At 40.7% G+C, this 125,968-nt stretch overlaps 1 protein-coding gene across 2 annotated transcripts; it reads right to left on the reverse strand.

The window, feature by feature from the left end:
• Window positions 1–4,413: 4,413 nt before the first annotated feature.
• On the reverse strand, window positions 4,414–110,122 carry pde3b (phosphodiesterase 3B). Of its 2 annotated transcripts, XM_062967680.1 has the most exons (16): window positions 108,861–110,121; window positions 58,362–58,412; window positions 54,816–55,064; window positions 45,031–45,170; window positions 39,860–39,966; window positions 33,886–34,090; window positions 33,147–33,223; window positions 27,496–27,620; window positions 24,585–24,716; window positions 19,247–19,358; window positions 18,262–18,375; window positions 15,362–15,561; window positions 14,843–15,046; window positions 10,515–10,676; window positions 7,378–7,618; window positions 4,414–5,485 (listed from the first exon to the last, which is right to left on the reverse strand). In XM_062967680.1, the coding sequence occupies exons 1-16, from the start codon at window positions 109,728–109,730 to the stop codon at window positions 5,262–5,264; spliced, it is 3,213 nt and encodes a 1,070-aa protein (XP_062823750.1). In that variant the 5' UTR covers window positions 109,731–110,121; the 3' UTR covers window positions 4,414–5,261. The 2 variants fall into 2 exon arrangements, with proteins under 2 accessions (XP_062823750.1, XP_062823751.1); XM_062967681.1 differs by lacking the exon at window positions 24,585–24,716 and having other exon boundaries at window positions 108,861–110,122.
• Window positions 110,123–125,968: the final 15,846 nt, after the last annotated feature.

Raw genomic sequence — 125,968 nt, forward strand, 5'->3', positions numbered from 1 at the left:
ATCAATAGGAGTACAGTGTCTAGATCCAGGGAAGTCATGCTACCCCTCTATTCTGCTTTGGTCAGACCACACCTGGAATACTGTGTACAATTCTGGGCACCACTGTTGAAGGGATATGTTGACAAGCTGGAATGTATCCAGAGGAGGGCAACTAAAATGATCAAAGGTCTGGAGAACAAGCCCTATGAGGAGCGGCTTAAAGAACTGGGCATGTTTAGCCTACAGAAGAGAAAGCTGAGAGGAGACATGATAGCCATGTACAAATATGTGAGGGGAAGTCATAGGGAGGAGGGAGCAAGCTTGTTTTCTGCTGCACTGCAGACTAGGATGCGGAACAATGGCTTCAAACTACAGGAAAGGAGATTCCACCTGAACATCAGGAAGAACTTCCTCACTGTGAGAGCTGTTCAGCAGTGGAACTCTCTCCCCCGGGCTGTGGTGGAGGCTCCTTCTTTGGAGGCTTTTAAGCAGAGGCTGGATGGCCATCTGTTGGGGGTGCTTTGAATGCGATTTCCTGCTTCTTGGCAGGGGGTTGGACTGGATGGCCCATGAGGTCTCTTCCAACTCTACTATTCTATGATTCTATAACCTGCATAAGGCAAGGCAATGTAAGTATGTAGGAACAAGTGTGTGAACCCTCTGAAAGACTGGACCATTTATCTGTGTTTTGGTCTCTTTTACCAGCAAATAAAATATTTTAGCCATCCAGCCTATCTAATCAACAAATGATTACTGTGAGTGTATGAAGTAGGGTCAATTTCACCAAAAAGGATGGACAAAAATCTCTGCTAGCATGGCAAAGGAGATCAAATAAGCTCAAGCTGAAGTGGAAGAGACTGGGATCTTAGCAGCATGTGATGGCGAACAGATTGAGGGTTTATGACCTACCGTCACTGGTCTCAGAGATGGAGTTCATGGGTGCGTGACCTTGACAATTATCTCAGGCAAGGCCAAATATCTTGTCTAAGAGGACTTTGCCTGATCTATCCTGTTATTATCAGGAAGAGCAGATGAACTCTTATATGGTATCTACTATATGGGCGTTTGTATTGAGAAGAATTGAGTAGGTACCGATGTGGCTCTTTCTTGAAGGTATGATACCAATGGGAATGTCCATAATTTTTACAGCATGGATATCTGGAGAAGGGGAGTAATCATAATATGGAGAATCATAATATGCAGAGTCTGAATATCACAAATATGAATGATGGTATTAAGGATGATCATCTCCATGATGGTGTTGAAATTGTATATGTCTGTGAGATCAAGCAGGGACAAACAAGAATCATCCAGGGGCCATTTAAAAACATCACAAACTGATGAACTCGATGTCAATACCAAAACAACACTAGGTCTAGAAGTTCTGGAGGAGGTCGTAACAGCTGACACTTTGGTACGGGACCCAGTCCCAGAAGCCCAAGTAGTTGTCTTCAAAGCATTCTCATCTAAGATTGCTTTCAATCTCAAAGTCCTATTACGATGGGCATGTGGTGTAAAGGCTCTACAATGAAAGCAAGCCTCCACTATGTCCTTTCCTTAAACAGAGGAAATACTTTTCAGGGATTTTTGGTTTAAAAGACACAAACTTCTGAAATGAAGCCTGTGAAACCTAGATTACTGATACCATATCTAAATCACAATCCAAACAGACTACTAATCTAGCCCAAATCAAGGGGAAAGATAGTCAAAGCAAAAATGACAAAACCAAGAATAGAAGACAAACCAGAAGTCAAAGTCAATCAAAAATAAGAAAACTCCAGAGCACATTCCTCTTGATGCTGCTATTGCAGTAGATGAAAAGAAACTGAGCATTTAGGCAGGAAGCATACTTATATGACACAAAAAGAGAGGGCAGGTCTACCACCAAAATGCTTATGTAATAATTCTAGAAGGTTCTGAAAGAGACACTGCACATGTGCAGGTAATTCATTGTTGTAAATCACAGAGAACATGAAGGAACTGTGCATGTGTATCTGTGCATTAGTGGAATGCCCTTTCCAAAGATATCAGACAGGCCCCCTCTCTAGCCACCTGCAGGAATAAACTGAAAACAGATGCAGAATGTTCAGAATGATTAATTATAATTTATTATGATGGTGGCTTTTACAGTAGTACAAATACCAAGTGGCTTGAATTGGTTTTGCCTTGGTGTACAATATGTTTTTAAATACTGCAAAATTTAATCTGTGTATTTTATTTTTATATTGTTATTTTACTTTGCTGTTTTTTTTATTTTGTCATTATGTATTATGTTTTATTCTTGCTTGGTTTTATATTTATTTGTTGTAAGCCACCCCTAGTCCTTTTGGAGAGTTGGCGGGATATAAATAAAGTTGTTTATTATTATTATTTTATTATGACACAGCAAACAAGATAGACATCCTGGATTTTGTATCACAAAATCACAAGTCGAACACTTCCCAAGTGTCTAGGATTGTGTGATGTATTTTCAGATGATGTGTGTGAACTTGCTACTGTCTAGTTAACTTATGGTCCACAGGCATCATTAGCAATTGGGTGAATGATTTAAAAAAGCAGTTAGGATCTGACCTAAGTCCCAGTACAAGTAATAAAAGGGACTTTAATGCTTTGCTATACAAAATCATGCCTCTTATTTGCATTGGGGAAAAAGCTTCCACTCATGTCTGCTGCTGCTCAGTCGTTTAGTCATTTCTGACTCTTCATGACCTCATGGACCAGTCCACGCCAGAGCTCCCTGTCGGCTGAGGCCGCCACCAGTTCCTTCAAGGTCAAGCCAGTCACTTCAAGGATACCGTCCATCCATCTCGCCCTTGGTCGGCCTCTCTTCCTTTTTCCTTCCACTTTCCCCAGCATCATGATCTTTTCCAAGCTTTCCTGTCTTCTCATGATGTGGCCAAAATACTTCAACTTTGCCTCTAATATCCTTCCCTCCAGTGAGCAGCTGGGCATTATTTCCTGGAGGATGGACTGGTTGGATCTTCTTGCGGTCCAAGGCACTCTCAGGATTTTCCTCCAGCACCAGAGTTCAAAAGCATCTATCTTCCTTCGCTCAGCCTTCCTTATGGTCCAGCTCTCGCAGCCATAGGTTACTACAGGGAATACCATTGCTTTGACTATGCGGACCTTCGTGGCCAGTGTGATGTCTTTGCTCTTCACTATTTTGTCAAGGTTGGCCATTGCTCTCCTCCCAAGAAGTAAACGTCTTCTGATTTCCTGGCTGCAGTCTGCATCTGCAGTGATCTTCGCACCTAGAAATATAAAGTCTGTCACTACCTCCACGTTTTCTCCTTCTATTTGCCAGTGGTCAATAGGTGTGGTTGCCATAGTCTTGGTTTTCTTGATGTTTAACTGCAACCCAGCTTTTGCACTTTCTTCTTCCACCTTGGTGATAAGGCTCCTCAGCTCTTCCTCACTTTCGGCCATCAGAGTGGTATCATCTGCATACCTAAGGTTGTTAATGTTTCTTCCAGCAATTTTAACTCCGGCCTTGGATTCGTCCAGCCCCGCACATCGCATGATGTGTTCTGCGTACAAGTTGAATAGGGAGGGTGAAAGTATGGAGCCCTGCCGTACTCCTTTCCCAATCTTGAACCAGTCTGTTGTTCCGTGGTCTGTTCTTACTGTGGCTACTTGGTCTTTATACAAATTCCTCAGGAGACAGACAAGGTGACTTGGTATCCCCATACCACCAAGAACATGGCACAGTTTATTATGATCCATGCAGTCAAAGGCTTTGGAATAGTCAATATAGCAGAAGTAGATGTTTTTCTGGAACTCCCTGGCTTCCTCCATTATCCAGCGGATATTGGCAATTTGGTCTCTGGTTCCTCTGCCTTTTCTAAATCCAGCTTGGACATCTGGCAACTCTCGCTCCATGTATTGCTGGAGTCTGCCTTGTAGAATCATGTCTATAGACACAAAATCCAAAGTCCACAGGAGACAAAGCTTTAATAGGACTAACTATAATTTCACTACAGCGTGTGCACGTTTTCTAGTTTCCCTGAAAGGTATGTCTATAAAAGCTTGCTAATAGCAGTTTGGATGAGCCAAGAACATGAGACAATTGATTAAAGACTAACCATGGTTGGCAGATTATGAAACCAGGGAGAAATTCTTTATTATCTATTTAGTTTTTTAAAATCATGCAATGGTTAATTTAATATATGGTGTTTATGTCATCTGAGAGCCAAAATAAACATGAACTAAGTGAACTGCAATCCATTACACAATGAAGGAACAAAGAAAACTGCTCACAACACTTCTGTGTATCATGTGAACTTGAAATGATCATAACACTCTTTGGAAAGCAAGTTAATTTAATGATCACTCCTGTATTTTTTAGGCAAAAGAATGTGTGAAATTACTATCAAGACATATATAATGTGTCAGGTGTTTTGTTAACGAAGGATAAAACATAGTTTGGAAGAACAGTTTATAGAAAACAATCCTTTAATTCTTCTGAAGTTTACATATAAAGAGAAAGGCAGTATATTTAAAAATGAACATCTAGCACTAGCACAAGGTTGTAAATATAAAATCTGATGTCATGTTTCTGAACATGAATCCTGAGTGAAACACATTTATAAGTAGCTAAAAGAATAAAGTCCCTTAATTATTGAAACATTGAGATGGCTTTTTATGTTCTATTACAGAACAGCAAGAAAAAAGGCAACTGGTGTACATTTAACAAACTTGTCTGGATACCCACTGCAAACCTGAACATTTTTGGAAAAATAAAATGGCAGGTTATGCATCACAGTAAAAAGCATCAAACTGATGCATACAGGATTCAGTATTAACCACAAAACCTAGAAATAAGCTATTCTGGTTGCAGTCATCAAATAGTTAAATCAATCCAAAATAATTTTAAGAAAACTGTTGTGAATAAACTTGTGAATTCTAACATTCATACTGATAGGCAAGGCAATTTTAGATTCACATTAAAAATAAAATACATATTTCAAAACATTTTAGAGACTCAATAAAATGTTAGAAACAAAATGTTTTGGTGACTTTGGTAACTGAAGCTGCTGAACTTGACCCCCAAAATACCACTTTGATAATAAGCAGCTACTTTCAACAAGGCAGCAAAACAAGGCATTTAAAGACCAAATTGGGCACAAAATCCTTACATAAGGTGAAAGTGCATAGGAGCGGGTTGCTGTTAGAGAAATAGTTGTCTTTTCACAGTATTCAGAACTGTCATAGCTCTGGCAACTATCTCAATCTAAAGACTATATACTGTCTGGACTGGTGATATATATCATACTGTGTTCTTCTTAAAATGTTTTCTCTTCCCCTTGATGGTGTTCCTCTTCTTCATCAGCTTCCTCAATAACCTGGATTTCATCTGATTGACCTAAGGATGTATTCTCTGCCTGTTTACTCTCTTCAGATTTATTTAGTTCTTCTTCTTCAGTTATCTTCTTCCATATTTTGTGATTTTCATTCAAATGGTGTATTAGTTGACAAAATATCTGCTGTCTTTTTCTTCTTTGTAGCTCTGGAAAAAAATGGAAGAAAACCCCAGTTTCCAAAATCTAGGCCTAAACAAATATGAAACATTTTTCTACTTAGAAAAGCAATACAATAATAAATGTATGAAACAGTAAACTCATACCATATGGAACTAGTTTTAACATTACTTTTAAAGAGGCTTTAGAATTAACATAAATAACATTGCTCATATTACATTTTGAATGAGAATTATGTTGGATCTTTTTTCGAATTCCAACATTAACCATAACTGATTCAAACACCATTACTTTTGGAGTAGCTGCAGGTATCATTTCCACAACTAAAGGCCAAGCTTCTTCATTTCTAGTGTGTACAACTGCCCTAAGTCTGTGTGTGCTAATCTTCCACAAGCGCTTGGAAGTCTACCTTTAGGTTTGAGAAGAGGCAGGCAGGGAGGTAAACAATGCAGGGGTTCTTTGCAGCCTAAATAAGAAGGGAATTGTTACTCCTGAAGGCTTCCAGCTTCCAGCAGTAGTAATTTACCTTTTGTGCCAGAGTGGAAAATCTTGAGGGGCCAAGGGCAACAAAACAGCATGTGCGAGGTCCTTATGTGTGCTCAGAGTCATGTTTTGCCAACTCTGTTTTGATCAAACATTTTCTTTATGAAATACATGGCTTCTCTGCAAGGCTAATAGTACTCCAGAAAGTATAAAAATAGGTGGAATTTGAGTGAGTGCTACAGAGAAATAGCACGACAGTAGGGCATTACTGCTGGAACTTGAAAAAACAGTAACCCTCACTTTATAATTCATTTTACAGACATTCCCCAAGATATGAACAAGGTAGGTTCTGTAGGTTTGTTCTTAAGTTGAATTTATTTGTAAGTCGGAACAGGTGCATTTTAAAAAGTGTATTTCTAGCCATATATATGCATGCATTGGATAGTTTGTACACTAAATACTTCTGAATATTTTTTTCTCCCAACTCTCCAAGATACTACAGGATCTACGTGGCTCAGAGATCCTTCTTGTTAAACATAAGTCTTTTCAGATGAACTGGCCTTATCCAGCATAACCCCTTCCGCCAGATGATCTCAGTGATCAGCCAGCAGAAAGATCTGTTGGATGAGCTCCTCTATTGGCTGATCTGAACTTGCAGAAGAACTAAGGGAGTGGAATACAATTACAGAGGGAACCATATTTCATCAGAACCAAACTCCACCGCCCAGAAACAATTCAATTGTGCTGGTGCAGTTATGTCATACTACTAGGTTGAGTGTGTTTTGGATTCAACATAGCTTCAGGTGGCCCTCAGCCATCTGGGTGATTTAGGACTATGCTTTTGATCAGTCAGAATAATTAATGCAAGTGTACTTGGAGCCTCATTCAGATGGGTCTAATAATAAAAAATATGGTTTAAAGTAATATTTCAGAATAATAATTGCACTGTTCGCTGATTAGCTACAAAACCAGGTTTGCAGCTAATTCAAAATTGGTTTTGAGATCCAAAATATTCCAGAATAAATTTATCAATGAGATCACCTTCTTTCTATAGACTGCTCCACTTCCAAAGCAGTGAGGGGAAAACTGTACTTACAACAGCCTATAGAATTTGCATTTAATCATGGTACATTGTGGTGTCCATCAAGTGAAATGAACTGACCACTGAACTTAGGAAGGCTCTCAGTGTAGGATATAAGTGAAGATTTGTATATTTTCCTAACATTTTCATGATTCCTAATTGATTTGAAATAAATAAACACTGCTTTATGTCTTTTGTTTCTAACACAAGCACAATAAACTACTTTGGAACCTTTGCAATATAAAAAAGTATAAAAGTGTCACAAAAAGGGGAAAATAAACAATCATTCCTATGAGTATATAAATCAAAATGGATTTAAAGTTCTGCATGTTATTTCAAATAAGCATTTAATCTTACTTGTGCCAAAGTCATCAATTTCGTCCTCTTCACTATCCAACTCTCCTGCATCATACTCATCAGAACTTTCATTGTCTTTTTCATCAACCCACTGGCCAGGAAGCAACCTGGCTGCATCATAGGAATTACAGAGGGGACCAACAATATGAGTAATAAAAGATTCTTGTAATTTTGCAAGCTGAGGAGAATGTCGATCCATAAAAGGACTTATGGGTAATCCTAAACTTGCCTCTTCGTCTCCCTGAAAGGTAATCAAGATAAGACATTTAGATGTGACTGGATACCAATGTAATGTTTTGTAAAGCTAGCATACAAAGCAAAAACCGATAACCAACATTTTAAGAAAGTAGTACAGAACAAAAAAACCCCATATTATTATTTCTAGTTTTACATAATTTCACAAAGAACACACAGCAGGCATCTCCTTTAAGACTCCACTGCAGCCCTACACTATCCTAATAGTTATGATGGAGTACCAGAAGCTAACTGATTACTGATGGGCTTAGTATTTTGCATGTGAGTTCAGATGCTAAGGTGTAAATTAGGGCCGGGCTGTGGCGCAGCTAGCCAGTAATCAGCTGCAATAAATCACTACTGACTGAGAGGTCATGAGTTCAAAGCCTGGGACGGATTAAGCCCCCAACCATTAAATAGCCCGGCTTGCTGTTGACCTATGCAGCCCCGAAAGACAGTTGCATCTGTCAAGTGGGGAAATTTAGGTACGCTTTATGCGGGAGGCTAATTTAACTAATTTACAACACCATAAAACTGCCAGCAAAACACGAGGAAAGGAATGAGGAAGTACAGCAACCAGTGGACAGTGAAGCAACAGCTCCCCCTGTGGCCGGAATCGTGAAGCTGGAAAAATGTTAAATGCCTCTGTGTCTGTCTATACTGTATGTTGTTTGTTGGCATTGAATGTTTGCCATATATGTGTCCATTGTAATCCGCCCTGAGTCCCCTTCAGGGTGAGAAGGGCGGAATATAAATACTGTAAATAAATAAATAAATAAATATACAGTGATAGGTACAACACACTGAAAAAGTATTGAATGGAAAAATTTAAAACTGTGAAGAATATCGTAGAACCAATATTAGACCGAGCCCCGGTGGCCAAGTGTGTTAAAGTACTGAGCTGGAGACCGAAAGGTCCCAGGTTCAAACCCCGGGAGCGGGGCGTGAGCGGCCGCTGTTAGCTCCAGCTCCTGCAAACCTAGCAGTTCGAAAACATGCCAATGTGAGTAGATCAATAGGTACCGCTCTGGCGGAAAGGTAACGGTGCTCCATGCAGTCATGCCGGCCACATGACCTTGGAGGTGTCTACGGACAACGCCGGCTCTTCGGCATAGAAATGGAGATGAGCACTAACCTCCAGAGTCGGTCACGACTGGACTTAACGTCAGGGAAAAACCTTTACCTAATATTAGACCAATAAGAAAACTGACTGAGAACCAGCATCCACAACCTCTATATTCAAAACCTGCAACATCTTCCATTGAGAAGCCTCTCTGGGATATGAGTGGCACATTTACTGAACTATTTTAGCTGATGGGAATATACTGTCTATATGCTGTAAATAAAATCTTTCGTAACAGTAGAAATGCTGAGCAAACTATTTAAGGACATTCCTGGCAGTCTTTTAAAAGTTCACACAGCATTTCTACTCTCCACAGAGCCTTTATTACAGCATACAGAAATCATTATTCAATCAGCTAAAATAATTTAGCACATGTGTCACTCATATTCCAATCAGGTCTCTCAGTGGAAGATATTGTAGGTGTTGTAGAATATCAAGGTTGAGGCTGTTTATTTTCAGTTACTTTCCATATTGTTCTATTGGTGGTTTTATAATATTTGATGTACAGTATTGAATTTTTCAATTCAATATTTTGACAACATGCAACTTTCAGTGTATTAATAGCTATCACCACACAACTGGTGAATTAAGAATAAAATTAGGAGATATACAGGGTGGGGCATAAAGATCTCCCAAATTTTGAAGGGGTATAAAAATGAACAAAGCTTTCCAGAAAAAATATCTATTTCTGAAATGTATATGGTTTCCTCCTTTCTGTTGAAGTTGCCCACATGCTTGTGGATTTCAATTAGACACTCATTTTAAAAGGTGTTCCTTCACACATTCTTCCTCTTACTGATGTTCGCTACACTTCTAATGCTGAGGTATACTGAGCTTCAATCATCCATCTTCCGTAAGAGGAAGACAGGATGATTCCCAATAATTTTTGTCTTCACCTGAATCACTATTAAAAACCCTGTGTTTTCTAGCATGTAAGTATATAATTTCTAATTACCGCAAATATAAGCTAACTAGACGCTGAGTTTTACCATATTTCATTGAATCTAGGATGCCACTGATTCCAAGATGCACCCCCTTTGTTAAGCTTCAATTTTTTTAAAAAAGGAATTTTCGACTTCCTTTTTTGAAGCTTGTTTCAGACAGAAGGAGACCTGAACCATCTTTAAATCCCTTCTTTTAAAGATATCACCACACTTTTAAATCACTTTTTTCAAAACCAATGGGGAGAACAGTTTTTCCACCCAAATTGAAAAGGTCATGCCATTCATTCCAAGATACACCTTTTTTTTGCTTTTGAGTGTAAAAAATTGCATCCTAGATTTGGTGTAATATGGTATTTAACTCTGTATTGTGCTTTTTTCTTTCTCACATATGTCTTTTTACCTTAATATTTTAAAGAAATAGTTTAATCGTAGAGCATGAGTTTTGTTATTTTTTATATTTAAACCACTCTATTGTTTATTTTAAATGGGATAAGTTGCTCCAGCAAGTTGAGCCAAATCAGAATTGGATTGGCTGATTCTTTCAGCAACTCTTTCCATTTGCTTGGCAGATCCCCTGCAGGCGTATAGCAGGCATGGGCATATTTAGGTCCTCCGGGTGTTTTGGACTTCAACTCCCAGAAATTCCAGCCAGTTTACCGGCTGTTCGGAATGGTGGGAGTTGAAGTCCAAAACATCTGGAGGCTAAAGTTTTCCCATGCCTCATGTATAGGATTGTCTGCATGTTTTCTTGAACAAATCAAACAATCAACCTGTTGATAAACAGATCATTACAAAAGTTTTGTACAATACAAAGTGTTCTGATTACACAAGCTTACCTGTTCATAAAACTCATTCACAATACCCTCTGTCCATTTCAAATGTAAATCTCTAACTTTCGCTGGACCATTGATATCTGCCAGCTTGATGCATATCTGACATACCAACAGCCGATCACTCTCACTGCTCCACTCAATACTATGACCATTTATATCATTAACCTATTGGGGAAAGGGTAAAAAAGTACAACATGTTGTTAAGAATGAAACAGAAAAATAAGTCAAATAATGTATTATAAAAAGAGCACAAAATGCTGGTACTCATATACATATTGATGAAAGGGGAAAGGGTCTAGACTAAATCCTTAAAATTTACTCTGAGTTATGATTTGAGAAAATATATACAGTGAAGCCTTGACTCAAGAAAATCCCAACTTAAGTTTTTGAATTACGAGCAGTCACTGGGCTTGGGTTTTATTTTGACATAAGAGAATTATTTTGCGTTCAGAGCTAGAGCCTGAGGGAGCACTAGCGCAAGAGTACAAGACTTTAGGGCTTCAAGGGAGCAGCCTCCATGCCACCTCATCCTCTTGTTCACTTTGAGAGATTGCTGTCTACTTTGCTCTTGTCTGCTTTGTGGAACTTTGGGTTAGTTGTTTTTGTGTGGTTTTTACTCCTGGTATGTTTGGCTTCCATGAAAAGAGAGCAAGAGAGAAAGGGAGGCTGGAATGAGTATAGTATGAATAAAATGATTCTTTTGACTCTTCACTTTGTGCTTCCTTGCCACAGCTTTGTGCTTCTAATATTTAAAAGTTGATTTTTTTTTTTTGCTGTTGTTCCATTTGAATGTGCAGGTTTGCCTTGCCGTTACACTGGCCAACACACATTCTGTTGCCTTAAAAGTACTTCCCTGCCACAACTTTATGTTTTTACCATTTTAAAGTTTATCTTTTTTATTGTTCCATGTGAATGTGGATTTATACATTATTTGTTATTTATAAAGTAAATTTTCTTATTTAAAAACACGTAACAAAAATATGGGAGTGAGGGGCTGGAACAGATTAATAGCATTTCAATGGGAAAATCTGCTTTGAGATAAGAGCAATAAAGAGCTCAGTCACTGAACGAATTAAACTCTTAACTCAAGGTATCACTGTGCATAAAAGGATGTCTATATGATATTAAGCACTAGAAAAATGCTTTTAAAATGTTGCAATTAAATATTATCAATGTGAGCAAAAGGAAGGAACATTTTATCATAAATGGTGATAATTTGATAAAGTTCAGAAATTTTGGACAGATTCATGTGATGTTGGAAGACGTTTTAAAAATGAAAATTTCAACGAGACTTCTATTTTATCTATTGAGAATGATGGAAGAGAAGAAACACAGAATAATTTTACAATACAGGCAGTCCCCGAGTAACAAACATCTGATTTACAAATGACTTATAGTTAAGAAAGGTGGTGAGACAACAGAAAGTGAAAGAAATCTACCCCTCAAAAGGGAAATTCACTCCTGGAAGAGCTATCATGGGGAAAAGGTGTCTCCACTGAAGCTTCAACACCAGTCCATGTTTCCACAACCAGCCGGATTTATCAAAATCCAATTATCACAGGGACAGAAAGTAAGGTGAAATATTCTGAACAGGGGCACAGACAGCAAAACAAATGTTACAGGGGTGATCACCTTATGATAGCCAAAGCACGTACATTCTCTCTCTCTCTCTCTATATATATATACACACACACACACACACACACACACACGAGGGTTGAATGAAAAGTAATGCCTCCACCTTCGTAATTCCTCAACAGATGGCAGTACTGGTATGCGGCAGGTACTGGCTTGTTCAGTAGACTCTCCTCTACAGTTCCATTTGGCGGGAAGCCTTAGCATTGAACAGTTGTGTTGTTAAAGTGCGAAGTATGGAACCCTGCACAGACAGTCAGTCAATGCGACTTAAGCAATGTGCAGTCATTGAATTCTTAACAGCAGAAGGTGTCACCCCAAAGGAGAAAGGCATTACCTTCATTTTCGTAATGCGAGTGGAGTTCCTGGCAAATTTCAAGTCTGTGCACTTTCATTTCAGGTGTCAGCATCCTGGGTACCCATTGTGCACAGATCTTCCGATAGCCAAGCAAAGCAATAATGTGACCCACGCATTCTTGTGAAATGCCGATTATGCTTGAAATTTCTCTCTGAGTGATGCAATAATCATCCTGAATCGACCTTTTGCTTGTGAAACTCAGTGGTTACTGTCACAGGACGTCCAACTCTTTGTTTGTCACGCAAGTCAAATGTTCCCACCTCAATATCTTTAAACTTACTCACCCAATGACGCACAGTACCCACATCAACACAATCACCATAAACAGCTTTCTCTGATGAATCTCCTTTGGGGTGACACCTTCTGCTGTTAAGAATTCAATGACTGCACGTTGCTTAAGTCGCATTGACCGACCGTCTGCTCAGGGTTCCATACTTCACACTTTAACAACACAACCGTTCAATGCTAAGGCTTCCCGCCAAATGGAACTGTAGAGAAGAGTCTACTGAACAAGCCAGTACCTGCCGCATACCAGTACTGCCATCTGTTGAGGAGTTACGAAGGTGGAGGCATTACTTTTCATTCAACCCTCATGTATGTGTGTACGTGTGTGTGTGTGTGTATAGCTGGAGTTACACTGAAAAAATGTACCTGTTCTGACTTACATACAAATTCAACTTAAAAACAAACCTACAGAACCAATCTTGTTCGTAACTTGGGGACTGCATGCACATGATTCCAGCTGCCAAATTTTTATACGCTCAAATATGGAAAGACTTCTATCCTAACACAAGGTACAATAACTTCCTAAAATAGATAAAATCACAATGTTGGTCAAGGAGAAATAGTTCATTTTTAAGGAAAATTGGAGTATGTTTGTTGCTTTTTGGAGAAATTTTGGGGCAATATTTTATTTTGAGGTTTTATTACATACATATATAGTAGAAGGGTTATTAGGCTATCATTGATAAGAAGTAAGTTTTGACAAAATTTCAGTCATAACCTTAATAAGAAGGCAAAGTCAAATAGTTTGTAGAACTGTTATGTAGTGTTGAATAGTTTGCCATTTTGTTAGTTTTATCTTATTGTAGTGTTCATTTAAAGGAACACTACAATAAGATAAAACAAAATCAATTTTAAATGAATATTATAGTAGGATTATTATTATTAGTATTACAAAATACTCAACATTACACAAGTCTACAAACTATTTGACTTTGCCTCTTTAAGGTTATGACTGTGTGCAGTTCTTGACCCTCTTCACATGGCATGCCGTTTCGCCGGCAACTGCACACACATTTAGCACACACAAATCAATTTTCCTGCAGAATATGGCAGTTCTCAATACAGCAGCATTTCAAATAAGAATATACAACTGTATGCAATTCTAACTGGAGTGGTATGGGAGGAAGGTGATGGATCACTCACCACTTCCAAAGCCTGGCCTGCTCACACCAGCCAGACTATGAGGCATCTGTGCTGAGATTTTTAGTCTAGCAGGTATCTTCAAAGGAGGAAGGAAAGTCTCCTGCTGAAAAGATTTGGCAGACACACAATCCAAGACTCTCTTAGAGGAATGAAGAGACTTTGACGCATCAGATCCAAGGCTGGCTCCCCCTTGCCCTTATTTTATGTTGGGAACACCACTGGGTGTAGATTGCAGCAAACCTTTCTGTGCATCTCCAAGCTAGATGAGCTTCTTTCTGTCAACTCACTCTTAGAGGGTCATCAAGGTCATCAAGGGGAGTTAGGATTGCTCTTTCCCATATTAATAAATTCAGTCTAATTTTCTTTCTAACCTGCTGTTTTCTATGTTCTGCACAGGGAGAATACTGTCAACTCACTCCTAGAGGGTCATCAAGGTCATCAAAGAGAGTTAGGATTGCTCTTTCCCATATTAATAAATTCAGTCTTATTTTCTTTCTAACCTGCTATTTTCTATTTTCAGGTGTTCCTAATATAATCTGAAGATTTACAGAAAATCAAATACATGTATGATGATCCAGTTTGGAAATGTGTTTTTTTTATGCTTTCAGTTGGCTGTTGACTTATGGTGAGCCCATTAATTTTTAGTTTTCTTACATGAGGGATACTCAGAGGTGGTTTTGCCAGTTTTTTTTCTCTGAAATACAGCTTAGAGTACTTGGTATTCAGTGAAAATCTCTTATTTAAGAACTAATCAGAGCTGACACTGCTCAGTTTCTAAGATCAGACAGGATCTTTTGAGTATTAAGAATGATAATTCTAAATCTGCCAAATGTTATTACAATATACAGTATTGAGATAAATATATGTTATGTAGCTAACATTACAGTACAGTGTAACTTGTGTAACAAACCTTGGCATTAAATTCTGCAAGGAAATCAAAATGTTTCTTGAGGTCTGTTGCAAGGATTGCTTCAATAACTAAGAATCGAAATCGTTTGAATTGTACATGATCAAGATTAGGCAGGAAGTTGTATTCTGGTTGAGATAAAAAGAGGCTCCATGCAGAAGCTGCATGATGATTTTCCAGAACTGATCTGTCATTATATAGCACAGCCTATTAAAAAATTGCATAACATATTATGATTGAAAATTCTCCAATACATAAGACAAATTCATAAAACATATTTAATTTTCAAATAAAAGTACTTTAGTGTTAACTGAAAATTAAAATGTTACACTGCTTTGCTTTTATATATGAATTCATGCTGAAAAGTCTAAAATACAATATTTAAACACAAGTAATTACTGAATCCACTAAAATTGATTGACAAACATCAGTATTCTTGACTGTATATGTTTAGAACTGAACATTCATGCATCAGTTTTGGTATTATTTGCCTCATTGTAAATTCATTTAAAATCCTCCTACCTGAGGAGCATTTGTAGCTACCAAAAAAGCATTTGTACGACCAGGATGGTCATAATCATGCATAGCTGCTGCTACATACAAAGCCATTAATTCTAAGGCTGGAATGTTTGAAGCTAAGCATCCATAGTTTTCATCAAGAATAGTGCAGCTCTTGGAGGAAACATAGGAAACATGGCCAGCTAAAATACCATTTTCTGTATCTAGGGAAAAATAAACATGAAAGTAACATTTTGAGAATATTCAACATTAGTGATTTTTAAAGGTTTATTTTTCAAGGCTTATCTACCAGCCAACATATTTCACTAGGTTGGAAGGGCATTCTCCATTCATCGGCAGAAGGGTTTTTGAACATTTGTATTTGTTAGATGGAAAAAAGTTATTTTCCCTTATCCCTATTCCCTCTTTCGTTCTCTCTGCCATTAAGGAATTTGGTTTGGAAAGCTGGGTATCTTGAAGCTCTTGAAGTTTTAAGGAAAAATATAGATGCTTTTAGAATCCTATAGTGATGTTAACATCAGTGTAGCAGTCCATTACGTTAAGGGTTGTGTGAAGGAAGGTGTAATAGAAGTAGTAACAGGAAGAGAAGATTGGCTTATTTTGCAAATGCTTGATGTTGGAGTAAAGTTCCAAGAAGCCAAGAAATGAAGTGAGGCATGGCTTTGATAATCACCTGTACCATGGGACAGGTAACTGCATGCCAGCCCTTTCTTTCATAATCTCTTGGCTTTGTGGATTCTCCTCACAGAAGACAGGCATTTGCACGGAGTCAACAGGCTTCTCCTTATCACGACTGTCTCCTTCTTTTCCTTTTCCTCGCTGCCTCTGTTGTCAGTTTAACTACTTCAACAAACCCAATAGGCTTGTGGTCTTATGTTCCGGGGAAAATGGTTGAAGAGCTATTGTGGACCTTCTTCCCTGCAGGCAGAAGGGGTCAGCCAACAGTAGTCTCATCCTTGTGCCACTTCACCACCATTGTTCTTCCAATGTTAAGAGGAGTCTCCTAACAGTGAGTCTAAGAATCCTAAAAGAGTCCTAAAGTCTAAGTCTCGTTGCATGCTTTGTTTAACAGAAAAGCAGCACATAGATAATTAATACTGGAACACAAATACAATTTTCTGCTCAGGGTTGATGATTTTCAAAACATCATTTTCTTTTTTCTTCTTTTTCTTCAGCGTTTGCCCTGCTTGATAGTGGGGTTTGCTTTACTGATTTGTTGGCACCATTTCACCAGTTGTGCACCTGATCATGGTGTGTGCCAGCAGTCTTCCAGCCAGTGTTGCTTCGGTCGTCCCTTTGGTCTCTTGGCAGGCACTTCTAAATCAAGAGCAGTCTTGCAAATGGACTCGTCTTCACCTCAGAGAGTATGGCCATACCATCTGAGACATGATTCTCGTAGTCTGTCAGCAATTGGAGCCAAAGCGTTGCTGGATATCATTGTTGCGGATGTGGTCAAGGCATGTAATGTCAGTTGTAAGTTGTAGCATCCTCATCTCCATAACACCAAAGTGGCATTCTATTTCCTTTGTTGCCGGCATTTGGTTCTTAGTCATAGGCCTTACAACTGTTTGATAGATTTTTGATTTCAAGTGATCGGGCAGCTTCTTGTTGCAAAGTACATTTGCTACTGAGTGCCATTTCATCCAAGTCGCGTTAATCTGTGTGGTGACTTGGTCAAAAAGGTTGCTATCTGAAGTTATTGTCAATCTGTTTGTTTCAAAGCATTATTATGAGGAATCAAATGGTGTTTCTGATCAATGTATATCTTTATACATATTTTCAATAAAAACACATAGAAGCACAGCATTTCTACTGGGACACTGATGTTACTCATACACACACATCCCCCAAGGATTAATTGTGATTTTTCATTATTAAAAAAAGAACAGTTTTGGCTTAAGGTTTCAGACTTGAAACTTAATGCTGTTCTCAACTAGATCAGATCCACTGAACCATTTAAATCAGGGCTTCATATTTTTTTTTCCACTCATGGCCTCTTTTTTCAAGAGAAAGCTTTGTGTGCCTCCAGATATGTAAGTATATAAAACAGATCTAAAAAGCAAACTTTTATTGATAATAAAAGCATTTGCAAGACTTGCTAAATAGGCTTATTTTCCTTTTTTTGGAGTACAGCTGAAGAATTTTCTGTAGAGCCCACTATAAACACTATACATTGATGCTGACAGATTTGTGTAAATGGTTGCAGTTTAAAAACCTTTTACTGTTGCCACATTTTTCGTGACCCTGAACATTTGGGGTCAGGACTGACAGTTTAAGAAACAGTGTCTTAGATCTACATAAGTGATGATTCACCATTCAACAGATCTATTCTAATTGGAGCCACTCTAACTAGGATGACCAATAGGATTCAAACCACTTTTTCTTTTCTGTAATACAAAGCAATATCATCAAATTCACAATGGGTTTAACCAAATTTTAAGATGGGTATATATTAATTAGAGAGAATATTGAATGTCCAAGACTATTTCACTTCCACACTGGAATTAAAAGAAGTTCTAATTAAGTTAAAGAGTTTAATCTTAGATATTTTTAGTCTAAGATGTTTCATTTCCTAATTAAATAAAGAAATATTAGCCTAATGTATTTTAGTTGCTAGAAACATGCTGACTCCTGCAAGAAGATATAGGTCTCATTCAGGATAAGAGATCTAAGTGAAACCAATTCCCTGGCAGGAAAGCAAAGCATGTCAGCAATTATTCAATCAATTATCTTAAAAACAGACACACACTGCTTGTAAATGACACTAGCTGTTTTATCTTTCAAACATGAAACCTTCATGTAAGAAAAGAAACACATTTTAAAAATTATATGACATATATTCATTTTATTTTCTTGGCATGAACATCTTTGTGTAAAAACGGAGAACCATATCAACCACATACCACTGTCAGCTCCTGTCACAGAAACACTGTGTATTTGCTGAAATCCAGGAATTGGTCTTGTTGTAAGATACCACACAGCATGAAGAACATCTGTTGCATGTATTCGATTGTGGTCTAAAATCAATTTATAAAATTAAATGTAAGCATTATTTTAACAAACAAAAATCTACTGTCACCTACTGTAGATTTGCTTCATCTACAAGTATTTGGAATAGAGGTAGATATTACAGTGACAGGACTGCAAGGAATGGAGAGCCATTTTTTTGCATACAGATTACCTGTTTCTGTATCTACAGCTAAATAATCTCCTTTCTCAGGCAGGGACAAGTGGAACATAATATTCCAAATGGAAGAGACAGAACTTCAAATGTACATTCCAAAGCCATTATGTCATTAATTGCTTTGTTTACAAATAGTCTAACATTTTTGTTCTCCACTCTATTTATGCTCCCCTAATACCTTCTGCAATTTTGAAGCAAGGTTTGGCACTGATATTAGTAAGTTTGTTTTAGGGGAGTAAGTTTGTTTGTGGGGAAAATGTGCACCCTTTCAGATATTGTTGAACTATAACTCCCAGCAGCTCCATCAGGCAAAGTCAATGATAGGAATGCTGGAAATTGCAATTCAGCAACATTTGAATAAAATGTATCCCTCCTATATACCTGCCTCAAAATAAATGCACTAATGGCTCAATCTAATACTTCTAACAAAGGGAGGAACAAATTAACTTTTTAATTATGTGTCCACACATTTTGAAATGGAGCACAATCTAAAGTCACATCCGCAAGGTATGCTGTGTTAGAAAAATGCTCAGAATCAGGAGTTCTAACTTTCACAAAATTGATTTCATACAACATGCATCACACAATTATTCCAAGAATGCATATAAATCACTGTTTCAGAATATATAAAGAGAACATTGGTGAAACAATGCAAAGAAAGAAAAAGATGCAAAAAAAGCCTAATATTACGAGGTATTACTTACAGGGAATGTCTCGGTAACCATTTTCTAATGCTTGAAAGTAGTTCATGAATTGCCGAGTTGGAATTTTGAAACTTTCAAATAAACCAGTGTCTTGAAACAATGTGAATGCAACCTAAATATATAACATAATTAATTGTACCCCAGAGAATTGATTTTCAGTTTTACATTTTGGATTTGGGTATAGATTCACTTAAGTAAAAACAATACACTAAAACAAATTCTCTCAGCCTATTCTCCCCGACAGCAGTTCTATCAGAACTTCAAAAGCTGCTCATGATTATAGATCAAAAGACCATTCAGAACTGCATGTCAGATATTACTCTCCCTGATAAAAAAATCATTACACTAGATTATTTTTTGAAGGGAACAATAATTTGTTGCCTATAAAAAACTTAATTGGCCAGGGGACCATACCTCCTTATTTCTAAAACTGGGATACAACACTCCATTTTTTTTAAAGTGGAGATTTAACCCTTTGCTTTCTCTTAAAGAAGACAGACAAGAATTGAAAGAGGAAATTAATCAATAATTTAGACTAAACAGAACACCTGAAATAAGGGAAGATACAATACGGGATGCCTTCAAGGCAGTTATCAGGGGCAAATGTGTATCAGTGGAAAAGGGTATCAAGAAAAGAGAGAAAGGTAAGGAAGATAAATTAAAACAGTAATGTGAAAAGGTATTTCAAGCTTTTCAAAAAAATCCTACACAGAAGAAAATACAGATGGAGGGGGATAAAAACACAATTGAGATGATTTAGAAAAAAAATCTAAGTTATAAAAAATACTTATTTGTTAAAAACAACTTTCAGATTTATTCCCTTAACAACACAAAGAGACTGGCAAGCTACCTAAAAAAAGAGGGGAGCAGTAAGTTAACTAAATTAAGAAATGAAAAGGGACAACTTAAAACAAAGGAGGAGGCTTTAAATGAAATTACGGCAGGATATTATTAAAAACTTTATAGGAATAAGGACACCGAAAATTCAGAGGCCCTAATAAAAAATTAGATCCTCAGATAGAATCATCATTGGAAAAAATAATAATGAAATAGAAGATGTGATCTAAATTTGAAATCAAATTAATCTCCTGGTCCTGATGGGTTTACCACAAATTTTTATAAAATATTCCAAGCAGAAATTATCCTAAATCTACTAACACTGTTTAATGAGATAATGCTAAAAAAAATAATCCAAGGTTCATGGATAAGATCAGAAATAATAACAACATTAATAATAATAATAATAATAATAATAATAATAATCAAACTTTATTTATACCCCGCCACCATCTCCCCGTGGGGACTTGGGGCAACTCACATTATTACAAAAGTAACAACACAAATAAATTAGCACAATATACACAGGTTAAAACACAATAAGGTAATAAAACAAAAGTTAATACAACAGTAATAATATCAAACAACCACCAATACAATTCAGTCAAACTTCATAGGTGGGGGGACTGCAGCAGCAATATAAAGATAGAATCATTAGATTAAAATACCCAGATAAGAGGGACCTAGTAAAATTCAGAATAGAATTATAATGAGGCTGGTCATCCAATGGCTGTCTCTCCAAATGCCAACCTAAACATCCAAGTTTTCAATTGTTTCTTAAAGGAGGACAGAGAGGGTGCCAACCTGATCTCCCTAGGGAGGGAGTTCCAGAGCCAGGGGGCCACGGCCGAGAAGGCCCTCTCTCTCATCCCCACCAGACGTATCTGTGAAGAAGGCAGAAGCAAGAGAAGGGCCTCCCCGGAAGATCTCAGAGACTGCGTAGGTTCATAGGTGACGACGCGGTCACGAAGATAGGCAGGTCCCGAACCGTTTAGAGTTTTATAGGTAATAACCTGTACCTTGAATTGGGGATCGGAATATTATCAGCAGCCAGTGAAGCCACTTAAACAGTGGGGTTGACCGCTCCCTGTAAGCAGCTCCAGTTAGTAACCTGGCTGCCGACAGTTGTACCAACTGCAATTTCTGGACCGTCTTCAAGGGCATCCCTACATTGAGTGCGTTACAGTAGTCCATCCTTGAGGTAACTAGAGCGTGGACCACCATGGTCAAGCCAGACTTCTTGAGGTATGGTCGCAGTTGGTGCACAAGTTTTAATTGTGCAAAGGCCCTTCCGGCCACTGCCGACACCTGGGCATCAAGTGACAGCGATGAATCCAGGAGGACCCCCAAACTGCGGGCCTGCGCCTTCAGGAGGAGTGTGACCTTATCAAGCACAGGTAGCCACCCTATGCCCCGATCGGTCGAACGACTGACCTGGAGGACGTCTGTCTTATCAGGATTAAGCTTCAACTTGTTGGCCCTCATCCAACCCATTACAGTGGCCAGACACTGGTCTAGGATCCAAGGGGCTTCCTTGGAAGTAGGTGGAAAGGAGTAGTGGAGTTGAGTGTCATCTGTGTAGAGATGACCTCGCCCAGCGGTTTCATGTAGATATTGAAAAGCATGGGGGAAAGTATAGAACCTTGCGGGACCCCACAGGTCAAAGGCCAGGGGTCCGAGCAGGTATCCCCCAGCTTCACCATCTGGGTGCGGCCCTCAAGGAAGGAGTGGAGCCAATGTAGTACAGTGCCCCCAAGGCCAATTCCCGAGAGCCGACCCAGAAGGATACCATGGTTGATGGTATCGAAAGCCGCTGAGATGTCTAAGAGAACCAACAGAGACACACTCCCCCTGTCAAGTTCTCTACGGAGGTCATTCACGAAGGTGACCAAAGCTGTCTCAGTGCCATCACCAGGCCTAAAGCCAGACTGGAATGGGTCAAGATAATCGGTGTCATCCAAGAATCCCTGGAGTTGAGAGGCCACCACTCGCTCCAGAACCTTGCCTAAGAATGGGAGGTTTGAAATAGGTCAACAGTTTGATAGAATAGAGGAATTAAAACCGAATAAGGCAGAATCATTGAATCATAGAGTTAGAAGAGACCTCATGGGCCATCCAGTTCAACCCCCTACCAAGAAGCAGGAAAATTGCATTTAAAGCAGGAGGTGGACGCAAACTCATATAGACCAATAACATTATGAAAAGTGGATTATAAATGTTTTACAAAAATTATAGCGAATAGACTGAAAGATATCATGCCAAATTTAATAGAGGAAGACCAATACGGAGTTATTAAAAACACAATGCTTGCAGATGCAATCAGAAACATACTAAACGTAATTAACCATGCAACAAGAAATAAAACAAAACTTTTGATACTAAAATTGGATGTCTATAAAGCCTTCGACACAGTAAACCACCAGTTTCTGTTTTGACTTTGTGATGAATTTAAATTGGAGGAAAAATCTGTGAGGTAATCTGAGAATTATATAGGGATAATCAGGCAGAAATAATAGTTAACGGTTCCAAAACAAGAATCATTAAGATTAAAAGGTGAACAAAGCAAGGACATCCCCTCTCACCGATCCTTTTGTGATGGTGATGGACCCCCTAGCTAACTTAATCAGAAACAAAAACAAAATAAAAGGGTATAAGATTGGGAAGGAAGAATTTAAACCAAATTTATATGCAGATGATGCAATGTTATTACTAGGCTCACCAGAAGAATCTGTAAAAGACGTAACAAAAATAATTTTAAAATTTGAGAACATTTCAGAATTAGCCATAAACATTGAAAAATAAGATTTCTTACATAAAAACACAACTTGGAAAGAACTAAAAGAGGTGCAAACCACCCTGGGGTATAGTTAAAATATTTGGGAGTATATTTAAATAATATAGTTCAACTAAACTACAACCAATTATGGAAAAAATAAGTAAGCAAATACTTAACTGGAAAAAATGGAATTGGGACATCACAAACAGAATAAAGCTTTGAAAATTAAGACTTTACCCAAGATATTGCTCCTTTTTCAAACACTACCATTTAATATTCCATCCAAGATAATAAAGAAATGGGACAAATCAATTAAATGTTGGACAGCAGGGGTTAACAAGAGTAGATTCTCTAATTCGATATTATACCTTCCAGAAGAGAATGAAAGTTGGAGAGTCCCAAACCTACAAAATTATTTTGAGACATTTATATTAGTGAAATTGAATTTGGATGAGTCAAAAAGATGGGTAAGATTGGAGAAAGCAATCAATGGGTGGGAACACTGCTCATGTATTAAGGAAATAATGAAAATAAAAGGTGGACCACTGATTTCAACAATGCAATGCTGGAAAAAATGGCAAAGTATATTTCTGATAAATAAAATAGTTCTGCTTCCAATAGGACTAATAAATAATAAAAAAATCAGATATTTGGGAAATTGATACATAATATGACACAGGATGGAATAACAAAAATTGGCAAGTTATTAAAATGTGATGGATCAATTAAAAATGGGAGGAGTTAAAAGAGTAAGCGTGGAGAAAGAAACTGACTATTATGGTATGGAATGAGTCAGAGGATAACAGAACGGAAAAGAAAGTAAAGCCCAGAAGCAGGCATAGACCAAATTTTAAAATGGAAATTTAGAAGAAAAAAGGGTTTGGGGGATTTATATATAAAAAATAAATGAAAAAATACAACTTGAAACACACTTCGATTGAGGTATGGAAAGATGAATTAAATGGTAAAGAGAATCAGACTGAGAATTGGATAAAAGCAAATAAGGAAATCAAACACTTAAGAATTAAGCAAACACAACATAAAATATTGACAAAATGGTATCAAACCCCACACCAATTGGCCCACATTACAAAAAAATACATCAAACCTTTGTTGGAATAAATGCGGGGGAATTCATATGTAGTAAGATTGTGAAAAGCTACAAAATTTCTACAAAGCTATTAAGGATAAAATGGAAGATTTATTAGAAAGAAAAATTGAATTAAACAAAAAAAACCCAACAACAATCCTTTACCCAACAAATTGAAGGTAATGGGAAGAATAAAGACCAGATTGAAATTGCAAAATATATGATAGCAGCCACCCAAGCAACAGTTGCCTTAGGATGGAAAGATGAAGGGAAATGGGAATTTATCAGAGTTTATGCTCCAAGACTACATATCTGAAAGGAGAACAAAATATATGAATGGTCATCCAAAGGAGAACTGAAAGTTGAAGTGGAAAAAGAGTGAAAAGGAAAGGAAAATAAAAGGAACTGAACCAAAAAAATCTTCATGATCGAACAAATATAAACCAATGACTAGAGTTACATCTGTTCCCGGAGGAAGGGGGTGAGAGGATGAGGGAGGGGGAAAATGGATAGGTATAACTAATAGATGTACTGAACTGTAAAAGATAAAATGTAATCAACATAATGTATTATATGAGATAAAAATATATATGAGATAAAGCAATATATGAAACATATTCACAAAAGCAACAAACCTGACTAAGAATTCTTCGAGATTTGTCTCCCATTCTTTTCACAAGATCAAATATTTGGAAATTCCAAGTGTTCATTTTCTCTATCAATGAATCATGGTCTTCTAGTGCCATCAATTCTAATGAATGATCATCCTCCATTTAAGTACAAATGTGATTATAAACAAAGAAGAATACAAATGAATATTCAGCATGTGCATTTATACAATCTATTTTGTTATTAGTTATCATAATTACATTTTTCCAAATACTATTAAACAAGATCAAGGGGAATTTTATGTCAGCTGATTGTTAATGTATATAGAAAAGCATAAAACGAAGTCTCAGGGCTTGTTTCTTTTTTAAAGAAAATAAAGGCTTTATCAGACCAAACTCATTAAATCAATGGAACGTGCAAGTGTTGACATACCAAGTTCCCATTGATTTGATAGGTCTGCTTTAGTTAGTGCTAACAGGTGAAACTAAAACAAAACAGAAAAGCTCACACAGAAGTCTTTTAAATTTCACTTCGGGATAATGAACTTAAACCAACACTGTGGTATTGATACTTTCCTATCACTCAGATGCTCAACACATTTTTATTATTTCAGGAATTCAAGAAGCTATTCTACCTGAAAAATGGGGCTCAGGAATCTTTGCACAGCACAAAAGTGTAGTAACACTTGATTACTTTGACAACAAAGATCTATTCTGTTCAAAACCCCTGGATCTGATATTTAATTCCTGCCTTTTTCTTGCTGCCTCTTTCAAGGAACTCTCAACACAAACATAGAAAACACATCAGTGTTGTATGCATGTTTGTGGTTTTATTTGCTTTATGTAATCCTAGTATAAAATATAACATTACCAAAAGTATCACTTATTTACAGAGAGCACACAGCAACACTAACTGATCACTGTAAAGATCTGAAATATCGGCATTACCTTGCCAGTCCTTTGAAAATTTGAGGCAACTGACATGATTTTCATCTGAATTCTAATGCAATTTATACCATTCCAACAGCAATGTAAATATGATTTGTTCCCGAGCCTTTAATTTCACTTTGTACTGAAAGGAGTTTATATGCTTGAAAGTTCATGCTAAAATAAAAACCAGTGCTATGTTCCATTTCTACCCCTTTCTTTCCTTCCTATGCTTTATGATGCAAGAGGCTAACACTGCTACTTCTTTGAAAATTTAAAATGAAAGGTTTTAATAAAAAGTCATGTTCTAACTTGGCATTTGTGTTTTAACTTGGTACGTGATACTTTAGGTGGACTGCTGTTATGGATATCATTCTTTCCTGAGTCCATAACACTGCTGCTCTAGCAAAAATAAAAGCGGCAATCATCAGTGTTGAGGCCTCTTGTATCCTTTTTAGGGCTGCTTCCATTCTTGGTTCAGCCATGTCCCTAAGAGTTGTATCTCCCTTCTTAGGAGCTACAGTAAGGGAAATTAATGATGAAATTAGAACATTCCCCAATCAGATTTTAAAGTATTCCTTGTCACTCCTTTTATAGATGAATAGCTTCTGATCATAGGCTGACAGTATCTTGGTGTTCAATGGTGACTCCCACTCTAAAGAAATTAGCTCCTCGAACATATTTGCACAACGCCTTTTGGTGTTTTTTTTTTCTCCATTACTTGTTGCAGCCTTACTGTCATTTTCTCCTTTAAGTCTGGCATGCTGCAACCCTTTTTGATAGTTCTGTAAATCTAATATTTGAAAAACTCTTTTGAATAGATGTCTAACTCTAAACTTTTCTACCTCAAGTCTTGGGGAAATTATTTCCCTCCCAATTTCACTCTCCACAGAACCTTTGACTTCACTAAAATTCTCTTCGTTTATTTCTCCCTCAGATATCTGTACCTCTGAATTTGAATCGATCAGTGTATCACTTGTCCAGATGCCTGGATTTAAAGATTCACTTTCTCCCTGCAATTTTCTTCTCTCTCTCTAATTCTTCTCCTATCTCTCTGCTTTCACTGTATATTGTTCCTCTTATTATCCGCAATTAAGTGTAACATTAGGATGACTAAAAACATTACGAATTGAATTATTTACATTTCAACCTTTTTTGTTTATTACAATTATTTTGATTAAACAAATCATTAAACGACAGTTATTTACATCCATAAACCCATCTTCAAATCCTGAATGAGGCATTGTGTGTGTGTTTATTATCGTATTAATTTCCCTAACTGACTGTCTTATTAATTCTTGCAGATTTTCATTAGTCATTTGATGAACTGGAAGATTGTTGCTCAATATATGGAACTGAAGCAAATGACTCTGAGTGTTCTGATATTAATTGTTGTAAACAGGTTAAAAAAGTATGCTGACTCTCTCCAGATTGTCAGAGTGACTCCATTTATTTTCCATTTATCATTGTTAATCTTAAGGTGTGCTGGTAGCTGTCATCGAAGTCATGTCTCCCATCAAATGGCAGTTTGCCATTTGATTTGTAAAGCTGATTAGGTTGGAAACCATTAGGGAACATCTAGAAATGGGGTCCAGGGGTGGACTTCTAGTTGAGGCATAATGGAATCCAAGACCTTAGGTGGGGCAAAAGAAGAGGAGAAGAAGCATGGTGATACTGGATTCAGGCAAATGAGGATTATTTCAAAGAAGAAAAGAAAAAAATGCCTGGCCTAACAAAAGGATGTTCAGTCTGGTCAGACCTATTGGCTGTGGCAGAATGTTTCTGTTGCCATCATAGCAAAAAATTAAAAGGAAAATGAAATATAGATTTTATGAAATTCTGCATTTTGAAAGCTTGTTTCTAAAAATGTTAAGAATACCAAGAATTATCAAAACAAAAAGCAAGTCAAATACAGGATATATAAACTAGGAATTCTTTATAATGTAATATTAAATGGTTTATTAAGTCAAAAATCACTTAACTACTGGTATTAGTGAAATAATATGCTTACCTCCAGAAAATTACTCTTAGTCTGATCCATCCAATTATTGTGATTTTTTATTTCTCCCGTTTCACTCTGCTGTTTCTCTATAAAGTGAGCTGAATCTTTTGAAACATCTGTATTTCCATCTTCACCTTAAATAATAGCCAATAATAGTAGCAGTTTAATCAAAATAAATTAATAAACTTGGGCTGATCTGTTCTCCTAAACTGTTTCTGTGACAGGTTTCTACAAAGGGATACATAAAGAAGGGAAGTCTGCTTAACCGCAATTCTAGTATTTTGAATGGTCATTTATTAACTCATTCAAATGAGTTTTGTACCTGTATAGAGCCATGATTAGAATATTCCAGAAATGTGCAGCCTTTGACAGGAACTGCAAAACACTGTTTTTCCCCCAGTTCTGTGACTATCACAAATAGAAAAAAAGAAAAATATGGAAAGAAAAGGGAGAAATGTGTGTTGTGTAACTTCAGATTATTACTTAGAGCTGCAGTGATAGGTAAACTGTCCTTCTTTGTTGTGCTGTTGTGAAAATTTTCATAGTACTTTATCCAGGTTCCATGTTTTATCCAAAAAAGAAAAAAGACAGGAGTTGGTACAACGGAAGCATCTATCCCCTTGCCCTCACATTAAGCTAATAAAATGGTTAACTATCATTGATCAGGTGACTGCCCTATATTCATTTGGAACAGAGATAACTCCAAGGATGTAGCAGGTATAACTACTACTTTCATGGAGTGCCCTTTAACATCTTTTCAGAATGAAAGATAAGCCAGTTATTGTTTACATAAGTGGTTCTTAACTTGTAGTGTGCAGATCCAGGTGGAACATAATGTCCTACCTGGGGGGGAAGCACAAGGTTTTGAAGGCTCCTTGTCCAACTTCCTTGCCACAGCAGCCAACAGATGAAACATGTAACATAAATCTGTCATCAGTTCCTGATGTGACATGACTACCAAAAGCCAATTGCCAATATATGGGAATATCATGATCCAAACAGTGCAAACGAAACTGACACTTTGTGAAACATTTTATGGACATCTTGTGGACAGTTGATAACTCAGATGACAAACTGCAGAACTAATATATGGCTCACCCCATAGTGAAACAGATAGTTCTGATGATGGTTTTAAATAGAAATGTGGAAATACGTGTACTTGAAGTCTATAACTGCCAGTTAGACACTCTTGTACAAGAGGGAGAAGAATGAAGGCTAAAGTGCTCATGCAAAACTTACTGGTATAGAAGTAATGGTTGAGTCCTCTTAGATTGAAAATGGGACAACTGCCATTTCTCTTTAGTACTATGAAGTACTAGAAGAAGAAACTACTGTGACTGTAACAAAGGGATGTCAGCTCTATTGCTTCCTTTTACAAAGGCATTGCACCAACAATAGCTTCAAACTACAGGAAAGGAGATTCCACCTGAACATCAGGAAGAACTTCCTCACTGTGAGAGCTGTTCGGCAGTGGAACTCTCTCCCCCGGACTGTGGTGGAGGCTCCTTCTTTGGAGGCTTTTAAGTAGAGGCTGGATGGCCATCTGTCAGGGGAGCTTTGAATGCAATTTCCTGCTACTTGGCAGGGGGTTGGACTGGATGGCCCATGAGGTCTCTTCCAACTCTACTATTCTATGATTCTATTATTCTAAATGTTGGTGTTGGTTGAAATTTCCAAACAGGTGGCAGAATTTTGAATTCAATGGTGTATTCCTTTTCCAGCTTGAATAGCACTTCTGAATTGTTGGTAATGATGTATCAGGTGTTGATATGGACCTGAAGGGAGCCTGAAGATGATTAGTGAAGCTGTGGAATATCTTTCTCATCTGGACAGTCAAAAAAGGTGCCTAGAGGAAATGGAAGACTTCTTAGATGAACTTAAAAGGCTTCATTTGCTATGAATCCTGAGCAGTCTGTTAGCAGATCAAGAGGGCAAGTGTGCCCTTGCAATAAGAGGACTATCCCAGAGAACTTGCTGGTGGTTACTACCAAGGTCTTGCAGACTGTGATGAAGGTGGCTGAGATCGAATGACCATTTTTGTTTGCAACCACCTTAGCTTTGCAAATATTATCTCCACTGTCTTCATAGTCTTCCAAAGTGAGCACCCTTGATACAGGATTCAGTGTTATCCATAATACTGGAGGATTTCAGTAAAGCATGGTGTCTTAAGGTAACCACTGCAGGCAACATCTTGGAATCATGATCTCCAAAGTGCCAAATAGTGTTGATCTGCCAACTAGAAAGCTGAAATACAGCAGCTACATTTCAGTGTTCACTAAGAACATTTGGGAAAGAAGACACATTTCCCCTCATAAAACTGTTGATAAGCAGCCATGCAAGCCTTGTCATTGTTAACTTTCATTTCTAGATCTGCTGCTGAATAAAGAAGAATTTCTTACCCCATCTTATCTGAATGGGCTAAACTACAATAGAGTTAGACAGAAGGTGTTGGGAAATAAAAACAGCTTTTTCCCTTGGATCCTGTTTTAATTTTCAATCTATCAAGATATAGAAGGCATGAGAGATGGTTTAGTCCATGATTTCTGAATAAGGTTCAAAAGAACTACTAAAAATTGCAGGACAGTGTCAGTGTCAACAATTAGAAAGGCCTGATGACATAAAAGTGAAAAATGCAATGTAGCCTCTAGTCCTAAAGACTGAACCAGCCTTAGTATTTGTTCACTCTAAGAATAAATGTCTTCAGATATCATTTAAATTGGGAAATGAGCTAAAAAGAAATAGAAGACAAAAAAAAAGAATCTAACCCATAATCCTCAGACAATGAGTCCCGTGAAAACTCATCCCTTCCGGAAGCCTCAGGAACCTGGTACAGAGTAAGAATGGAAGAGGCTGCTGAGGTGGCAGCCAAAAAAACAAAGGTCCATGGAAAACTGGCAAAGCCACATGGATCCAGAATGAGGTGACATCTGGAGACATTTCCTTGTTGATGTAGTGTATTGAGTTTGAGGAACACTGCTCTAGAAAATTGTAGCAAGGCCACATGCAAGCAGGCATAAGTTCACGGGAGCAATCTAAAATCTTTGTGTGACCTCAGATTTTTGTGTGGGTCATCAGAGCTGAGAAAGAAAATGTATTCTGCTGACTACTTATATCAGTGGTTCACAACCTGTGGATCTCCAGATGTTTTGGCCTTCAACTCCCAGAAATTCTAACAGCTGGTAAATGTGCTGGGATTTCTGGGAGTTGTAGGCCAAAACACCGGTGGACCCACAGGTTGAGAACCACTGACTTATATGAAGGCATGTACAAGGTATAACCATTACTAAGGATGATATTTAGACCTAGTAGCTGTGTATATCAAGCAGTGTGATGGTTAAGCACAGCTTCTTGGTAGTGGCAATTAATATTCCATCTCAAAGAAGGCAACTTTTCCATCATATGGGAGCCACACAGACTCCAATGACATGCATATCATAGGATGGTGCATAGGATGGCGATACTTGGATTTTTAACTCAGTGATGATAAAAAGAAAGAGTGAGTCTTTTCTGGAAATACAATTTCAAATTGATGGTTACTGATCAGCTGTATGTGTACAAGAAGAGTAGGATCTTTTAATGAATAGTGGCTGAAATAATAGACTAGGATATAAAAATAGCAGTGTCAAAGCTAGAGATGCCTACATAGAAGTGGCAGATACTTGTACTTATAGACACAGTCCTCCAATGAGATGTGAAGCAGTCACAACTTCATAAGACCATATCAGTAGTTAAGATACCATGCAGCTTAGAAATGTATGGGGTTGCCTGTGTTGACACAAACAGGATCAACTATAGTAGTAATGCTAAAATTTAGCCCAAAGTTTGGTTCCGGAGGTCACTGAGCATACTATAATGTTGGTTATCTCTATTCCTTATTCTCTGAAGACCTTCTAGATCAGTGGTTCTCAACCAAGCATCCCCAGATGTTTTTGGCCTTCGACTCCCAGAAATCCTAACAGCTGGTAAACTGGCTGGGATTTCTGGGAGTTGTAGGCCAAAAACATCTGGGGATCCCAGGTTGAGAACCACTGTCGTAGATTATTTGTGATCTTCCATAATGTCACATACATATTTCTATTATCAAGATACCAAGCAGAATGTCTGGCTGGAGAAATGTATGAGTAGAACTAATGACGTTGATCTTGGGACAGAGAACATGCACAACAATAAAAATCAGAATAATAATCTCATCTAGAAGAGTAATAGGTGAATGATGAGCCTTGGGAGGTTTCCACAACCATAGTTTCTGAATGTGAGATAATATATTCTCCTCTTTTCACCTGAAAGCTACTAATCTCACAGAGAAGCTATGGGATAAATGGATGTGTTCAGAGTGCTGACATTTCACATTTCATACAAGGATTTATAAAAGGTTAGATATCATTTCAAACATCTAGTCCCAAATCTTGTGCAGAGTCAGTATTATGCTGTTTCTGTTGCTTTATCACTGAGGAAACCACATCCTTTGGTACCTAAGGAAAGACTATTATTATTCGTACCTTGCTAGTAGTGGCATGAGATGTAATCTCTGCTGGATTTGAAATAAGAGACAGATGATGGGGGATCAGACATGAGCAACACTGCTGAAGTTGGCGGACAATAGCAAACAGTAACTGAAACTAAGGTCCCTTTTACACTGCCAGATAATCCAGATTATCAAATCAGATAATCTACATTACCTGCTTTGAACTGGATTATAACTATTACTGCCATATAATCCAGTTCAAAGATTATAATCTGGATTTATATGGAAGTATAGAAGTGGCCTAAGAGATGAGATTTAGAAAAAGCTGCCAATGGGCAAACAGCGTTAATGGAGAAGAGCATAGAGACATGTTCCTTTTCTTATGATTTCGAGAGTTAAAGGCATGGTCCTATGTTGTTCTTAATGGTCTTCCAACTCTACAGAGCAGATCAAAGACATTAAGGGTTTTGGGGAGGGCAGAGAAAAAAGGCAAAAACAATATCCTCATAGTCATATGATCCTTCAATTTTTATTATTTTATTGTTGATAATTGTTTTTAAATCTATGTATTTCAGTAATACATAGATTTAATGTATTTCAGTAATACCAGGGCTCCCTGATGGCGCAGCGGGTTAAACCGCTGAGCTGCTGAACTTGCTGACCGAAAGGTAAGCCGTTCGAATCCAGGGAGCGGGGTGAGCTCCTGCTGTCAGGCCCAGCTTCTGCCAACCTAGCAGTTCGAAAACATGCAAATGTGAGTGGATCAAAAAGTATTACTCCGGTGGGAAGGTAACGGCATTCCATGCAGTCATGCCAGCCACATGACCTTGGAGGTGTCTTTGGACTACGCCAGCTCTTCAGTTTAGAAATGGAGATGAGCACCAACCCCCCAGAGTCGGACACAACTAGATTTAATGTCAGGGAGAACCTTTACCTTTAATTTCATTAATATAAGTTATACAATTTATAAAGACAGTAAATTCCCCTTATATGACTTACATTACTATATACACTACAGTAATATAGTGTAGAGTTCTTTCGAATATAATTTTAAATTCTAGCCCACTGAAATGAATCAAAATCACAGTTTTCAACAGATATGAAAGATTTCTATGAAGCTAAAAGAATACATCTTCTACAAAAGTAGACAGTAATTGAAACAAAGAATAGAAAAACATGTTATTTATAAACCCACCTGTTTTGTGGTTTTGATATTCTGCTACAGATTCAGATAATGAGGCAGCAACTGACTTGAATAACTGCCGTCCACAACTTATGGAAAACAAAACAAGATTTTTTAAGACATTTCTAATTTTAATTTCTAATTTCTAACTTCTAATTTCAAGTTACAGTTTTTAAATCGCATATCATGTTTCTTTAAGTAGCATATAAAAACAAATATTACAGTGCAGCTCTTATTCAGTGTCCCCAATCAAATAATTTTACTGAGTTAATGTGATTTATGTAAGTAAGTGCAAACTTAAATAAGTTCAATGAGTCTAAAAATGGATTTAAACCTTAGTTATCCAAATCTCGCTAATATAACTATAAAACCTACTATAATTAAATTAGTTTTCACTGATTTATACAGAACTAGGGTAGACAGGATTAACATTGGATTCAGTACAATTGTTTAAAGCAATGTCTATAAAGTAGGAAATACAAAAACAGTCATGTAGTTTTTAAAGTAACTACAGTCTGCTACCAAACACAAAATCACTTCAGTTGCTAAGTTTAATAAAATACAAAGAACAGTAATCAAAATATGAAAAATGTTGCATGAACGGTCCATGAAATAAGAGTAGTCTGGGATCAAGCGGAAATGGATCTTCCCTCTTAACCTTGTATTTTCACTTTACCCATGGAAGTCTATAATACAAAATTTGTTTACATATTGTTATTTAAATGCCGATTAAATATAAGGAGATCATTACCTGCTACATGTATAATGTGAAGACGTTCTAATTTGTTGCTGAAACTCTGAAGAACTAAATGTGCATCCCAAAGATTTATTCATATTAATGCTTGGCTTAGTAAGAAAATCAGCAGTGTCAGGAAATTCTACAGGTGACCTGTGGTATCCACCAAAGATAAATCCACTACTTGGAGAAGTCATAGGAATTGGATTCTGGGACGTTCCTACAGTATGAGTACAGTGTGTGTGGAGGAAGCAAAAGAAAAATAATTAGAAGCACAACACACAAAAAGCATCCAGTCTGACAGGGCACTTTACAAACTTTCCCAACATATAAAATACACACAAGGGTAATTCCAAAACAATGGACAATCACAGAAGTGACTATATTTTATTGCTATGTCTAAATTTTATATTAATGAGCACCTGTTTTGTATCTTATACATGCTAGTAGGAGTAATCTCGCTCTCTCCAATTCAAGCACACATGCACAGAGACAACATGGATGTGATTTAAAATAGCTTAGTGCATATCTACATGGGCAACAAACCCTGAATCAAGGCTGGAAGTTGCTTCTGGACATCTACATGACATTCAGGAACTTCTGGCCTCTAACTAAGGATAAAACCAGCAAATCCAATTTTATCCCATGTTAGCCAATGTTTTGAAATGCTCCAGAGTATTTGGGATTGGTGTGAACAGCCGAGCCAGTTCTAATTTTCTAATTTGAACCAATACAGCTATTCACATGGGCTAGTGCTACTATCCCATTTTCCCTGCTCAGTATTTATAGAATGCTAATTGCTGAGCTATGGAAAACAGGAAATTATGTACATCAGGAAATAGAAAGAAGTGTTTTAGAAAAAGAAACTAGACATTAAACATGATAAAGGGACCTATTTCATAACCTGGACAGTATTCTTGCCCCATACTTACCTTACTTACTTACTTACTTAGGCGATCCCTCGTCGTTCGAGGACGATAGTCTTCCAACCTTGGTATCTTGGGCGTGTGTTCTTAGGTGACTGAAGAGACAGATTCTTGACCCGCATATTCTCCTGCAGTGAGGACATCGGTTTCCAGGTGGAAGGCGGTCCCGGTCGGGGTTAGCTTGACGCTCCTTCCTCTTGGCACGTTTCTCCCTTAAGCCCTCCGTTCGTGCCTCTTCGAACTCCGCAGCACTGCTGGTCACAGCTGACCTCCAATTAGAGCGCTCAAGGGCCAGGGCTTCCCAGTTCTCAGTGTCTATGCCACAGTTTTTAAGGTTGGCTTTGAGCCCATCTTTAAATCTCTTTTCCTGCCCACCAACATTCCGTTTCCCATTCTTGAGTTCGGAGTAGAGGAGCTGCTTTGGGAGACGGTGATCGGGCATTCGGACAACGTGGCCAGTCCAGCGGAGTTGATGGCGTAAGAGCATCGCTTCAATGCTGGTGGTCTTTGCTTCCTCAAGCACGCTGACATTTGTCCGCCTGTCTTCCCAAGAGATTTGCAGGATTTTCCTGAGGCAACGCTGATGGAAACGCTCCAGGAGTTTGGTGTGACGTCTGTACACAGTCCACGTTTCGCAGACGTAGAGCAGGGTTGGGAGGACAATGGCTTTGTAAACAAGCACCTTGGTCTCTCTATGGATGTCCCGGTCATCAAACACTCTCTGCTTCATACGGAAAAATGCTGCACTCGCAGAGCTCAGGCGGTGTTGTATTTCAGTGTCGATGTTGACTTTTGTGGAGAGGTGGCTACCAAGGTAGCGGAAATGGTCAACATTTTCTAATGTTACACCGTTAAGCTGTATTCCTGGCTTTGCAGAGGGATTAGCTGGTGCCTGTTGGAAGAGCACTTTGGTTTTCTCGATGTTCAGTGAGAGGCCGAGCTTCTCGTATGCTTCTGCGAAGGTGTTTAGAGTGGCTTGTAGGTCTTCTTCTGAATGCGCACAGACTACGTTGTCATCAGCATATTGGAGTTCTATAACAGATTTTGTGGTGACCTTGGTTTTGGCTCTCAGTCTGCTGAGGTTAAATAGCTTGCCATCTGTCCGATAGATGATTTCCACTCCGGTGGGAAGCTTCCCATCAACAAGGTGAAGTATCATAGCGATGAAGATGGAAAATAAGGTGGGGGCAATAACACATCCCTGCTTGACACCTGATTCCACCTTAAATGGGTCACTTTGGGAGCCGTTGCTGTCCAAGACTGTTGCCATCATGTCATCATGGAGGAGCCGCAGGATGTTCACAAATTTGTCAGGGCACCCGATTTTTTGGAGGATGGTCCAGAGAGCGCTGCGATTCACTGTGTCGAATGTCTTTGCAAGGTCAATGAATGCCATGTACAGAGGTTGGTTTTGTTCCCTGCATTTTTCTTGGAGCTGTCGTGCAGTGAAGATCATGTCCACTGTTCCTCTGGAGGGACGGAAGCCATTCTGGGATTCTGGGAGGGTGTCTTCTGAGACAGGGAGAAGGCGGTTTGCAAGGATTCTTGCAAGGATTTTCCCGGCCGAGGTTAGAAGGGAGATACCACGATAGTTCCCGCAGTCTGTTCTGTCCCCTTTCTTGAAAAGGGTGATGATGGTGGCATCCTTGAAGTCAGCTGGGATTTTCTCGGTCATCCACACCTTTTTAATGAGCTGGTGGAGTTGTTGTATCAGCTCAGGTCCACTCTCTTTGAAGATTTCAGCAGGAATCCCATCAGGTCCGCTGGCTTTGTTGTTTTTTTGTTGGCTGATGGCATTGCTGACTTCTTCCAAACTAGGCAGTGCTGCAAGCTCATCCCTGGTTTGTTGTTGCGGGATTTGTGAGAGGGTCTCTTCGGCCACATTGGAGCTGCGATTCAGCAGGTTCTGGTAGTGCTCTTTCCAACGTAGTGCAATTGATGTTTTGTCCTTCAGAATTTTGGTTCCATCTGATGAGCGTAGGGGCTGTATGCCATGGTTTCTTGGTCCGTAAATGATCTTTGTGGCTTTGAAAAATCCCTGAGCGTCATGGGTATCTGCAAGGTGTTGGATTTCTTCAGCCTTCTTTGTCCACCAGATGTTCTTGAGTTCTCTGGTCCTTCTTTGGACCTCAGCTTTTGCACTGGCATAGATCTTTTTCTTGGCAGCACAGTTGGTGTCTCTCTGCCATGTTTGGAAGGCTTTCCTTTTGTTATCAATCAGCTGTTGGATCTCTTTGTCGTTATCATCAAACCAGTCTTGATGTTTCTTAGTTAGGTATCCAATGCTTTCTTCGCAGGCTGTGATGATGGAGGTCTTCAGTTTGTTCCAATGTTCCTCAACATTTTCGGGGTGTTCTGTGGGTAGATGATCTTTGAGTGTTGTTTGGAGAAGGGCTCGTTTGGAGGGCTCCTGAAGGGCTTGGGTGTTCATTTTGCGCCTTGTTTTTCTTCCTTGGAGTCTGCGTTTGGGGACGATCTTGATAGCCATCGTGGATCGGATTAGCCTGTGGTCTGTCCAGCAGTCATCAGTACCTGTCATGGCTCTTGTGAGAAGCACATCGCGGCGGTCTCTGGCACGTGTGATAACATAGTCCAGGAGGTGCCAATGCTTTGACCGAGGGTGCTTCCATGATGTCTTGAGCTTGTTTTTCTGGCGGAAGAGCGTATTGGTGATGACAAGGTTGTGCTCTCCGCATTTGGTGAGAAGCAAGATGCCATTCGAGTTGCTGTTTCCGACCCCGTCTTTTCCTATGATCCCTGGCCACAGGTCAGAGTCCCTTCCAACTCTTGCATTAAAGTCCTCCAGGAGGATGATTTTGTCCTCCTTAGGTATCTCCGATAGGATGGTATCCAGCTGACAGTAAAAAAATTTTCCTTGATGTCTTCGGCAGCATCTAGAGTTGGTGCATAGGCGCATATGATGGTTGCCTGTTGGTTTTTGGCAAGGTTAATTCGGAGGGTTGAAAGTCGTTCGTTGATGCCAGTGGGTGCTTCAGTCAGGTGCTTCACCAGGTCGTTTCTGATCGCAAAGCCAACTCCGTGTATTCTTCGCTCTTCTTCAGGCAGTCCCTTCCAGAAGAAGGTGTAGCCTCCCTTTTCTTCCTTCAGCTGTCCCTCTCCTGCTCTCCGGGTCTCCTGAAGGGCTGCTATGTCGATCTTAAAGCGTCCCAGCTCCCTTGCAATGAGAGCAGTCCTGCATTCGGGGCGTTCGCTGTCAGTGTTATCTAACAATGTCCGTACGTTCCATGTTCCAAAGTTCATTTTTCTTTTTTGGCCGCAGAGTGGTGACCCCTCTGGACGCGGCAGTCTAGTCAGGGTAGGAGAGGCAGACTATGTTTAGGGCACCTTTTCTAGCCCCTTCCCCGTGTGGGGTGAGCAGAGGGGATCCTAAAAAGGGCTGCTCAGTCATGGATACAGCTGCCGGACTACTCAACTGCCTCGGTCCTTGAGGTAGAACGACTGAGTCCATATCCACCGCCCATGTGCCAGTCTGTGACTAGGGGCTTCCAGATTTCACAGTCCTGCCCCCGTCGCCACTCGCTGATCGCCATGGGACTTTTGTAGGTTTGTTTTTATTTTTGTTGGAAGACGCCTGTGCGTGATTTTTTTTTAATGTGTGGAGGTCGGTGCACGGCCGGTCAACACACAGTCTTCACAGAGTGAGGTTCCAGCAGTGATGTGGTTAACACAACAACAGTGGCTTCTCAGTCTGTTGCAGCCTTCTTCCGCCTTCACAGCCGTTGTAACATGTACCATGTTATCCTCCGCCTGCTCCGCCGTTGAGGTCTTTGGGTCTTCGGATTGTGCTTGGTCTGGAACCTCCCCTGCGGCCACTCCTGGGAGTGCATCACTCCAGTGGTTGTGCCCACAGGTTCATTGGAACACGCAAGCCCCCTCACCACGGCAAGGTGACAATCCATTGAGGGGGCATACTTACCAATCTTTCATCAAGAACAGGGCAAAAGATCCAGCATATGATTTCACTACTAGAGACACATTTGATGAGAATTTGAGAAAACATGGAATTTCCCGTGGAAGGAAGTTAGGTTGCCTCCCAGTGGCCACATCTACACTGAAATACAATGTAGTGTGAAATTGCATTATATGTATGGTCAGTGTACACTCATATAATGCAGCTGAATTACATTGAATTCAATTATATGAATCTACACTGACCATATAATGCATTTAAGCTCATTTGTTGGGGGAGGGGGGGTGTGGTAACTAGAAAAACTGGCAGAATGATGGCATTCTCTTTTAATGATGTATGTTAAAGTATGTTTTGGTTTTAGTTTATTCACTTTTATCAAGATTTTGTGCTAATTATTATCTGCACTGATAATCTCTCTTTACCAGAAAAGAAAGTAGAAATACAACAAATAGAAAACATAAAAGCATATTATTAGTTTATATTTCTGTTGTAGGTAAGTCCTTAATTACTAATTCTTTGTGAAAAAAAAGCAAACAATGGAAATTGAGATCTTGCATATTTCACAACCACAGTCTAAAGATGTTATTGAGTCTTTTTAGTGCCTTCCTATGGTGCTCAGAACTACTTTAAGCTTCTTTTAAATTTCAAAATCATTTGGACATGATATGAGATCGCCTCACTTCATAGTTGTGATATGATTTTTGGAGTGACTACTCTTAACAGCAAGGCTATTTGATAACAGGGAAACATGGAGGTGCCTCATTCATAGGGTCATCATGAAATCAAAGCAGACTTCAGAGCAATTAAAAACAACAAAATTCTTATCTGCATAGAGCTGAGTAATTTTTTTAGGGATTTAACTTAAAACACATAAATATTGACCCTTATTGAGGATAAAACTAAGTGTATGTGTTTTGATAGAAAAATGTTTATTTTAAGACAGAAAAACAATATGCAATATATTAAGTTGTATACAATAGCCTCATGTAACAAACTGTTACTATAAGCAACTTTTTTGTATGTTTTTCTTCCAGCAAACAGATAGCATGCAGTATGCTGTTATTTTGCACAACCCTAGATATTTTTACAGCTAAAAGACAAGTTAAAGAGAAGCAATACATTTTTATCCTACCGGCTCGTTTTGATCCTATACTGTGAGCCAATGTCACTGAAGATGATCTTTGTTTTGGTATTGTCAACAGGTTTGTGTTAAGAGGTCCATTGGGGTAAGATCCTTGGCTAATTGAGACAAAATCAACAAGATTTATTCATGTTATTTTACTTAATTAAAATGAAAATAAAACATATTGTAATCTTGTGATTAAAATGTAAAACCTACAGACCAAAATTACAGTAATGGAAATGATTAAGAACGTGTCTTACAAACAAATATTGCTGCACATAAATTCAAAGCAGACACATTAAAACTGGTAAAATAAGAAAGATACAAATCACCTGTAATGTAAACCCAATCATTCAACCATTACTTACCATCCTCTCTGAATAATACACACTTTATTCATATTCCGCTTTATCTCCCCAGAGACTGAGAGCAGATTACAGTACACATATAAGGCAAACATTCGATGCCTTTTTATACAGTGAACAATGACATACAATACACAGACAAAGATAAAATCTTCCCTTTATCATCTCTAGCATCTGGAGGCGATGCTCAACTCTGGCCATGGGGAGGTGCTCTTGTTCGATTTTTCCATGATGAGGTGTTTGTTATCAGTACACTTTCTCCAATTGTGTTGCTATAGCATGTCTGCATGGGCCGCCTTTCTACCTTCCCGCTGAGGCAGTACCTATTGATCTACTTGCACTGCATGCTTTCAAACTAATAGGTTGTCAAAAGCTAGGGCTGACAGTGGGAGCTCACCCCGACTATTTGCAAAAGGGAATTCCTGGATTAAATCTAAAGAAAGGCAAAAGACAACTCTGTTGTCCCTCTGTTTTTCATATTCCTCCAGATGTTGCAATACAGTTTGCAATAATTTTCATCACAAAAATGGTACAAAGGTTGAAACATAATGGAAGAAAAGGGCAAAAATTACTGTACTGATATTGCATCATTAGCATGCAGTTGGCCATATCCACAGTTCTGCACCCACGGATTCAACCAATTGGGCTTGATAATATTAAGGGGAAAAAATCCAAAAACAAATCTTGAGTTTGCTGTGTGCTGAACAGTATGCTGATGTGTAGGTATACCTTGCTGTAGCTTCCATCATTTCATGGATCCTCAGGCTCTCTCCAACATTTATCTGAGCCGTTTGCCATTGCATATCAGGGACAGCATTTACATAATGGGACTTGAACTACAGATTTGGATCTCTACAGGGCATCCTGAAAACAAACCCCAGTGGATCTCCTCTTCCCCTTCCCTGTTGCTCCCGATGACATCATTGCAGATAGGACCTGTGTTATGGTCAGGGACTGTTGCAACATGAGAGAATGAGAGGGGATGGTAAGGCTGGCCGTCTAGAAGCACCGAACCATGTTTGGCCCCACTGGGCAGTCAGGACTCACTCCCATCTCCACAGCAGCTATGTGACCCATCCCAGGGCTGATCCTGCATACCCCACATTAAATTGATCCTGTTTTAGTGGGTCGGTGTAGATCTGCCCAAATTTTGAGAACCACTGTGATAGGTACGGGCCATATCTGCCTGAATGTTTTATCATTGCACTTTTTCCCATTTATAAACTCTTTTGAGGGTGTCAAAGGATTCCATTTATTATTTCCTACAGTGCTGTACTTTTCTACCTACCAAATTACAAATGGCATATGCAAGTAGAATTTCAATAGAAACAATCCCTTTGAAAATTAAGAAACATTACGAAACATCTGGTTCATTCTTTTCAATAGTTTCCATGTATCTTTCCCTTTCCATTCCTTTTTTTCAGCTCTTCTTTCTCTAATGAACATACATGGATTTTGCCCTTTATCTATCCTCCTTCCTTCACCTCAGTGACATACACAGCTCTGCCCCTTGAGGTATAATCGAGCCACAACAACTTTTGCACTGTAACAGATTTTGTTCCTCGAGCAATTGGAACTCACTTAACAGCACAAAAGTGAATTATTTGCTATATGATTTGAAATGACATATGTATTAGCTTCATTAGACATATTGTGCCAACTTCCTCAATAGACAATTTTCCTATCACCAATTTTGAAAAATACTCACTTTTTATTGAGAACAGCCATTTAAATATTTGTTCATTCATACAGCTTTATCAAAATAAAACCATACTCTTGGGGAGACAATACTTCTAATTATTGTCCCAATGCATATTTAGCATTAATAATATTGATCAAGGCTGTTTTGTGTATTATTTAATTTTAACACTAATAATTGTTAAAGAAACCATTTGGTTACTATTTAAAAGCTTGCAGATATGTTGCTAAATGATGCCATCTGCTGTTTGAAAGCTTGACAATACATACAAACCACACAATTTAATACATATTTTAAAGATGTAAGGTCTTTAGAGCCTTGCATCTTATTTTCTGGGTGAAAAAATAAAGATGAATTTTAATATAATTTATATGAAAGTTAATCAAATTTCTACTCCCTGTATAACAACTGTTTGACCTTACTAATGCCCATTAGTTAAGAACCATTTTAGAGCTCTGTAGTACAAGCAGCCCACAAGCTATGAACAAGATAGGCTCCGTAGGCTTGTTCTCAAGTTGAATTTGTATGTAAGTCAGAACAGGTACATTTGTTAAGTGTAACTCCAGATATTTATTTATATATGTATATGTATGTATATATGTGTGTGTGTGTGTGTGTGTATGTGTGTGTGTGTGTGTGTGTGTGTGTGTGTGTGTATATATATATATATATATATATATATACACACACACACACACACACACACATACATACATACATACATACATACACACACACATATCCTTTGGATAGTATACGGAAGGGTTTACACCCCTGTAGTGTTTGTTTTGCTGTCTGTACCTCTGTTCAGAAGATTTCTTCTCACTTTCTGTCCCTGTGATCACTGGATTTTGAGAAATCTGGCTTGTTGTGAGAACAAGAATTGGTGATAAAGCTTCAGTCGAGACACCTTTTCTCCATCATAACTCTTTTGGAAGCGATTTTTTTTTCTAGGGGTAGATTTATCTCACCTCTTTTGTCTCATCCCCGTTCGTAAATATGAGTTGTTTGTAAATCAAAATGTTTGTAGCTCAGGGACTGCCTATACTTATAAAATACCTATACTTATAAAATAATAAATTTATAGAAATTGTAATGCTAATTAACCATTTGTGAAAAATCACATTAATATAATATTATTTTACTTACAGTAAAAGATTGTTGCTTTATGTTTGCTCCTTTTTTAAAAAAAAGGTTTTACATGTAGTCACAGATCAAAAACTGATTAAGGTATGGTTGTTATTATTAAGATATGTAGAACATGATAGGTGATATTAGTAACACTGCAGACAAATACTCCCCACAGCTGCTTTAGGATCAAGATAGCCCTTCTCCCAACCCCAAAAACAGGCAACTTAAATAAGTATCCCCTCTGGATACAGAAATAAAAGTTAACATGAATGACTACCTAAATTGTCAGTCTAGTCTATTTATATTTCCTTTATATACTGGATCAGTTTTATTACCGTTGTCATTGTTCTTAGCACTTTATAGATACATTACTTATTTACTGATCTGGTGACATAGTTATAAATTGTCATGTCTTTCAGTCAGATTTCTTTTTAATAAATGTTCATTTCATTCAGTTAAATTCTTTTTTTTTTTTGCTGCAGCAGCAGCATTGACTTGTGAGTAGTTTTTGAGGCATCCTTTCTTACCCGATTTCATGATAATTTTTCTGGACATATTTGATGTAAAAAGACTTCTTTGAGAAGCCTGTTTCACTGTGGAAGTTTTACTGAGACATCTTCTTATTCTGTTGTCATATTTATAAGTAAACGTTAAATTCTATACAAGTAAACAATTAAATTTTGATGTATTACTGAGGTTCCATTAATATTGTCTGCTTTATTTTTAAACCACTATTGTATTTATATCATTTTAAAATATTTTATTTTGCAATTTTGTAAATTGTTTATAAAATTGCCTGACACGTGACACCCCCCCCACCTTTTAATGGTTTTGGGGGTCTCAAGGGTTGCGTCAAGGGTCACATAAAGCCCACAGGCAACCCTTTGACCACTACTGATTTGACAGAGGAATTTATCTCAGTTCATTATTTCTTTTAACATCTGAGGTTTAGAATTAATCATGCCATCAAATATTTATTATGTATTAGAGTGTTGTCCTTTTGATATTCTGGATCAGTGATTCCCAAAGTGGGCGCTACCACTAGCCGGTGGGCGCTGGAGCGATCCAGGGGGGCAGTGATGGTACCTATTAGGACACGGGGGCAGGGCCAGAGGAGGGGTGTGGCCTCTTCCCAAGTGCCAGAGACAGGGCTGAGCACCTGAGGCGCCTGTTAGGACACACAGGGGGCGGAGCTAGAGGAGTGGGCATGGCTTCTTCCCAAGAGCCCGAGACAGGGCTGAGAATCTATACCTCTCCTGAGGCGCTTGTTGGGACACAGAGGGCGGAGCTAGGGAAGGGGGCGGGGCCTCCTTCCAAGAGCCCGAGACAGGGCTGAGCCTCTCTCCTGAGAGGCCTTTTAGGACTAAAAGGCGGGGCTGGGGTGGGGGTGGGGCTTCTTCCCAAGAGCGCGAGACAGGGCTGAGCCTCTGAGGCGCTTGTTAGAACACGGGGGTGGGGTATAGAGGTTAAGCCCCGTCAGGCATTTGGGAAGAGGCCCCACCCCCTGTGTCCTGGCAGGCGCCACAGGACAGGGATAGAAGCTCAACCCTGCCTCAGAGCTCATAACTCCGCCCATCCCAGTCCTGGCCATCCATTTGTGACCCCACCCATCTTCCCTCGCAGCCCTGCATCTTGGACTAGGGAGAGGCTCAGCCCTGTCCTCTTGAGCAGGAGCCATGCCCACCCCTCTAAGCCACACCCCTCTTTCCAGGGGGCGCTGAGTCATATTTTTTCTGGAAAGGGGGTGGCAGGCCAAATAAGTTTGGGAACCACTGTTCTGGATGAACGAAGGAATTAAAGCATACACTGTTGATTTGTAAACATGTTTATAATAGTAAAAAATAGTCCAATTAAAATTTTTCCTTGGAAACATTTTCTCTATCTTCAACTCAATTTTCTATTTTATTTGAATGTTTTTATTTCAAAAGTTAATAATTACTAAACAAGATGGAAACTAAGAAATTTTATATTAATACAGCCCTTACCTTGAAGAATTATACTCAAGATGTACTCGCTTGCCAGTACTGCGATCCCACCTAGAAGATGGTTCAATAGGCAGTAAACCTGTTGCTCCTGAACTCCGCCTTAACTGTGGAGTTGGTAAACTATTTCGGCTGTTCATTGTCTGTTGAATGAGTAAAGAATGGCTGTGTTTTTCTACAGCAATACATAGCTTTATTCAATACATTTATTTTCCAGGTTAAATCAGGGATGGGTATTTTCCAAGGATCTTGTTTTTTTCTCTTCACCTGACCTTGGCAGGCTGTACCGCTTCCTCTGACTTTACCTAAAGCCCCTCTTGAATGATTCCACCCTATTCAAATGATTCTCCCTCCATTTGGCACTGAAATTTAATTTTGCTGACCCCGGGTTCTTTTACACTGCTAAAGTTGTGTTCAGAAATAGGATGTAACTGTTATAAGATGACATTTTTCAGAGTGTTTCATCAGGCAATTGATATGAAACAACATAGGGCCACACTTTGCTCATTCATGGTTTAAATGCATCAAGATAATTCCAAGTACATCAAGGTATATTCCAAATGGCAATTTCATTTAATTTAAACTTAAATGCATACATTAAAATGTTGGGCATTTCTATTTTTCTTGCTGCCTCAAAATTCCCAGCATAGTGTAGTGGTTTAAGTGCTGGGCTGCAATTCTAGAAACCAAGATTGAAATCCCTACGCAGCCATGGAAACCCACTGATGACTTTGGACAAGACTTAGGTTGATCTACACTGTCATATAATCCACTTTCAGAATACAGAGTAACTGCATTGAACTGGATCATATGGCAATGTACCCATATAATTCAATTCAACGTAGTTCAATCTGTATTATATGGCAGTGTAGATGGGGCCATACTCTCTTGGCCTCAAATAAAGTAAAAGGCAAACTCCCTATGCCAAGAAACCTCTGTGATAAATTCATTTTAGGGTCACAGTAAGTCACAATTTGAAGGCACACAACAACTTATACTCAAACTTCCTAGAGCAAAAGACGGATTCAAATATTAAATGAAGAGCTCGATAGTACATTTGTGGCAGTGAGGTATGCGATAGTGGTAAGCTGAGCTGGTGTGGCAAAATGAAATGTTTGCTTTCTTACAAAATTAAAAACAATTTGTTATCTAGATTCTTTAAGGATTGAAAAATCATAAGTCTTGCTGGAATCAAAACTTCACACTGGAATGAAAATATTGGAAAGAGATTTCAGGAACCAGGAAAACGAGGACACTGAAGGATTCACAGAGGCTGAAATAAAGCTACAAAATAGATAATAAACTCACAAGGGAACCCGAAGGAAATGAGAGAAAATTCTGGAATAACGAGTCACACAAAGCAAAACAGTGGCTAAACAGAAAAGGGGAAAGTAACTATGGGAGGACTAGCAGAGCAATAGAACAAGATAGAAGCTAACTAAAGGAAGTTGATCAAAAGAAGCACTGGATCAGAAATACAGAATCTAGGGGTATTCATAAATAGCAGATACATGCACAGTTGAAGCCAAGGAAAAATTAGGACAGGACAAAACCTCTAAATAGTACTTAGGCAGTACAAAATAACTGTTGTAGATTACAACGGGCAGAAAGGGAAAGGAATTATGAAGGTTGAAATTTGTGGGAAGAGAACTGAGGCAATACAAGAGTTGAATATCCAGAGCCCAACAAGATTTTCTGTACTGAATAATCAGCAAATTATTTGACTTAACATTTGTGTTTATGGTAGGGACATGTCATTAAAAGGGAGTGAATGCAAAAATTGCCTTTCAAGTTTAACCCTACTACTACTCACACATCAGTCTATCAGCATAACTAGTAATGCAATATATACAGTAGAGTCTCACTTATCCAACACCCACTTATCCAATGTTCTGGATTATCCAATGCATTTTTATAGTCCATGTTTTCAATACATCGTGATATTTTGGTGCTAAATTCGTAAATACAGTAATTACTACATAGCATTACTGCGTATTAAACTACTTTTTCTGTCAAATTTGTTGTATAACATGATGTTTGGATGCTTAATTTGTAAAATCATAACCTAATTTGATGTTTAATAGGCTTTTCCTTAATCCCTCCTTATTATCCAACATATTTACTTATCCAACATGCTGCCGGCCCGTTTATGTTGGATAAGTGAGACTCTACTGTAGTAGGTTTGTGCATTTTGGCTGAACCTCAATTCATTTTTGCTGGCCAGATACCAGTAGACCCCCATATTGCATGCCTCCCAAAAACAGGTGGGTAGTCCGATAGCCTTTTTCATACCTCAGCTGAAAAATACGGCTAGATCTGGCCATTGATGGCAATTGGGGGGGGGGGACTCCCCTTCCTGTCATTTTAGGCAATGGCCTCATTTGTCCTTATATCCTTCATTAAGACCTGGATTAAAAGCATCAGAGTTAAGATACCACTCTTTCTGCGATCTTTTCCCTTTGGTCTATAGAGGAGACCTGGATTTAATGCTTCGTTAAAGCTGTTTCTACTCTAGAGGAGACAGGTGCTGCAGGCGTGCGTGCTCTCTCCCTGAACACAGCTTTTCAAGGAATATTAAGGAGGCTTCCAACTTCCCAGGGAAGGGAGAGCGATGACCTGGAGCTATCCAACTCTGGACTTCCTTTTAAAAGTCCTCTTTTCTCTTGATTTGCACTGCAGGCCTTGCCTGAAGTGGTGCCTTTCCCCCCCTCATGCCTTTCTGCTTCAGGTTTTGTCACGACCCAGGCTGCAGAGCACCAATAACCATACACAGAGGCCAGAATCTATCTAATATCTTTATTAAGGAAATATGTAAAGTCAATAAAAATAAGTGTAGAATATAGTTCAGAAGAAGACCTTTCAGGAAAGGTCAATTATAGTCCAGGAAAACAATGTCCAATATAAAATATTAAGGTCCAAAGTTGTAATCCAATAACCGAAACACTCACTTGCCAAGCAAAGTGAGGGGAGATGACAAGGTTCTTAGTCCAAGGAACTTGATGCAAGGCTAGGAAGTAAACTTGATTCTTGAAACACAAGGCTTGATACGAGGCAACAAGGAACGAGGATCAGGGACAAAATCCGTGGTAAATACTTGGCAAGGTCCTGGAAAGCAAGGCTGAGACCTAGGAAGCAAGGCAAGGTCCGTGGAGCAAAACAAGGCTGGAAACGGGAACGAAGGCTTGGAAGCGGGAACGAAGGCTTGGAAGCGGGAGTAGCGCTGTCCACACACAACCTACTCCAGTTGCTGACGAATTGACTCCGCAAGATTCCTACAGGGCAAAGAACCTAAATAGGGTCTCGTTTTCCCACCAAAGAACACTTCTCTGGGGAAACAGAACCGAAAGTCAATCTCTGTGTCCAGATGCATAACTCCCTAAAGTTTCTCATGAAAGCAGGCTTAATCAGCTGAATGCCTGGCTGCGATTCTCAGGCTTCTGCGATTAGCCTGTTGAACTCCTTTTTGTTGTTGATAATAATTACGGCGAGAAAATGGGAGAGATTTTGACTCAGGGCTTGTTTGGCAGATTTCTGGTAGACAAACCTCCTGCAGGTGCAAGGGCTCCAATTCAGGCTGGGAAAGTTCCAATTCTGGCTGAAACGGTGGAAAACCCAAGTTTTCCTCTTCATCTGTCACAACAGCGCTAGGAACGGGACTACATGGCCCATGAGTCATCACACTATCCCCCTCCTCAAGCCCCCTCTCAAAATAGGGCCCTCTCCCCGAGGCGCGAGGCCGCGGCTTGGTGGGGTAGGTCTGATGGAAGCGGCGGGTTAAATCGGGGGCATGGACTGTGGAGGCGTCTTCCCAAGAGCGTTCTTCGGGGCCAAACCCCACCCAGTCAATGAGATATTGAATGCGGGGGCGGTGAAAGCGAGAATCCAAAATGTCCTGAACCTCGAATTCCTCCTCCCCATCCACCAAAACAGGAGTGGGGGCCGGCCGGTCTACATCAGGGCGCACACCATCCGCCGGAAGGAGCAGGGAGCGATGAAACACTGGATGAATGCGCATAGAGCGCGGAAGTTGGAGTTTGAAGGTCACGGGGTTTAGTTGTGCCACCACTGGATAGGGACCAATGAAACGGGCATCTAGCTTCCGGCAGGGACGGTGGGAGGGCAAGAAACGAGTGGACAGGAAAACCCGGTCTCCTACCTTGATTTCGGGGCCCGTCTGGCGATGACTGTCAGCGTGGCGTTTATAGTCCTCCTTGGCTTGATCTAGTTGCTGGAGCAAAAGTTGTTGCACCGCTGTGAGTTCTTGCAGCCAGTCCTCTGCTGCAGGGACTTCTGAGGTTTCAATGACTGAAGGAAAGAAACGTGGATGGAAGCCGTAGTTTGCAAAGAACGGGGTTTCTTTAGTTGAAGCCTGGACACCATTGTTGTAGGCAAACTCCGACAGCGGCAACAGGGAAGCCCAATTGTCCTGCTGATAGTTTACATAACAGCGAAGGTATTGTTCCAAAGTGGCATTGGTGCGCTCAGTTTGCCCATCCGTTTGGGGACGGTGAGCCGAAGATAAACGAGAGTCTATGCCCAATAGTTTTTGTAGTGCTTTCCAGAAACGAGAGGTGAATTGAGACCCACGGTCTGTGACCAAACTCTTGGGCAATCCATGTAATCTGAAAACATGCTGAAGGAATAAATCTGCAGTCTCTTTGGCCGTGGGGAGGCCATTGCAGGGAATGAAATGGGCTAATTTGGTAAAAAGGTCCACCACCACTAGGATCGTGGTGAATCCAAAGGAAGGTGGTAGGTCGGTGATAAAATCCGCAGAAATTATTTCCCATGGACGGGATGGTGTAGGAAGGGGATGCAGTAGCCCTGAGGGCTTCTCCCTTCTTGTCTTGGAACGCTGGCATACCGGGCAGGTATTGACATATTTTTCCACATCCTTGCGGATCTTGGGCCACCAGAAATCTCTTAGGATCAAATGCATGGTTTTAAATAGTCCGAAATGTCCTGCTGGCTTGCAGTCATGACTCAGACGAAGTGTCCTTTCCCTGCCCGGTCCTGGAGGGATGTAGACACGATTTCTATAGCAAAGTAACCCATCCTTAAGTGAGAAGGGAAAATGTAGTCCTTGGCGAAGTTGGTCCTCAGCCCAGGCATCTGCTTGTTGACTGGCCCTGATTTCCTGAGCACAAAGGGGCCCAGGAGTATAGGGAGTTGATTCAATTAGGGTGGATTTGGTGTTTCCCACTGTGAGCATGGCAAAGTTCTCGGGCTGCAGCAGTTGGGACTCAAAGGTCTCTTTGCGCCCTGCTGCATATTCCGGTTTTCGTGACAGAGCATCTGCTTGCTTGGTCTGGGCTGGGGTTACATAATGGATTTGGAAGTTAAAACGCTCAAAGAATAAAGCCCAACGTTGTTGCCTCTGATTTAGCTTGCGGGCAGTTCTTAGATGCTCTAGATTCCGATGATCAGTATGGACCTCAATGGGAAATTTGGCCCCTTCTAACCAATGTCTCCAAGTTTCAAAGGCTGCCTTTATGGCCAAAAGTTCCTTTTCCCAAATGGTGTAATTTCTCTCTGGTGCGGTCAGTTGACGGGAGTAAAAGGCACAAGGGTGAAGATGATCTCCCACTGGTTGTAAGAGTACAGCCCCAATTGCCACATCGGAGGCATCCGCCTGCACGACAAAAGGGGTTTCAGGATCTGGGTGCTGGAGGATTGGCTGGGACGTGAATAATTTCTTTAGTTGCTGGAAACCTTTCTCTGCTTGCTCTGTCCAGCGGAAAGGCTGTTTCCCACGGATGCAGCTGGTGATTGGATCAGACCAGCGGGCAAAGTCTGGCATGAACTTGCGGTAGTAGTTCGCGAACCCCAAGAAACGTTGCACCTCTTTCTTGTTGGTTGGCGCCCGCCATTCCAATACTGCTGAAACCTTTGCCGGGTCCATGGTGAGCCCTAGTGGCGAGACACAGTATCCCAGGAAATCTACCTCTTGTAGATCAAAAGCGCATTTTTCCAGCTTGGCATAAAGTCCATGATCCCGCAATCGTTGTAACACCATTCTGACGTGGTTCTCATGCTCTGATTGTGATCTAGAAAACACCAAAAAATCGTCCAAGTAGATAATCAAGAACCGGTCTAGATAATCCTGAAAGATATCATTGACAAAATGCTGGAACGTTGCGGGAGCTCCACTTAAACCGAAATTCATGACCAGGGACTCGAATAAACCGAATTTAGTCTGGAAAGCGGTCTTCCACTCGTCCCCATCCCTGATGCGAACTAGATTATAAGCTCCTCGAAGATCCAGTTTGGTGTAAACCTTGGCCCCTCGAAGCCGGTCTAAGAGGTCCGAGATCAAAGGCAGTGGATATCGGTTTCGCTTAGTGATATTGTTCAATGCCCTATAGTCCACCACCAAGCGTAGGTCCCCTGACTTCTTTTTCACAAACATCACTGGGGAAGCAGCTGGGGATTGAGAGGGTCTGATAAACCCCTTGCGGAGGTTTGTCTCTAAAAACTCCCTGAGAGCTTCTTGCTCCGGTTCAGTCAGGGAGTAGAGGTGCCCTCGCGGGATCGGGGCCCCCTCCACCAAGTCAATGGCACAGTCATAAGGTCTATGCGGGGGTAGTTTCACGGCTTCTTTTTCATTGAATACATCCCAAAAGTCTGAGTATTTCTTGGGCAAGGTGATGATGGGTTCAGCGTCTGTGGCATGGCAGACCTTGGCTACCAGACAATGGTTTTGGCAGTATTTTGAAGCAAACTGCAGTTCTCTGTTGGACCAGGAGATGTTTGGGTCGTGGAGTGTCAGCCATGGAATTCCCAAAATCACAGGGAAGTGGGGAACCTCTGTAACAAAGAAGGAAATCTCTTCCATGTGTTCCCTTATCCACATTCTGGTGGGTTCTGACCATTGGCTTACTGGACCTGTCTTGAGGGGGCGGCCATCTATGGCCTGCACCACACGGGCGTTCTTGAAATCGTGGTATTGTAATCCCAGAGAGTCGGCATACTCTCTATCAATGAAATTGTTTGTGGCTCCTGAGTCTATCATGGCATGGATCATGACGGGTCCTTTTTTCGCTGACCACAAGGTGATCACTAGGAGAAATAGGACCCCGGTTGGCGGCTCTTGAGCGGGGTTTTTGACCGGGTTGGCGAGCCTCTCTACGCCCGGTCGCTGGCTTCCCCCGCCGGCTTCACGCCAGCCGCCTCAGACGCCTTCGTCTCCGTGGAGGACGCCGCCGCCAGACGGGCGGCGGGCTTTCCTTTGGCTGGACACTCTCTGGCAAAGTGGCCCCCGTTTCCGCAGTACCAACAGAGATTTAGGCGTTGGCGGTGGGCCTTCTCGGCAGTATCTAACCTGGGACGCACAATGCCCAGCTGCATCGGCACCTCCTCGCTTCCTCTGGGGTATGGGACTGGTGGCGGGGGTCTCCACACTGGACGCGGCTGGATGCCGGTGGGAGCGGGAGGTTTCGCTCCAGCCCTACCGCTCTGGCCTCGAATCCATTGCTTTCTGTTGGCAAGCATGACTTCAGCTCGTAAACATTGATCAATGAGTCCTTCAAGAGAGTGTGGAGGATCCACCTTGGAGATTTCCTCCAGCATCTCGATGTTGAGACCCTCCCGAAATTGTCCTCTGAGGGCTATGTCGTTCCAGCCGGTGTTATGGGCCAGCACTCGGAACTCGGCTATGTACTGGGACAAGGGTCTATCCCCTTGGGAGAGGCGCCGGAGTCTGTGGCCGGCCGCCTCCAAATTGTCCTCGATCCCCCAAGTCGCCTTAATGTGATCCAAGAAATGTTGCGCTGATCTCAGATGTGGGGAGACTTGATCGAACAGTGCCGTCGCCCAGTTGGCCGCTGGCCCGTCTAGGAGACTGTAAATCCACGCCACCTTGATGTCTTCTTGGGGAAACTCGGCATTTCGGGCCTCTATATAAGCCTGGCATTGGCGACGGAAAATATGAACCTTAGAAGCTTCTCCAGAAAACTTGGTTGGCAACGCCAGGGCCGGGAGACGGATTCCGCGTTCCTTCAATCCCCTTATTTCTCCCTCCTGCGCATTGAGCTTATCACGGATGCGGTCCACTTCATCCTTGTCGATGGTGTAGCTGAGTGGCTGGGCCCCCGGTCCGGCTCCGGTAGACATTCTGGCCTAGGTTAATTAGTGCTTAGGGTGGCGGAGTCAAACTGTCACGACCCAGGCTGCAGAGCACCAATAACCATACACAGAGGCCAGAATCTATCTAATATCTTTATTAAGGAAATATGTAAAGTCAATAAAAATAAGTGTAGAATATAGTTCAGAAGAAGACCTTTCAGGAAAGGTCAATTATAGTCCAGGAAAACAATGTCCAATATAAAATATTAAGGTCCAAAGTTGTAATCCAATAACCGAAACACTCACTTGCCAAGCAAAGTGAGGGGAGATGACAAGGTTCTTAGTCCAAGGAACTTGATGCAAGGCTAGGAAGTAAACTTGATTCTTGAAACACAAGGCTTGATACGAGGCAACAAGGAACGAGGATCAGGGACAAAATCCGTGGTAAATACTTGGCAAGGTCCTGGAAAGCAAGGCTGAGACCTAGGAAGCAAGGCAAGGTCCGTGGAGCAAAACAAGGCTGGAAACGGGAACGAAGGCTTGGAAGAGGGAACGAAGGCTTGGAAGCGGGAGTAGCGCTGTCCACACACAACCTACTCCAGTTGCTGACGAATTGACTCCGCAAGATTCCTACAGGGCAAAGAACCTAAATAGGGTCTCGTTTTCCCACCAAAGAACACTTCTCTGGGGAAACAGAACCGAAAGTCAATCTCTGTGTCCAGATGCATAACTCCCTAAAGTTTCTCATGAAAGCAGGCTTAATCAGCTGAATGCCTGGCTGCGATTCTCAGGCTTCTGCGATTAGCCTGTTGAACTCCTTTTTGTTGTTGATAATAATTACGGCGAGAAAATGGGGGAGATTTTGACTCAGGGCTTGTTTGGCAGATTTCTGGTAGACAAACCTCCTGCAGGTGCAAGGGCTCCAATTCAGGCTGGGAAAGTTCCAATTCTGGCTGAAACGGTGGAAAACCCAAGTTTTCCTCTTCATCTGTCACAACAGCGCTAGGAACGGGACTACATGGCCCATGAGTCATCACAGGTTTAATGCTTCCTTTAAGCTGTTTCTACTTTCTACTCTAGAGGAGAAGTAACTAAGTGGTAGTAGCTTTCTGAGAATAAGGCTTTTGTTTTTGTTTTCTGGGATTAATATTTTGAATAATTATTATCTTTTAGAAGTATTTTCTGGAAGAGAGGAGGAGAGAGAAAAAAAAGCTAAAAGGGTAACTCTCCAAGCTCCCAAACGCACCCCACCCACCTGTCCCGCATGTTCCCAACTCCGTCAGTCCCACTAAATAAAAAGAATCAAGAAAATAAAGGAAAATTAAAAAGATTCGAGAGAGGGCAAACCGGAAGCCAAGCCAAAAAAATACACTGAAGCCAGGAGGCAACTGCGATGCCAAATAGGGAAGGAGGGGCCGTGATTGGCTGCCACATTGTCCCATTACGGACCAGAAAATGTGACGGCTGGGCCCTTGCCGTTACGGCCATCCGGCCAAGCCAAACAAGCCGAATTGGCTGAAGGAAACTGACCACTCCGAAAGTGTGCACAAGCCTAATATATAGGTAAACACTGCTTCATTGGTTTTGAAAGCTGTTGATTACAAACTAATATGAAAAGTTACCATGTGAGTAAAAAATCTGGAATACAGGGTTTCAAATTTTATAAAATATATTAGATAATATATTAGAATATCATGCAATGACTGAAATTGTAGTATTTTAACCTTGTATGGTTTACGGTCTCCTCTTTCAGGTGAGTCTTCCATTTCTGGATATGGATAAAACCCCGGAAAGGGAGTAAACAGGTTAAGCTTTGGTTTACATGAGCCTGAGAAAGTACTTATTAAACTATTGATACTTCGAAGTGAAGAGATCACATGTGGGGGAAGGACGGGATCATTCAGAAGATCAGACACCATGTTGCGAGTCTCGTTTAGTATAGAAAGATCAATCCCATTTCCACTGCAAGCATTCTGAAACAAAAACAATGAGCTATTAGTAACAGCAGCCTTTTTATTATGAAGTTGAATATAAAAATATTCATAAATAGAGATACAGATCTTCAATATCTTGATATGATATATAGGCAATACCATAACATATTTTATCAAACAAGATCTTATGAGTATATATATCATTTATTCTCTTCTTTAAGCATAGGATAAAGAAAATGGTGGATTACTTGAAATCTGTTTAAAGTGTATTGTTGTAATAGTTGATGTTATTAAAATCTTAATATCTGCTTTATATCATAGGATCTGAGGCCAGTTCTACACAGCCATTTAAACGGAGTCAATATATGGATTAAAGAGAACTGATTTGCTACAGAGCACATGTACTGGCAACCCAGGAGCAGTGACCATAGAAATCCACTAAATGCGGATTAATCTGACGCTGTGCATATTTTTTCGTACCTCATCCGGTGGAATGCGCTGATTAGCATTGGCAGGATGAGTCCTGATGGGCAGCAGCTCATGAACAGTGTCGCTTTCTCTGTTGGGGAGGTGTTTGTTTCCAGATTTTAAAAATACATCAGCACTAGCCCTGTCTTGATGAGTGCTCCACATTTTTGTCTCGATTCCAGTTCTGCATGGGATATACAGTGATTGGCTTCAGTGGATTTTATGACCTACTCTGGAATTTACCGTGAGTTTTTTTTAGTATATTGTTTCTGGCAGGATGTGCTATGGTGCACATTGGAGGGGGGTACGTTTTTTGGGCACCCTGACCTTGAGACTGATTGGAACTGCATTTTAATGCCTGTGTAGAACCACCCTCAGACTGGTTTATGGTAAAATATTTTAAACAATTTAAAATTGAAAACAATAAAAAATATATACTAGAGCTTTCCAAAAATTTCATGTTTGGAACACATTTTTAGACATACATCATTTCGCAGCATAGTAATTCAGTTTTAGTAGCAATTGGAAGTGAAACCAACCCCTTCTAAGCGATATGGACATATATAACTTGTACAAATGTATGGAGACACAACATATCCCATAACAACCTTTTATTTATATATTTAAAAATATTATTTGTAAGATAGTAACATACATTTCCAATATTTTTGCCATTTCTTGTTACGTTTGTGAGACATACCTACATACTGCAGCTGACATACTAACATGTTGTGAAACAGTTTGAAAAACTTTTATATAAACATTCAAAAAGTATCCAAAACAGTTTAATTATTTTAAAAGTTGAATAATTAAAAAATTAAAGCAGAGTTGATTGAAAAAAATTACACCCTAAAAGCTTTAATAAAAATCTCAGTTTTAACTCAGCACTGCAATTAAACCACAATTGGGCTTCCAATAAAAAGTCATTCCACATGAGAAATGTTAATGCTGGAAAAGCTTTTTACCATATGTCCTCAAACAATTTTGTGTTCCAGCTGGTGGACCATAAACTACACCTGCAGTCCTCAGACTGGCATATAGGAAGAAAGGTTTCTTTAAATATTGATATCCCGAGCTATTAAAAGATTTAAATGTTATTACCAGGACCCTGAGTTTTGGAAGCGTGACAACCAAGGCAATTCTCTTAAGTTAAGTATTACATCCTGTCTGCATAATATTCTGGTCAGTAGACTAACTGCTACATTTCCAAGTTGTGTTCAGTGCAAGCCCATGCAGAATGCACTGCATTACCAATTCTCAAACTAGTGTTGCCAGGTTACTCCTATCCAAAAAAGCTAGATCACTCAAACATGGCCCCACAAGTTCCAGTGACTACTCAGGCTCCAAGTAACAGAGTTGTATTTTAGTGCACTCCAAAAATGGAAAGACATTATATTAGAGTGATGAACAACAATTTTATAAAAATCTACAGACGTAAGTCCTATTGAGTCCAATTAGGCTTACGCCCAGGTAAGTATAGGACTGCAGCTTGGAAGTTATTTAAATTACAATGATTAGGTCATTCATCACTAAAACCCCAGTAGAACTCATCAGGAAGCAATAAAGTTCTCATCAGGAAGCAATAAAAATGTTGCTAGGAAAATGTGTTGGAAAGGGACTTAGTTATGCCAAACATTACAGGAATATCTCTACCAAGGAGAAATACAGTCCCTGATAATATAGTGTAAAAAAGAGAGAGAAAGGGAGAGGGAAGGGAAAAAAAGGAATGTGGTACCATCTTTAAGACTTTTTATTGTACCTTGTGGAAAATTCCAATGTTACGGAATCCTGGGAATTGTACTGTTACAAGGCTTAATCTTTAAAAACATATTTTTAAAAGGTATGTTCCAGAAAGTAAAGTACTTCTTGATTAAGAATTTTCTTTCCCCCTAAAACAGTCAACATTAAATGGATTGTTTTAAAACATTAGCTTTGGTATTAAAATGCAAGAATCTTACTGACTTCGGATTGTTTGGCCATGTAATGTTAGCAGTGTGCCTTATGAACCTGGAGTGTTGGCTATAGTTTTCCAGGGAAAGTGAGATGAATGGAAGCCAAGATTTAACAATGTCTAGAAAATCTAAGGGAGCAGTAAATTTAATTTATAACTCCAATGGGGTAAAATATTTATATCACCTCTCAATTTGCATTAACTATGCTGTCCACACATGTTTCACTTCTTTGAGCATATCACGTGTGTTTTACAACAGATAACTATAATCAGACCATGCACATCAGAAGTGTATGCATAAAACACTTTAAATTTGATGCCAGAAAGAATGGCTAAATTTTACAATAGTGTTTCTAACATATGTTGAACATGTTAGCAACAGGTGGAAACATTTTGCCATATATAGTGGACTGGTGTGCAAATCAAAAAACCCTAGAATCAAATAGACAGTATAAAAAAAAACAAACTGAAAGTTAATCAAATGGAGAAGACTTTGATCTTGTCTTTCCCTGAGGCAGAGATTCTGAACAAATCTTGCCAAGAAAACCCTATAGGTCATCATAAGTCACACAAACAAACGTAAACTATATAATATTATACAATGCATCTTTACTTGTGTGTTTGAAACTGAGATAACTAAAATTGAGAGGAAGAGGTTGGTAGTATCGCCTTTTGTAGACTTCAGTCTACATCCTGAGGTGCAATAGTATTATTAAAAATTTTCAGTGGTCAAAATTTATTTACAAATTAAAAAAAGCCCTGAGTTTCAGTTTTCAATGAAATCCAGTTTCAAGAGTGCTCTGTTTCCCAACCTAGTTAGATAAGCAGATATTTCCTGTATATAGGAATATTTGTTAATCATTTATCTACTTATTAGCAACATTGGAATTTTGAAAACATATTAAAGACACACTGACCTGATAGTAAGGTTTATACCAGTGCGTTAAATCCCAGTCCCAAAGAATCATCTGTAAAAAACAAAAATAAATTGTAAAAACATATCATAATTGACTGTGACTACAGATCAGATTTTACCATCTCAAATTTTCTCAACATAAGAATGAGCTGTAAAAAATATTTGACTGAATTAACTGTACTCACTGTATCCAGATGCTACAAGTGAACTGTAATAAGATCAACAAAAGAGTGTCTGAAATCAGGTAGTCCTCTTAACTTGAACAGAAATTAACTGTCTTAAATCTCCAAATTTCCTCTTTGTTAGCTTGCATTACATTGAATTGCTCAGTAGTTAATTTAACTTGTGCCTTTTCTTTCAGAACCACACTATACACAATGGGACAGCCCCATAAAAAATTAAGTATCCACCTTTTTCACATAGGTTAGAGTGAATGATTTTTCCATCACCAACCTGGCTTTTGCTATTTTGCTTTGTTGCTTCTAGCAATTTTGTTCTCACTCTACCCATAATAATGAAATTGGACTGGAGAAAAATAAGAACGGGTAACTGGATGAGGTCCTAAATACAAAGGTATAGAAAAGTGAAGAAAAACAATTGATTGCTCAATCACATCTAATTAGTTAATCAAGCAAAAACATATAGGTTCATGTTGAAGGTCTTTATTTTTAAAATAAGCAGAACGTTATCACCGCAAAATTGCTAAACTATTACAAAATATATTCCATTAATATTTTGTATTATTATTCATTTAGTTAATTTCGCTACACTAAACTAGATTTTTCTGAGAAATGCCAAACTACATTTTAGGTACTAGAAGACATGGATTTACATGGAAATCTAAGAAAACGGTAAATGCCATTGTGGTAGCAATTATTATTTTTACTGACTAGGTAATCAAAACTTATAGGCTCCAAATCAGCAACAATCAATTGCCATGCCAGACACAACTGCATATGGAAGGAAAACACACTGCATCCAGCAGCTCCTCAGTATGTGAAGGACACAATCTGGCAATGAAAACTTCTTTCTTTCACTTTCCCTGGTTGGAGGACACGATTTATAATCCCTTTTTGCTAGATGTAGAAGCTAGTGGAGCTTTAAAGGCTTGCATTATGTATTTTGTGCATTTTGTTTAGTAAATAAATGTATTGCTATTTTCTGGAGTCTCGATTTTCATAAATCTGCTTTTTCAGTTAATGAGTGGTTACTGGATTTTTGAAATGCTTATTTAAATCCTGGAAATGAGGGCACTTCTACACTTACCTAAAATCCAGGAGGAAGCGGGTTAAAATAACCTGCTTCCTCCTGGGTTTCAGTCCCCACACCTCCCACAACCCCAGACTTTCCCTTAGTGGGTGACCAGATGCCATCCCAGGTCAAATAAAGGTCCACCCAGGATAGCATCAGCCATCCCCCAGCCCACCCGCTCCCCTCAAAACTTACCCTCTGGAAAGTCCTCCTGGCGCTTGGAAATCCCTCCCCCCCCCTCACTTCTTGACACATAATTTTCAAGCATCAGGAGGAATCTGCAGAGGGGCCTGCAGTGCTTGCAGGCCCCTCTGGAAAGTTTTGAGGGAGGAATGGGGGCCTGGGGGGGAGGGGGTGGGTGCCCTTCTGCTCCTTCAGGCTCCAGGAGCCAGAAAAACTAGGATGGCTGTGGGGATTGACCCCCAGGATTGCAGAAAGCGGTTCCGAAAGTCAATCCTCACAGGCCCAGCACTTTCAGTAAGGTCCGGATCTGTTGCGTTGTTTAATTAATCCAAAGTAAACTGGGGAAACCCAGTTTACTTTGGATTAATCCGAGTTTACCTGAGGCATTGTTTCGATGCTTCAAGTAAATCCATTACCTATCACGGGGTTTGGGCCTATAGTGAAGGGAACTGGTTTCTGTCCAATGAGTTTGAACAGGTGTATCATAAGGCTTGAATATAGACTTAGATTTTATGATGTGCTCTGGGTAGAAGCATGTAAAAATGCAAAGTACAAAGATTGAATATTTGATTGATAATCTTGTAGATGATGCAGAAAAAATATTGTCTTTTTCCTCAGATTGCACTATTTTAACCAAGAGATTTAAATTCTATGGGATATATTTATAATTAATATTAAGAAAACCTTCCTCACAATATAAGTTGTTCAATAATGCAAAAGACCACTACAAAATTGCTACCTTCTACTTTAGAAGTTTTATAAAAAGGCAAAATGTCTGCTCTTTGGGGACATTGTATTTCCTGCACGGTTAATGCTTTGGACCAGATATCTTATGACCTTGTATCTCTATGATTCTATGCTTTTGACCAGAGCTTCCTAAACTTTTCCACGTGCAACCCCTTTCAAGCCAATACATTTTTACATGATCCCAGGTATACAGGTATATAAAACAGGTATAAAAATAAAACATTTATTGATAACAAGTCAATATTTGCAAGACTTGCTAAATAGTCTGATTTTCCTTTTTATGAAGTATAGTTGAAGCATCTTCTGCAGAATCCACTTTAAACACTGCACAACAGCTTTGTGTAACTGTTTAAAACAGCCATTTGGTGATGTTTAGAAACATTATACTATCGTATTGCCAACATTGAGCTAAGGGGACCCCATTTGGGATCGGGGCCCACAGTTCAAGGATATTCTTCTGTTGAAGAAGTGGGACAACTCTATCAAAAAAATGGGTAGTGGGAGGAAACAAAAACAGAATTGCTAACTTCCTATATTATAGTAAACAAGAAATGGGTGGATGGGGGGCTCCCTTGTTGGGAATATACTTTGAGGCAAGTCAGTTAGCTAGGTTACTAGAATTCAAATTGGAAGGGTCAAAAAATGGGTGCAAATAGTTGGCAAAAAGGAACGTCAATGGGAGAGAGAATAGATAGAAAAGACCTAAAGAACTTAAAAGCAGGGCCTTGTTTAACAATGTTGTTAATCTGGAAAAAATGGCAAACTAAATTACGAATAAATAAAATTGACCCTTTCCCATTAGAAACATTGGAAAATAAGGATAGGACATTTAAGGAATCTAATTAGGGCATTGAAGGAAAATGGTATCAAAAGGATTGGGGACCTCATGGATCCCAATGGAGAAATATTGAAGTGGGATAAAATAAAAGATAAATGTGGTCAAGGGAATTGGATAGCATGGTTAGGCCTGTCCAATAAAGCTCGGGCCATGAAAAGAAGAGAAGTAGCTTAAACTTCACTGTATTGAATAATTAAAAGGAAAATAGAAATAGATAAAGGAATGACTGGACTACATTTCCAAGGATAGTTTAAAATGTCATTTAAGGAATAGTCACTTTTGGAATAATGTACACTGAAATAAGTCATGTATGGCAAAAAATAGTTAATTGTTGGGATGTATCAAATAAATTTAAAATAAAAAAGCCATTTTTTTTTTTAAAAAACCTAGAGTTCTCACTGATCTACAGGCTAGTCTTTTGCTGTGCATTCAGGTGAAAGCAGAAAAATGGTCTCAGCCACTAGCTATGTAACCAAAGTAAACAGAAAGGTTTCAATATGATCATAATGAAGCCAAGTCAGGGCTGTAAGGGCTGCTTGCAGGCACTTGTACTAGTTGCTGGTCAGAACTGAACAACTCTTCTGGAGGTCTAACCTGAATAGTGACATCAAACACACAGGGTATATGCACTTTCTAACTGAGGTGATAAAGCTTGACTTTTCAGAACATCAGCTTTGTAGAATGCTAATAATACCTGATTTAAAAAAATGTAAAAGTTTTACAGATTTTTAAACTTAGAATTTTGAGTATTGCATTGATTTGGAATTATTTGTTCTTGCTGTTTAATAAAGCTATGTCTGAGCACAGTAAGTAAATATTTCTATGGCAACCCAGCACAGAAATAGCTAAACAAAGATACTAACACCATAGCAACTTGATTCAAAAATCAAATCTGTAAGACATCTTTAAACAAACACAAAAGCACTATTTCTAAAACAAGAAACTCATTTCATTACGCATATTTTAAAGAATTCCTACCATCATTTCAAAATGAAAACTTGTCTGTATTGAAATGATTGCTTCTCTTTTATAACTCCAAATGACAATAAGGTTATGCTGAATCTGATCTCTGCTATCGTAACTTCTATGAGTCCCAGATTTTACCACATGAGTCCCAGATTTCACCATTTATCTAGAAATCCTGGCTGGCACAAAAGTGGGTAGAGAAGGAGATTCTATGATTACGCTAGAAGAACAATTAAGCACTTTCTTCCTGGAGCAAACTTTTATTCTCAAGGGTACACACTTCACCATTGCTTTTCTGCTGTTTAGCATCAATAAGTTCATTTTCCCTCTTATGCACTAACACAACCATCTTGATCACAGGTAGAATTTTAGCCCACATAAAATATCTCTGACACAACAGTGAACACTTCTGCTAAAGAATTTGCAGTAACACCATGCAATTATAGTCTCACGGTGTACCTACATGTAGCCTAAAATCCAAGGCCAGGTCAGAGTAATAATACTATGGGCTGGCTCCAGGGCAGCAACACTGCCCATCTCTGTCCTGCAACAGCAACAAGATAGAGTCCTTACACGGCCAACAAACATGTCTACATTCTAACTCTAGGTTCGAGCTTCAGAAACGTTCTGCACATATTTCCCATGTGTGTTACAGAACATTCATTCTCTCTCTCTCTCTCTCTTTATATATATATATATACCATGTTCCCTCACTTATTGCAGGGGTTACGTTCCAGGACCACCCGCAATAAGTGAAACTCTGCAAAGTAGAGACGCTATATTTATTTTAATATTTATACATTATTTTAGTAGTTATACACTATTTTAAGTCTTTATCAACCAATCGTGTGTTGATAAATCGCCTCCTCCTCCTCCTGTTTCCGCTTGGGCTCCTTTTCTCTCCCTTTGGCTTCTCCTTCATCCCTTCCTTAGGATGTAAATTGTAATTTTTTATGATTTATAATATTCTTTTAGAGTTTATTGAAAAACTGCGAAACAGAAATCTGCGAAAAGCAAAGCGCGAAGTAGTGAGAGAACACTGTATATACAGTTGGGGGGGGGGGGTATTTAGTCAGATACCCGTTGTACAAGTTCTCCCACTTAAAAAAGATGAGGCCTGTAATTGACATCATAAGTAGACCTCAACTATGAGAGACAACCTTAGAAAACACATCCAGAAAATCACATTGATTTTGTCATGTTGTCTCTCATAGTTGAGGTCTACCTATGATGTCAATTACAAGCCTCTCTCATCTTTTTAAGTGGGAGAACTTGTACAATTGGTATCTGACTAAATACTTTTTCCCCACTGTGTGTGTATATGTGTGTGCGTGTGTGTGCGCGCACACACACACACATGTGGTGGATAGAGCAGCAAGATGTTTTAGGACACAGACATCTTCAATAACTTTGGATTATGCTTGAAAATGAGTTTTCTTCCAGGATCTCCCTAATAATCTAAACCAGGTAGAATCACGCATTATTTCTAGGAATTTGTGATGGATATAGAAAAGAAACTGTTTCAGTGCAAGACTGAAACATTCCTAACACAGAAAGCCTATCTGTCGCACCCCAGACCGGAAGCTACCTATGACCAAAGCATCACACAGAAGTCCAGAGTAAAGGCAAACAGTTTATTGTAAAAACCGCACAAAAGATATATAGTAAAAAGCAGGAATATGAAAAGGTGTAAAATCCAGAAAGTCAGCAATCAAATATCAAATAGCAAGGCAGCACAAGAATAGTCCCAAAATCCAAAAGCAAATGGAGTCCATAAGCAAAACTTGAACCAGGATATACAACATGAACATGGTAAAACTCCCAGAATACTTGAATCCCAAAATCAAGATAAGAATTAGGGTACATTAAAAGCCACATTATTGAACTGAAGAACAAAGAGCCCGTAGCTCCTAATAAACAGACATGAAAGCATTATGTCTCCCCTGGAACTTCTGCTTTCCACGGAGGCGTGTTGACCTACAAAGCTGGCTATCTGCTTGAATTTGCAAGCGAGCCTTTTGGCTTAGGTCAATGTCACCAGGTGCCTTCCAATGAGAATTTCTCATCAATTCGTCTTTGCTAGACTCCTTATCTGTAGATGATAATTCCAACTCCTGTGGCTGGCCTTGAAGGCCTGGAGGATCAGAGGCCATTATATTCTCAGGCCCATCTGTGTCTGTGTCTAAAGCAGTTTCACTTTCTGGCTATGTATGAAAATTCCAGGGCCTGCATCAGAATGAATCCCAGGAAAGCCCACAAACCCATTTGAGTTTAAAGCACCAGTGAACCCATCAGTCCCCGCCTGCTGTAACTGCTGCTGAGCTATAATACTATCTTCTAGTGGCCAGAAAAGGAAAGAACAAAATCAAAGGACCCTTCTATACATGGCTTAAAATCTGGAAGTAAACAGATCAAAAAAGGGATGGGTTGGCCAAACAACGTTTAGCCAAAGTGTGTGTGGAATTGGGTTAACATCCGAAAAGCCTGTGTTAAAAATGTGTGTGAAAATCCTTAAAACCTTTACAAAGGTCCACCTGAAAAATGTGCATGTTCACATGACTGCAGTCATGCAAAATGCATGCTCTCCTTCGTTCCCTGTGTGGACTGCTCCAGCGCATGTGCATTTTTTAAAAGCCTGAAACAGCTGATCAGCTGATCAAGCTGTCAGGAGAGTACAAGTGGAAAGTAAATAGAACTTTCAAAAATTCTTTTAAACTTTATAATATTAAACAGAGCTTGAATTAACAATTGGGTGAAGAGAGATTAGAAATCTGCTTGTGTTTACATTAAGATATTCGCATGTACACATATGAGGTCCAGCGCATAATGGAGTATCTTTTAAAAAAAATAAAACTGCTGAGAGAAGACCATGTCCCAGGATTGACAGGTCTATGTGTGGACCTGCTGTCAGATCCCGGAATTGTTTGCCCCAGATTTAAAGCACACATTTTGGCGCTATCTACCCCAATTCTAGCTTCTGATTGCAAACCTAGCAAAGTATAATAAACTTATAAAGAGAACCTGCTACTGTATTACTGAATTACCGATTTGAAAAAGTTTTTAAAAGTCCATTACAGGAAATTCCTTTTCCTTTTATTTTTATTTAGAGTGAAGAAGGTCATCGGCCTCTAAGGCAGTGATTCTCAATTTGTGGGTCCCCAGGTGTTTTGGCCTACAACTCCCAGAAATCCCAACCAGTTTACCAGCTGTTAGGTTTTCTGGGAGTTGAAAGCCAAAACATCTGGGGGCGCAAAGTTTGAGAACCACTACTCTAAGGGTTCAGTCAAAGCAAAACAGCTTATGCCAATGAAGATAAAAATTTGGAAATGTACCCACTCTGACTCAAATAAAGTGTTACTCAAGAAAAATGTTAATAAATCACCCAGCTTACACAAATTTACACAAACATTTTAGGTTTTGAATTTTAAATTGTATCAGAATATAATTGAAGTCACTCTAAAGGACCTCAGTAAAAACGGATTAAAGGGATATAAAACACAGCTACAAAATACTTACAAACATAATAGCAAAATTTAGTTAAAAATGAGTAATTTCTCAAATAAAACTAACTTGAAGGCCTCAAATAGTTTTAAACAGACAAACAGTAGTTCAATGAATGTAAGCTTAATCAACCAGAACTTTCAGATGTTTTTAATGAAATTAAAGCATGAAAATTTTGAGATCTGACAAATTTTAATAATTTTGGAATGTAGCTTTATGAAATAAGCACAGCTTTGTGTAATTCATTTTATTTTGCTAGAAAAAGAAAGTTAAGCAAGGATTCAACCATTTGATCATATTCAAACTAGAAATCAGTTATGGTATTCTGAAGTTACCAGGTCCACTGAATCAATAAAATCTAAGTTTGGGATTACCAAGCTTCACCTGATTTAATTAAATCTACTGCAACTGGAACTAATAATAAGCTTTATGCTTGAAAGCTAATTATGCCCTATTTCAATTTGCATTATCTCACTTCTAATATATTTAGCAGAAAACTAGTAAAGAAATACACTTAAAATAACTTTAAACTCAGGAAAGCAAGTTTAATGAAAAATAAAGTTCCAAAGTCTAACTGAGTGAAGAATCAGACTCTTTCACTAAAATGTGTTGCAATAAACAAACAGAATGGAAGTCAAACATCATGGTCCCCATCCAGTCAATTGAGAGCACAATGACTGCAGACAGCAGAATCCAACTGGACTCAAACCAGCAGTTTTCCAAATCCTTTTTCACCAACACATACACAATAGTGTATTTTAATATATATTTTATAGAGATATGTTTTGGTGTGTAGCTTTTATCGAGGTGCATATTAATATCATCATCATCATCATCATCATTTAATTACTTATTAATCGCCCTCCATCCAAGATGCTCTAGGCGATTTACAAGATAAAATTGTAAAGGATAAAAACATAAATACAAATACAGTAGAGTCTCACTTATCCAAGCTAAACGGGCCGGCAGAAGCTTGGATAAGCGAATCGCTTGGATTATAAGGACTGATCAAGGAAAAGCCTATTAAACATCAAATTAGGTTAAGATTTTACAAATTAAGCACCAAACCTTCATGTTATACAACAAATTTGACAGAAAAAGTAGTTCGATACGCAGTAATGTTATGTTGTAATTACTGTATTTACGAATTTAGCACCAAAATATCACGATATATTGGAAACATTGACTACAAAAATGGCTTGGATTATCCAGAGGCTTGGATAAGTGAGGCTTGGATAAGTGAGACTCTACTGTACTGATAAAATTAACATAGATCAAAAGCTCTAGTAAAGAGCCAGGTCTTGAGTGCTAGGGTAAAAGGCCCACATCACGCATGGCTCTCATATAGGGAGGCAAGGCATTCCATAAGGCAGGGGCAGAAATAGAAAAAGCTCTGCGTCTGGTCCTTTCCAAGTGCACTTCTCTAGGACCCAGTATATAAAGTAAGTCGTGTTGGGATGGTCGTTGCAACCTCCGATGATGGGAGAAGGAGAGACAATCCCTAAGGTACGATGGGCCCTGGCCATAAAGAATTTTAAAGGTCAGAACTAGCAACTTATATAGACCATGGTAATCAGTTGGAAGCAAATGCAAATGCTGCAGCACTGGTGTTATATGGCATTTCATGGGTGTTCTTGTGAGTAGCCTGGCTGCCGCATTCTGAACAATACGAAACTTTCGGGTCGTGGACATCGGAAGGCCAACATACAGGGCGTTACAATAGTCCAGCCTAGACGTGACAATGGCATGGAGAACTGCTGCCAGAGCCTCATCAGATAGATAGGGTGCCAGTTGCCTCGCTTGTTGTAGATGGAAAAAGGCCTGTTTGCTAGCAGCAGCGCCCTGAGCTTCCATTGTCAGCTGCGAATCCAAAACGACATCCAAGCTCTTAACAGCAGGCGAAGGAGATAGGACAGCACCATCAAAGGTGGGTAGCAAATGGGTCAGACCAATCGAGCGGCCATGCCAAAGAATCTCAGTCTTCGCCAGGTTCACCTTCAGTCTACTAGCATGTAGACAGTTCAACAGAGCCTCCAGACATAAGGTGAAATTGTCTGGTATTGACGTTGCTCCAGGCTCCAAGCACAGAAGGAGTTGGGTGTCGTCCGCATATTGATAGGAATCTAGGCCGAAACTCCGAGCCAAACTAGCAAGGGGTCTAACGTAGATGTTGAAGAGAAGAGGGGAGAGAATTGCACCTTGGGGTACCCCACATAGGAGGGAAGATCTTTCAGAGACTTGGTCCATATACTCCACTCATTGGCTCCGGTTTCGGAGAAATGAGTTGAACCAATTGAGGGCCTGACCGCGAACTCTGGACATGGCGAGACGGTGAATCATTAGATTGTAGTCAACGGTGTCAAATGCTGCGGTAAGGTCGAGCGCTGATCCGCCGCTATCAGACTGGCAATGGAGTTCATCTGTAATGGCAACCAGGACTGTCTCCGTCCCATGGCCAGGGTGGAAGCCTGACTGGAAATATGTGCATTTGTGGTGTTTTTGTTGTGTTCATGTGTTTTAATTGTTCTTTAACCCACCTTGAGCCATGAGGAGAGGGGGCAAGAAACAAAATTATTATTATTGTTGTTGTTGCTGCTGCATATGCAGACAGCACAAGATGATCAAAGGAAATTGCAGGTCTGTGCACACCTCGTACATTCTTCTGTAGTCTTTAACTCATGCTGAAGGAGAACTAGAGGAAAAACACATCACTTCTGCCAGGGGATAACTCAGCCAAGCCCTCCTCTTCCCCAATTAATGTAATTTATCTGCTTTGCATATCAGAGATTTCCAGAAATCATCAAGATAATTGCTTGTGATTCTCTCAATTGCTTTAAAATTCTACAAGAACACAGATAGCTATATAGTCGGTGTAATGACTTTTAATATTAATTGCAGCATCTGCTGAAAAAAGTTTATTTAGAATTTTAAGTTTTAGAATTCACTATCTGTGACCAGTACACTTGTAAATATGTATCTTTTTTCAGAATTGTCCAATTTTTTTTCATTCTTGGGACATAACATGGCAGATGTGCTTGCCATGTTAAAAGTAGCACATTATTCTGTTTCTCTTATGCTTCTTTAGATGCTCCCATCCCTCTTCTCCCAGGTTTCCGTATTGCTTCATAATCAATGCTTTTGAATGATGATTTCCATACAATTTGCAACGTGCCTTACTGACAGTCTCATTTCCTGATGGGATGTGTGTCTAACATGAAGTGGCCCCTTGTGTCTTAAAGCTGGTGTTCTATGGTGTAAGGGACAATACTGACTGGTTAACAACTCTCTGGAGACTAACAAATCTATTGTGATATAAGCTTGCCAAAGGTCAGAGCACAATACAGTAGAGTCTCACTTATCCAACACTCACTTATCCAACGTTCTGGATTATCCAACCCATTTTTGTAGTCAATGTTTTCAATATATCATGATATTTTGTTGCTAAATTCGTAAATACAGTAACTACCATATAGCATTAATGTGTAATGAACTACTTTTTCTGTCAAATTTGTTATATAACATGATGTTTTGGTGCTTAATTTGTAAAATCATAACCTATTTTGATGTTTAATAGGCTTTTTCTTAATCTCTCCTTATTATCCAACATATTCGCTTATCCAACGTTCTGCCGGCCCGTTTATGTTGGATAAGTGAGACTCTACTGTATGTAGTTCCAATGATTTTCAAATATCTCAGTGCTTTCACAAAATAATTGTTTTTAAAACTTTAATTCTTACGCCTGTTTCCAGATTAGTTAAGTTTTGCTTTTAATTTCTTCATACATTCCAAGCTGACATTTTGAGAGGATTTTAGACTTTGTGGCAGAGTACTGGATTCAACTGCTTGATCAGGTGACTCTAATCACTTCTAGCTGAATCAGGAGACCATTTGGACAATAAAGCTTAAAGTAACAAAAGGTTCTCTCAAACAAGTTGCAAACTGGATCCAAGTTTTTAGTAGACAACCATATAATTCAGAATTTATGTTCCATACTGGTTCAAAAATATGGCAATTAATAACTATATATTTTAGAAAAGGAGAACTCTAAGTAAACAAATATCCTATTGAAAGCAAGTACAAATTACTGTATTTTGAAGAGCAACCGCATCATCCTGAGCCCTAAAAATTACATCATACCTTTCATATAAAAAGCTCTGGATCTAAGTTTTTTTTTAAAGTGAAGTATAAGTATGGCAAAAGTGTTTGAAGATCCAGATATTGTAATGTCTGTGGTAGCTGCTCTAATCTTAAGGCAAATATCCCTTTCAACTTTGCATATGTTCACAAATTCTACTTTTAGATATTACAGCTTTTTTCTTTTTTTGCCACAGTTTGAAGGTTCTCTAGAAGAACCTGCTTCCCAAAAAACAAAAGTGATTAATGCCAGAATGAACAGGTTTTTAAACAGAAGGGAGGGGTTGCTGAATTTGGGTGCGTTTGTATTAGAACTACAGATTGCTTTGCTTGTGTACATGTTATATGGTATGTAAGGGTATGTATCTGTATGATATTAAACAAGGGTCTTCAAAAAGTTTCTGCACTTTTATATTTTAATTGGAAACGATGAAGGAGGGAGTAGTAGTAATTGGTCGTGTCTGAGAGTGTTGTCAGTAGTCTATCTGGCAAGCCAGCTGCTCTTATAGCTTAGTACAAGAATTGTCATGCTGTGGTAAAAATGGCTGTGAAACTGATACATTGCATCAAAGAGGACCATCACTCTATCATATGTATTTTGTGGGCAGAAGGTGTGCCAGAAGCACAAATTCATCTCCACATGCAAGTTCAGTATGGGGATAAAGTTCTCTCTTATATCTATGAGTGGACTGAAATGTTTAAAAATGTCAAGACCCAGGCTACGGAGCACCAATAACCATGCGCAGAGGCCAGATTCTATCTAATATCTTTATTAAAGGAATATATAAAGTCAATAAAAACAAGTTCAGAAGTAGACCTTTCAGGAAAGGTCAAATATAGTCCAGGAAAACAATGTCCAATATGAGATATTAGAGTCCAAAGTTATAATCCAATAACCGAAACACACACTTTGCCAAGCAAAGTGTGGGGAAATGACAAGGTCCTTTAGTCCAATGGAGCTTGACAACAAGGCTGAGAGACAAACTGGATTCTAGGCAAACAAGGCTTGATACGAGGCAGCAAGAAGCAAGAAGCAAGAACGTGGTCCGTGACGAGGTCCGGGGAACAAGGCTGGCTTGGAACTGGTACAAGATCCGTGGCAAGGTCCTGGAAACAAAGGAACTGGAGTAGCGTAGTCTACACACGAACTCACTCCAGAAGCTGACGAATTGACTCCGCGAGGATCCCCCTTGCGGGAAATAGCTATATAGGGTCTTGTTTTCCCGCCAAGGAACACTTTCCCTGGGGAACAAGAAGTGAAACCCAAACTGTGTCCAGATGCATGACTCCTTAAGATTTCCCAAGGGAAACAGGCTTAATCAGCTAATTGTCTGGCAGCGATCCTGGCGCTTCGGCGACTCGCCTCCCGAGCGCCTCTATCTCGATTATAATCATCCCGGCGAGAGAACGGGGGAGAATTCTGCCCAAGGCTTGTTTGGCTGACTTCTTGAGGGCAAACATCCTGCAGGTGCAGGGACTCCGATTCTGGCTGAATCGGTGGGAAACCAAAGTTTTCCTCTTCATCTGCCACAATAGTACTGGGAACAGGACTACATGGCCCATGAGACATCACACAAAATGGCCATACTAGAGTGATGGATACAGAGCACTCCAAACATCCAACTATAGCCATGATAACAGAATAATAGAGTTTGAAGAGACCTTGTGGGCCATCCAGTCCAACCACCTGCTAAGAAGCAGGAAAATCACATTCAATGCACCCCCGACAGATGGCCATCCAGCCTCTGCTTTAAAGCCTCCAAAGAAGGAGCTTCCACCACTTCAGGGCAGAGAGTGCTGATCAGCTCTCACATTGAGGAAGGTCTTCCTAATCTTCAGGTGGAATCTCCTTTCCTGTAATTTGAACTCATTGTTCCGCGTCCTAGTCTCCAAAGCAGCAGAAAACAAGCTTGCTCCCTCCTTCCTATGACTTCCCCTCACATATTTATGCATAGCCATCATGTCTCAGCCTTCTCTTCTGCAGGCCAAATATGCCCAGCTCGAAGAACAACAGTCAAAGAGGTTGCAGTAAAGCTGAATATGAATGCTGGATCTGCCAATGCCCTGATTCAGTTCAGGAAAGTGTGTACCAGGTGGGTGCCCATGCAACTAACAGAGGAGCATAAACACAAGTGCTGAAACTTTTTGAAGAATACTTGTACATACAGATACCTCATAGTATGTGCCTTTTCATATATATTATTAGATTTATTAATACCCTGCTTTATCTCCCCCAAAGGGGACTCAAAGCGGCTTAATATAAAAGCATCAGCATACCCATTTAAAATATATGAGATGTGGTCAGCCAAACAGCCTAGACCTGGACCTGAACTGGCTAGGGCTTTAAAAGTCATAATCAGCACTTTGAATTGTTCCCAGAAACAGACTGGCAGCCAGTGGAGCTACTGCAATGAGGGATGTGGGGGTGTCCACTCCCTGTAGCCAGCCCCAGTGAGCAACCCAGCAGTAGCTCTTTGGACCAGCTGAAGTTTCTGAGCACTTTTCAGAGGCAGCCCCACATACAGCATGTTACAGTAATCCAGACAGGGTGTAATTAAGGCATGTACTACAATAGCCAGATATGGCTTCTCAAGGAACGGGCAAAGTTGGCACACAAGTTTTAATTTTGCAAAGGCCTGTCCAGCCACTGCTGATACCTGGGCCTCCAGGCTCAATGCCGAGTCCAAGAGGACCCCTCAAACTCTGAACCTTTCTTAAGGCGGAGTGTAACCCCACCTTGTGTAATCCAACATAGGCTAAATCCCTATTTCCTGGTCTGCCTTCCAACTGACCAGGAGTACTTCTGTCTTGTCTGGATTAAGTATCAATTTGTTTGCCCTCATCCAGTCCATTACTGATGGCAAGAACTGATTTAGGGTCAGGACAGTGTCATATGGTATTTGAGTATAACTTTGGCCACACAAGTTTACATTTGATATACTCGCAATGCAGCATATGGCTGCATACCAGAATGTTTGTAATGTTTAATGTTACGTCTATGTCTGCTCTTTTATAGTTTTTATTATTTTAATCCATAGTGATATGTTATTTTATAATATGTGATGTATTTTTTTTACATTTATGTGAGGCATTGAATTTTACCATATACGATGTTGTAAACTGCTTTGAGTCCCCCCCCCCAGGGGTGAGAAAAGCAGTATAGAAATGTAACAAATAAATAACTGCTCCTGTACCTTACTGCGTATTGTGTTTGCTATGTTTCTGCAACAGTAGGCTCCTACATGTTTGCAAGCGGCTGTGACAAGTATGTTACTTGCTTGGTTGTATTTATTATTTTGTTGCTTGTTGCTGTACGCATCTTCTTGTACCATGCTCCCTAGTGATTGTCCTGTGAGTGTCTGTAATTGATGTGCATTTTCATCCGGGATCACCATTAACTGTGGCTGGGCACAGCAAATGAGAGCAAAGAAGTGGAAAATGAGAGTCCCCGTGGCAATGATGTGGTTTTCTCTCTCAGGGGAGTACTTGTTTACCTTCTGGCCAGACATTTTTCGTGTTTTTAAAAAATGTGTTTCCGTGCTAGGGGTATCCTGACAAACACTTTGCGTTTTCCAGTTTCCAGTTTTGAGCCCTGAATGGCATATACTCTGATTGGCTGGAGCAGAATTTCTGGCTTATTCCAGACTTTTTAGTGAGGTTCTTTTAACTCACTGTTTCAGACTTGATGCATGCAGCAGTGTGCATTAGGGTGCATGTTTTGTGGACATCCTGCCCTGAAGCCAGCTTCAAACTGCATTAAAGTGTCTGTGTAGAACTGCCTTCATTCTTTAGTGATCCCTCCAATATGATAGACTGCGTCTTAAAATGATCTATCTAAGCTGCTTAATGTTCCTAAACACATCTTAAGAGAGGAGGGTTCACTTGAAAAGCAATTCATTACTGGATGGTTTGAAAGATTTTTTTTTTTTTACAATGACCAGATATGAACAAACAATTTTCAACTGATTAAGGCATGCTAAAAGTAAACCCTTAGAATTTAGTTTAGTCTGATAATCTCTGGCTGAATTGATTTGTCATATTGTATACATTTTACTAAAGCACAAATATGAAGCCTATACATCTGTGATAGAAAACAGTGTTTTTGGTGATACAAGAATGAAAAACTAAGACAATTTTACACATTGTCTAATGTCTAATATTGTCTACTATGTGGTTTCACTTTTCTAACAGCACTATAACAATGCAGAATACCAAATATACGTAATAGGCAACAATTATTTCTATCATAAAATACATGGTATCAGCAATTCTGTGAATTCTTCCAAATGATTGCTTCTTTTCACATGTTTAGGGAGAAGTAAATGAGTCATAAACCCTATCTTTCTTGACTTTCATCAGAAGATATCTCCAGCTGGGACAGTTATCAATGCTGTAATTACTTAGACTTTTCAAAAGGTTCTATATTACTGATTAGTACTCAGATACAACCTCATTAATGCGGCTGTAGAAAGATCATGACGTACAATTTGAACATGTTATTACAGATTCATTAATGAATGAATTATGTTGGCTTGACTCGGTCCGGATTAAGGTTTACGTGCAAGGTTTTTGTGGACGAATGGTTTAAGTATTTTTATTGCACTGTTTTAATTGTATTTATTGTATTATGCTAAATCGATTGTTTTAATTGCTTATGTTTTATCTTTTGTACTGTATACCGGCATTGAATTTTGCCAGATTGTGAGCCGCGCTGAGTCCCTTTGGGTGAGAAGGGCAGCATAGAAATGATGGAAATAAATAAATAAATAAATTAGAAAATAGATTGAAGAAATCAGTGAAAGACTTATATGTTGCAACAACGTGCAAAAATGGTACCGAGTCTACTGAAAATCAACCACTCATTAATAAACCAAAGTTACTAGTCAAACACAATGAGAACAAGTTAGGTGTATACCTTGTTAACACATTTTCAGAATATGCATATAGTCTGCATTATCCCTCAAAAAATTTATAATAATTAGCACTAAGTTGCTTAATCAACCTCAATTCCTTTACATTTTATTAAGTCCAGTGTATATGATATTCACAAACTATCAATATTTTCAAAATATAACTTATTGTCATTATATCTAGCACTACACTGTCAATAGATATCTATATGGATTTTTTTGATTATAATTTTTAAAAACCGTTTTCTAACATAATTTTTTCAAGAGCAAAAACATTTTTGACCATTTTTAAGTTCCTGGTTCTATTTAATAAAAAAATCCAGCAAAACTTGTTTCTGATTGAAATTTGGCAAACACACACATGCATTTCTTTACATCAAGGAACATCTCTGTAGAGTAAAGCAACAATACCACAGCAATTCAGTGGCAAGTCACCTTCAGTGGAGCCCACTAGAAAACAGTTTATTGATATTGTCGAAGGCTTTCATGGCCAAAATCACTGGGTTGCTTTGAGTTTTTTGGGCTGTATGGCCATGTTCCAGAAGCATTCTCTCCTGACGTTTCACCCACATCTAAGGCAGGCATCCTCAAAGGTTGTGAGGTATACCTCACAACCTATGAGGATGCCTGCCATAGATGTGGGCGAAACCTCAGGAGAGAATGCTTCTGGAACATGGCCATACAGCCCAAAAAACTCAAAGCAGCCCAGTTTACTGATACTCTGATCCTTCCAGTTACTTAACTATAGTTATGAATTCTAGACTTAATGTCAGGGGAAACCTTACCTTTACTTATGAAATCTAGAAGTTTGGAAAATATACCAAAAGATCACAAAAGCCCTTTTAATCAGTTTTATTTAAAGCATGCATAGCATGCTCCTCCTCCTTAATATAGTATCATTAGAATTGTCTTAAGATTGAACATCTTTCTTTTCCTCTGTAATTCTAAGCATCATATGTTCTCCTTAATTCTAAGCATCATATGTGTTCATGGAAAAATAGTATGCAGATGAAATTTTACACATTCAGAATTCTCAGTAGACATTTTGTTACAGCCTGACTTTCAGTTCAAAATCTTATTAGCTAAAATTGCTCAGTGCTGAACTGAGCCCAGGTATCTGCGGTGGCCAGGAGGGCCTTTGAACAACTAAAGCTTGTGCGCCAACTGCACCCATTCCTTGAGAAGCCAGATCTGGCAACAGAAGTACATGCTTTACTTACATCCTGTCTGGATTATTGAATTGCACTCTACATGAGGCTGCCTCTGAAGGGTACTCAGAAACTTCAGCTGGTCTAAAGAGCTACAGCCAGGTTGCTCACTGGGGCTGGCTACAGGGAGTGGACATCCCCCACCCCCTGTTGCAGTAGCTCCACCGGCTGTCAGTCTGTTTCTGGGTACAATTCAAAGTACTGGTTATGACCTTTAAAGCCACAGACAGTTCAGGTCCAGGCTATCTGGCTAATTGCATCTCCTTGTATAAACCTGCCAGGCCCTGAAACCTTCAGGAGAGGCCATTTTCTCAGTCCCACCTCCATCTGAAGCTCAGATGGTGGGAACAAGAGAGAGGGCCTTTTCGGTGGCTGCTCCACAACTCTGGAATTCCCTGTCCAGGGAAGCCAAAATGGACCCCAATAGCCTGTACTTCTGGCAGCAGGCTAAAACCTTTTCATTCAGGCAGGCTTTTAAAGATGAAGGTGTTTAAGATCTAGTCAGGAGGTGATGTGTTTTTTAACTGTTTTGATGGGTTTTTAACTGTGACTTTTTAGTGCTGTATATGTTCAATTCTATTTTAATGTTTGTATTTTTGTATATTTTAAATTGTATAGTAATGATTTTATATCAAGCCGTTTTGAGTCCCCTTTGAGGAGATAAAGCGGGGTATAAATAAATATATTATTTGCAGAAAATATTGGAACACCTTTAATAAATTACTAAGCCATATCATGAGAATAAGATAGTGAGTGAGATTTTGATTGTAATTCAAAATACATAAGTAAGTTTGTTCAGTGAAAATTCACTGAATCCAATATTTTCAGAGAAAATATATACTATCAGTCTTGGACAATAGATAAAAGCAGTATAGACACCAAATGAAAACTAAAATGGATTGCAGAGGAGGAATGTTTTACTAAAACTGGCTTCTATGGTAGAATTTTACTTACAGAAATCCGTCTTATGAGATTATATCACAACATAAAAAAGCTCAGAATTCAATACAGAACCTTCTGGATTAATGTTGTGTGAGACTGAAGATCTAAGATTAAGATGGAACACGCATACCATTTGGACTTGATTCTACTTTGTATCTTCAAGTGACGTTTCTTATACTACTTCAGCAGATTATTGCTGCATTTGTCTGACCAAGTATGACACCAAGGTTCATTGGAGCGAACAGAATGTTCCATGGAAGTTCAGGAAATACATATCATATGTGTAAGGGGGACATTTTGCATAAAAGCTGCCATGAGTGCTTCTCATGGAAAATACTGAATAGTGAAAAGCAGAATAAATAGGGGTGTGGTAAATATTCCTGGAACATCTAGTGCAGGGGTCCTCAAGCTTTTAAAGCAGGGGGCCAGTTCATGGCCCCTCAGACTTGGGGTGAAGGGGCAGACTATAGTTTGGGGGAAAAACATGAATTCCTATGCACAGTGCACATATCTTACTTGTAGTGCAAAAAACAACAACATGAAAGGAGAAGACAATATTTAAAACAAGAACAATTTTAACCAACATAAACTCACCAGTATTCAATAGGATGCGCAGGACTGCTTTTGGCTGATGAGATAGTCAAGTTAATTAGGATTTTTGTTGCTGTGTGCCTTCAAGTCATTTCAGATTTAAGGCGATCTTAAGTCTAAAGTTTGGGATGGGGAAATGACCAGCCCACGGACCTTAGCTTAGGGACCCCTGATCTAATGTGCATCATTTTCAAAGCTCTCCACATGTGTAACGCATTTATTAGCGACCCTACATATGGCTCCTGTTACCCATCTATTGAAAAGTAACTTCTGATGCACAAAGATATTTAAGCTTGTCCTTATTCTGAAGTACCAGTGCCTGCTTCTGTATAGCACAGTTCCTGCAAGATTTCATGTTGTCCATGGTTCTCCCTGCCAGAAGTATCATAACAACATATGCCTTTAACTCTGACACATTAAAGATTCTACAGTTTGACTTTGCTAGGATTGTTTCATGACCCTCACCCACAATCCTGTCATGGATTATGTGTTATGAAAAATTTGATTTCCTATGCAGCTCCTTTTTCAGTCATGGTTTGGGTATACAGCACTTTTTTATCTGCTTCTTCAGCTCTGGGCATCCCAAATGATGTCTTGGGCTGCTCTATAGTGCAGGTCCTTCTACGCCTGCCTTTTGTAACATCAGTTTATGAGCTTTGCCATTTTGGGGCAGGATTATGTAAAAGGGCACCTCCTTCCCTCAAAGGGAAAGGAGTTAGTTCTCATCTACACCAGCTTCTATATACATCATGTTTCATGGCAAAATGGCACTGGACTTTTTTTTGTATGGGCCCAAACTGTACCACAATGGCAAGATTAAATAGATTAATTAGCATCATTTTTGTTCCACCTGCTTTTTGTATATGGAAGGTAGCTGAAATCTGCGAAATACTTTACATGAATATTTCATAAAATACCTATCGTATGGGTCTTGGTTGTGTAAATTCTGCAAGAATCTGAGAGCCTAGAATACTAAAATATCCCACGTACTAGAATGAGATTTTACAAATCACAGTTATGCTTAACTACAAACAACAACAGAAGTTTCAGCTAATCTATCCATGAAGCAAAAAAATTCTGCACTCTTTGCCACCACACCAAAATAAACAGGAGAAAAAAGTATGACTTCTTCAGTTCAAGTCTTACTGTGACTTCTGTAAAGCTGGCAGACATCATACATTTTGGCACTTACAGATATTTAAGGTTTTATCACTTGAACTCATTTTATTTAAAACAAATATTTATTTCTATCCTGCATCTCGTTACTTATGAATAAGCCACAATTACCACTGTGGAACTTACTTCAAAATAAAATATTTTGCATTAAAAAGGTAAATACAGACTTACAAATTTTATTTCTACAACCATTTATAATCCTTCTCAATATCAAAAACGCAATTTACTATCAAAGGCAGATCAAACCCAGACTAGTCTCAAACCCAGTTCTCAATGTAGTCCTTTTAAACTGCTTATTCTACATTTCTATAAAGTTTAACAAGCAAAACATTTAAGTAGTTAATATAAAACAAGAAAAACCCCTTCTAAATTACTGTATTAGAATAATATCAAAACTTCACAATTCTAATTATAAATATGACAAAACTGCACTGTTTTGAAAAATTATTTGTGAACATTTTCTGCAAAAGCTACATCTTAAAAATTAAACTGTAATACTATCATTTGGAATCAGCATTTTTTACAGTCAGGTTCAACTTACTACACCATCAAAAAATAAAAGCACAGTAAACTAATTGCTGGGCAGAATGACGCAAAAGTTTCCAAGACAACAGCCTGAGTACTGGAGTGCCTGTCCTAGCATTTCCTCATCTGTTTACGCTCACACCAGCAGTCTGACAGTATAGTCACTGCATCCTGTTTCACTCAAAAAACTCTGAAATGTACAGACTGCAAAGTTTAACTCTTTATTAACATTTTAATACTTCTGGAAGATTCTACAATGCCAACATTTTCATTTTTTATTTATTTTCTTTTTATGGAATATTAAATATCAAGACAATCCATTTGCATACATTTGAAAAGATATCTCCTGGCATAAGAGAATTTGAACAAAATTAGTTTTAAAAGAACAATCAGAAAAGTGATCTTGCTCCTGTGCCTCTGAAATTTGACACAAACCAGAGACTTCAATTCCAACTTAAAAGACATACATAAAATAGACTTTTGGAGTGTCTTGCAACAAAAAGAAGTCAAATTAGTAAAAGTTGAATAATTATGTGGAAATAAACATGACCATTTTGAAATGCAAGCTAAAAAAATAAACCTCATGTCCTGCCTCTAAACTGTTACCTTCTTAAAATCATCATATTATAATCCATATCTACGTGAATGTTTTAGGCAACAAATGTTCACTATAGTTATTCTTGAACAATGGAGCTCAGTTTCTTGTAGCAAAAAAACATGCTAAATATTAGAACATATTATTTCATCTGTCAATTTAAAAATTTCCTTAACTGCAACAACTAACTTTTTTATTTTATTTTTTTATTTATTTCGTGTCAAAAGCATTGCATAATAAAAGTGATAAAATAAAGAAATAACTAAAGAAGTCCCTTTATTCCTTCTCTGCCCATGAACATAATGGGTTACAAATGTGATGTCCTCTTCTCAATTTATTTCTGTTTATCACAAGAACATACAATTTTAACAAATAAAAACATTTACATTTTAGTGAAGGTATGTGTAAGAACTATTGTCTCTTTTTCTTTTTTGCATGGCAGGAATAATTATAGATAATTCTATAATTATCACCTATGAATCGTAACTATAAATTTTCTGAGAAACATGACAGTTAAGTAATAGACAAGATTATGTTGTATTCATCTGTTGGTTTATCAAATGAATGCCCTGTCTTTCTCATAGAATGGGATTCTGGTTGTATAGCAGCAACCTGAGTTGTAGCTCTTCCTATTTTGAAAGTGATAAAAAATTTGTAAGCTTTGCTGTTACAGTAGAGTCTCACTTATCCAAGCTAAACAGGCCGGCAGAAGCTTGGATAAGTGAATATCTTGGATAATAAGGAGGGATTAAGGAAAAGCCTATTAAACATCAAATTAGGTTTTGATTTTACAAATTAAGCACCAAAACATCATGTTATACAACAAATTTGACAGAAAAAGTAGTTTAATACACAGTAATGCTGTAATTACTGTATTTATGAATTTAGCACCAAAATATCATGATATATTGAAAACACTGACTACAAAAATGGCTTGGATAATCCAGAGGCTTGGATAAGCGAGGTTTGGATTAGTGAGACTCTACTGTACCAATAATGTAATACAAATATATAATGGATAGATTATTGATTTAAGACTAAAATAACCTTTTTTAAAATTTCACAGGCTATTACTTACCTGCTTTGATGAAAACAGGAAGGACCACATTTGCTAGGCATGGAAGAAGGAAGCAATAAATATTCAAAAATAACAAAGGTAGAAGCCAGTCAACTGCAGTTTGCTATATGAATCTGGCAATTGAAATTGACATTATGACAGTGGTAGCCAACCTATGACTCACTTTTTTGCTCCCACACCTCTAAATTTTTACTATTGCAATGAAGATAACTTTTCCTCAGCAGCAATTTATATTTAAAACAATGCATGCAGGAAGCATGTGCCTTGTTTTCAATATGTCATGCTCCTTCAAGCACACAATTTTGCTTGGAAGTGAAGTACATATTCCTGTGAACCTCAAGAAAAAGCAATTGCCGGGGAGTTGCCACTGAATTCTGTGGCACGGCAGCAATACAACAGACTAGAAAATGTTAATGGTGCACAATGACTTCCATTATAAGAGATACGTAACTCACATTTCATCTTAGTCAGGTTTCTTTGTATCACAAAGAAAGTTACAGTATATTCAGCAGAACAATTGAACAAAACTTCAGTGATATCTGATTCTCCAATGTCCAGTCTCAAATTGTGTTGTCTCAATTTAGAATTCAAATCTACAAAATTTCTCCATAAATAAATCAAAATCTCACTCACAATGCACAGCTCTGGCACAATGCATGCACAACTGAGTGAGGCAGGAGACCAAGGAGAGAAAGGAAAGAGAACATAAAAGATGAAGTGCAAAAACAAAATTGTTTGGAATTTCAGTAGAGTTTTGAACAATAAGAAAAAGGTGACTGGACTGCTTTTTTTTTAATCTCCCTAGTCCGGGGGGAGGGGGAGTAAGCAACTCCAGTTTTGGGGAGGGAGAGAAAACAACTGCAAACCTTTTCTTTCTCCTCCTTAGAAGGGGTGTACAAGGGGAGGAAGAAACAGGAATCTTGAGTTTTGGTGTGGCTGTTTAAAGGCATGCCAGAGGGAGATGTAGCATATTTCCTGCTATGATTTCTGTAATAGGCATGTCAAGTGAAGGAAGCAGACTGCAATTACTTACCCTCACATAAACAAATAGACCCTTACTAGAACCATCCTGTATTGTTAGGAGGAAACAATTATAAGTCTTGGGCCCAGCCAAGTAACCTTTACTGCTAGATGGCAGGACAAAGTGCCATTACAGAGGAAAAAGAGAGACATATTTAATACCTGTCTTATCTTCCAGTTACTCTAACATCTCAGGGGAAACGAGAGAGTGAATCAAACCACCCACAAAAGGTTACCTTGCTTCTGTGTAATGCCACATCAGTTAAAATAAAATACAGATAAACTATGACCTTCTTGTGAATGAGCAGGCTGACCTGGCATGCTTTACAGAAACCTGACTAGGACATGATAGTGGCCTGATATGAGCTCAGATTATCCCACCTGCAAAGCTGTGTTAGTGAGCAGCTGAGGGAAAATGGGAGTGGGCAGAATAATTATGGTCTTTAAAGATAATCTTAACCTGATACCTATTAGGAAACTGAATCACACTGAATATATGGACCTGATTCTGACCAGGGATGGATGGGTGATTCTATTATTATACCAAGCTTGGGGTTTGTGGTATCAATGGCAAACATGGGCCTATCCCAACTTTTCTCAGAGCCCGCACACTCTGCAGATCATATACCCTTGATGGTGCTTTCAGTTCCGAGTAGATGGATCCATGGGCAGACATGACTAATACCTCTAAGTTGTCAAGGAGATATCATTTTCTGATCAGAGTTAGCAAAACCACTATTATCTGTCCCTATAGGGCTGATGGGTCTATTAAAATGCAAAGTGTTGTTTGTACTTTTTAAATCATTAAACGGTTTGGGTCCAGGTTAGCTATGGGATCATCTTGTTCTGTATAATCCACCCTGTACACTCAGGTCTTTTGAGGGACATTTACTTCAGTCAGCCAGGACCAGACCGACAACTGGTAACCAGAGGACTTTTTTACCAGCTGCCATCAAATTGTGGAATAACCTACTGATCGCTGGATATGCTGCCTGCATTTTAAACAGAATTAAAGATGAACAGAACTAATCATATGGTTTTTAAATTGTGAGTTTCTAAATTATGAATTGATTGTTTTTTATAGGTATGCATTTTAAACTGATGTTATGCTCCCTTAAGCTGATTATGTATTTTAATTGGTGATTGTGTTTTAACTGTGTTATATGTTTATTTGCTGGTGTATTTTAATCTGTGGTTCCTTGCTTTGATCCATAAGAGAGGGTGGTACAATTATATCATCATCATCATCATCATCATCATCATGCTTTGCATTATAACTCCCGTCATTCAGGGCGTTTGAAAAAAGAACTCCCTATTCACCATTTAATTTAAATGGTGAATAGGGAGTTCTTTTTCAAACACCCTGTATATTCCTCTAAGGGCAAAAAACACATGCTTGACTGTTCTCCAATAAGTCATTCATCTACATCCTTTGACTATAATAAGCAATATGGTTTTCAATACAATAGGGTCAAGTGTTGTAGTTATATGTATGTCACAACTGTAGACTGAATTACTCTGTCAGTATCATTCAGTTTTGTACAAACATAAGCTACATGGTCCTCAAAGTGTTCAGCAAACAGGTCATAGCAAGATACCAAAGGTTCCTCTACATCAGGGGTCACGCTACCTCAGATTCATAGAATCATAGAATCATAGAATAGTAGAGTTGGAAGAGACCTCATGGGCCATCTAGTCCAACCCCCCGCTAAGAAGCAGGAAATCGCATTCAAAGCACCCCCGACAGATGGCCATCCAGCCTCTGCTTAAAAGCTTCCAAAGAAGGAGCCTCCACCACAGTCCGGGGGAGAGAGTTCCACTGCCGAACAGCCCTCACAGTGAGGAAGTTCTTCCTGATGTTCAGGTGGAATCTCCTTTCCTGTAGTTTGAAGCCATTGTTCCGTGTCCTAGTCTGCAGGGCAGCAGAAAACAATCTTGCTCCCTCCTCCCTATGACTTCCCCTCACATATTTGTACATGGCTATCATGTCTCCTCTCAGCCTTCTCTTCTGCAGGCTAAACATGCCCAGCTCTTTAAGCCTCTCCTCATAGGGCTTGTTCTCCAGACCCTTAATCATTTTAGTCGCCCTCCTCTGGACGCTTTCCAGCTTGTCAGCATCTCGAAAGCGTCCAGAGGAGGGCGACTAAAATGATTAAGGGTCTGGAGAACAAGCCCTATGATTGTTGGGCGGGGGGGGGGGGCTGGACTATAGTTTGAAAAAGAATGAATTAATTCCTATGCACACGGCACATACCTTACTTGTAGTGCAAAAACATGAAAGAACAAGACACTATTCAAAATGAACAATTTTAACCAACATAAACTTATCAGTATCTCAAGGGAAAGTGTAGGCCTGCTTTTGGCTGATGGAATAGTCAAGTAAATTGTTGTGTGCCTTCAAGTCATTTCAAACTTTGGGAGACTCTAAAACAACTCTATCATAGCATTTTCTCGACAAAATTTTATCTTCTATATTTTTGTGGCTGGGTAAATTACCTTGGAGGGCTACATCTGGTCTGTAGGCCTTAGTTTGGGGACCTCTGCTTTACATCATCTGGAGATCAACAAAAATAAAGTCTTGATCCACCCAGAAATACTAGACAACACAGTGGATGTATAACAGAGATGGAGAAGTACTTTATTGGTTACCCTCACACAGTAGGTTCAACTTTGTCCACTCATTTCTGTTTACTTAAAATTAGCATCTTTACTACCTGTATCAAACATCTTCCTAAATGAATCATTGTCAGCTACGTGGAAAACAAAGAAACACAGGATAGTCAGGAAAAATGATCTCAACTGCCTGAGTCATGTTTTTATTCTACGAAGTTTTAATGGTTTCAACAAGAGCACCAGCTGTCAATCTGATGGAAAGAACTTAGAAGAGATGGAAAGAACTTGAGTTTTAAGATGCTATCAGTAATTTTAAAAGAAGCAACATCATATCACCTAGAAATTACAACTGCTACAATAGCACAGAAACACCAAGCGGTTAGTCTCTAAGCATCATATAGCTTGAAGAAGATATTCTTGAAGACTCTATATCTCCACACCAGAGAATGAGGCACTATATGCTGTGATCTAGCCATCTACCCATATCTCTGAAAAATCAGGATGAGGGCAATTGCTATGTGATTAAAACATCAAGATGAAACTTCACAACATGTCTGGCACAATGCAAGCTGGAGTTTTCATTGTTGAGTTTTAATTAATTGATTGCAAGTGAAATGGGGGTAGGGAGGGCTTTAGTTCAATAAACCCTAAATATACAAATTTCAGATAGTAGATTTTCTGTTCAGAGGAGTTGCAGAGAGATGTAAGTGTTAGGGAGCAGGAACGTGTTCATGAGTCAGAGGGACAGTCGGAATCTGAGGAGGAGATTTTGCAAGTACCCACATTTCAGGAAAGGCGAAAGGAAACAGAGCAGAGATGTCATTCAGCTAGAATAGCTGCTAGAAATACAGCAGAGTAATTTGGAACTGCCCTAGCAGTTGTGGGGGAATTCAGGGCTATAAATCAGAAGCAGGTGCAGTCAGCTTTTGCTGGTACCAAGAGGACTCTAATGCCTAAGCCCTTGTGCCTGCTTCAAGTCTGCATCTAGGAGGATTTATTGCTGTTTCTTTGTTGAAGTAAGACTACTACTTCTTGATATGGGAATTTATCAGAGACTTAAGAACTGTGTTTGACCTAAGACTTCCTTGCTTTCTTTTGCATTATACCACCGAGTGTGCTATTCTTTATGTTTTGCTGAAGTAAAGCAGTTTTCATTTACTTATGTGATGTCTCATGGGCCTTGTAGTCCCGTTCCTAGTACTATTGTGGCAGACGAGGAGGAAAACATGGGTTTTCCACCGGTTCAGCCAGAATCGGAGCCCCTGCACCTGGAGGATGTTTGCCCTCAAGAAGTCAGCCAAACAAGCCTTGGGCAGAATTCTCCCCCGTTTTCCCGAAAGGACAATTATAATAGAGATAGAGGAGCCAGGGAGGCTAATCGCCGGAGCCTCAGAATCGCAGCCAAACAACTAGCTGATTAGGTCTGCTTCCCTTGGGAAATTCTAAGGAGTCAAGCATCTGGACAGGGTTGGGTTTCGCGTCTCGTTCTCCAGGGAAAGTGTTCTTCTGGCGGGAAACGAGACCCTATTTAGGAGTTTTGCCGCAAAGGAAACCTTGCGGAGTCAATTTGTCAGCTTGAGGAGTGAGATCGTGTGTGGACTTCGTAACCCCAGTTCCTTGTTTCCTGGACCAAGTTCCAAGCCTGCCTTGTTTCACATTTTGCCGCGGACCTCGCCACGGACCTTGTTCTTGCTTCTTGTTTGCCTCGTATCAAGTCTTGTCTAGCCAAGAATCAAGTTTGTTTTCCAGCCTTGTTGTCAGGCTTCAATGGACTAAAAGACCTTGTCATCTCCCCACACTATTGCTTGGCAAAGTGTGTGTTTCGGTTAATGGATTATAACTTTGGACTCTAATATCACATATTGGACATTATTTTCCTGGACTATATTTGACCTTTCCTGAAAGGTCTACTTCTGAACTATATTCTTCACTTGTTTTTATTGATTTTATATATTCCTTTAATAAAGATATTAGATAGAATCTGGCCTCTGCGCATGGTTATTGGTGTTCTGTAGCCTGGGTCCTGACAACTTACCACATTGTTTTAAGGCTGTTCTTGAAAGACAAAACAGGACAGTAAGCAAGTTTTTCCTCAAATCTTAAAGAATGGTTTAGTAAACCAATCTGATATTGTTAACTTGTACCCTTCTTAAGAGGCCGTTCTAGATTAACAAGTAAGACATGTTTTGTACTAACCATATAGATTGTAACAGGGGCTGTAGCAATTAATGGAATTGATGCAGAGGGTCTTGGAAACCATGTTTGCTGTATGTAGTTGGCCCTCCACATTTGCTGGGGTCAGTGTCACAGGATCCCTGCCAATGTGCAAAAAATATCAATACAGTGGAGGTGTGGCAAGACTCCTAAGTGCTCACCCAAGTTTGCAGGAGGCTAGGAAACTTCTAGATAGCAGCAAGCATGAATAACGTATGCCTTGCTACTGTCCCCACAGCCCCTGCCTTCCACCCAAAGTCCACGTCCATGTGCACAGACTTGGTTTTCTGCAAGGGATGGGAGGAAGGTTGCAGTGTGAAGGAGCTTACCTGTCAGGACCCAGGCTGCAGAGCACCAATAACCATACACAGAGGCCAGAATCTATCTAATATCTTTATTGAGGAAATATATAAAGTTAATAAAAGCAAGTGTAGAAAATAGTTCAGAAGTAGACCTTTCAAGAAAGGTCAAAATTAGTCCAAGAAAACAATATGAAATATTAAGGTCCAAAGTTGTAATCCAATAACCGAAACACACACTTTGCCAAGCAAAGTGAGGGGAGATGACAAGGTCCTTTAGTCCATGGAGCTTAATGCAAGGCTAGGAAGCAAACTAGATTCTTGGCAAACGAGGCTTGATTCAAGGCAACAAGAAGCGAGGAGCAAGAACAGGGTCCGTGGCGAAATCCGTGGCGAGGTCCGGGGAACAAGGCAGGGCTGGAACGAGAGCAAGGTCCTGGAAACTGGAGTAGCGTAGTCCACACACAATCTACTCCCGAAGCTGACGAATTGACTCCGCAAGGAATCCTTTGTGGCCAACATCTATATAGGATCTTGTTTTCCCGCCAAAGCACACTTTCTCTGGGGAACAAGAACCGAAACCTATACTGTCCAGATGCGAGACTCCTTAAACTTTCCCAAGGGAAATAGACTTAATCATCTAATTGTCTGGCAGCTATCCGGGCGCTTCGGCGAGTCGCCTCCCGAGCGTGCCTATCTTGATTATAATAGAGGCGGCGAGAAAATGGGGGAGATTTTTCCACAAGGCTTGTTTGGCTGACTTCTTGTGGACAAACATCCTGCAGCTGCAAGGGCTCCAAATCTGGCAGAAACGGTGGGAAACCCAAGTTTTCCTCTTCATCTGTCCCAACAGTACTAGGAACGGGACTACATGGCCCATGAGTCATCACACTATCCCCCTCCTCAAGGCCCCCCTCAAACTTGGCCTCTCTCCTCGATTCGCGGGGCCGCGGCTTGGCAGGGTAGGCCTGATGGAAGCGGCGGACTAAATCAGGGGCATGGACTGTGGAAGCATCTTCCCAAGAGCGTTCTTCGGGTCCAAAACCCACCCAGTCAATGAGATACTGAAGGCGGCGGCGGTGGAAGCGAGAATCCAAAATGTCCTCAACCTCGAATTCCTCCTCCCCATCCACCAAAACAGGAGTGGGGGCCGGCCGGTCTGCATCAGGGCGCACACCATCCGCTGGAAGGAGCAGGGAGCGATGAAACACTGGATGAATGCGCATAGAGCGTGGAAGTTGAAGTTTGAAAGTCACGGGGTTAAGTTGCGCCACCACTGGATAAGGACCAATGAAACGGGCATCTAGCTTCCGGCAGGGACGGTGGGAGGGCAAAAAGCGAGTGGACAAAAGAACCCGATCTCCTACCTTGATCTCGGGGCCTGGCTGGCGATGACTGTCAGCGTAGCGTTTGTAGTCCTCCTTGGCTTGGTCCAGTTGCTGGAGCAATAGTTGTTGCACCGCTGTGAGTTCTTGTAGCCAGTCCTCCGCTGCGGGGACTTCTGAGGTTTCAAAGACAGGAGGAAAGAGACGTGGATGGAAGCCGTAGTTTGCAAAGAACGGGGTTTCCTTAGTTGAAGCCTGGACACCATTGTTGTAGGCAAACTCTGACAGAGATAACAGGGAAGCCCAATTGTCCTGCTGATAGTTTATATAACAACGAAGGTATTGTTCCAAAGTGGCATTGGTGCGCTCAGTTTGCCCATCCGTTTGGGGATGGTGAGCTGAAGATAAACGAGAGTCTATGCCCAATAGTTTTTGTAGTGCTTTCCAGAAACGAGAGGTGAATTGAGATCCACGGTCTGTGACTAAACTCTTGGGCAATCCATGTAGTCTGAAAACATGCTGAAGGAATAAATCTGCAGTCTCTTTGGCCGTGGGGAGGCCTTCGCAGGGAATGAAATGGGCCAATTTGGTAAAAAGGTCCACCACCACTAGGATTGTGGTGAATCCAAGGGAAGGTGGTAGATCAGTGATAAAATCCGCAGAAATTATCTCCCATGGACGAGATGGAGTAGGAAGGGGATGCAGTAGCCCTGAGGGCTTTTCCCTTCTTGTCTTGGAACGCTGGCATACCGGGCAGGTATTGACATATTTTTCCACATCCTTGCGGATTTTGGGCCACCAAAAATCTCGTAGGATCAGATGCATGGTTTTAAATAGTCCAAAATGTCCTGCTGGTTTGCAGTCATGACACAGGCGAAGAGCCTTTTCTCTGCCTGGTCCTGGAGGGATGTAGACATGATTTCTGTAGCATAATAGTCCATCCTTAAGAGAGAAAGGGAAACGTAGTCCTTGGCGAATTTGATCTTGAGCCCAGGCGTCTGCTTGTTGACTGGCTCTAATTTCTTGAGCACAAAGGGGCCCTGGAGTGGAGGGAGTTGGTTCAATTGGAGTGGATTTGGTGTTTCCCACTGTGAGCGTGGCAAAGTTCCCGGGCTGCAGCAATTGCGATTCAAAGGTCTCTCTGCGCCCTGCAGCATACTCTGGTTTCCGTGATAGAGCATCTGCTTGCTTGGTCTGAGCTGGGGTTACATAATAGATCTGGAAGTCAAAACGCTCAAAGAATAAAGCCCAGCGCTGTTGCCTCTGATTTAACTTGCGGGCAGTTCTTAGATGCTCTAAATTACGATGGTCAGTATGGACCTCAATGGGAAATTTGGCCCCTTCTAACCAATGTCTCCAATTTTCAAAGGCTGCTTTTATGGCCAAAAGTTCCTTCTCCCAAATAGTGTAATTTCTCTCTGGGGCTGTTAGTTGACGGGAGTAAAAGGCACAAGGATGAAGATGTTCTCCCACTGGTTGCAAGAGTACAGCCCCAATTGCCACATCGGAGGCGTCAGCCTGCACAACAAAAGGGGTTTTAGGATCAGGGTGCTGTAGAATTGGCTGGGACGCGAATAATTTCTTTAGTTGCTGGAACCCTTTCTCTGCTTGCTCCGTCCAGCAGAAAGGCTGTTTTCCACGGATGCAGCTGGTGATTGGGTCAGACCAGAGGGCAAAGTCTGGAATGAACTTGCGGTAGTAGTTCGCGAACCCCAAGAAACGTTGCACCTCTTTCTTGTTGGTTGGCACCCGCCATTCCAATACTGCTGAAACCTTTGCCGGGTCCATGGAGAGTCCTTGTGGCGAGACGCGGTATCCCAGGAAATCAACCTCTTCAAGATCAAAGGCGCATTTTTCCAGCTTGGCATATAGTCCATGATCCCGCAAACGTTGTAACACCATTCTGACGTGCTTCTCATGTTCTGATTGTGATCTAGAAAACACCAAAAAATCGTCCAAGTAGATGATCAGGAACCGATCTAGATAGTCCTGAAAGATATCGTTGACAAAGTGCTGGAACGTTGCGGGAGCTCCACATAAACCATAATTCATGACTAGGGACTCGAATAATCCGAATTTGGTCTGGAAGGCGGTTTTCCACTCATCCCCCTCCCTGATGCGAACTAGATTGTAAGCCCCCCGAAGATCCAGCTTGGTGTAAACCTTGGCCCCTCGAAGCCGGTCTAATAGGTCCGAGATTAAAGGCAGGGGGTAGCGGTTCCGCTTCGTGATATTATTCAATGCTCTATAGTCCACAACCAAACGTAAGTCCCCTGACTTCTTTTTCACAAACATCACTGGGGAAGCGGCTGGAGATTGAGAGGGTCTGATGAATCCCTTGCGAAGATTTGACTCTATGAACTCCCTGAGAGCTTCTTGCTCTGGTTCAGTCAAGGAGTAGAGATGTCCTCGCGGAATCGGGGCCCCCTCCACCAAGTCAATGGCACAATCATAAGGCCTATGCGGGGGTAGTCTCTCGGCTTCTTTTTCATTGAAAACATCCCAAAAGTCTGAGTATTTCTTGGGCAAGGTGATGATGGATTCAGCGTCTGTGGCGTGACAGACCTTGGCTACAAGACAATGGTTTTGACAATATTTAGAAGCAAACTGCAGTTCTCTGTTGGTCCATGAGATGCTAGGGTCGTGGAGTGTCAGCCATGGGATCCCCAAAATCACAGGGAAGTGGGGAACCTCGGTAACAAAGAAGGAAATCTCTTCCATATGTTCCCTTATCCACATTCTGGTGGGTTCAGACCATTGGCTTACTGGACCTGTCTTTAGGGGACGGCCATCTATGGCTTGCACCACCCGGGCATTCTTGAAATCGTGATATTGTAATCCCAGAGAGTCGGCATACTCTCTATCGATGAAATTGTTTGTTGCTCCTGAGTCTATCATGGCATGGATCATGACGGGTCCTTTTTTCGCTGACCACAAGGTGACCACTAGGAGAAATAGGACCCCGGTTGGCGGCTCTTGAGTGGGGTTTCTGACCGGGTTGGCGAGCCTCTCTACGCCCGGTCGCTGGCTTCCCCCACCGGCTTTGCGCCAGCCGCCTCGGCCGTCTCCGTCTCCACGGAGGACGCCGCCGCCAAACGAGCGGCGGGCTTTCTTTTGGCTGGACACTCTCTGGCAAAGTGGCCCCCGTCTCCGCAGTACCAACAGAGGTTTAAACGTTGGCAGCGGGCCTTCTCGGCAACGTCTAATCTGGGACGCACATTGCCCAATTGCATCGGCACCTCCCCGCTTTCTCTGGGGTATGGGGCTGGTGGCGGGGGTCTCCACACTGGACGTGGCTGGATGCCGGCGGGAGCGGGAGGTTTTGCTCCAGCTCTCCCACTCTGGCCTTGGAGCCATTGTTTTCTGTTGGCAAGCATGACTTCGGCTCGTAAACATTGGTCAATAAGTCTTTCAAGAGAGTTTGGAGCAGGGGTCCCCAAACTAAGGCCCGGGGGCCGGATGCGGCCCTCCAAGGTCATTTACCTGGCCCCCGCCCTCAGTTTTATAATATAATATTTTATATCATTTTAAATAATATAATATATTGTATATACATATAATATTATAATAATATAATGTTATACAATATAATACTAATAATACCATATAATAATATTAATTATATGATATATAATACATATAATATTACAGTATAGTGGAATAGTTCAATATAGTAATATATAATGCTAATATTGTGCTATGCTAATAATATAATATACTGTATGTGCATACAGCTGCTCAGAGTCCCCTTCAGGGTGAGAAGGGCGCGATATAAATGTAATAAATAAATGCAGTAAATGAATAAATAAATTTAGACTTAGGCTCACCCAAAGTCTGAAATGACTTGAAGGCACACAACAACAACAACAACAATCCTAATTAACTTGGCTATCTCATTGGCCAGAAGCAGGCCCACACTTCCCATTGAAATCCTGATAGGTTTATGTTGGTTACAATTGTTTTCATTTTTAAATATTGTATTGTACTTTCATTGTTGTTGTTGTTGTTTTGCACTACAAATAAGACATGTGCAGTGTGCATAGGAATTTGTTCGTTTTTTTCCCAAATGATAATTCAGCCCCTCCACAGTCTGAAGCAAGGGTCCCCAAACTAAGGCCCGGGGGCCACATGTGGCCCATCAAAGCCATTTATTCGGCCCCTGCAGCGCATGCCTTTCCTGCCTCCTGCCTCACCTTCCAGAGCTTCCAGAGCTTTGTTTGTTTATAATGGCATTTTAATTATTATTTCATTAATAATTAATTATCAAGGGGATGCTTTGCTAGTGCTTTTGGTGCACAAAGGCAGAAGGGGGCTGGACTAAATGGTCCAAGGGGTCTCTTCCAATCCTCTTTATTCTTCTTCTTATTATTATTGACACAAAGGCACAGTATAGCACAGCAAACAAGATAGATATGCTGGATTTCGTATCACAAAATCACAAGCTCCCAAGCGTTTAGGGCTGTGTGATTTATTATTATTATTATTATTATTATTATTATTATTATTATTATTATTATTATTATTATTATGGCTGGGTGGCCATCTGTCAGGGGTGCTTTGCTTGTGCTTTTGATGCACAAAGGTAGAAGGGGGTGGACTAAGTGGCCCAAGGGGTCTCTTCCAACCCTCTTTATTATTTTTATTATGATTATTAACATTGAGACTGTATTTGTTCCCGTTTGGGTTTTTTTACTTCAAAATAAGAGATGTGCAGTGTGCATAGGAATTTGTTTATAGTTTTTTTTTTCAACTATAGTCTGGCCCTCCACCGGTCTGAGAGACCGTGAACTGGCCCCCCGTTTAAAAAGTTTGGGGACCCCTGGTCTGAAGGATTGTGGACCGGCCCTCTGCTTTAAAAGTTTGAGGACCCCTGCCTTTGACTTTCAAAATGTCGCTCTGTGTTTGCCTTTGCACGGAGCCCACTGGGCCGGATCTTCTTTCCCGACCTCCACGGTGTCCTCAGCGCCCCTCGGCCCATGAGCAGCGTGGAGATCTGCTGCCAACGCCTGCCCATCTGGCGAGGGGCCGAGCATTGCGCACGGAGAGCCCGGCGCCCAATGGCAGCGCAGTGTTCCCAGCTGAAATTAGCCAGGCAAACAGGAAAAAGGCCGGCCGCTGGTTGGCTACTGGGGCCTCTGCGCAGCCCCCTCCCGTCGTGGGGCTCACGTAGCCCGGCCTGAGCCAAGGGGCCTCTGGGCTGCCTTCCAAGCCAAGGGTTTCGGGAAGGGGGGCCGTGGGAGGAAGCAGGCAAGCCGTGGGGCAGGGAGGGAGCAGACGGCGCTGCTTTGCTGCCGCTTTGCAAGGAGGTTGGAAAACCATCCAGAGTCCTAAGGCAGGGGTCCCCAAACTAAGGCCCAGGGGCCGAATGCGGCCCATCGAAGCCATTTATCCGGCCCCCATGGCACAAGAGCAGAAGGGGGTTGAACTAAATGACCCAAGGGGCCTCTTACAACCATTATTATTATTATTATTATTATTATTACTATTAACATTGAGGCTGGGTGGACATCTGTCAGGGGTAATACTAACGGCTTTTGGTGCACAAAGGCAGAAGGGGATTGGACTAAATGGCCCAAGGGGTCTCTTCCAACCCTCTTTGTTGTTGTTGTTGTTGTTGTTGTTGTTGTTATTAACATTGAGGCTGGGTGGTCTTCTGTCAGGGGTGCTTTGCTTGTGCTTTTGGTGCACAAAGGCAGAAGGGGATTGGACTAAATGGCCCAAGGGGTTTCTTCCAACCCTCTTTTTATTATTATTATTATTATTATTATTATTATTATTATTATTATTATTAACATTGAGGCTGGGTGGTCATCTGTCAGGGGTGCTTTGCTTGTACTTTTGGTGCACAAAGGCAGAAAGAGATTGGACTGAATGGCCCAAAGGGTCTCTTCCAACCCTCTTTTTATTATTATTATTGTTGTTATTATTATTTTGTTATTCTTATTACTATTATTAATTATTATTGCTCGGTGGCCAACTATAGTCCGGCCCTCCAACAGTCCGAAGGATCATAAACTGGCTCCCTCTTTAAAAAGTTTGGGGACCTCTGGTTTGGAGGATCCACCTTGGAGATTTCTTCCAACATCTCGATGTTGAGACCCTCCCGAAACTGTCCTCTGAGGGCTATGTCATTCCAACCGGTGTTTTGAGCCAGCACTCGGAACTCGGCTATGTACTGGGACAAGGGCCTGTCCCCTTGGGAAAGGCGCCGGAGTTTGTGGCCGGCCGCCTCTAAATTGTCCTCGATCCCCCAAGTCGCCTTAAGGTGATTCAGGAAGTTTTGCGCGGAACTTAGGTGTGGGGAGGCTTCATCGAACAGCGCCGTGGCCCAATTGGCCGCTGGGCCGTCTAGGAGACTGTAAATCCACGCCACCTTGATGTCTTCTTGGGGAAACTCGGCCTGACGGGCTTCTAGGTATGCCTGGCATTGACGACGGAAAACATGAACCTTGGAAGCTTCTCCAGAAAACTTGGTTGGCAACGCCAGGGCAGGGAGACGGGTTCCGCGTTCCTTCAAATCCCGTATTTCTCCCTCCTGCGTATGGAGCATATCTCGGATTCTGTCCACTTCATCCTTGGCGATGGTGTAGCTGAGAGGTTGGTCTCCCGTCCCGGTTCCAGTAGACATTCTGGCCTAGGTTAATTGGTGCTTAAGGTGGCGGAGTCAAACTGTCAGGACCCAGGCTGCAGAGCACCAATAACCATACACAGAGGCCAGAATCTATCTAATATCTTTATTGAGGAAATATATAAAGTTAATAAAAGCAAGTGTAGAAAATAGTTCAGAAGTAGACCTTTCAAGAAAGGTCAAAATTAGTCCAAGAAAACAATGTCCAATATGAAATATTAAGGTCCAAAGTTGTAATCCAATAACCGAAACACACACTTTGCCAAGCAAAGTGAGGGGAGATGACAAGGTCCTTTAGTCCATGGAGCTTAATGCAAGGCTAGGAAGCAAACTAGATTCTTGGCAAACGAGGCTTGATTCAAGGCAACAAGAAGCGAGGAGCAAGAACAGGGTCCGTGGCGAAATCCGTGGCGAGGTCCGGGGAACAAGGCAGGGCTGGAACGAGAGCAAGGTCCTGGAAACTGGAGTAGCGTAGTCCACACACAATCTACTCCCGAAGCTGACGAATTGACTCCGCAAGGAATCCTTTGTGGCCAACATCTATATAGGATCTTGTTTTCCCGCCAAAGCACACTTTCTCTGGGGAACAAGAACCGAAACCTATACTGTCCAGATGCGAGACTCCTTAAACTTTCCCAAGGGAAATAGACTTAATCATCTAATTGTCTGGCAGCTATCCGGGCGCTTCGGCGAGTCGCCTCCCGAGCGTGCCTATCTTGATTATAATAGAGGCGGCGAGAAAATGGGGGAGATTTTTCCACAAGGCTTGTTTGGCTGACTTCTTGTGGACAAACATCCTGCAGCTGCAAGGGCTCCAAATCTGACAGAAACGGTGGGAAACCCAAGTTTTCCTCTTCATCTGTCCCAACAGTACTAGGAACGGGACTACATGGCCCATGAGTCATCACATTACCATTGCTCCGTTGCCATGGTCCGACCATCACCTGATCAGGTTTAGACTTACTGTGCCCCACAACCACCGCAGGAGTGGAGGACCTACTAAAATGGTCCACCCCAGGAGGCTTATGGATCTGGATGGATTCCTGATGGCTCTTGGGGAGTTTCCTGCCACCTCAGCTGGTGATTCTGTCGATGCTTTGGTCGCCCTCTGGAACAAGGAGGTGACTAGGGCAATAGACACGATCGCTTTGGAATGTCCCCGAGTACACGAGCTAAACCATCTCCTTGGTTCACTGAGGAGCTGGCAGCGATGAAGCGAAAGAAGAGGGAACTAGAGTATGTGTGGCGCTCGGAGCTGAGCAAGTCAAACCGAACACGGCTATGTTCCTATCTTAGGACATATGTCGTGGCAATAGACGCTGCAAAGAATTTTTTTCTCTGCAGCTAATATTGCATCCGCAAAGAACCATCCGGCGGAGCTGTTCTGAGTTGTCAAAGGTTTGTTATATCTAGTCTCTCAAGACAGGATCCCTGACAACTCGGCAGCCCACTGTGAAGCAATTGCTTGGTTCTTTGCGGACAAAGTCGCCTTAATCCGTTCTGGCTTTGACACCATATTAACGGCAGCTTCCGAGGATGTAGAACGAGCACCTGCTTGTCCTATTTTGATGGATTCTTTTCAATTCATTCAGCCTGAGGATATGGACAAGGTACTTGGAGAGGTGAGGGCTACCACATGCATCCTAGACCCCTGCCCATCCTGGCTGGTGAGAGAAGCCAGAGAGGGATTGGCCGAGTGGGTGAAGGCATATTTTCCCTTCGGGAAGGCATATTTTCAGCGAGCCTGAAATTGGCTGTGATCAAACCGCTGTTGAAAAAGCCATCACTGGATCCCACTCAATTGGACAGCTATTGGCCTATTTCCAATCTCCCCTTTTTGGGCAAGGTCATGGGATGTGTGGTGGCCGCACAACTTCAGGCATTCTTGGTAGACACTGATATTCTAGATCCGGTAGTCTGGCTTCAGACCGGGGCATGGTACTGAGACAGCCTTGGTCGCCTTAGTTGATGATCTGGACAGGGGGAGTGTGTCCCTGCTGGTTCTGCTGGACCTCTCAACAGCCTTCGATACCGTCGATCACAATGTCCTTCTGGGGCACCTTGCCGGGATGGGTCTCGGAAGTATTGTTTTGCAGTGGCTCCGGTCCTTCCTGGTGGGTCGCTCCTAGATGGTGTCAGTGGGGGATAACCTGCTCAACCCCACAACAATTGACTTGTGGGGTCCCGAAGGGTTATGTACTGTCCCCCATGTTGTTCAACATATACATGAAGCTGCTAGGAGAGATCATCCGGAGTTTCGGGGTGATGTGTCATCTGTACGCAGATTATGTCCAGATCTGTCACTCCTTCCCACCTGTCACTAAGGAGGCTGTTCAGGTCCTAAACCAGTCTGGCCGCTGTGTCGGACTGAATGAGGGCAAACAAATTGAAATTGAATCCAGACAAGACAGAGGTCCTCCTGATCAGATGAAAGGCTGAACAGGGAATAGGGTTACAGCCTGTGTTGGATGGGGTCGCACTCCCCCTGAAGACACAGGTTCGCAGTCTGGGTGTTTTCCTGGACTCATCACTGAGCCTGGAGCCCCAGGTTTCAGCAGTGGCCAGGGGAGCATTTGCACAACTAAGACTTGTGTGCCAGCTGCGCCCGTTCCTTGGGAGGTCTGACTTGGCCACGGTGGCCCACGCTCTGGTTACATCCCGTTTGGATTACTGCAATGTGCTCTACATGGGGCTGCCTTTGAAGACAGCCCAGAAGCTCCAATTAGTACAACAGGCGGCAGCCAGATTAATAACTGGAGCGGCATACAGGGAGCGTACCACCCCCCCACCCCCCTGCAAAGCCAGCTCCACTGGCTGCCAATATGCTACCAAGCCCAATTCAAAGTGCTGGTTTTGACCTACAAAGCCCTAAACGGTTCTGGTCCAACTTACCTGTCCAAACGTATTTCCTCCTATGAACCATCAAGAACGCTAAGATCGCTGGGAGAGGCCCTGCTCTCGGTCCCACCTGCCTCACAGGCGCGGCTGGTGGGAACGAGGGACAGGGCCTCCTCAGTGGTGGCTCCTCGGCTGTGGCACGCCCTCCCCAGTAAAATCCGGCAGGCCTCAACTCTCCTGGGCTTCAGGAAGAACGTTAAGACATGGCTTTGTGTGCAAACATTTAATGAATAAGTACTATATTAACATGGTCTGAACTCAGTTTATGTGCAATGGTTCCTTGGAAGAATGGTATTAAGTAACTATATGTTTTAAGCTTGACTAATGTATTTTATGGATTATTGTTAATGGTTTTTAATGTGTTACTTTTTTATTGATCTGTTTGGCATTGAATTTTGCCAGTTGTTGTAAGCCGCCCTGAGTCCCCTTGGGTGAGAAGGGTGGGGTAGAAATGTTGTAAATAAATAAATGAATAGCAGTCCAGCTTCAGGACTGCCACCACTGCTCAACTCCTGAAACTGGAGCAGCTGTGTGCAAATTTATATAGTAGCCCCCAGCTTCAGGAGGTGTGGTGAAAGAAGTGGCAACTCTGTTCTCAAACATGCTTTCTCCCTCCTTCCCTATATAGAAAAATGGGATGGGGGGATAATACTTTTGGGGGGGTCTCTCAGCACAGAATAAGCTCCCGGTGCCTGATACAAGCTTAGTTCATGTTGAGAGAGTCTGAAAAAAAACAGCACTCTGCATTCTCTCCCTCAGCTGTCTTGTCAAAATAAACAAAAATAATAAAAAGAGCAGGGAGGTGCTTCTTTCAAGCCTGGGGAGGTGGTTCACTCCTACTGAGTACACCGTAGCCTGCGTAGACTGAATTAATGCTGCTCAAACAGAGCAAGCCAAGGCTTGGAAGGCATTTACTCAATCTACAGGCCTATCTCTATGGGCAAAGGAACTTGAGTCAAGTGCCACTTTTGTTCTGGAAATCAGTCAGGATGGGTAATGGTGAATTTATGTACTACTAGCTTGGGGGCCCGGCGGTGCCTGGGTTATTAGTAGAGGGCATTGAGTTGTTTTGGATATTATGAATGGGCCCATTGCTGCAGATCTATGGCCAATGGGGTTTGCAATAGTTTCTGGATGGGGTGAAGGTACTGGAAATCCCATAGTCTGTGGTCAATCCTCCCAAAAACCTCAGCAGTATATAAGAAGAGTCATGGGGGTCTGTGCCATCTTTGGTACAGACACATGACTGAGGGGGTTAGGAATAGTCTCTGGATGTGGGTGAAGGTACTTCAGATCCTATCATCCATGTTCCATTCTTCACCAAATTCTCCAGGGTTGAAAGTCATAGGGAGTTTGTGTTCCAGGCTTGGTCCTAGTCTGTCATTGGTGGGGGTTGTGTGGTCTGTAAAGCAGGTGATGGTACTGCAAATTCCTTCGTCCGTGGTCCATCCTTGTCCAAACTGCTACAGATGCAGCTTTTATGGGGGGTTGCAGTGGTCTGTGGTAGTCAGATCCCAGGGTGGAAGTATACACCGCCGCATACATACATACATACATACATACAGTAGAGTCTCACTTATCCAACGTTCTGGATTATCCAACTCATTTTTGTAGTCAATGTTTTCAATATATCGTGATATTTTGGTGCTAAATTCGTAAATACAGTAATTACTGCATAGCATTACTGCATATTGAACTACTTTTTCTGTCAAATGTGTTGTATAACATGATGTTTTGGTGCTTAATTTGTAAAATCGTAACTTAATTTAATCATAACTGTCAAAATCCAATTATCCTGCCTCTGACATTTTCTAGAATTGCTACAACTCATAGAATTAGTACTTTGCTGGGAATCTTACAGTTAGTGTGTTGGTTCATATATCAGGATATTGATGAATGAAATACAGGTAAACCTCAGTCATATTTGTTCCTTGCCATTAGTACATTAACGAAAAAAGTGATATCAGAGGTAGAAATGAGAAGAATGAAAATAGGTCCCCACAAATAACAAGCACAGTTCAACATGTTTTCTTTTTGTTGATTGTAAAAGACAGACAAATTAATGGAGAACTTTAATGTCCTACATTCCAAGCTGCAGCAAAACAACTTAGAAAGCAGTAACGAGACAGCTACTTTAAGAAATGAGATTTATTTGATACTTGTAAATTACTACAAGTTCCTCATAAAAATTATTTATTTCACTTTTAAATTACCTAGCAACCAAGATGTACAGCATATTACACGGCCAGTTAAAAGTACAGTAGAATCTCACTTATCCAACATAAACGGGCCGACAGAATGTTGGATAAGCGAATATGTTGGATAATGAGGGATTAAGGAAAAGCCTATTAAACATCAAATTAGGTTATGATTTTACAAATTAAGCACCAAAACATCATGTTTAACAATAAATTAGACAGAAAAAGTAGTTCAATACGCAGTAATGCTACGTAGTAATTACTGTATTTATGAATTTAGTACTAAAACATCACAATGTATTGAAAACATTGACTACAAAAACATCGACTACTAAAAGGCAGACAGCATGGATAATCCAGAATGTTGGATAAGTGAATGTTGGATAAGTGAGACTCTACTGTATAAGAACTACCAAACACAACAATAAAACACTGACTGAAGAAGCAGAATGTAAAACTAACATTCAATGATAATATTCTCCTTCTTTGAAGAGTTTTAAACAAGAAACTAGGTGGTCATCTGTCAGGAATGCTTTGATTGCGTATTCTTTAAAATGCCTGAATGGATAAGTATTCTTTTTGTGACTGGAAAAAACATAATGTACATGGCAGATAAACCTCTGGAAAGGACATCTTGCAGACAGCATGCCACCTTTGTACAGGTTCTGTCTCTTGCAATTACTACTCTCTCCTTTGGTGCACCCAGAAGACGGTCTTAGGGTTCAGGCAGCTAAGCCTAATATGGACAGCACAATGCTGTTTTATACAAAGTATAATTCTATATAACTATTTAATATGCAAAGCACTGTGATACATCTAGAACACTCCAGCACCGGCTCTATACAGGCAAAAGACTCTTTTGTGTGAGGCACTGAAACCATTAAGAAGAACTATAATTTGAGTGATTTCACTGATTTCTCAATACTCCAGTTAGCTTCTACAGAATGTTTTTGCTTCAAATAACAGAGCAACAATTTCTTATTTTGCTATTTGTTTCCAAGCTGTAAGTTCTTACCAAATGATAACAAAGACCAGAAGCAAGTATACTTTCTATTCAGATAAAAAAGACCAATGCAAAGTTAAAGTATTTAAGCAAGCTAGCTTTTCTAGAAAAGTTTAAGCAAGTTCTCTTCTAACTGAAATTAGGCCAAGCAATTCAATACATAATATCATTAGAATTCTGATTCCCGGGGAAATTCATCCTTTTTAAAATGACCAAATCCCATTCAAAGCAAGGCTCTCCTCTAAACCCTACTGCCCTAAATGGTATTGGGGGAAGTGTACTGCTGACATTTTCCAGGAATGCTTAATTGAAATACTAGTACTGTGTTAGTTGGAAATAGCCCCAAGTTCAGACACATAATACTTTTCATGACTTTCCTGCCCATGATGAGCTTTTATACGCCCTGTCTTGGCAAAATTTATTAGTTGCTGTTCTAAGAGGATGTGGAAACCTTTGTCAATGATTAATTTTTTTCACTAGGGATGGGTCTCCTGGGAAGTTAGTTAGTTTTCTTCCAGTAGAATCTCAGTTCCTGGTGCTTACCAAAAGTACATATGAAACATAGCCAATCCAAGGAATGGAGGTTTTTTTAAAGACACCTAGAAACTCTGTAACTATAAAAGTACAGTAGAGTCTTACTTATCCAAAATTCGCGTATCCAATGTTCTGGATTATCCAATGAATTTTTGTCGTCAGTGTTTTCAATACATCGTGATATTTTGGTGCTAAATTTGTAAATAAAGTAATTACTACGTAGCATTACTGCATATTGAACTGCCGGTACCTTTTCTGTCAAATTTGTTGTATAACATGATGTTTTGGTGTTTAATTTGTAAAATCATAACCTAATTTGATGTTTAATAGGCTTCTCCTTAATCTCTCCTTATTATCCAACATATTCGCTTATCCAACATTCTGCCAGCCCATTTATGTTGGATAAGTGAGACTCTACTGTATGCTGTGTCTTCTCCTTTCTTGCTAATATCAGTTTCATATAAATCACAAAAATGTATTTTATGCTATAATAAGGAGTGTTATGATGGAATAAGGAGTGATGATGAGCAGTTTTAATCTGAGTTTTATGTTGTTGTTTACATGCTTATATTTTATTCAATTATATTTTATATTGTGTTTATTTTATGTTTTGCTTTTTAGGCACTTTGTGTAAGCTGCCCCGAGTCCCTTCAGGGAAATGGTGGCGGGATATAAGAATCAAATTATTATTATTATTATTATTATTATTATTATTATTATTATTATTATTATTATTATTATGACATAGCAAACAAGATAGATATGCTGGATTTCGTTTCACAAAATCACAAGTCGAACACTTCCCAAGTGTCTAGGACTGTGTGATGTATTTTCGGATGATGCGTGCAGATCCCAGTAGGGTGGCCTTTTGCAGTTGGCAGATCGTAATTTTGTCAATGTCTGTTGTTTCCAAATGCTGGCTGAGATCTTTTGACACGGCACCCAGTGTGCCCATTACCACCGGGACCACTTGTACTGGTTTCTGCCAGTCTTTGAAGTTCAATCTTGAGGTCCTGATAGTGGCTGAGTTTTTCCTGTTGTTTTTCGTCACCTGGGATAGCAACATCAATGATCCAAACCTTTTTCTTTTCCACAACTGTGGTGTCTGGTGTGTTGTGTTCCAGAACCTTGTCAGTCTGGATTCGGAAGTCCCACAGTATCTTTGCGTGCTCATTTTCCAATACTTTTGCAGGTTTGTGATCCCACCAGTTTTTTACTGCTGGGAGGTGGTACTTGAGGCATAAGTTCCAATGAATCATTTGGGCCACATAGTTGTGCCTCTGTTTGTAGTCTGTCTGTGCGATTTTCTTACAGCAGCTGAGGATATGATAATTGTTTTCTTCGGTTTCCTTGCACAGTCTGCATTTTGGGTCACTGGCTGATTTTTCGATCTTGGCCTTAATTGCATTTGTTCTGATGGCTTGCTCCTGGGCTGCAAGGATCAGGCCTTCTGTCTCCTTCTTCAGGGTCCCATTCGTGAGCCATAGCCAGGTCTTCTCCTTATCAGCTTTTCCTTCAATTTTGTCAAGGAACTTTCCATACAATGTTTTGTTGTGCCAGCTGTCAGCTCTAGTTTGTAGTGCGGTTTTCTTATTATTATTTTATTATTATTATAATTATTATTATTAAATTGTAACTAGAATGAAGAGAAGGAAAGTACAGTTCATGAATGAGATATGCTTCCAGTTTTGCCATGGAAACAAACCTGGATTGATGAAACACACAAGCTTTATTGCTTTGATATTTGCACACCTTTTCCATACAAGTTCCCTACACCAGCTGCAATAAATAAATAAATAAAATCAAAACTTAACCCCCCCAAAAAAAACTAATCTTGAAATCAGATTTCACCTTTTCGGGCAGTAAGGTCATATGCAAAACTGTTTTTATTATGGTGCATCTTATATATTGTCTTGCTACCAAAAATAAGCACCTTTTACTTTCAGGGTTCAAGTAGCTTACAACTAATTCAAAGGTTCATGCTTATTAAATGAATATGGTTTCTGTTTGATTTGTATTTTAGAACTGTCACCAGGCAATTCCAAGTCATACATCAGTTGTCTCATTTTCAGAAAAGTCTGCTAATCTGTGGAAGTGCTGAAAAAATTATCTGTAATTTTCATATTATCCTATATGGTCGAATTTAGTTTGTTCTGTGTTTTTTTCTGAAAGAATAGTAACATAATGAAACCTAAACTTTCAAATAAATTAATGAACAAATTGCATTTCATTTCTTGAAAAGGAGCTTGGTTTCCAATTGTCATTCCCAGCTAAAATCAATCCACTGAATAAATGAAAGTGGTAAATCAACATTTATACAATTTGCACTGATTCAGTGGATGCACTCTAGTTGGTTTACAAAACAAGAAAACTAGGTAAAGATATTGCTTATATTAACGTTATGTTGTTAAATTAGTTTTTAAAAACTATTGCCTCTTTAAAGAAAGGACACATAGCTTTTCTCAAACAATCTCATCTTATCTTATCATGAACCCATAGCATAAATTAGCCATTATTTGAATGTCAATATAAGGAACTAAATCAAAAGTTTCCAGCAGATATATTTAGCTCCTATGAACTCAACTTCATGAATATGTAAAGGTGTCTTCATGTTTCAGAACAAACTCTTAAGAGAACTGCTCTTCATTATAGCATGTATTTTCCTTATCAGCGATGTAAGATATCTTACAAACTTATCTCCTCAGACAAGTATCTCGGACTCTGAGGAATCCCACTAGAGCACTACAGCACCAAAATACCTGGGAGTTACTCTGGACCGTGCCCTGACATACAAGCATTGCTTGACTATCAAGCAAAAAGTGGATGCTAGAAATAACATTGTATGAAAGCTGACTAGGACAACCTGGGGATCACAACCAGTCACAGTGAAGACATCTGCCCGTGCACTTTGCTACTCTGCTGCTGAATATGCATGCCCAGTGTGGAATATATCTCACCATGTTAAAGTGGATGTGGCTCTTAATGAGACATGCTGCATTATCACAGGATGTCTATGCCCCACACCACTGGAGAAATTATACTGTTTAGCCGGCATTGCACCGCCTGACATCCGCTGGGAAGTAGCAGCCAGCAATGAAAGGACCAAGGCATTGTTATCTCTGGCCCACCCCTTGTTGGTGTATCAGGGGGTCTTAAATCAAGAAATAATTTTCTAATTTTCTAAGATCTACGGAGATTCTCGCAGGAACACCTCAGCAAGTGAGAGTCCAAAAGTGGAAGGCAAAACCCGGAATCTTGATCACTGGCTGATGGTGGATGAGCGACTTTCTCCTGAGAACACAGAAGACTGGGCGACTTGGAAGGCGCTGAACAGACTGCGCTCTGGCACCACGAGATGAAGAGCCAACTTTAAGAAATGAGGCTACAAAGTGGAGTCCACGGCATGCGAATGTGGAGAAGAGCAAATCACAGACCACCTAGTACAATGCAGTCTGAGCCCTGCCACATGCACAATGGAGGACCTTCTTACAGCAACACCAAAGGCACTCCAAGTAGGCAGCTACTGGTCAAATGACATTTAGTATAATAGCAAGGTTTCTTTAACTTTGTGTTTTCAAATGCATTACAATTTGTACCCTCTGTTCGCTTCTGACACAATAAATAAATAAATCTACTCTGATCTATCTATTGAGTTCACAATGACTCCACCAGATATCTACCCCCACTGAGTTCGGTGAGACTTATTTCTACCAAAGCATGTATAGGATTGCAAACACAGCGTATTTATAAAATTATCTACTGTGTGTATGAGGCGAGTACAGATGTTTACGTTGGAATGACTGGTAGTAAGAACACTGTACTGCAAAATTTATAAGATATAGTATATTGCACTGTCATTAAAGATAATAAAGAATACAAAATGTTAAAATTAAACTTTAAATTCTAATCAATTTAAATAAACCATGATAGAAGTTATCTCATCACTACATTATAAAAGCAAAAAGCAAAGAAATTCTAGAAAACAAAACATTTTCAAACTAAAATCTAGAAGAGAGTGCCTGAAACAAAAACACACACAAACATATTGTTGTTTTTAAGCAATCTACAGTCAAATCACATTATAGTAAATCCATCAAACAAACAGTACAATGCATTTTAATTTCAAGCATATCCAAGTGTTTTTCACAACTTCACATTAAAAATATTTAGTCTAGTAAGACTTGATAGCTGAGAGGCGAGTAATACAAATGCACATTCACTCAAAAGTTTTGCTGAGCTGAATAGAACCTCCTCCTGAGTGGGCATGTTGAGGATTGCAGTCCTAGGAACAGTACTAGTTAAGAGAGATTTGTTTCCTGAAGGTGAGCCAGATTAACAGAGGCCTCCAGGTGCCTTCTGTACTAATACTGTAGAATGGTCACTTTTAAAAACATCTGTTAGCTACCAACTATGAAGCATTTCAAGCAATGTACTACTACCTTTTTGATCATTCATATAATATTGTATGAGAAAATGTTATTCTTTAGTGACCAAGATAAATTGTGGATCATTCCATAGTAAATCTGTACCCACCAATACGCATTTTACGTGAAGGCACTTCTGATTCAGTTATATACACAATACACTTATCACTTTCTATAGTGATTGACAAAAACTATGATTTTCACAGCCCCCCCCCCCCACACACACACACACACTGATTTGTATTCTTTGGAGAGGAACTTCAGCATTTCAGAGACCAAATGCCACCTGCTTAACGAATGTGAACGTGAAACTTACTCAACCCTATTCAAATGTTGGTACAGCTCTCCTGATATCCTCTTCTCACACCATTATTTGCTGGCATCTCATGAGATAAGAACTTTTATTGCCCTCCCTCTTAACCTATCAAAATATAACATGTTACTTCTCAAATTTGCTGTTTACATGAGCCTTGATGCTTCCCCATTCCCCACCCCTTAACTAAAATGAATCAGGGTGCTCATTTTACTGATTATCTCACATGCCAAACAATGATGGAAAAAGAAAGTGAACTGTCTCTTGCTGGGATAATAATTCTCTTTACATGTGCACACTACTTTTCCTCATCATGGGGGAGATAATAAGGATGAGGAGCAAGGAGAGATGTGGCTCATTTTCAAAAGCTGTAGTTTTAACAACAGTCTAGTTGTTACAATCTGCAGTTAGTAGCTTGGAAATTCATGCCAACTTCGCAACTCCAAAGTCTGATTGCCTATACCAAAAAGTGGCCTATTCTCATGGTTCTTTAGGAGATAAACAAGTTAAGTATGGCAGAATTGTTTCCAAAGCCAAGTTAGGCATTTTTTAAGTTAATAAAATAAGTCTTTTAATTTAATTAGAGAACATTAGTGGCACAAAGCAAAGAAAATCCACAAATAATCCTGCTGATAGTAATGGTTGACAGTATCAGGACATACAAGACTGTTGTTTATGATGCAGCAAATATTTCTTAAGATAGTCAAAGTTTTTCACTTTAGGAGGTTGGCAGTTTGAAAACTCAATTGATCAAAATGTGTACCTGGATGTGCTCAGATTAACCCAGAGGTTAGTATTGCCACAGTCACTTTTTAAACTGCAAACAAAGTACTCTTTTACTTTTTTTCTTCAAACTGCTGCAACATCCCAAACAGGAGCAAGGCATGCTGCAAGCAATGTATTCTGTCCAAGACCTCATCTTCACTGTCTCAAACTGGTATTGAAGGAAGTGCAGATTACACTATGTAACAAAAATGGAAAAATATTCTGTTCCTGGTTTGAAAGTGTTATTTCCTGTTTAATTGTGTGGTACTGACTTTGAAAGTAGTTGTTGCAGTCCAAATTTGTTTTTCTGGCTGCCATAAACTATGTTGAATTGGTTGAGACTCGGTGAAATACTCACTGAAAAACTATAGCGAAATGTGTTGCAGGATGTCCCGCAAAAACAAAGTTTTTGCAGTTTAATAAACTTTTGCCATGTTTTAATGATAGAACCAATTAGGAAATGACATTCATAGCCCAGGAACAAAAATCCTGTAAAATTATGTTATTACAGTGGAGATTATGGGTTGGATCTACACTGCTATATGGTGCAGTATGAAATGCATTATATGGTCAGCGTAGACCAGGCATGGGCAAACTTCAGCCCTCCAGGTGTTTTGGACTTCAACTCCCACAATTCCTGGTCTCAGGCTCTTTCCTTTTCCTCCTCAGTGGCTGGGGGGGGGGGAGGAAGGGGCCTGAGGCCAGGAGTTGTGGGAGTTGAAGTCCAAAACACCTGGAGGGCCAAAGTTTGTCCATGCCTAGTGTAGACCCCTATAATGCAGTCTGAACTGCAATGAATTGCATTACACAAGCCATAATTTTATGTCATTCTTATAGGGATTTTTACGCTGCATTTAGATCTGTACTTCTTTTTTCTCTATCATGCAACGACAGTAATCAAATAATTAGTGCATTTATGCACTGATATCAATTAGATCCTATTGATATCAGTGCGTAAATGCATTAATTATTCACTTAGCCTTACGTGATAGAGAAAAAATAAACACAGATCAGAATTCAGCGCAAAAACCTCTATGAGAATGATCTAACATTATATCTGATGAAAAATACTTATCGGCTTGTGTTACACGAATAGGATGCGAAATGTGCAGACTTTACAATAGTCTGCTTTTTGTCATATTTTGAAAAGTTGATGTGATGGGAGGAAAAATAAAGACGTATTTAAAATCGGCATAAAAATGATTTAAGCTGTTATACTGTCGTTTCTGATAATCGCAAAAAGTTTGATTTTGTCGGCTTGCATTATGAATTCAAACTGCATTATATGGCAGTGTAGATCCAACCAGTTTGAGGCTGGGATGGTGATGAAACAAACCCACAGAGGGCTGATGTGCACGCGCACTTTCGCAGGAGTTTGAATGGCATAAAAGGCTGTGTAGATCAGGCATGGTCAAAGTTGGGCCCTCCAGGTGTTTTGGACTTCAACTCCCACCATTCCTGACAGCCTCCGGCTTAAGCGGCTGAGAGGGAAAAGGAAGGGGCCTGAGGCTGTCAGGAATGGTGGGAGTTGAAGTCCAAAACACCTGGAGGGCCCAACTTTGACCATGCCTGGTGTAGATAGTAGATGAGACCCGAGAAAGGTGTCCTGTTGGAGACTGACCTGTTCCTTGGAGATGCAAGGCAGCGAGGGTCTGCGGTGCATCTTGCAGCTGCCGAAGTAGCCGCCGGAGGTGGTCTCGCCGAGGGAGACGCAGCTGGACCTCCTCCTGCCGCCGCCGGTTCGGATCACGGGCACCTTCTCCTCGGCGGGCGGCCGCTGCGGTGGAGCGGAGCAGCAAGGCGCCGGGAGAAAGAGTCCTCCCCGCCGGCGCCGCGGGCCCTTGCCTTGCAGCAGCAGGAGCGCCAGGAGGCATCCGGCCATGCCCGCGGCGGCGGAGAGCAAGGGCCGGAGGGCGGGCGGGAGGGAGCGGAGTCCGGCGAGCGAGAGCAGCCACACGAGTCCGGCGAAGAGCAGCACGAGGAGGCTGCGCCGGAGCCGGAGCCCGCGCTGGAGGAGGGCCAGGCCGGCCACGGCGCCCAGCGAGGCCAGGAGGCGCCCGGGCACGGCCCGCAGCTCCGCCTCGCCCTCGGGCCACCAGTGCAGCGCCGCCACCGCGTCGCCCGAGAAGCAGCACAGCGGCAGCGCCAGCAGCCACCTCCCGGGCTCGTCGCGGGACAAGTAGCCCGTGAGGAAGAAGAAGGCGCAGGCCAGGCTGAAGAGCGGGCTCAGGCACTGGCCCAGGCTCAAGAGGCGCAGCAACAGCGGGGCCCCGGGCTCCCCAGCAGACAGCAGCGCCCACAGAAGGAGCGGCAGCAGAAGCAGGAGCAGCGCCGCCGAGCCCAGCGCCGGGCCCGAGAGGCTTCTCCGAGGCGGGGGCGGAGGCGCCGCCGCGCAGCCCTTCACGTAGCCGTTCCTCGCAAGTTTGTGGGAAGCAGCAGCTGCTGCTGGACACGGCGCTTCTTCTTCTCCTTCCTCCTCCTCTCCCTTCATGGTGGGAGCCCCGCGCGTCAGCTTCTTCGCCTCCTTCCCGCCGCTGCTCGGCGCCTCATCTTTTCGAAAGAAGCGGAGGCACAGTTCCAACTCCGCTGTGGAAGGAAGGAGTTTAGAAAGAGCAGCAGAAGAAGAAAGTCCGGACTCGGAGCATGGTGGGTAAAAGTGGGGGGAGGGAGAGGAGGGGAGGGCAGAGAAAGGTAAAGATAAAGTATCTCTTTCTTTCTCTCTCTCTCTTTCTCACACACACACTCCCGCGCGCGCGCCTCCCAGAGCTCGCGGCGGGCAATGCGCTCGCGCTCCTTCGCTCGAAAGCTCGCTCACCAAGTAAGCGCGCGTGAGGCAGGGAGGGAAAATAGGAATCGGGCGTTAATCTCCCCGCGGTGGCCTTTAGCTCTCCCCCCCCACACACACACACACACTCTGCGTGACGTCATTAGGTGAGGCAGGGGCAAGGGGAGTAGCCCAAGTGGCAGTTGGGTTCTAACGGTCACCCGCGAGGAGGGAGGAGGGGCGAAGGGGGGCGACGCGAACGAGACACAGAGAGAAGGGGACTGGGAGAGAGCCTAATCCTCTACGTGGCTCTCTGCTGAACTTAGTGGGCCCAGGAGGGTCCCAGAGGGCGAGTCTCGCCTTCCTCCCGTTTGTCGAGGAATGGGGCCTGGGAGAGGCGCGCCAGGGTTTCAAAGGGACTGCACTCGCCTTCGCAGTGTAGCCTAGGGCGCATCTACATCAGGCATGGGCAAACTTCGGCCCTCTGAGTGTTTTGGACTTCAACTCCCACAATTCCTAACAGATTGTTAGGAATGGTGGGAGTTGAAGTCCAAAAGACCTGGAGGGCCGAAGTTTACCCATGTCTGATCTACATTGTAAAAGAAATGCCCTTCTGACACCACTTTAAGTGCTATGTCTCAATGCTGTAGAATCCTGGAAGTTTCAGCTTGGTGAGATACCAGCCCTCTTTGGCAGAGAAGGCTGAAAGCCTTGTAAAACCACAACTTCCATCATTCCATATCATCTAGTCATAGTACCTCAATGTGTTGGGTAGTTCAATGTGTTTGTGACACAGTAACAAAATCCACTCAGATCACTGTGTGGATCATAATAAATTGTGGCAAGTTCTTGGTGGTATGGGGATACCAAGCCACCTTGTCTGTCTCCTGAAAAATCTGTATAATGACCAAGTAGCAACAGCAGGAACAGACCACGGAAAAACAGACTGGTTCAAGATTGGGAAAGGAGTACGGCAGGGCTGTAAAGTGTATACCCTCACCCCACCTATTCAACTTGTATGCAGAACACATGCGATGTGCGTGTCTTGATGAATCAAAGGCTGGAGTTAAAATTGTTGGAAGAAACATTAACAACCTTAGATATGCAAATGAAACCACTTTGATGACTGAAAGAGAGGACGAGCTGAGGAGCCTTATAACCAAGGTGAAAGAAGAAAGTACAAAAGCTGAGTTGCAGTTAACCATAAAAAACAAGATTATGGCAGCCAGACTGACTGATTTTTTTTTTCGTGTCAGGAGCAACCGAAGTTGCTTCTGGAGTGAGAGAATTGGCCGTCTGCAAGGACGTTGCCCAGGGGACGCCCGGATGTTTTTGATGTTTTACCATCCTTGTGGGAGGCTTCTCTCATGTCCCCGCATGGAGCTGGAGCTGATAGAGGGAACTCATCCGCACTCTCCCCAGGTGGGATTCGAACCTGGCAACTTTCAGGTCAGCAGCCCAACCTTCAAGTCACTAAGTCCACTACGCCACCTGGGGGCTAGACTGACTGATAACTGGCAAATAGAGGGATAAAATGTGGAGGCAGACTTTGTATTTCTAGGTGTGAAGATTACTGCAGACACAGACTGCAGCCAGGAAATCAGAAGACATTTACTTCTTGGGAGGAGAGCAATGACCAATCGATAAAATAGTGAAGAGTTGAGACATCACACTGGCAACGAAGGTCTGCATAGTGAAAGCAATGGTATTCCTTGTTGTAACCTGTGGATGCGAGAGCTGGACCATAAGGAAGGCTGAGCGAAGGAAGATGAGTGCTTTTGAACTGTGGTGTTGGAGGAGAATTCTGAGAGTGCCTTGGACCGCAAGAAGATCCAACCAGTCCATTCTCCAGGAAATAATGCCCAGCTGCTCACTGGAGGGAAGGATATTAGAGGCAAAGTTGAATCATAGAATCATAGAATCATAGAATAGTAGAGTTGGAAGAGACCTCAAGGGCCATCTAGTCCAACCCCCCGCTAAGAAGCAGGAAATCGCATTCAAAGCACCCCCGACAGATGGCCATCCAGCCTCTGCTTAAAAGCCTCCAAAGAAGGAGCCTCCACCACGGCCCGGGGGAGAGAGTTCCACTGCCGAACAGCCCTCACAGTGAGGAAGTTCTTCCTGATGTTCAGGTGGAATCTCCTTTCCTGTAGTTTGAAGCCATTGTTCCGTGTCCTAGTCTGCAGGGCAGCAGAAAATAAGCTTGCTCCCTCCTCCCTATGACTTCCCCTCACATATTTGTACATGGCTATCATGTCTCCTCTCAGCCTTCTCTTCTGCAGGCTAAACATGCCCAGCGCTTTAAGCCGCTCCTCATAGGGCTTGTTCTCCAGACCCTTAATCATTTTAGTTGCCCTCCTCTGGACGCTTTCCAGCTTGTCAACATCTCCCTTCAACTGTGGTGCCCAAAACTGGACACAGTATTCCAGGTGTGGTCTGACCAAGGCAGAATAGAGGGGGAGCATGACTTCCCTGGATCTAGACGTTATTCCCCTATTGATGCAGGCCAAAATCCCATTGGCTTTTTTAGCTGCCGCATCACATTGTAGGCTCATGTTTAACTTGTTGTCCACGAGGACTCCAAGATCTTTTTCGCACACACTGCTGTCAAGCCAGGCGTCCCCCATTCTGTATCTTTGATTTCCATTTTTTCTGCCGAAGTGAAGTATCTTGCATTTGTCCCTGTTGAACTTCATTTTGTTAGTTTCGGCCCATCTCTCTAGTCTGTCAAGATCGTTTTGAATTCTGCTCCTGTCTTCTGGAGTGTTAGCTATCCCTCCGAGTTTGGTGTCATCTGCAAACTTGATGATCGTGCTTTCTAACCCTTCGTCTAAGTCGTTAATAAAGATGTTGAACAGAACCGGGCCCAGAACGGAGCCCTGCGGCACTCCACTTGTCACTTCTTTCCATGATGAAGACGACGCATTGGTGAGCACCCTTTGGGTTCGTTCGCTTAGCCAATTACAGATCCACCTAACCGTAGTTTTGTCTAGCCCACATTTTACTAGTTTGTTTGCCAGAAGGTCGTGGGGGACTTTGTCGAAGGCCTTACTGAAATCTAGATATGCTACATCCACGGCATTCCCTGTATCGACCCAACTCGTAACTCTATCGAAAAAAGAGATCAGATTAGTCTGGCATGACTTGTTTTTGGTAAATCCGTGTTGACTATTAGCAATGACCGCATTTGTTTCTAAGTGTTTGCAGACCACTTCCTTAATGATCTTTTCCAGAATCTTGCCTGGTATTGATGTGAGGCTGACCGGACGGTAATTGTTTGGGTCGTTCTTTTTTCCCTTCTTGAAGATAGGGACCACATTCGCCCTCCTCCAATCTGCTGGGACTTCTCCTGTTCTCCAAGAACTCTCGAAGATGATTGCCAGTGGTTCTGAAATAACTTCCGCTAGTTCCTTCAATACTCTTGGATGTAGCTGATCTGGCCCTGGGGACTTGAATTCGTTTAGAGTGGCCAAGTGTTCCTGGACAACTTGTTTCCCTATTTGGGGTTGGATTTCCCCCAATCCTTCGTCCATTCCATGTTGCTGAGGTTGAAGATGGCTTTCTTTTTGTGAGAAGACCGAGGCAAAGAAGGCATTAAGCAGTTCTGCCTTTTCCCTATCCCCTGTCACCATCACCCCATCTACTCCTTGCAGTGGCCCTATCGCCTCCTTTTTCTTCCTTTTTCTACCAACATAAGCAAAAAAACCTTTTTTGTTGTTTTTTATGTCCCTGGCAAGCCTGAGCTCATTTTGCGCTTTAGCCTTGCGAACCTTTTCCCTACAGGAGTTGGCTATACGTTTGAATTCTTCTTTGGTGATTTCTCCCCTTTTCCACTTCTTGTGCATGTCACTTTTGAGCTTTAGCTCAGTTAGAAGTTCTTTGGACATCCATTCTGGCTTCTTTGCACTTGTCTTATTTTTCTTCTTTGTTGGCACTGTTTGCATTTGCGCCTTGAGTATTTCACTTTTGAAAAACTCCCATCCATCCTTAACTCCCTTGTTTTTTAATATCGGCGTCCATGGAATGCCGCTCAGTAATTCCTTCATTTTTTGGAAGTCAGCTCTCTTAAAGTCCAGAATGCGTGTTTGACTTGTCTTAGTTTCAGCATTCCTTTGTATTGCAAACTGCAGGAGCACATGGTCACTTGCCCCTAAGGATCCAACCACTTCAACTGTATTGATCAGGTCTTCCACATTTGTTAAGATTAGATCAAGAGTTGCTGATCCCCTTGTTGCCTCTTCTACCTTCTGGACCATAAAATTATCTGCAAGGCAAGTGAGGAATTTGTTGGACTTTGTACTCTTGGCTGAGTTTGTTTTCCAGCAGATATCGGGATAATTGAAATCGCCCATGACTACTATATCTCTTCTTTGTGCCTGTTTGGTCAGCTGTTGACAGAAGGCTTCATCAAGTCCTTCATCCTGACTCGGAGGTCTGTAGTAGACACCCACGACAAGATCTTTTTGAGTCCCGGTTCCCTTGATTCTTATCCAGATGCTTTCAAGCTGGTTTCCCGGATTACAGTCTTGCATTTCTTCTGCAACGTAACTGTTTTTGACATATAAAGCTACTCCCCCTCCTCTCCCCTTTGTTCTATTTCTGTGAAAGAGGTTATAGCCCTCAATGGTTAAATTCCAGTGATGGGAGTCATCCCACCAGGTTTCAGTGATGCCTATGACATCGTATGTGTGGTGCTGTGCTAGGAGTTGGAGTTCGTCTTGCTTATTTCCCATGCTCTGAGCATTAGTGAAGTACTTTGGCCACATCATGAGAAGACAGGAAAGCTTGGAGAAAATCTTAATGCTGGGGAAAATGGAAGGAAAAAGGAAGCAGGGTCGACTAAGGGCCAGATGGATGGATGGTATCATTGAAGTGACTGGCTTGACCTTGAAGGAACTGGGGGTGGCAATGGCCAATGGGGAGCTCTGGCATGGGCTGGTCCATGAGGTCATGAAGAGTCGGAAGTGACTGAACGAATAAACAAAAAGTCAGCATCTGCTCGCCCACAGAAAACTATATTTAATAATCTAGAGCTGATGTGGTCTATCCAATGCAATTTTCTGAATCAGCACCCCAAATAACCCCAGGAACAGGCCTAAAAACAAAAGGCACCAATGCACCCCCACTTCCAGGTGCCATATGGAACGGCCCTGCTCAGGGGGAGGGAGGAGGAGGAGAAGCAGCACTCAGGAGGCTTATTGCTGTGCCTTTTGTGGGTAGCCAGCCTTTCCCCTCCCGACATCCCCGTTGCCTAGGCACTATAAGAGGGTTTTGCGTGACCAGTCGCTCTCATTGCAGTGGTGTAGTAATGGTGAGGCTGTGGACCATATTTTAGTTCTTGGAGACCACAGGTGGGAACTAAGGTTTATGTACAAGGTTTTGTGGATGAATGGCTCAAGTATTTGGTATTGTTTTAAATCTGTATTTAACTGCTTATGTTTTATTCTTTTGTATTGTTGTGTATTGGCATCAAATTCTGCCAGTTTTGTAAGTCGCCCTGAGTCCCTTCGGGTGAGAAGGGTGGGCTAGAAATGATGGAAATAAATAAATAAACAAACCACTGATCTACATTGTAAAAGGAATGCCCTTTGACACCACTTTAAGTGCCCTGGCTCAATGCTGTGGAATCTTGGGAGCTGCAGTTTGGTGAGGCACCAGCCCTTTTTGGCAGAGAGGTCTGAAGGCCTTGTAAATCTACAACTTCCATCATTCCATAGCACAGAGTCATGGTACTTCAATGTGTTAGGTAGGCATCATTTTGTGACACACTAATTTAGTTTGACTATCAAATCTGAGGTTAAACCACCAACCCCTTATAAATGTTACAGACACATAAATTGTGTTGTCAAAGGCTTTCATGGCTGGAATCACAGAGTTGTTGTTTGTTTTCCAGGCTGTATGGCCATGTTCCAGAAGTATTATTTCCTGATGTTTCGCCCATATCTATGGCAGGCATCCTCAGAGGTTGTGAGGATGCCTGCCATAGATGTGGGTGAAACGTCAGGAGAGAATACTTCTGGAACATGGCCATACAGCCCGGAAAACACAACAACACATAATATAAATGGTCATAACAAAATGTATTGAGGCACAATGTGTCTCATGAAAACCTTTCATTTATATATTTTTATTTTATATTCTTTATTGCTTCTTTCACATAGACTCAGAAGCTTCTTACTACGTTCCTACAACATACTGCAGTCGACACATGTGTTGCTACATACAGTTTGGAAATCTTTGATCTACAGTGTCAATACACCCTGAGTCCCTCTGTGAAGGGATGGATGAAAATCGTTTTGGATTTCCATATTTTACAGTAGACATATACACATGCGTGTTACACAGAATTCCTCTTACAAATTTCCACATTGCTTGCTCCCAGTTGTTGTTGTTTTTACTGTTAATATTATTATTTTGCAGAGTTAATCTTTTGGCACTTTTGTTTTTCCCAAATATAATTTGATATTATCTTTTTTTTATCTTTTTTTTTTCTTCAGCCTTTCAAGCATGGGATGTGGGGTGAGCAAAAGATCTTATTGTCTACAAATTACAAATGGAATGGGCATTGCAGTTAGAGGGTTGTTGTATGTTTTTCGGGCTGTATGGCCATGTTCCAGAAGTATTCTCTCCTGACATATCGCCCACATCTATGGCAGGCATCCTCAGAGGTTGAGGTATGGAGAAATTAAGCAAAGAAGGTTTATATATCTGTGGAAGTTCCTGGGTGGGGGGAAGAACTCTTGTCTGTTGGAGGCCAGTGTGAATGTTGTAATTAATCACCTTTGTTAGCATTAAAGCCCAAAAAACATACAACAACGCTGTGATCCCAGCCATGAAAGCCTTCAACAACACATTGCAGTTAGAGCTACTATTCAGAGATAAGAGGTAAATCTCAATTTTATTAGACCATTACATTTAAAGCCTAACAAATGATCTACATACTGGATTGTGTGTTGCCAAATATTATATCTACAATCTATATTGTAGATTACAAGTCTAAATCTGATACATTGAGTAGTATTGAGTTTCATTAATGTGTTAATATTGCACTTTTAAAATTAAATTCACTAATCACTATATATTCTAATCTTCCTATTTGTTCACCTTGAGGCTTTCTCTCCTGTTTCTCATTTGCCTCTTTAATTTATAGGGCTTCAGAAAGATTTATCTTCCTTGTTTCCTGTGAAGCACAATTCTCATATTATTATCAAAGAGCAGAAGATGCAGAATATGGGCCACAAAATGTCTCTGAAATTCTGGCTTTGTTGATCCAGAAGAAAGATGATTCAAAATCCTTTACAGATCACTGCCCTGAGAAGAATTCCACTACCAAATTTTCCACAGGCCATGAGACACTTCACAAATCTAGGATTCTGCATTTTTATTTTGGATGTCGGAGCCCCAGCAAAAAAAGCGAAGTGAATAAAGTCAGTGGAAAACTATAAAAAATCAAATACATCTTTGAGTCTTATATTGGGAGAAAGATGGGCTATCAATCAATACAATATGTGCTTCTCCAAGATACAAACTGCCTACTCAGGAAGTGATTGACCGGGACTCAAAAAGATCTCCGGGACTCAAAAAGATCTTGTCGTGGGTGTCTACTACAGACCTCCGAGTCAGGATGAAGGACTTGATGAAGCCTTCTGTCAACAGCTGACCAAACAGGCACAAAGAAGAGATATAGTAGTCATGGGCGATTTCAATTATCCCGATATCTGCTGTAAAACAAACTCAGCCAAGAGTACAAAGTCCAACAAATTCCTCACTTGCCTTGCAGATAATTTTATGGTCCAGAAGGTAGAAGAGGCAACAAGGGGATCAGCAACTCTTGATCTAATCTTAACAAATGTGGAAGACCTGATCAATACAGTTGAAGTGGTTGGATCCTTAGGGGCAAGTGACCATGTGCTCCTGCAGTTTGCAATACAAAGGAATGCTGAAACTAAGACAAGTCAAACACGTATTCTGGACTTTAAGAGAGCTGACTTCCAAAAAATGAAGGAATTACTGAGCGGCATTCCATGGACGCCGATATTAAAAAACAAGGGAGTTAAGGATGGATGGGAGTTTTTCAAAAGTGAAATACTCAAGGCGCAAATGCAAACACAGTGCCAACAAAGAAGAAAAATAAGACAAGTGCAAAGAAGCCAGAATGGATGTCCAAAGAACTTCTAACTGAGCTAAAGCTCAAAAGTGACATGCACAAGAAGTGGAAAAGGGGAGAAATCACCAAAGAAGAATTCAAACGTATAGCCAACACCTGTAGGGAAAAGGTTCGCAAGGCTAAAGCGCAAAATGAGCTCAGGCTTGCCAGGGACATAAAAAACAACAAAAAAGGCTTTTTTGCTTACGTTGGTAGAAAAAGGAAGAAAAAGGAGGCGATAGGGCCATTGCAAGGAGAAGATGGGGTGATGGCGACAGGGGACAGGGAAAAGGCAGAACTACTTAATGCCTTCTTTGCCTCGGTCTTCTCACAAAAAGAAAGCCATCTTCAACCTCAGCAACATGGAATGGACGAAGGATTGGGGGAAATCCAACCCCAAATAGGGAAACAAGTTGTCCAGGAACACCTGGCCACTCTAAACGAATTCAAGTCCCCAGGGCCAGATCAGCTACATCCAAGAGTACTGAAGGAACTAGCGGAAGTTATTTCAGAACCACTGGCAATTATCTTCGAGAGTTCTTGGAGAACGGGAGAAGTCCCAGCAGATTGGAGGAGGGCGAATGTGGTCCCTATCTTCAAGAAGGGAAAAAAGAACGACCCAAACAATTACCGTCCGGTCAGCCTCACATCAATACCAGGCAAAATTCTGGAAAAGATCATTAAGGAAGTGGTCTGCGAACACTTAGAAACAAATGTGGTCATTGCTAATAGTCAACACGGATTTACCAAAAACAAGTCATGCCAGACTAATCTGATCTCTTTTTTCGATAGAGTTACGAGTTGGGTCGATACAGGGAATGCTGTGGATGTAGCGTACCTGGATTCAGTAAGGCCTTCGACAAAGTCCTCCACGACCTTCTGGCAAACAAACTAGTAAAATGTGGGCTAGACAAAACTACGGTTAGGTGGATCTGTAATTGGCTAAGCGAACGAACCCAAAGGGTGCTCACCAATGCGTCGTCTTCATCATGGAAAGAAGTGACAAGTGGAGTGCCGCAGGGCTCTGTCCTGGGCCCGGTTCTGTTCAACATCTTTATTAACGACTTAGACGAAGGGTTAGAAGGCACGATCATCAAGTTTGCAGACGACACCAAACTGGGAGGGATAGCTAACACTCCAGAAGACAGGAGCAGAATTCAAAACGATCTTGACAGACTAGAGTGATGGGCCAAAACTAACAAAATGAAGTTCAACAGGGACAAATGCAAGATACTTCACTTCGGCAGAAAAAATGGAAATCAAAGATACAGAATGGGGGATGCCTGGCTTGACAGCAGTGTGTGCGAAAAAGACCTTGGAGTCCTTGTGGACAACAAGTTAAACATGAGCCAACAATGTGATGCGGCTGCTAAAAAAGCCAATGGGATTCTGGCCTGCATCAATAGGGGAATAGCGTCTAGATCCAGTGAAGTTATGCTCCCCCTCTAGTCTGCCTTGGTCAGACCACACCTGGAATACTGTGTCCAATTTTGGGCACCACAGTTGAAGGGAGATGTTGACAAGCTGGAAAACGTCCAGAGGAGGGCAACTAAAATGATCAAAGGTCTGGAGAACAAGCCCTATGAGGAGCGGCTTAAAGAGCTGGGCATGTTTAGCCTGCAGAAGAGAAGGCTGAGAGGAGACATGATAGCTATGTATAAATATGTGAGGGGAAGTCATAGGGAGGAGGGAGCAAGCTTGTTTTCTGCTGCCCTGCAGACTAGGACACGGAACAATGGCTTCAAACTACAGGAAAGGAGATTCCACCTGAACATCAGGAAGAACTTCCTCACTGTGAGAGCTGTTCGACAGTGGAATTCTCTCCCCCAGACTGCGGTGGAGGCTCCTTCTTTGGAGGCTTTTAAGCAGAGGCTGGATGGCCATCTGTCGGGGGTGCTTTGAATGCGATTTCCTGCTTCTTAGCAGGGGGTTGGACTGGATGGCCCATGTGGTCTCTTCCAACTCTACTATTCTATGATTCTATGATTCTATGATTAGTGAAACCAACAGGAAGGTGATCACTTGCCAATGAAAGGATTACAGCATCATTCGAAACGATGGGAACCTTTTGGTTTAGGGAACTAAAAACCTAGTCAGAATCCAATGTGAACAGCAGTGCAGATGCTCAAAGAGAAAACTAGGGGGCTCCCAATAGATGGTGCAGGAGACACGATGATGTACGTGCAGAGCCGGTCCAACAATGAGGCGAATTAAGCGGTCGCTTCGGGCGCAAAACATAGGGAGGCGCAGTCTAGACTGCTTTTTTCTGTTTATTTGTTGTAAAACATGATGTTTTGGTGCTTAATTTGTAAAAATCTTAATGTAATTTGATGTTTAATAGGCTTTTCCTTAATCCCTGGTAGTAGCACGGTAAATCTGATCAAGAGGGCTTTAGATTTTGAGATGATAATTCAAAAATTAATTAAAAGGCAATCTAATCTAAACACATGGTGTGAATTATAGAGGAGATGTTGAGGGAGAGAATGGGGTTCACAAAAACAAATTAACAAAAACCCTAGCAGTAAAGTAATACATGAGAATAAGCAAAGTTTTAAATGTCTATGTGCCAATTCACAGAGTTTAAGACAAACAAGATGAGCCTGAAAACCTAGTGCAGGAACATAAATATGACTGCAGGCATAACAGACCTGATGGGATGAATCCCATGATTAGAATACTATGTACAATTGAATGATATAACCTATTCCAAACAATTAATGTGACAGAAAAGACAAATTCATCCATACACAAATCCATTGGAATAATCAGAATAGACCATTTGAATACAGTGTGACCCCCCCCTCCCCTTTATATACAGGCTTGATATCCATAGTGTTACTCTTGCTCCAAAAAAAATCCTCAAAAGTGTCTGTGGGCCTCTGTGCTATTCTATGGTATGCTTCTGGCCCAAGTATAATCAAAAATAGGGTTTACTATTATCCACAGCCTTAGTTATCCACAGGAGCTCTTGGAACATATCCCTCATGGATAATAAAATTGTAGTGAAGGAGAAATGAATACATCTGTAGAAGGGATTTACTATAGGCCACTAAACCAATTATGCTTTTCAGAAACTAATATAAATCTCAATGATCCAAGCATTAGTAGTTATTGATAATTTAAATTACCCTGATAACATCTGGGAGACTTAACTGCTTTTTCTTCCCTTGACTTGGATGCTATATTTGTATTAATGCATGATACATTAGCATTTGCTTTTGCTGCAGCATCACTCTGCTTGCTCATGTTCAACTTACAAATAACAAGAAAGCCAAGGACCTTTTCACGTGTTATAGTGTTAACACATACTGTATATCCAGGATTGCCAATCCTCTTGTTCCTGCCTCTGCCTTTTGAAATAAGATGTTTTTAAAAAGGCTAGGTAGCTACCTGCTGGGGATGCTTTAGCTAGAGATTCTGCATTGAGCAGGGGGTAGGATTAGATAGCACCATAACTTGGTGAGTCAGGTTAATTCACTTTCTCCCATTCTCAGTAAGTGTAGAGGCCCTTTGCTGTTACTTTGCTTGTTGAAGATAGGAAGACATAACTACAGAGGAATTGGCTATCTCACTGTTTTGCAGCTCAATACACTTTAATACACTGTTTATTGCAGACACTCTGTAGCAACCTGACAACTGAAAATCTGTTTCTCTAGTCCTTCACCACCCTCCCAATGCCAGAGCTGTCAAAAATCTTTCAACTAAACAAAGAACAAAAAGGAGATGAGGGACTGGATGAACAGAAAAAGGCTTTGTAAAAAGCTACCCTCAACGGTCTTGTAAACTGAGGAACGTATACAAACCATCTAGCTGCTAACTGTATGTAGGTATATAACTCCTTTCCAAAATACTCTAGGAGTAGTTGATCCTCCACGTGACTCAGCAATCAGAAGTAAATAGCATACACCTCACAACGCACTGAAAATTAAAAAAAAATGTTCCCCAGAAAACATGTTCCCAAATGTTGATCTTGTGCACAACATGTTAGCACACACCCCATTTGGAAGAGCAGCCCAGAATCCCAATCTTTTAATAGTCAAGGTCTGCCAAAGTATACACATAACTCATGTCTAATGTCCATAGTAGACTGTATAGAGCCTCTCTCCTGAACTCACTTCCTCATGCCAGTTTGATGTTGGGCACAGTGCCATTATCCCATTTATGAAAATAACTGAACTTTTTGTACTAGTCACCTAAGTCACACATCTACCTGGTACTTACAATATTCAGCCAAATGTGTTCCCAATTAAAGGAAAGGGCAATCTGTCGATTTTTTAATGCAAATTGTCTGGAACACCTAGTTCACAGGCAGATATGGTGATACTAATAAATCAGTTAGAAAAACAAGACTATGCAATAATGCACAAAACCTTTCTCAACCCTATCACTCAGTTTCAGAGAGGGCACTCTTGCCACCTCTCATTTGTGAAGGAAACATCTTGTTCCTAGGATACTTTTGAGTGGCCATGATAGAAAAAGGTCACCTTTGATTTGCATAACAATTTCCATGTTTAATCTCAGAGACAGAGAGAGCATTCAGAAAAAACCCCTGAAGTACAGTATACTTAGGAAACAAACTGGCTTGGATTTTGGTGGCCTAATTATCATTGTGGGAAAGGCAGGAGGTCATTTCAGGTTTATCTGCTTCTGTTTTAATAATTCTACTCTATTTATCACCTGTGTCTTAACCTTGTATGAGATTTATAATGCCCAAGATTGCAAATGTAAATTACATATATTTTGGGAACAAATGGTCGATTGACACATGAGGTTTCTTCTCATGTTAAACTGCCCTCATTGTTTTCAACATTCTCTACAGATACTTCTTTGTACACTGAGTCAATTCTTGATGAGAAAATTATTCCACAGAAGATTACAATTTGGAGGAATACCCTTGATTTTATATTGTTGTAACTTTAATTTTTTCATTTCATTGTCACATTCCAAAATATAGAGCAGGCAGCTTATAACACAGTGCTATATCTTAGAGATAACATAAAATGTGACTGATTTAAAAGCTATAGAACCCAAACCAATAAAATGACGCTAATAAGCAAAATAATAAAATACTTTCTACTTGATACTAATAAGCAATAGCATCAGAATAATTTCTATTTGAAGAAAATCAGTAAGGCCCATAACCAAAAACTATAGTAATATTTTCATATTACTGATATTTTAAGTGGTGTCATTTATTTATGCTTGTTTTATCCCATTCTAAACATTTGGAATGGGATAATGTTTTGGTGAGACCTCACCTGGAACATCCAATTCTGGGCACCACAATTTAAAAGAGATATTGATAAGCTGGAAGGTGGACACCTGGAAGCTGGAAGGAGGGCAACTAAAATGATCAAAGATCTGGAGACCATGCCCTGTGAGGAGTGTCTTAAAGAGGTGAGTTAAGTCTGCAGAAGAGAATGTTGAGAGGAGCCATGATCACCATGTTTCAATATCTGAAAGGATGTCATAAGAAAGAGGGAGCAGGCTTGTTTTCTACTGCCCTGGAAATAAGGACTCGGCACAATGGGTGCAAATTACAAGAAAAGAGATTCCACCTAAACATTCCAAAAAACTTCCTGACCGTGAGAGCATGAGAACTTCCTGACCATGAGTCCCTTTGGGGAGATAGGGCAGGATAAAAAATAAACTTGTGTTGTTGTTATACAACAGTGGAACCTACTGCCTTGGAGTGTGGTGGAAGCTCTTTCCTTGGAGGCTTTTAAATAGATACTGGATGGCCATCTGTTAGGGGTGCTTTGATTGTGCTTTTTTTGCATGGCAAGGGGTTTGAATAGATGGCCTCTTCCAACTTTATGATTCTTTGATTCTAAGAAGACATGTGAGTAAGCATCTTTGATAATAATTGCAGCGTTAATTACAAAGTCTGTACTGTAATCTGGGTATTTCCCATCAATGGCATGGCTTTATTTCTCTTGCTCTAATAAGAGAACCGTCAACCGATGTGATAATAACCACTGCAAACAATGAATGCCTCTTTATGCCTTGCAGTTTAATCCATGTGTTTCCTGATAGAATCTGAGACCACTACTCAAATATGCTAACAATGTGATGACACTAACTGTTTTTGCATATATACTAGTTTTAGTTAAAAACATGAACACTGCTTTAATCCTTAATACACATATATGCAGTCAGGCTTTCACAAGTTTTGATCCACCAAAGTAAAGTTTATCTTCCCACTGTGGTATATATGACAACCTTAAATCCACATGCAAAATGGTTGAATCATCTGCTGAATGATAAACCAATACTTATATAAATCTTATTGGGTCTTGTCTAAGTGGAGCTACCAATTGCATGTAGATTCTCCATTTTCTGCGTGTCTGGGTCTGCCAAAACTGGGAAATTATTGAGCATTCGGTAGGCCTTCTATAGGCATTTATCAAATGTTCCATAACACACACAAAAGTGCACTGGTTTTAGAACTGTCCTTATATTTATGGATTTTTTCTTCAAAATGTGGGCAACATGTTTGATGTACGGTCTAAACTCAAAAATCTGTAAAAACAGTCACAGGAAGAATGTGTCACATTGCCAGCAGCTGCCTCACTGTTGTCAAGGCAAGATCATATTTCTGCTTCCAAAGCAGGCTTGGAGCAGAGGTGACTAAACTAATACAAAGCTATGATAGTCTGGATCATTTAGGGATTTTTTTTTCCGTGTCAGGAGCAACTTGAGTTGCTTCTGGTGTGAGAGAATTGGCCGTCTGCAAGGACGTTGCCCAGGGGACGCCCGGATGTTTTGATGTTTTTACCATCCTTGTGGGAGGCTTCTCTCATGTCCCCGCATGGAGCTGGAGCTGATAGAGGGAGCTCATCCGCGCTCTCCCCGGGTGGGATTCGAACCTGGCAGCCTTCAGGTCAGCAACCCAACCTTCAAGTTACAAGGCTTTAATCCTCTATGCCATCGGAGGCTCCATTTAGGGAATGGGCAAACCATAAGTAAACGTGAGCAATAACAACATCACTCCCAAAACTATTAAGTTCAGTTTGTAAAGTATTCTGAAATGTAATTGCTTGGCTGTGCATTCCATTCCAAAGATTTTTCCTGAAGCTGTAAAATAGCATTCAAGTTGCACCACATCTTTAATTAATATCATATACAAATAAGCTGCTGTTTAAGGTAATATATCAACATTTTAACTCCCAAGTCTTCCGAATACCTTCCTCAATGTTGTAAACATGGTTCTTGAGATATACTAGAGTTGAAACCAATGTTCATACAAGTTCAAACAGTGAAAAATTTCACATTTGCATGTTTGCCAGAGCTATTTTTGTTGTTACAAAGTCTGGGTGACCATCTATTGGGGGGTGCTTTGATTGTGCTTTTCCTGTATGACAGAAGGCGGTTAAACTGGGTGGTCCCTGGGGTCCTCCACTGAAATAAGTATGTTGGTTAAAACATTTGCTCATGCCGGATATATATACATTATATTTTATATAATACATAATATACTATATAAACATTTATTGGGATTCCACAAGAAACTTTTGCTTCAAAAAGGGCTCCATGGCTGAAAAGGTTTGAGAACTCCTGGTCTAAAGTTGTTCCCTCCATGTTTTTTTTCCATTTCCTGCATTCACAGGACAAATTGATTTCTCCAAAAGATGGTGACCTTAAACCATTGTAACAGTTTAATTTGTGTAATAGAAATGGCATTTTAGAAATAGTTTTTTTAATCTGCCTAGGCTAGATTACAAAAAAAATCCAAATGCCATCACTCTTGCCCACTCTTGTGACTGTGACAGATGCAGAAACTGGCCGGTTTACCAGATCCTATCTGATCTTGTTAAGT

Source organism: Anolis carolinensis, chromosome 1 (genome assembly GCF_035594765.1).
Source record: "Anolis carolinensis isolate JA03-04 chromosome 1, rAnoCar3.1.pri, whole genome shotgun sequence".
Classification (NCBI taxonomy): domain Eukaryota; kingdom Metazoa; phylum Chordata; class Lepidosauria; order Squamata; family Dactyloidae; genus Anolis; species Anolis carolinensis.

Bases quoted from the DNA above. Each gene is read 5' to 3' on its own strand.
- pde3b (XM_062967680.1), bottom strand. From the start codon at position 109,730: ATGAAGGGAGAGGAGGAGGAAGGAGAAGAAGAAGCGCCGTGTCCAGCA. The intron at 45,171-54,815 runs GTTAAAATACTA...CTCATTCAACAG, and splicing joins GAGACCGTAAACCATACAAG to ACAATGAACAGCCGAAATAG. The intron at 34,091-39,859 runs GTAGGATAAAAA...CTCATACTGTAG, and splicing joins TATAGGATCAAAACGAGCCG to GAACGTCCCAGAATCCAATT.